Raw genomic sequence first — 124,782 nt, 5'->3', positions numbered from 1 at the left:
GTTCATTGTGCCTATAGCAGATTTTCTGGTCTTCCCTTTCTGACCTGGGACGGCCATGAAACCTCCCCTTGTGCCCTTCTTCTCCACTGCACCTTGTTCTTGGGTTTTGTTTGTTTGTTTGTTTTTCTCTCAGGGAAAAAAATAAAGACTTTTTGCTATGCAGTCCAGGCTGGTTTCAAACCGGAGACTCTCCTGCTTCTATGGTGCTGGGATTATACCAGGCCTAGCTCTCCAACACGGTGTGAGCATGCCTCTCCAATGTCCTGGTGTCACTGTACCTTAAGAGTAGGCAGCTAGCTAGTTCATTGTCTGTCTTGGTCATCTCAAGTATGACTGCCCCTTGGGACAAATTCTAGCCATCTCTTTATCCAGTAGCATGGCATGGATACCTCCTCATGAACAGACAAGCCTTGAATTGTGCTGCCCTACAGCATGCATACAGTCCACACTCCCTCCCTTGCTGATACCTGGCTAACTGTGTGATGTCATTGCATCATGTGACCAGGAAGAGGACAGTTTGTAACTGCCATGTGATTACTTCCTGTGGCATCCACATAGACAGAAAGGCAGTGTGGACAGTTCAGCGTGTGCTGGCTTACTGGTAGATGGACAGATGGGCAAGTGGATGGGTTGTAAGCTTTAGCTGTGGTTAGGATAAGGTGGAGGAGCCCCAGACTAGAATAAGCACACTGAAGACATCTTGAAGCTCTTGATTAAAATATAGCAACAGACAGCATGGGTGCAGGAGGCATGGGAGCAAAGCCCATACTTCGGCTGAGTGGAAGCTGAGTGTTTGCAGACAGCACACCGTGTGAGCTGGTCGTGTGAGCTGGTACACTCCTGGGAAGATGCTCAAAGGCAGGTGGAAATCCGAAGTAGTGGGCTTCAAGGAGAAAACCAAGCTTCTTCTTCTTCTTGTTACGGGGTTGCAAACCCCTTCAGCTCCTTCAGTCCTTTCTCTACCCCCTCCACTGGGGACCCTGTTCTCAGTTTACTGGCTGTGAGCATCCGCCTCTGTGTTTGTCAGGCTCTGGCAGAGCCTCTCAAGAGACAGCTGTGTCAGACTCCAGAGACAAACTTTCTTAAAGTCTTTTTTTTTTGGGGGGGGGGGGGGTGGGGGACACAATAATAGGAAAAGAAAAGACCAGGTTTTTAAAAGCTTTTCATCTTAAACGTGTAAAAATTATTCTGGCTTTTAAAAACGTATTTTAAAATAGTCATGAACATGTATGCCACTAACTAAAATACTTGTTTATTATGAAATAAAAATTCTTCCAAAATAGCAAGATTTAAGAATGATTATGTCAGTGGTTAAAGTAATTATTTATGATGAAATAATTTTTTTTCGAGAACATACATGTTTGAGTTAAGACAGTGTTACAGTTTTTATAGGGATCTCTTTCAACAACAGAAGAGTCACAGATCCTTGAATTGTACACAGCCAAAGGAAGACTTTCCTATTTCATTGACATAAGAAACATTTCCATTCTTAAAGCATTTATGTTTGTTGATGTAAGGATAAAAATAATGTGATGTGAGGTCGCTTCACACACATGAATTTGGCCACTGCCCTGTATTGAAGTCAGTTCCAGATGGACCAGAGGCCTGTGTGTGAGCCTCAGGTAGCAAAGTACCAGACACAGAGCTGGGAGAGCACCCGGGGGCCAGGGACAGCTGTTCTCAAAAGCCTGGAAGAAGAGGAAGGGCGCACGGGAAGAGCACACACTGTTGTATATTACATATATGTGTGGCATTTGGTATGTGACCATACTGTGATGATATATTAGATATGTTCGGTAAAAATGGCCAAGAAGTTTGAACAAACACTTAACAAGAAGAAAATCCAATTGGCCAATAAACAGAAAGGTGTCAGCAAATGTGGACACAGGGCACTGGCATTGTGGATCAGAACCTCAAGGGATTAATGGGTGCCATTGAGTCCTTCCAGCATAGCTACAATGTGGCAGTTTTGGTAAAGCTAAGTGGAAACCATTAAGTAGCATTAATCCAGTGCTTGGCTCTCCTAGGGCTCAGCTTGGGCATTCAGCTTCCTGCAGACACTGGGAGTGGCCTGAGCCACACTAACAGCAAAGTAGCCTTTTAAGATAGGATGCATTCATGCAGAAATACCATATTATTATGTTCATAGGGTAAATTCGCTGGGGATGAAACCTATACGTTGAACAGCCGGGGAAAAACGAACGGTACATCACAAATTAACCTCAGCACTGAGCAAAAGGCACCGACCTGACAGTAAGGGCAAGACTTCTGGAAGGATCCAAAAAGCCGGCGACTTGAGAGGGAGAAGTGGGTGTTGGGTGGGAGGTGTGGGGGAAAGACAGGCTGCTGGTTGGCTTGCACAGGTGTTCTTACTGTAAAAATGTAGGAAGCTACACACTAAAAGGTATTTACACCCACAACAAAAATGCTTAAAAATAAGTCATTGGGAATGGTAATTCCCTGCTTTGTTTAAAAATACACCCCACTTCTCCCTTGAACAGGGTAGTCTTAATAGGGTGAGGGTTTTATAATACAGTGATGAATTAGGAAAATACTTTCAGTACTTTCCAGCGTTTCTCCTTAGGCATCTACAGCAGAACTAAGGTTTCCCTCACCAAAAAAAAAAAAAAAAAAAAAAAAAAAAAAAAAAAAAAGTTAGGATAACCCAACTTAGACGTTCCCCTGCGTCTGTTTGGATTCTTTAGTAAGAGCCATTTGTTTATTGAAACACTTAGGGCTTCGGTTTGGGTTTAAATGGTGGTTCTGGAGAGAACACATTAGCCTTTTAAGAAAAAGGAACTTTCGTTCCGATTATTTTAAGTAGTGATTTCGGACGCTCCATTATCTCAGTGCTGTGTAGGGAGGTGCTCAATTCTGCGTTGGAACTGCGCGTCCACGGTTATTAAGCCCTGGGCGCGTGCCAGTCCTGGCCCGCCCACTGGGAAAAGGGGGAGCGTGGGTGGGGGGTGAGGCCAGGTTGCCTCTTCAAGCAAGGTGTAGCAGGGCTGACTTTACTGGAACATTCTAGACGAGAATAAAGGTCCTTGTCCAGATATTAAAATCTTCCCGAGACAAGTTGGGGAAACTGAGAACAAGGTAGGGAACCACACATTCACCTGGGCTCAGCGTGGCCCTAGATCCTCCTAGAGAGCGTCCCTCCCCAGAGCGCGCAGCACCCAGGCGCCCCGGGTGGAGCAGGAGGGCGGGGAGGGCGGCGGGGTGGGGCGGGGCGCGGTGACAACCGAGCAGGGCCCGCCCCCGGCTTCCCACCCGCGGCCGCCAGGGAACTCGCCTAGCCCCGCGTTCCGCTCGTTGCCGCCGCCCGCGCTCGCGCCGCGCCGCATCCCGGTAAGACCCCCCACCCGCCCGTCCTAGGTCCCCCTCGGCCTCGCGGGGCTCCCTGCCGCCGCGCCGGGGCGCAGCCATATCTGGGCAAAATATTCAGCTGTCGCCGCCGCTGAGAAGGGACTGAGCACGGTTCCCTCTATAAATAGCCGCCGCCTCGGGTGGCCTTCGGGGCTCGGGGTCCGGTTCCCCAGCCTGAAGATCCGGTCGCCGGCGCTGAGCGTCCGCGCAGCCTGACGCACGCCACCCTTAGTTAGGGCGTTCGGGGCTCTAGTCCTGGTCGCCTAGGGACCTTGGGAGCCAACCGGGGTGCCCCCGCGGGCATCAGCACATTGCGAGCTGGGCACGAGCCCTCCTGGGAATCTGGGGAGGAAGGGGGTCCACGCTCGGGGGACGCGGAGTCCGCAGAGCACCGTTCTGGCCCGCGCCGGAAAAGTTTCCCAAACTGCTGGAACTAACGAGGTTTAAGGCACCAGCTGCACTTGCATTGCGCAGCCAGGTAGGACGAGAAAGAGCCCAGAGGCGGGAGCCACCGGCTGTCTAACTCCGGGTGCGCGGTGGGGGGGGGGGGTAGGTTGGGGGAAACTAGGCAGTCCTCCTTCCTTCTCTGGACCTTGTTTGACCATTTGGAAGGTGAAGTTAGGGTCCTTCAAGGGGATGGTATCCCAGACCACGAGAGTGGCCGGGAATGCTCTCAACTGCTCACACTCCTACCCTCCCCCCCGCCCCTCCCCCGCACCTGTTCTCCAGTTTCGGGCTAGAGATGCTGGGGACTCAGCTGCAGAAGTCGGAGACTTTGGTGGCTCTTGGAACTCAGGTCCTGACCTAGGACCCACTGGGGCCCTCGGAATAGCCTGGGAGTGCTTTGCAGGATCTCTAGGCTGAGTGACTAGCTGCTCCTTGGCAAAACAAGTGACCAAATAAACTGGACAGGCTCGGGATTCAGTTCCCTACGTGGCACCTGTGATACCCCCTTAACCGTGAAGCTCCCCAGCTCTCTGCTTAGTTACCTCTCAGCCTGATGTTCTCCTTCCCCTTTGAGATTCCTGAAGACCTGGCGGCAACAAAACCAGACTGTAAACCCAGATTCTGGGGTCTTAGTGGGAACTCCCGCCCCGAGGGTTGATCTTTCTCCCTAGGTCCCATGGTTGCCTGGGTAAGGGCTTCAGAACCTTTGCTCAAGGTCATGCAAACCCCACTGCAGTCTGCCTGCCTTTCTCGTCTCTAAAACCGATAAGTGAGTAAAAGGGGATTCAAGCCCGATAGGAAGGTTCCCACCGACTTCAAACCTCACAACCAACAGACAGAGCGAAGACAAGGAGCCTGTCACTCTGGCATCTTATCTCTAATGGGCTAGTCTCACAGTTCTCCATTTAGACAGCCATTGGCCCTCGGGTGGGAAGTTAGAGTCTTCTAAAAATAACCCAGCCCACCTTATCAGAGTCTCACACCTTCTCCCCTTCTTGGGCAGGGCTCTTTGCTGCCTGACGCTTAACCTCAGAACACAGGCTGTGTCAGCTCTAAGCCATGAAGGGGAATGGCCTGGAGTCCAGACACTTTCTCCAGCCCCGGCTCTGTTACCCGCTCAGTGCTCAGTGCGACCTTGAGAAGCGACCTTAGTGGACAGGATGGTCTTTAGTGGCGCTGGAGGGCAGAGAGCTGGGTTCTCCCGGGAAGCCCTCTAGCCGGAGGAAAAGGAAGTTCAGGGGCGATCTGGGGCACCTGATCTGTGATGAGGACCCCAGGAGTACAGGTGTGGGGGTGAAAGGGTGGGGAGGGTGGCTCACCAAGAGCCTAGTGGGCAGTTACTACACAGGGATAGAATGCCGAGAAGCTGGGAGACCCCATCATAATTAGGGGTGGGTCCTGGGGACTTGGTTGCAGCATGGCAGAGCACTAAGACCCGGCCTGTCTCCTCAGTTCCCCCCCCCCCCCGCCTCCTGTACAGCAGAGCTAACAATAGCAGCTGTGATAGGAACCCATGATGGGTGAGCCCTGAGCTTAGTTAGAAGCTGCCTGGTACCTCCTGAGGATGAGGTTAGGGAGGCAGGGCCTGAGCTTGAGTTGAGACAGCTCCCAGCTGTCTCTCAAAGCCTAGGTGAGAAAGAGGCATAGGAGCTGGGGCAGTGGGGGGGGGGGGAGGCTTCTGTGTTTATAAAATGGCCAGCAAGGTAGGCAAATGAGGGGTGTGCCCATGGCAGGACTGAGGTTCTTTCTTAAGGACATGCCACATGTCACCAGCTTTGCAAGTGGCTTTCAACCCTCTAGACTTGGCTGAGCAACAGTAAAAGGGAGTTTGGGGGCGTGGTCAAATGAAGCAAACCCTAATCTGGCCCCTGTGTCCCCTGGCTGACTCAGTATCTGGGAGCCAGGAAGGGTGAGCTGACCCTGCTCTGGGGGCCTCATGACTTTGGCTTGCTGACTTCTGAGATGATGTCATCTATTGATGGCTTCTGCTGAGCCCAGTCATATGGCTTCTTCCGGACAGTGTTTTGATTTTTCAGTCTTACTAATGGACCAGCCCCGGCTGCCAACATTTCTGAAGAGGCCAGTTCACTTTCCCTTAAAGCCAGAACACCAGCTAGATCAATTATTTGGCTGCTAAGAGTCATTATCAGTCTAAAGCCAGGGGCCTGCTTCCTGGGATTAACAGGCGTTCAAACCCTACAGCGTGGGGCAGGGGAGGGCATCTCTCTGTTTTGTAAAAATCTTCTGGTTTATTATGATGGAAACAGCCTCTCGGTTGCTCTCAGCGATACTGAAAGAATGAGCTTATTGGCATCAACCTAGGACATGGTCTGAAGTCTTCTGGGCTGAGGGATGGAAACGCTAAACAAACTCAAGCATTTTGAGTGCCTACTGTCATGTCATTTCATGGAGATGAGCATTTGGGAGAAGCTCAGGAACCCTGAGAAGGTCCCATCCCTATGGCCCTGTCCTTTTTATACAGCCAGGTTCCCTTTTCCTCTGGGATATCAGAAGAGAGCCACAGGGCTGTTGCTAGAGATGTCTGTAGCAGACTGTGGTGGTAACCATTGGACACTTCCTCTAGCACCCAGACGAGCTAAAGTTGTAGCTCCCAAAGATGTATCAACCTCAACAGACCCAGCCTTGGCCTCTCCTGTCAATCTTCCTGTGTTCTCATCTTTGTCACCAAAGACATGGCCCACCAGGCACAAGGCAGAGCCTTCCTTCCCTCCACGGCCCCTTTCACACAGTGGCTCGGTCAGCCCTACCTTCCTGTGCAGCTCCTATCCATTAATCACTGCAGTCAAGGGCTTTGGCATCTCCAACCCAGGCTATTGTCAGAGTCTCTTAAAAAGGGGGCTGTGCTGCTGTTCAGTGAGCTCCCAAAGCAGAACCATGACCTTTTCAATGTTCTCTTTGGAGATTCTTCATTTTCCAGTACATTCCTAGAAACCTGTGTTTTCTTAGCATCTAATAGGGTCTGGTCCTGAGGTACTTTGAAATCCCTGTTAGTCCTGCCCCAGATTCTTTGAGCCTTCTCCATGGTCAGACATGTTTGCCTACCCATGCCTTCAGTCTCCCTCTCTCTGGGATGCCACTCTTCCAACTCCTTGGTGTCTTGCCTGTGTGTCCCCTTGAGCCCTTGGAGCACCGGCATGCTCACACTGGGCCCACCGGCTGCCTCTCTGTCTGGGCAGACAGGGAGCGGTTGGAGGACTGGCTTGGTGGCTCCTGTGTGTATGAAGTGGTGTCTAGATCACCACTTAGTGTTCGCTGTGGCACAGATTCTAATAATGATTCGTAGAGGAAAGAACCAGTGAATGTCTAAGGAAGTCATCACCACGACACGCATGCAGAACAGGGCACCCGGGTTTCAGTGTTCTCCCATCCACCAGGCAGTCGGCCTCGTGGGTCAGGAAGCAGACGTGGCCTGCCTCCTGTCCAGTCCCCAGCTCCCGTCAGCTCAGTCACGCTGAACAGCTGATGACGTTAATCATGTCATTTGACACAGTGATCGATCCTGGGAAGGAGAGACTGCAGGTGCCATCCCTGTGTTTTATAATTAGACAGTGGACCCCAGCAGGAATCGGGGTACACATCCCAGAATCCCAATGTGCTGTCCAGGGTTATAAACTCGAGGAACAAGGATCTTTATATTTTATGTCGATGGCTTGCTCTTTACTGGGCATCTCAACCATGTGGACTCTTTCTGTTACTGTGCAGATGCTAGCTTAGTCGGTGCAAGATAACCGTGTGAGTTTCCAAAGAGTACTTGACTTCTAATAAAATGGACTATGCATCAAGTAACGAGCCTGATTGTCACTAACATTCCTTGTAGCCTCAGTGAAGCCTTCATCCCACCCACACGCACTCCTGCTGCTGACTTGAAGACAGTGCTTTCTAAAATCTGCAGAGGAAGGCGTCTGCACCCTGGCTGCAAGTCAAGGGCTCCTCTGGTCAGCACACTGCTTACAAGTTTGGTGTCTATGAGCGTGTGGTCAGTGTTGGGGTGGGAACCTGAAACAGCAGGCACCCGGTTGTGCAGATCAAAAGGCAGTAGAGAGGAAGACATGAAGAGAGACTTGCCCTGTGCAGATGGTAGATTCTGGAAATCGGGACGGCGGTGCTGTGTGCGCTTGTGTGTGAGCTTTGTGAATCAAGTTCCGTTTGCTTACGTAAAAGCGAGATGGCTCAAAATGAGCCAAGATGGGCAAGGAAACTAATACAGTCATTCTTTTTCTCTTTTTCTTTTTCTTTTTTTTTTAGAATTTTTTTTAAAGATTTATTTATTTTATGTGAGTACACTGTACCTATTTTCAGACACACCAGAAGAGGGCATCAGATCTCATTACAGATGGTTGTGAGCCACCATGTGGTTGCTGGGAATTGAACTCAGGACCTCTGGAAGAGCAGTCAGTGCTCTAACCACTGAGCCATCTCTCCAGCCCAAGACAGACATTCTCTCTCGAGAGAGAGACGGAAGAAACCTGAACAATTATAATTATGTGACTCAGAGTCTGATTAACGCTATGGATCCTAATTACAGAAAAATGAATAAATTCATCCATATGGCGATTCACATAGCATTTAGGGCAGCACAGAGACCCCCTGAAGCCCATTCAGAAGCACGAAGGCCCAACCCAGGGAAAAGTTCCACGTGAGGGTCCTAGCTGGAGATGGTGACTGTTTCTGGATGCTCAGCTTAGCTCCATCCATCTGAGGAGGGCAGAGCAGTCTCTTCACATCTGACGCAAAGAAGGGCACGGGTCTTTCTAGAGACAAAAAAAAAAAAAAAAAAATAGCTTCATGAGCCCTGGTTCTCAGCAAGCTTCTTGCCAAAGCCCCACATTACCAGCAGTTTAAGAAGCTTACCGCAGTGGCTAAGAACTTGAACTCTGGAGAGCAACTCCTTGGCTTCTTATCGCAAGTCTGGCAATCGCAGACTGTGTAATTACAGGTAACTTATCCTGTCTGTGTCTTGACCCGGGAGGCAGAGGCAGGCGGATCTCTGAGTTTGAGGCCAGCCTGGTCTACAGAGGAAGTTCTAGGACAGCCAGGGCTACACAGAGAAATCCTGTCTTGAAAAAGAAAAAGACAAAACCCAGCAAAGTCGTCGAAGGACAGCACCTGAGACACAGTCCGGTCCGTGCTAAGCATGAGTTCCCACACCGTGGCACAGGACCGGTAGGCACAGGCTGAGTGCTTGCTGGATCTGAGTCTCAGCTCGGCAACCCTGCTCAGCATGCTGGCCTAGTGTACCCTCTCCAGCTATGCCACCCAGACCCCCAGAATGGTACCTTACTTGGGAACAGGGTCTTTGCAGATGCTGTTAGTTAAGGTGAGCTTATACCACCAGATAGAGCGGTCCTAAGGCCAATGTCCGGTGTCCTTATAAGGAGTCACATGACAAGGTGGCTGGACACTGGGAAAAGCAGTGACAGGCTAGGTACACGGACTGCCCACAGTCACCGCAGTGAAGGGAGAGTCGGGGCAACCTGCACCCCGCCCCCCTCCAGACTCTCCCAGCAGGAGCCAGCCTTACACACAGTCTTCCTCCTTCCGTTCTGTGACAGGCTACAGTGACATGACACAGTGACAGCCTCAGTAGGATGCCATCAGTGTTCCCCTGTGTTTCGTTACCACCTATTTACGCAGAGTCCCGTTTGTGCTGAGCCATGGTGGCGGTTTCAGGACAGTGCTGTGGATTATCAGGAGGCAGCCTACACACAGATCTTTGTAAAACTCCATGGGTCAGTGCCTGGAACTGCTGCCCACAGCTGTGGTGCCCTGACAGGGCTTCCCTGGCTTTGGAAGAGACCTGACAATGTCTCCTCCTGTCCTGTGAGGGTGCCACTACACCTTGGGTCATTTCCGATGGCAGTTCTTGGACTTTTGGTCCTGTCCCACTACAGGCGAGCCCTGACCAGCATGGGATTTTGTCTGCCGATGAACCACCCATTCCATCTCTGGAGCTGCCTCTTCCTTCCCTGGCCACACATTTTCCCTGGGCTGTTCTATTTTTATTATTTGTTGCTCTTTGTTAAGCAAATTAGCCTTGTGTTCAAGGCACGGTAGATCTGTTCCATTCGACCCTTCAAAAAAATATAGCATCTGCTCCATATTTTATATGGCTGTCTTCCCATGAATGGTCACTGCGAGGCCAGGTGGTGACAGGAGGAGCCCAGAACTTCTCAAGGTCACTTTCATGTCTCAGTGAACTCATAGCCATCAAATACGACACTGGTTCTCATGTAGCCCAGGCTGGCCTTGAACCTGACATTCCTCTGAGGATGACCTGGAACTTCTGATGCTCCTCCTGAGTGCTGAGATTACAGATGTGAGTGTGACACTTTGTGTTTATGAGGTACTGGGGATAAAACCAAGACTTTGGGCATGCTGGCCTCACCCCAGCCTGTCTGCCTGCAACATCCTCCCTCCCTCCCCCCCACATACTCCCTTCCTCCCTCCCTCCCTTCCTCCCTCCCTCCCCCCCACACACTCCCTCCCTTCCTCCCTCCCTCTCTCCCTCCCTCCCTCTCTCCCTCCCTCCCTCCCTCCCCCCCCCACACTCCCTCCCTCCCTCCCTCTCTCCCTCCCCCCCCCCCACAGCACTAAAACTGCAAGGCTTGGCCTTAGGCCTCTGGGAGAGTTACCTTTGTGTGAACGGTGCCATAAACCTGTGCAGTTACTCCCACCAACTTGTGATACAAGGTTTGGCTTCTGGAACCCTCCTGAACAAGCACCCAGAGCCTGGCCAGAGCCAAGACAGCCTGAACCAGGGAAGCCATACAGAAAGGAGGCACTCCAAGGGCTGTGTGGGGGCAGGAAGGGGGGCAGCTGGAGGGGGCTTCGGAAACCTGCAATGATCCTGAGAAATGTAAAACAAGATTGTATGTGTGTCTGTCTGTCTGTCCCTCTCTCTGTGTGTACCTTTCTCTGTTTTTCTGTGTGCATCTGTTCCTTACTCTCTCTTTTTTTCTCTCTCTCTCTGTGGTGTGTGTGTGTGTGTGACTGCTTTCTGTGTGTGCATGTATGTGTGTGTATGTGTGTGTGTTCTTCTTTCTGTGTACATTTCTCTGTCTCTGACACTATCTTTGTGCCTGTCTGTCTGTTTCTGTGTGTGTGTGTGTGTGTGTGTGTGTGTGTGTGTGTGTGTGTGTGTTTGCCTTTCTGATTTAAATCACCTAGCAGCTTTGACTTAGTGTGCTCTGGGCTGGGATTCACTGCAGCTACGGAGAGTGACAGGCAAAGCCCGTGCTTAGTGCCCCTGCTGGATTAGAAGGTGCTTTCCCACAGGACTAACGGAAGAGCTCAGCCCAAGAAAAGCACATGAGCCAGAAGGCAAGACTGTGATGATGGCTGAGCCTCCTCCAGGCATCGCGGCTCTCCCAGGACAGAACCAGATGCCACAGCAGCCCCAGTGACGTCAGCCCTCTGGGAGGTCTCTCCTAGACAGGTCACCTCTCTCACATGCCTGCAGTGACAGGTGCTCCTAACTTCATGTGTCAGCCCAGTGACGTCTTGGGCATCATATAGTGTTAAGGTGTTCTTGTGTTGACCTCAGTGGAGCCTCAGCTTCTTCACTCTGGGAGGCTATCAGACCACTGTCCTCTCTTCACCGGTCGGCAAAGTGCCGCCTGTGCCTAAGGAATGGCATCTGAGGCTGTTCCATGACCTCAGTCCTCCTAGTCCACTGGCCGCTCTACACACGATACCAACCCATCTTTTTTTCGGTGACACATGAGAGAATACTTAATGCAGTGGGGAGATTATCTGCATGGCCAAAAGGGCTTTTAAAAAAGTATGGCATTTAGTGTGTGTGTGTGTGTGTGTGTGTGTGTCTGTCTGTCTGTCTGTGTGTGTGTGTGTGTCTGTGTGTGTGTCTCTGTGTGTGTGTATGTGTGTGTGTGTCTGTGTGTGTGTCTCTGTGTGTGTGTGTGTGTGTGTGTGTGTGTGTGTGTGTGGCCAGGGGAAGGGTCCTCTGGAACTGGAGTGACAGGTCGTGAGCCATCTAGAATGGATGGTGGGATCCAAGCTCAAGTTTCTTGGAGTCTCGATGAGTTCCCACCGCAGCTGGGCCATCTCCAAGGCCTCCCTCGGGCTTTGGGGTGTGCTCAGCAGCACTGGCCGCCAGGGAAGTGCACAGCGAGATGCTACTGCCACCCCTCCTGAGCAGCTAAGCCACTAAGTACCAACAATGGCAAGCGAGCAAGGATTTGGAGCAGAGTGAAGAGCTACGCATGGCTGCTGGGGATGCAGAACTATATAATCACTCCCGAAAACTGCATCCCTTGATGTCAAAATTCAGCTCCATACCCAGCTGGCCAAAAAGTAAGTGGTCCTTTCTCCCAGAAGACATATTCATAGCACAAGTGGTAATTCCCAGGTCACGGAAACAGTTGAAGTGTTCTTTAAATCAATCTCTCTAGCATGGTGTGTTTTGTGTAGTGGAATACTACGCAACACTGAAAAGGAAAAATCATTGCTACAGGCAACAACGCTGATGAGCGAAAGACAGGGTGCTTTGTTTGAAAGAAACCAGTTCTGGGGCCGAGGGGAAGACTCCGTTGATAAAGTGCTCGCCTTGCAAACAGGAGGACGGAGTCTGATCGCCAGAGCCACCCTTGTGCTCTCAAGGTAGAAGGGGCAGGTATCAAATGCGGGGACTCACTGGAGGCCAGCCGAGTTCACTTGTCAAGCTCCAGGCCAGTGGAGGCCCTGTCTCAGAACCCAGGACACAGTGCCTGCAGAATGACACCTGAGGCTGTACTCTGGGCCCCACACATGTGCACCGTACATGCCTGCACACCAGGTGGGCATGCACACACACCAAAGAAACTAAACCCAAGAACCTTTCTGCTGAGTATCTCAATGTATGGGACATTCAAAATACAGCCGTGCCGAGTTGGTAGTTTTGAAAGTCACAAGAATATTGCTATATCTTAGGGAGACCAAGCACGGTTGAGGGATAAACCCTCAGGGTGAGGGGCCAGCTGGGTGTTCACATACTTGCATTTGTCTGGGGTAAATTCAGCGAGTTCTACATTTAAGACTTGGACTGTATTACATGTCACCTGTGCCCTGTTGAAAAAGAAAAAGAAATAATTTCCCCACTGAAATAATGGTGGCTTGGACTTGTCCATCACAAAGCTGAGATGTCACCACCCATGTCTGGGCCCCTCTACTTTTATTAATGTGGCCCGGCCTTCATCCAGGTGTGGGGTTTAGCCCCCCACACTGCTGACTGTTGTTGGGTGCGCGGTCCCTGGAGCGTCCCCCCTCCTCCCCCTGGTTGCTCAGCCGTTATTATCCAGGGCTGGCTATTGAGCCTCTCAGGAGGTAGAGGAAGGAGAAATAGAGGAGCCATCTAAGCTACATCACCACATTCTGATGTCCCCAACAAGGAACGATATACGCCGTGTTCTCACTCAGCACGGGACCCGGCGGTCTCAGGTGCTTGATGCTGCACACCAGAGGCTGCCAGCCAGCCGGGGCCAGGCCAGGGCCCGTCCTCGTTCTCTTCTCTAAGATCTCTTCTGAGATCAGACGTCATCCATCAGTCCTCCCGCAACCGATAAAGAACTGCCACGTCTGTCCTCAGCCTGGGGACCACGGTGTGAGCCCTGTCCCTGCTTTTTGTCATCTCTCCCATGCGTGTGATAGGGGATCTGTTACTGCTCACCTGGGAGTTGGCTATGGATACAGAGGAGTGCGGCAGCTGGCTCGGGGGCACACCGCACACCTGCAGCTCAAGTTGGGACCTGTAACCAGACCCTTGGCTCCCAGCCCAGTGGGCCTTTCTGCCATTGCACGATGGCCCCTGTAGACCAGGCAGGTTGTTAGGAGGAAACTGGCCATCATCACAAGTGGGAAAGAGCCAAGCTCGTCCTAGGGCCTTCAGGGTATGTGACCTGGGGAAGGGGATGGAGGCGGGTGCTACACACTTGCTGGTACACAGACTCTCGCTCTGCAAAGACATTGCGTTTGCTCAAATGCTGTGCCGTCTCCGTCCAGAGATTTTTTTTTAAATCCTTTTGTCATTGAATTTGTGTGCATGTGTGTGTGTATATGAGTACATTGTGTGTATGTGTGTGTATACATGTGTGTGAGTACATGTGTATGTATGTGTGTGTATGTGTGTGTATGAGTACATTGTGTATATGTGTGTGTATACATGTGTGTGAGTACATGTGTATGTATGTGTGTGTATGTGTGTGTATGAGTACATTGTGTGTATGTGTGTGTATACATGTGTGTATGAGTACATGTGTGTGTTTGTAAGTGTGTGTGTGTGTGTGTGTGTGTTCATGTACTTGTGTGCATGTGCACACTGGAAGCCAGAGGTCAACTTCAGGTATTGTTCCGCAGGAGCCTCTACCTTGCTTTTGTCCCCATCACGGAACAGGGTCTCACTGGAGCATGGCATTTGTCCATTATGTCAGTCTGTCTGTCTGGCCAGCAACCCCAGGGATCCATCTGTCCCCACATCCCCAACCCAGGACTGCCAGTGACACAACCTTACCCGGCTTTTATATAAATGTGGAACGTCGAGCTCGGTCCTCAGGCTGGCGTGGTAGACACCATTGGCTAGGACGTCTCCTCCACCCACTGAACTTGTATTTTTACATTCAGCAGGAACCTCAACTCACGCGGATCCTCCTCCTTCCTCTCTGCTTCCTGGGTGGGATTCTTGGGATCTAACTGCTCTGTCCTTGCAACACATCCCCAGCTCCTGTCATCCTGTCCCCATGCCACTGGGACCCTCTGGCCACCCAGGAGCATTCATCTGGAAATGCTGATGGGAAAAAGTCCGCTTCACCACTGTTAGCCCATCTTGGCCCAGCCAAGTAGAAAATACCCACAGAGAATGTCCCATTGCATGGAAACCTGCGGGTCAAGACAGCAGAAACCTAGATGAGGTCATGGGGTAGAGAATTCTGTTGTTACAGTGGTGGGAGGGATTGACTTCCCACCCTGCTCCACCCCAACAGTGTGTCCATCCTATGTGTGACAGGAGAAGGGACTTAGAGGCCAGCAGCCTTCTCACGCATGCTCCGAGTTGAAGAACAAGCGTGTCTGTGTGGGTTATGGTCTTACAGAGAAACAAGCACAGATCAAGAGAGAACATGGAAGACATCAGTTCCTTTATTGAGACTTTTCCCCCTACCCTTTAACAAGGTCTTATTTTACTTTGAATTCTGTGTGTGTGTGTGTGTGTGTGTGTGTGTGTGTGAATATGTGTGTGTATGTGTGTGTATGTGTGTGTATGTGTGTGTTTGTGTGTGTGTATGTGTGTATGTGTGTGTGTATGTGTGTGTGTATGTGTGTGTATGTGTGTATGTGTGTGTGTATGTGTTTGTGTATGTGTGTGTGTATGTGTGTGTATGTGTGTGTATGTGTGTGTGTATGTGTGTGTGTATGTGTGTGTATGTGTGTGTGTGTATGTGTGTGTGTGTGTGTGTGTGTGTATGTGGTGGGTATATGCACACACATGCAGGTGCCCACAAAGGTCAGAGGAGGACACTGGATCCCCTGGAGCTTCCCGATGGCAGTGCTTGGAAAGGAACTCAGGTTCTATATAAGAGCAGTATGTGTCCCTAACTGCTAAGCCATCCATCTCTCCAGCCCTCTTCCCTGCCTTCTAAAGGGACCTGTGATTTTCTCCCACAATGAATTTATTAAATTCCACAGATGGTTTCTTTAACATTGTTCTATTGCTGTGTAGAGAGGCCACAACCATGGCAACTTTGATGAAAGAAAGCATTTCACTGGGGACTTGCCTCCATTTTCAGAGGGTCAGTCCATTATCATCACAGCAGGGAGCGTGCTGGCCGGAGATGCATCCAGATCCTCAAGGCCCATCCCAGCGGCACACTTCCTCCAACAAGCCACACCCCCTAATCCTTCTAATCCTTTCCAACAGTTCCACTGCTGACCAAGCATATGAGCCCATGGGGGCCATTTTTATTCAAACCACCACAGCAGTTGTATGAGTTACTTGTCTCGTGGCTGTAACAAATTACAAGTCAAAAGCAGCTTAAGGAAAGAAGGAGTTCTCCACACTTCAGGTTTGAATGTTCAGTTTGTCCATTGCTCACCATGGTGGAGAAGCTAGGGGGGAGCATGAGGCAGATGTCACATTGTGTTTGCAGTCAGGAAGTAGGGAGAAATGAATGCTGGTACTTAGCTCACCTTCTCATTTTTATATGGGACCTACATTCAGGGTGGCTCTTCCAACCTCCATCCATCCAGTCTAGAAAGTCCCTCCCAGACATACCCAGAGCTTTCTCTAGGTGGTCCTAGATCCTGTAAGGTGACTGTCGGGGTTAATGATCACAGCAGTCCTGCCTAGGAGACTCTTGCATGGGAAGGGGCTCCTGAAAATGTAAAAAAGCCAGGGATTTGCACCTTGGTCACTCCGAGAACTTGGCCTACTTCCTGCTCCTTCCCCTTTTCTCTCTGTATGGGTCACAAGTGACCACACCCCTAGGGACAGGAAACTAATGCTAAGGGTAGTTGTTTCTTAGATGCCACAGAGGTCTCTATACAGTGTTGTGTATACTGTATGTGTCACTATATACTGTTGTAACAGTCCCTCTCTCATTTCATGACCTTCAACTTGTCCCCAAACATTCCTTACCTGGTCTTCCCCTTCCACACTCAGCTGGTCGATGGTTGACTTTCTTCCCTAGCTGGTTGCTGACCTGAATGAGACTCACTTATACACTGTTTGCACGGGGCGGGGCTTGTGTCCCTTGGTGATGACCCACCACCAGCTGCCATGTTCTTCCTCTGAGCAGGGCTGGGGCTGGGCACTGAGAAGAGATGTCAAATGAAACCATGCTTCTCTCTGGCCCTGCCTGGGGTGTGATGTCTTCTGCTGGTCGTGGTGGGGGCGGGGCACTTATTACATAACCACCCTCCCCCAGTTGTGCACTGGGAAGGTGTCAGGGACACCATATCTTGACACATCAAACCTTAGGGATTTTGATCTGTCTCAGTGGGGAGCTGTTAGGGATAATTAGAGGCTTGCATGCTGTAGGAGAATGGTTTCCATAGGCATCTGGATGTGACCTGAGGAAGGAGAGCTGGGGCAGAGGGACAGGCTAAGTTCTCGGAATGACACAGACACTAAAGAGTAAGAGAAGAGGGACAGATACGTAAATAGTTGAAGACACAGGATTCCAGTCACACAGAGACAATCGTGTCTGGCTCCACCCTTGTGAGCTACAAAGCACAGCCAAAAATCTCAGGCCAGGCAGCCCCCCCCAAGCAGTTACAAGCCGGCAGGGGTGCGGGGAGGGAAGAGAGGGCTAGTGTTATGTTGCCAGGTTTCGGCTGTGATGGATGAAGGTACTCCAGAGATGGCTGGTGGTGAGGCTGCATGAGAAAGCACCGGATTGTCCTGAGTGCCTTAGAACTGGACACTTTAACATGGCCAAGGGCTGGGGTGTGGCTCATTGCAGGGAGGGCGTACCTATGGAGCATAGAGCCAGCTCTGGGTACCATCCTCCAAAGAAGTGACGATTTCGTGCCATGTGTGTTTTTTACCACAATGTCAAAAGAGAAGAGCGTCAGGAATGGGGGTCGACAGAGCTGGAGGAGTCAGGAAGAGGAGGCTGGGCTGAGCCCCTGGTGTCCAGCCCTGGAGGCTGACAAACGCCACCGGGAGCTGCCACCCCTCTGCCACCTCCTCTTTCTCCTTCATCCTATAGCATGTCACAGGCCATTGATCACCCAGCCCCCTCTCTAAGCATTCATTTGGGAGTGGAGACATATCAGATAATATAAACATGGCTGTCCCAGGTTCTCCCTGAAGAAGGGCACTGGGGAGACAGCTCTCTCGGGAGGTACAATGCACACTTGAGATGCTCTTGCGTCTCAGAAGCTAGAGGAGAGAGGGAGAGAGAGAGATACTCGGGAGGAGAGGACAGGGCATGTAGTCTGGGATGTAGAACTTTGTCATGAAGAAACATGGCATAGATTCCTTTCGCTGATGTATCTCCCAAAAGAAAGGCCTGCATGTCAAAGATTAAAAGAGGATACCATTCCCTGGCTCAGCCTTTCTAAAACTTGGGGAGATGCTGTTATCCATCAAGGTGGTACCACCTAGTGCTTCCTGCAGCTTTCCTGATGGGCAGCCTTAGCCTTGACGTCCAACTGTGTAACCTGCAGCGCTTTGCTTCCTGCCATAGCTCCTATTCTTATGTTTAGCAGCTGCTTGAGGTTTGTGCTGTAGAGAATCTGGTGGTTAGCTAGATCTGCTCCAAGCCTAACCTACATAGCAGATGGTAAAGCTCCTGCAGGTCCTCTTTTCTTCTACATACTGACGCTGCAGTCAGTCAGGACCCAGCTTAGAAGGCAGGTAAAACACCAGAACTGTTCTGCTTCCAGAGAGCCATGTTGGGAGCTAGGCTGGAGCTGAATCACAGCCTGCCATCCAGGATTCCACACTCACCTAACGCTGAGCCAGGCTTTCCACGTAAAGATGGATAAGCAGAGACTCTAAGAAGAGCAGACATTTGCCTGAGCTTTTAAGGATGCTAGATTAGAGCCCAGGTGCGCCATCTCTTTACCTGATGGTACTTCTGCACCAGGCACTGGGCTTAGCTGTGAGGACACAGAGACTGGTAAAAACATCTCCTGGGAGGGACTTTATGGTGTGATGACAATGTGAGGGGAAAGCAGATACTGAGCTCCAGCAATAACATTCGTTACACTATAGCACTTGATACTGTGTGGGCCTGTGTAGGCCTGTGTGAACCTGTGTGAGCCTGTGTGGGCCTGTGTGAGCCTGTGTGAGCCTGTGTGGGCCTGTGTGAGCCTGTGTGGGCCTGTGTGAGCCTGTGTGAGCCTGTGTGAGCCTGTGTGAGCCTGTGTGGGCCTGTGTGAGCCTGTGTGGGCCTGTGTGAACCTGTGTGGGCCTGTGTGAACCTGTGTGAGCCTGTGTGGACCTGTGTGGGCCTGTGTGAGCCTGTGTGAACCTGTGTGAGCCTGTGTGAACCTGTATGAGCCTGTGTGAACCTGTGTGAGCCTGTGTGAACCTGTGTGGGCCTGTGTGAACCTGTGTGGGCCTGTGTGAGCCTGTGTGAGCCTGTGTGAGCCTGTGTGAACCTGTGTGGGCCTGTGTGAACCTGTGTGGGCCTGTGTGAGCCTGTGTGGGCCTGTGTGGGCCTGTGTGGGCCTGTGTGAGCCTGTGTGAGCCTGTGTAGGCCTGTGTGGGCCTGTGTGGGCCTGTGTGAGCCTGTGTGGGCCTGTGTAGGCCTGTGTGGGCCTGTGTGGGCCTGTGTGAGCCTGTGTGAGCCTGTGTAGGCCTGTGTGGGCCTGTGTGAGCCTGTGTGGGCCTGTGTGGGCCTGTGTGAGCCTGTGTGGGCCTGTGTGAACCTGTGTGAGCCTGTGTGAACCTGTGTGGGCCTGTGTGGGCCTGTGTGAGCCTGTGTGGGCCTGTGTGAACCTGTGTGAGCCTGTGTGAACCTGTGTGAGCCTGTGTGGGCTGTGCCTCTCCCCAGACTGCCCCCTTATCTACCTGACAATACTCATTCTCACAACATCCTACAGGATGAGTCCTGGGACTCTGACCGGGTCCAATGAGTCTCAGCTTGATCTTTTATCTAAGGAGATCTTCGATGACCCAAAGCAAACATATGAAGCCGGGCCAGGGTCAGCCCTCTCACCCCTTGGTCCCCTCCATATCTGGAGACACCTTCTCAGAGATCTCAGTTTTAAAGCCACCGATTTGGTCCAGCTGTGTCATTGACGATGACGTCATTGACGATGACCGTAAACAGAGACCTCGGGAATTTAATGATGGTTGCAGTGGGATCTGTCAGCACACCAAGTTCATGTTCTACTTCCTCCCCGCCTCAGGCCTTACAGTCAGAGGAGAGTCCTTTGCAGAAACCGTCCTGTGACTGACAACTTCATGATTCCCCATTGTTCTTGGCTCATTTAAAGTTGATGCCTCATCCCTCTGTAATATTCCCAGGGATTATGGACATTCCAAAGGGCTTTTTAAACCCCATGAAATAAAGATTTTGAACTCAGCAGTGACTCAGGGTGGATGCGCACACAGTATAACCGGATGTAACAAGAGGAGACCTCCTCAGGAAATTTGAAGATGTCTGTTCTTTAAATGGCATCGCGCAGGTGGCCTATTGCCAGGCCCCAGGTCTCTCTCAGCAGACCCCAGAGATACCACCTACCACTCTCATCTGGTTCTTTCCCAAGCAACTACTACCCAAGCTCCCTCTCATGTGAGTGCCTCGTAGACCCTCCAGTCTCTCTCTGTGTGAGTTTTCTCCTAAAGTCTTTCTGCAAAGCATCTAGAAAACAAGTCAACCAGGAAAATAAAACAATAGTGTGGGGAGCTCCCAGGTTTCGGCATTGTCTGGGACTCTCAAGATGGGGCTCTGTCCCTCTGACCTATCTTCTTGGGTGACGGCTCCCAGTATGACTGAGAATGACTCTAAGACAGTGTTTTCCAAAATTTGGCTTATGGTATTCCAACTTGTGGAGATGTATCTTAGAGATCTAATGTCGTGAAAAAAGAATTGATGGATTTTTCTGCACCCTATTTCTGGAGACATCTCTTGTGTGTACAATAAGACTTTTGAGAGTCCTGTAGTCCCATCTTGTGGATCTTGGTACAGTCTAAAACTTCTGAAGACTGTCTTATGCTCACTTTTAGTTGCTAAGACTAAATACCCATGGCTGGGTACTTTTGAAAGTAAAAAGCATTATTGAGCTTACAGTCTTAAAGGTAAAAAATCCAAAGTCAGGCAGCCCCATCTGTTCCTCTGCAGGGAGAGCTCTCCTGGGTGTATTAGCACATGACCATGCCTACAGGGTGAGAGGACACACCAGAAGTAGAAATCGCACAGCATGACCATGACACAGAAAGCAAAGGGAGGAAGGAGATCCTGGCTATTTCGTTTGTCAACTTGACAGGAATTAGAGTTACCTGGGAAGAGACACCTCAACTGAGGAAAATGCCTCCCTCCGTCAAATTTGCCTGTGGACAAGCCTATGGGGCATTTTCTTGGTTGATGATGGATGTGTCAGGCCTCAGCCCACTGTGGGCAGTGCTACCTGTGTGTAGGTGGTCCTGGGTGGTAAAAAACAAAAGCAAAAACACAAACGGGATGAGCAAGCCTTCTGGAGCAGCCCAGTAAGCAGCACCTGTCTGTGGCCTTTGCCTCAGTTCCTGCCTCCAGGATCCTGCCCTGACTATCCTCAGTGATGGAGTGTAACCTGAGAATTGGTAAGATGAACTAAACCTTTTTCTCTCCAAGTTGCTTTAAGTCATGGTATTTTATCAAAGTAATTGAAGCTCTTGGGAGAAGGAACCGATCTTATTTCTTTTATAATGACTCCTTCAAGTAGTAAATAAATCACCCCATAAGTCCGGAATTAGTCCCTCCGGAGGCAATGCCTGCAGTGCCCTTTGTAAATTATATGTGTGTGTGTGTGTGTGTGTGTATGGTATTTTATTCATTCTTTGAGAATTTCATGCGATGTATTTTTATCATATTCACCTCTCTACTGCTCCCTGATCTAAACCTTCCTCCCTACCAACTCCCAACTTCATGGCATCTTTTTAAAAACAATCCACTGAGTCTAATTTGTGTTGTCCGTGTACTCCTGCGTGTGAGGCCATCCATAAGAATGCGGTCGCCTACAGTGGGTTCTTAAAGCCTCCAGTACAGCAGTAGTGCCACATTGGAGACCAGGTTTCAACAAAAGAAACTCCAGGGAAGAAAGTCACATCCACAGCCCAGCAGACGCCAAAGACTGGTGTGCTGAAGCCCTTCTCAGAGATGAGAGCTCAAAGGCATGCTGGACATCCTTATGGGTGGTTCTGGAAGTCATTATTTGAGTCCCTCTGGACCCTGTGATGGAGATCATGGCTCCTCATACTTCCTGGCTTTCCTTAGCCCAGTCAGGCTGCTGTGGGAGGGCCTCCAACTGTTGCACCTACACAGGTCACCCGAGCAAAAGGAAATGAACAGGGGTGTGCACTTACGCTCCAACCACTGTAGACGTGGGGTCTGGCCACAGGAGGACCTCAGCTCAAGCTGAGGCCTTCTTGGAGAACAGGGTAGCACTGGTGTTCTGCGCCTGGGAAGCTCATCCGTCTTATTGAGGTGGCCGTCACGCCTTCCCCTGAGGATGTGCCCGTGCATGATACAGATTTCCGTGAATGCAATGTGCCGCCTGCTCACCAAAGCCCTTGATATTTCCGGTGGTTAGTCAACTCTGGCTTTGTTTTTTTATTTGTTTGTTTGTTTGTTTTAAATCACTCCAATTGTCCTTAATTTAAAAAAACCCAGATTTTCAAAGGATGGACTGTCTTCCCTCGGTGTTTATCATTTTTCACTGCTGTGGAAAATTCCATTCATTATTTTATACATGATTAAGGACAATATCTATATCATCTTTATCTCTATCTCAATCTCTATCTATATCTATCTATATATCTATTTTTATCTCTAATCTCTCTCTCTCTCTCTCTCTCTCTCTCTCTCTCTCTATATATATATATATATATATATATATATATATATATATATATATATATATATGCATGTGTGTTTTCTTTCTCTTCCTTTGTTCCTCCCTCTCTCCCTCCCTTCCTCCCTCCCTCCCTCCCTCCCTTCCTTGGGATCCTGGCGAGAACTTCTGTGAAGAGAAATGGCAATCATGCAAGTGTGCTGGGGTGCTGGCACTGAGTACCCTAAACCGGGAGGTGAACAGCTTCAGTGAATGCATGTCTGAAAGTTGGAAGCCAAAATCAATGTATCTACTGCTTAAGTTTTTCTGTAGACCAGACTGGCCTTGGACTCATAGAGATGCCCCTGCCTCTGAATCCCAAGTGCTTGGATTAAAGGAATGCACAACCCGGATGCTTTGGTTCTTCTGAGAGCTAAATAGAAAAGTAGACCCAGGGTGTCTCCCCCGGCTTTGGAGGTTTTCTGGAGAGCCTCGCCCTGCTTTAAAAGCCTCAGCCTACTCTCTGTTGTATCTGTGCACGGCACCATGCTGAATGCTGTCACAGAATGTCTCCTTTCTATAGGAACAGCAGTCACATTTGGTAGCAATCCGTCCGACTCCAAGATGACCTTGTCTAAACCTAGGTTATATCTCAGCAACCCTGTAGGACCTCACGTGAGAGCTCATTCTACACTGCACTATGCAGGTGATTGCAGTGCTGGGGGTTAGAACATCAACATAGGATGCTTAAGGCATGAGGTTGTTCCCTAACATGGACAATATGCACAGGACTAGATTCTGCTCTGCCACGTTGAAGGCATCTCTCGGCTTCTGAAAGGATGGAGGGCGGAGAGGCTCGGGTAGTGGGGAGAGCTGGGACAGGAAGGCAATCTCACAGACAGAGCATTCCCCTAGAGAAGAGCTGAGAACATCCTCAGGGATACCGGAGACAAGGAGAAAACCATAACTGGTTTTAGTGAGAAGCTCCCAGAGGAAGCTGGGCCCTGGGAGTACAGAAGAAGGTGCTTATCGGGGAGAAGGCACTTGAAGGGATGTGGACCCAGTACTGGGGCTTTGATGAGGGGTTCATGAGAGGTTGCCAGAACTGCTCAGAGAGGTAACAGATAGGCCGGCCTTGTCATGTTATTATTTAGTCAGATTAAAGAACAGGAAGGTTCATGGCCTTGCTGTTCCCCTGCAGTGGAGGAACACCGTAGCTGGAAGAGATCCCAGGAGCTCTGGGCCATCTTTCCGTTTCTTCATCAGTGAAATGATTACTTAAAGTTCCAGACAGAAGGAGCCCACGTATATGAAAGGTCATGTGAGGGGTGTTGGGTAGCATCTAAGAGGAGATAGCACCCTGGAAGTGGCAGGCACAGATTGTCCCCCTGGATCGGCCACTGCTTCTGAAGCAGCTTCCCAATGAATACAACGAGGGGTCCAGTCTGTGGTTCTTTGGACCATGATATCCCGAGATTCCACAAAAAGGCTTCTACCACACAGACACCAGGTTCCCCGAAGACCTGAGTGCAAACTGGGGACTTACCAGTTCCCGGTGGTATGGGTACACCTTTCTCAGCCCAAAGTCCTCACCTGAGGAAGGACAACACTTAACACTTAAGCACAAACTAAACTGGGAAGTCTGTGTGGGGTGCTTAGTGCCTGGTATCAACACACTGTATCAACATCACCGCAGGGTGCTTTCTGTCAGGACTGACTGAGATGTGGTGGGTGAGGTGCCCGCATGCAGCAGGTGTTCACTTAACCCTCCCCCTTAGAATGACAATCCTGACAGCTGCCTGCACAGGTGATTCCCACTGGGACACCGGGAAGATTGTCCAGGAAATATTTGGACTACCTAAGGAAAAAATACTCATCAAGTACTTGGAACCATTTATAGACACTCATTCACTTAGAGTTGCTGGCAATGCCCTTGCAACCAACCAGCACTTCTGAAATTGCACTGGGGAGATGACTCGGTGGGTGACGTGCACCCTTGAACAGGCATGAGGACCCAAGTTCAAGTCCTCAGATCCCTTGAAGTGAGGGCACACTAGTAACCTCAGAGTTCCTGTGATGAAAGGCAAGGCAGAGGCAAGAGAAGCTTGCAGGCCAGCTACCCTGGTGGTCCAAGGTGACAGGAGGTGAGGATGGACACCCGTGTCACCCTCTGACCTTCACGTGTGCACACTCACACACAGATGCACCAATGCATATCAAAGAAAGACATTACATGCCACTTGTTGGCAAGCAGATAGAGAACTGTCAAATTAGCCACTATTAAACACTCCCTACTACTGGGAGAGGAAAATCTGGCAAGGGGTCTGTCTTAAACGGTTTTCCTCTTTCTGACAGGTCACCAGTCAGCACAGAAGGTCAGGAGACTGACACACAGCTTTGCACAATGTCCTACAGACGAGAGCTGGAGAAATACCGAGACCTAGATGAGGATGAAATCCTGGGGGCCCTCACAGAGGAGGAGCTCAGGACACTGGAAACCGAGCTGGATGAGCTAGACCCTGATGTGAGTATCAGGAAAGGGGGACACTAGTCTGGGGTGGGGTTGGGGGGGCGGTGCACTGGCACCAGGGGGAGGGGTAGGTGGGCACTTCCCAAAGCCACCAATGTTTTTCTCCTTCTAGGACAGTGCATTGGAATGATGTAGTTTTAAAATGTACTACATATGTTTCTCCAGAAAATCAGAACAATAAGATGTGTGTGTGAGAAAGTCAATGTATATCCTACAGAGAGAGAGAGAGAGTGTGTGGAGTAATTGGCTCACATGGCTTTGGAGACAAACAAGCCCTGAGATCTGCAATTGGCAAGCTGGAAACCAGGAGAGCTGGCGATGCCAATCTGGTCTAAATGCCTGTAGGTTCAAGACCCAAGCACAGTTCCCGCTTTTAGCACAAAAATGGGTTGGGGGTGAGGAACCAACCAACCAACCAAGAAACAAAACCAAAAAAACAGTGGTTCAGTCCAGGCAGTCAGGAGGGAGGCAGCCCTCCTTCTCGGGGGAGGGTCAGCTCCTCTGTTCTATTCAGGTCTTTAACAGATGGGGCAGACCATCCCACATCACAGAGACCATCTGCCTGACTCAGTCTACAGATGCGAATGCTCACCTCCCCCAGAAACACCCTCCCAGATACAACCAGAATAACATCCAACCAAACGCCTGGCAACCCTGGGCTCAGGCAAGCTGACTCATAAAATTACCCGTCCCAAGTCCGCCTCGTTGTTAACTTGGCACCTGCGTGTATCTTTTCAAACCGCAGGCGATTATTAGCAAACAGAGACAACAGCGTGTCATAGCTGTGCCTGACACGATGCTGTGTAGGATAAATTCCTCCCTCTTCTTCAGGAGGGGAGGTAAGATCTCCGAGTGTTCATCCCAACACTGTGGAGAATTAATCCTCCCGTAGTACCATCAACTGTCCATACAGCTTATGTTGTGTGGTAAGACTTGGGGGTGGGGCAATGGTCTCGGCTGTCCACATACATGGTCAGGAAGCAGGAGGAGATACTCGTGACAGCCACGGCTCTGGTTTCTTTAACCAGACAGATGGAGATAGCCAGTTTTGTAAACACCTCCCTCCATTACCCTGTCTGCACTGCCTCGGCCCTCAGCAAGCACCTCTGCTCTCCGTGGCTCTTGACCTGATGGGCCAAGCCCCTGAGCTCTCTGTCCTTAACAGTTCTTCTCAAGTTTCCCACCAGCTTTCAGCACAGCAGCCCCAGGACTCACCCCAAGAATTTCCTTCGTACCATGGTAGTCAGCTTTGGTAACCTATTGATTCGGAAGCAAGAGGAACAGCGGAGGCCAGGTAGCAGTGTGTTAACCTCCTGTTCAGTGAAACGATGGTCCCTCCTGTGACAGAAGCCATTGTTCCTTTGGAACTGGGGCTTCTAGTCAAGCAGAGCAGGAATGGAAGGAAAACATTTGTTAATTAATGGCTCCCTAGGGATGGTGTTATGTGCTACCACTCGAGAGCCCAACCTTGAATCCTGGACCTGTGGGTCTTAGCTCTGAGGGAGACAGTACCACATGAGGTCCCTGATTCAGAGCGTATGCAGGCTTCTGGGGAGCCCTGCCTCCGAGCTATCACCAGTCTTCCAAGAGCCACAGTGCTGCTCTGGCACAGCCTGCTGCGACTGTATGGTAGAGCACAGGTTGGAACGAGCATCCGAGTGACAGAGAACATGGAGGACAATGGAGAAGTCTGGCCAGCCCCCGGGGAGCTGTGAGCAGGGTTAGGGGAGACATTCTTACCCGCCTCTTGGACAGGTCTCTAGCCTGTAACGACATGGCAGGCACCCAGCACAATGAAGGCAGGATGATAGTAAATGACTGATCTTAAGGATGGGACCTTTATTCCCCTCTTAAAAGTAGGCATCACTCAACTCTATCACTTGATGGTTGCGCTAACCCACAGAGCATCGCTGCCTCTGGTTAGTTCAAGGTATGCCAGGTGGGCAGGATAGATTACATCCTGGGAACAGACGGAGCCGAGAGGGGTCGTTACTTCCTCCTGGTGGGCGAGTCCACGGACCAGTTGAGATTGGAGCCATGTCCAGCTGAGTGTGGTTCCCCGGGTCAGGCTTTGCTGGGGGGGGAGGAGTCTCCGTGTGGGTTCTGTGGAAACTTGGATGGGACTAGAAAAAGGAAGGGCGTATGTAATGATGTTGAGATGGCAAGGTGGTTGGGACCTCTCTTGGTGATCTGGGGAGCCTCTCAGTGGCGATTCTATGTGGCTTGGTGGTTTGGGAGCTAACCCTGGAGATGTGTGCCAGAAGGAGGGAGTGGGAGCGTTGCATCCTGGGAGCTCACACGGGCAGGTACGTTTCCTGAAGGTAAGGAAGGATGCTGCCCCTCTCCACAGCCCCACCCTCTAGAGTGTCACAGGGAATGCCCCTGGAGGAATGTGAGTGAGCACCTACCCCGCCCCAGCCACTGCCTGCAGCCACGTCTGGCCCTCTGCTCTTTTGGTATTGCCCTGAGCTGTAGTGTGGGGATGAGGTCGCATGAGGCAGCAGCTACAAATAGGGCAGGTGATGACAGGGGTCAGAATCCAGTGTCAGCCCCAGGACGCTGGAGCCTCTCAGGACCAAGATTTTAGTTTCCAGGGACTGGCTGGGTTCCTGCCTCACCCCTAAACCCACAAAGGGCTCACAGAGTGACCCCCTACTCAAATGGCAGGTTGTGTGGCCTCAGAAGAAGTCCCCAGAGACCGCTGTGTCATTCAGCCTGCTCTACCTCAAAGGTAGGTGGGAAAAGGCCACTCTGTGGGTGCCCACAGGCACGGGTTCGCCGCCTAGCTTGCCTGATCACAGAACAGGGCGCCAGGAGTCAGATTGCAAACATCCTGGAGAGAAGCAGAGGCCCCGGAGAAGGCGGAGAAGGCACCATTATCAAAGATGGCAGCTTCAAAGGCCCCTTTCTCTTTTCCAGTTCAGGGAGAAGAAAGGAGAAACCCAAGAAGAGGGGAAGATAATAGAGAGTAGGGTGTCCCAGCCCCACAACTGACCGCTTCACTGCAAATGGGCTCCCTTGTCTGATTTACAAGACAGTTGAGTTTTTGAAAGGGAAATGGGGCTCCCTCCATCCGAGAACATTCCAGCTCCAGTTTCACTGGGCCCAGAGCCCAGCTCTGTAGTCAGGACCCTGGAGAGGCCTTCTGCAGACCCAGAGGAGGGAAGCCTAACAGGGGTCCAATCCCCCTATTCCAGACCAGGATCAGAGAGGGAAAGGAAAAGGAACCTGCCCTCAGGACAGATGTTTAGACAGCCAGGGTAGATCCTGAGACCTCAGGGCCAGGCACCGACCCTTGGCAGACTACACTCCATTTACTTTTGAGTCCTGGTGCTGGCGTGGCACTCACTATGAGCACAGGCTGTTCTAAGTGAAGGCGTAGCTCACTTCACGATGATCCTGGGAGGCAGGTGCTCTTGTCATTCCTGCTTCGCCGATGAAATAACTGAGAAGCAAGGTAATTTGTCCAGCATCTTACAAGTCAGCGATGGCAGAGCTCAAACATGGTCTTAGAGTTCATGCCCTAGCCGGCGGGAGTAATCCCCTCTCTGAGCTCCATCTGTTCCTAGGATGTAATCTATTCTGCCTACCTGGCACACCCAAGGCATCATGGGAGTTTGGAGGAGGGCAGCTGGGGCCACCGCTGTGCTTCTGGCTTTGCAGTTCCCTTTCTTTCTGGAGGAAGGTGGAGACAGACAGCTATCTGCTCTGCTCCACTCAGGCCTGCCTTTTCCTGTTTGCACCTCAGTTTCCCTCCCAGTTGGTCCAGATGGCTCGGAAGCCCCCTAGGGTTCTATCCACTTCTGAGCCTTGGCACTTGATGGCATCAAATACTTCAGAGTGCAGCTCCTGTGATTATGCAATTCCTAAGCCCCAGTGTCATGTGACAGACTGGAGTTGAACACTTGAAAAGCAGCCTTGCTGCAGAGGGTTTCCCACTTGTACACATTTTTTAAAAATGGCCTTGAAACTTGGTATTTCTCATTCTGGAAAATCTCAAGCTTATCATGAGATTGCTGCCCTTGGACTCCCTCGGGAAAGGAATGGCTCATGTGCTAAAAGTGTCTGCTGTTGACTGACGCCCAGCCCTGCCCTTTCTCTTTCTCTCTCTCTCTCTCTCTCTCTCTCTCTCTCTCTCTCTCTCTCTCTCTCTCTCTCTCTGCAGTTAAGTGGGCTCTGCACTGAAGCACAGCTAACTCCTAGCTCGGTCGCCTTTGTGCTGGGCAGGAGGAGAAATGAGCATGGGTGGGGGTATGAGCCATCCCAGGACTGTGCCAGCGACAGTGGGCCACACGGGGCGTGAACCATCTAGTCCTGAGCGGGTTCAGCATGTAGCTCCATCAAGGTGCAGACACTGAGCCTTGGAGGAATGAGGACCTGGTGCCTCATAAGCACGAGGTCTTGATTTTTGATTCCCAGAGGGCAAACCAAAACTACCAGGAAGGGAGACTCTCCCCTGAATTCCTAGTGCTTGGGGGTGAGAAGGGGGAGGCAGAGATGGATTCCTGGAGCTCATTGGCCAGCCAATCTAACCAATCAGTGTGCTCCATGTTAGGGAGAGACCCCAAGTAAGTAAGTTTGGGTTCCACACATATCGGAACAGGCCGAGAGAGCAGTGCATAGTGCTTACACAATCGTGCTTACACACACACAATGTGAAATAAATGAAGAATTAAGAGGCTACCAATAATAATTTATTAATAATTGCTTGTTAATGAGACTCTGAGAGGAAAATGACTGTTTTTAAGAGGCTGAACATGTTTGCGGGACAGAAGGTAGATTCATCTCAATCTTATAAAGAAATTGGAGCCCAAGAGTTGATTTCGTGACGCGGCATTGCCACAGAATCTCTAATGGAAGCGGGCTGTCCTCAAGGCCTGAAGTATTATGGTTCTCTACAGACATGCTGGGGGCTCAACATTTCACAGGGATTGTCTCATAAAATCTCCACAAAGATCCTGCAGCCGAGCATTCTCAGAGCTGCTAAGACACTTGGAACCATTAACACACACAGGTACATGCTTACACATACATCTACATGAGCACACATACACATGCACACACAAACATACATGTACATGCATGCTCACACGTATGCACATGCATCCACTCATATATCACATGCATTTTCTCACATATGCATATACACAGAGACATGTGTGCATATACATGTGTACACACACACACACACAATGCAGGAGAAAGACCCTGACTGTGGCATCCTCCTGGACATATACTGTTTGGTTGGTACTATTTTTGACCAAGCCACAACCATACCATTCCCATGAGTCCCATGACCATTGTAGTGATGAAAAATAAACACTAAGGACCATGAACCCAAGATAGGGGGGAAATCTACCAAAGGTCACACCCCTAGGTCAGCATCTGTGTTACAAGAAGGACCTGGGCCTTCCAGTTACATCTCAGGGTTCCCTCTGGGTCTGACTCTGCAGAATGGCACACCCTCCCTCCCATGCCCCAGACCAGGTCCTGTAGGGCATGGGCCTCGCCTAATGAGCAGCCAAGGAGCAGCCAAGTTTGGTCCATGGGCTGTGGTGCTGTCTCGTAACACAAACCGGCAGAAATGCAAGCGCGGGACAGAAGTAAACAGTTGGAATGGAAAGAAATAAATCTCTCTTCTAAAAATAGGCTCTTATCCTTAGAAACACTGCCCAGCGGTGTGTGCAGAACTGAGGGTGAGAGTCAGGCCAGGCTGCAGTGTCCCCACCCCACCCTTGTCTCCCGACACCTCTCCTCACCTGTCTCTATTCTCCCTGCTTCCCAGTGTCTCCCCTCTTTCCGCTGCTGGAACCAGAGCCCTCCGTGCCTTAGGTTCAAGGCCCTCCCACTCTGCAGGATGACAACCCTCAACACCTGGAGCCTTGCTGCCCCCAGCATGGCACCTCCTGCACCAGAAACAGGCACTTGGCTATTTGTGTAGCATTTCTGTTTGTGTGACAGAGGGAGAATGCCCACGGTGCCTCCTTCCCCACATTGATCAGATTGTTATCCCTTGTCTCCTTGACTCACACTATCTTTAAAAAGGTAAGATACCTCTGGCTAAATCGGGGAGCCAACTTCTCAGCCGTAGCCTATTCTCCATTTCTCCCCACTCCCCTGAGCACTTCGCCACAGGCAGCAAAGCCATTAGGCAGGTGATGGAGTTGGTGGATGAAAGAAAGGAATCTGTGGCCACCAGGGCTCATACTTTATTTTCCCCACCTCTGAAAGGACATGGATACAATGAGATCCACAGTGTCTAAAGAGATTCATTGTATAGAAGAAGAAATGCCCTGGGCCACAATCTTTGAGGAAGAAAACCAACATCTGCATCTCAGACAACAGGGAATGGCGGGGACTAAGTGGGAGTTTGTCTAAAGACACCGGCTCTACCGATTAGACGCCATTGTAGCACGCAGGTTCTGCGCTGCCGCACCAGATAATGTTTTGAGAAGTTCAGGAAATCTGTGGGGTTTTATTTTTTCCCTGTGTGGGAACCCTGGTTTTAAAATATTGGCAATTTAGTGAAACACTCAAGACCAAACCAAAAAATTCTGTACTTTGTTGGGCCATAGAGCCCTCCGCTGGCAGGTCTGTCTTCTGTTGCTGCTTTGTACGACAAGCTTTGGGCTTTATCTTTTGTTTCACAAACACACCTACATGCACAGATATATATATATATATATGATTACGCCAAAAGGACCTTGGGTGCCGGAAAGATGGCTCAGCAGATAAAGGGTTTCTGCTGCACACACAAGGACCCGAGATTGGATCTCCAGAACCCACAGCTCTTACCACGGATGCTTGTAATCCTGTACTGTGGGTTGGGGAGCAGATATAGGTGGATCCAGGGACTTGCTGGGAGCTAGTCTGAATGGCCAGATGAGCTCTACGTTCAGTGAGTAAGAAGCTCTGTCTCAAAAAGCAGAGCACCAGAATCAGCCTCTTGTCTCTTGCACACACGTACACATGCATGCATGTACACACGAACATACGGACTCTTGCATGCTCGCACATGTGCTTCACACAGCGATACATGCACACACAAGAAAAAGAACAGAGAGACAAAGAACCCTGAAAACTGCCTAGTACGCAGCTTGTTGCACCTGAATATTTGATGTGTTAAACTCTAAAATCTGCTACTCAGAGCCACACTGTAACTCAGCCTGGAGTTCGGCAGAAGTGGAATCTGGCTTCTGCTGCTCAGACCTGGCTCTCCCGCTGGGCCCACATTACTAGTCCTGGGGCACAATGAAGAAGGATGGTCCTTTTTCAAGGACTAGCATGTGACCTCAGTGAGGTCCTCCCTCCCGGCTCTCAGTGTTCCCCAGCACCCATCCTGTCCTGCCCTGTCCTCTAGTGTGGAAAGTTACAGGACTTAGTCATAGAGCAGCAGTACCCAGTTTCATGGAAGCATGCTGTGCACACACATACACACACACACACACACACACACACACACACCCCTACACACACACCTACAAACACATACATACACACACCTACATACATACACACACACACACCCCTACACACACATACTCCTACACACACACACACACACACACACACACACACCCCTACACACACATACTCCTACACACACACACACATACCTACATACATACACACACACACCCCTACACACACATACTCCTACACACACACACACACACACACACACACACACACACGTGAGCGCCCCTTTTAAGACATAACTGATTTCTTTGGCAAAAGTAACTCAATAGTTTATTTTCGTTACCATGGAGAATCAAATTAAGGGCCGTTCTGTGCATGGCTAACCATCCGTCGTTGCCAGAGCTCTGCCGAGCACACCCCTTTTAAACAGTGCCATTTGTATGCAAGCTTGGGCCTCCTAGCCTGTAGCTTGTAAGCCTGAAATCATTAGTGCAGAACTTTTGAGACTTCCTAACAGTTTGCAGGAGTCTAAAGTCCTTGGTTTTAGTGCGTCGTGTGCCTGGATGGCTGTGCACACGCTCACATCTTAAGCCCACAGTGGTCTAGCCTGGAAGGCTTCTAACAGAGTTCGATGGCTACAAGGCTCCCTGATGCCAGTTTGCAGGGCTTGAGAGCTACTAGCATCCCAGGAAGGAATCTGTGGGTCTCTGCTGTCTTTGGATGGCTGGACAGCAGCATGCAGGAGTGAGGTCAGACTAAGACACTGCACACCTGAGTCCAGTATCTGACAGGAAGCTGATGTTTAAAGCTATACTTCAAATAAGCTATGTGTGTGGAATCCCAGGAACTTGGGGGCTCCAGCTTGTTTAAGACCAGCCTGGGCCAAATAATAAGTTTAAGACTTTGTATTAGAAATCATTTTTTTTTAAAAAGTACCATAGGAAATGTGGTTAGTTTTCTATGGCTTTTTCCAAGAACATATTTAAACTTTTTGCTTCTATAATTTAAAAACGTTCTTTGTTTTTTTAGTTTGTGTTTGTTTGTTTGTTTGAGACAAGGTCTCACTACATAGTCCTAGCTATGCTATATAGAACAGGCTGGCCTCAAACTCACTGAGATCCGCTTACCCCTGCCTCCTTGACATTAAGGATATGTGCACCACCACTCACAGCTTAAAAACGTCTTTAATTAGAAAATGCATGGGTGTACCTCGTTCCCTAGCCCAGTGCCAGGACTGGGCAGAAATCTACACTAAAGGATGTGCTGACTTCATATGTTTTAGTCTGATGACATGCTTAGATCAAACATGACCACCTGACAGCCAAGGCTGAGGCCTTCTAAAATATGATTTATTCGCCCTGAATGGTTAGATACATGTCAGTGTTTTGAAATCAAGAGTTCTCATTCAAATAAGCAGGTCGAATCAGCCCATCTATGTTTGTGTGTGTCATCTGTCTGCTGGGGCTGGGTGGAAGGCACAGTCAGCACTACCCCCAAGGGTGCCACAGCTGCCATTTTAAGCCAATATCAGAGAGTGCCTACACATCCATTCCTGAAACCCACATGACTTTCCCATCTAATACAAAAGGCTGGCCACCGTGGTGAAGCCAGGGCACTTACTTGCAGGAGGATGGTAGTCCTTGGAGACAAATGGCTCCTTTGCCTGTAGGCACCTTAGAGTCCCCTACTGTAGGTGACATACAGTCTGGTAACATTGTGCCTTACTGTACTGTGGCCTCTTCAGGACCTTGACCAAGATGTCTTGAAGAAAGGACCATGAGTGGCTGAGATTTCTCTCCAGTGTCTGCTCCACCACCTTCACCTCCCAATGTCTTTGTTCCGCTCAGCGGGGTCATGACATCCTTGTACAGTGCCTGGGCACGCTGGTAATAGTCACTCAGTAGATGTTTGTTGAGCCCATTTCTTAAAAGGTAACAAAAGATACATTCTTCATATACATGGTTATGACATGCTCCTTGTCACCAAGATGGTCATGGGGACTCTTCCCCACACTGGCTGGCCTGTGTCTGAGAGTCAGGCTTGAATCCTAAGCATCGAAGGTGATCCAAAACAGCATTTTCTCTCTCTCTCCTCCTTTGTGGTCCATCTCTACCACACAGCACATCATGCTGAGGGATACGGTGGGATTTGGCAGCATTTTCCATCTTGCTGGCTCTGAGCTAGCCGGCCCCAGCATCTCTGCTGGCAGCTGGCCCGTGGACAGCCTCATTTCTCAGCATCCTGGGACTGCTCAAGTTAGGTGCTGCTTTTGGTGTTTTGATAATGTTTTCCTATGGAGGGTGGCGTGGGAATGACTTTCTTTTAGGTGTGTAATGCACACACACGTCCAATTTACCCATTCAAAGCAGACAACTCGCTTTTAAATCTGCTCCCAGTTGTCCAGCCTTCAATACTGTCAGTTTGAAAACATTTTCATCACCGCAGAAAGAAACCTCTCCCTGACTTGCCGTTGCTGCTCAGCCCACCCTTCTGAGCGGTCTAAGCCCAGGCTGGTGTCATGAAGCACTTCAGACTGTGTGCCTTATGCTCGAGAACCACATTCCCTAAGTCTCAGAGGCTCGGAGGGCCCAGTCTGGGGTCTGGCAGGGTGGATTTTGTATCAGGACCTCTTTCTGGCTTGGGATCAGCTGTGTCTCAGTATGTCCTCTGTGACAGGTGGCTGAGGAAGGCACACAGCAATCTGTGATGTCTCTTCTTGGAAGGACTCTAATCCTGCTCTACCTCCTGACCGGTCTAACCTCTGTCACTTCCACACAGACCCTGTCTCCAATACAGTCATGTTGTTAGTGTGTGGCCTGGGGGTTGGGGACATAGTTCACCTTGCTAGCTTAGCCATGGGGCTACCATTTAGGCCTTCTCCCTCCCCTTATAGACTGGACCATTTTGGAAGTCACATTGTGGGGAATCTTAGAGTTGGCCTGGTCTAGCTGCCTGGAGAGGCATCCATCAATGGTTTTTCAGCTTAGAGTATGTGACTCCTGGGGCAAAGTGTGCCTTTCCGTTCCTGAGAAACTGAGGTAGTTTCTTGGGTAGGGAAGCAGCATCCAGTCTGCCTGTGTTCCCTAGCAGTTAGCGGAGCATACAGAGGCTTAACAGAAGAATTCGTCTTCGCCGCTCATCTTACATCTGTACAAACGCCATTGTGTCCTGACTGTTACCACTGGATTGGGTCTGGTGACCACCATTATATTCTGTTTCTGATAGGAGAATAAGTCTGATTTCTTGCAATAAACTCATCTCAGCCCCAGTCTTGCTGAGACCCCTCTAGGCAGAGCCAGTTGTAATTCTCACCAACTGCATTAGGAGACGCTGGTTCTGTAAGGAAGCCCTGGCGCTTACACCCCTGGAATTACAATGGCTTTTTTCACTTAGCATGTTTTCCAGTTCGCTCACGTTGTGGTACTTTATCCTTTTCATGGCTCAACAGTATCCAGTGGCATAGATCTATTTTATTTATCCGTCCACCGGTTCATGGAATTTTACATGTTTAGGTCCACTCTTTGGACCATTATTAATCACGTCTTCATGTATATCTGTGTACAAGTTTGGGAGTCAGCCTATGGTTTGAATTTTCTTCCATCTCTAAGAATGGTTTCTAGGTCTGTGGCAGTTCTATGTATAGCTTTTTTCAGAAACTGCCAGACTGCTCTCCAAGGAGCCCATAGCATCTCATGCTCTTGGCCAGCGGCCCAACTCCTGTTTCACACATTCTCGACGACACTTGTTATTGTCTGTCCCGTGTAAGCTGCATTTCCCTAGTGGTGCTGAGTATCTCCTGCACTTACTGGGCATCTTTGAGACGGGTTTTTGCTTTGATTTGGGACGGGGAATTACTGTGTGGCCTCTAATGCTTCAAACTCCATCTTCCGACTTCAGCAGGCACAACACCCAGCTTATCAGAAATGTCTTACAATTAGAAATTTTAATCCTTTTGCTCCAGGGTCTCCACTGAACCTGGCACTCTCCACTTAGGCTAGGTAGCTGGCCAGCAAGCTCCAGGGACCACTCTGCCTCCCAATCACAGGGGACTGCAAGTGCTCAAAGACTCGTGTGTTTCCTAGGGACCAAGCTCAGCTCCCCTGACTTGTTTAGCTCGTGGTTTACTGACTGAGCCATCTCTCCAGCCCCTCATCATGAAGTTTGTATGTTCTTTGAAAAAAATATTCAGCTTCTTTGACCATTGTTTGAATGGTTTATTTTTATTTACTTATTATTTATTTATTTTGGACCCTCTATTGAGTCCCAAGAGAAAGCCATGCATTCTGGATATTGTACACTCATCAGATATGTGATTTACAAGCCTTTCTCCCACCCTGTCTCTTTGCCAGTGTCCTCTGAAGCACAAATGTTTTTAATTTTGGCGAAGTCCATCCAGTCTATTTCTATTTTTCTTTCTTCTGTTGCTCACTGTTTGGTGTGATATCTAAGAAACCAGTGCCTGATTCAGAGTCAGAAGATTTATGGCCACATTGTGTCTCCAGTGCCTTCTAAGGATTTTATAGCTTCAGCTTTTACATTTAGGTCTTTGATCTACTTTGAGTTAATATTTATGTACACTGTGAAGTCATGTGCTGTTTCTGAAAACGAGATAAAGTGAGAAATAGCTAAGAGTTTTAAGAGATGTGACTCTCTTTGATTTTAACTGAAGATTCTGTGATATTTTGTCAACGTGGCCTTGAATGGAAAGAAAAGAAGCTCTAAGCCCTACTAAGGCAGGCATGGTCACATACTTTCGAAAGTCGACCAGCTAAGAATCATTGGAAAATACTTTTGAAATCTGGAGTTTTAGAACTTAGCTTCTTTCATTAAATATGTAAGTGAGTGGAGCCATGTTTTAATATGTTATATAGCTAACATTCTTGCACACATTAAAAACATCTTTCCTCGCATGTTATATGTCCCTGATTTAGTGTAGTAGTTCTCAGCCAGGGCCAGTGTTTGGCGATGGGTTTTGGTGTCACCGTGCAGCTGGCCTCTAATGGGGTAGAGACCATAATGACTTACGAAGCCTTGGGACAGTGTCCAGACTCTGTTATCAGCTTTACATACCATGAGACCAAGGCGGAGAAACTAGATCTGAGGTTTGATCCAACCTCACGGGTATCTCTCATCCCATCCCTGAGCCCCAACCCCTTCCTGCCATTAAAATCCTCTGTGGTACCCTGGTGGGGTGACACACACCTGTAATTGCAACACTGAGAACTCTGAAGGATGACAAGCTGAACACAGATCTTGGCTATGGGATTTAAATAATAATAAAAATAACTGTGATAATAATAATAGGAAGAAAAAGGCTTTAAAAACAGTAAGAAAGCAATAAACCATAAAGAATGGTGAGGCTCTTTATGGAGAGAAAAGTCCCTGTGTGCCCCTTGAAGGGACGACCATCAGGCACTTAGCCTCAGGGATTAACTCATTTCATATTTGTGTGTCCGGGTTTCTTGGATTCTAAAACATCAGAATAACTTATTTTCTGGTACTCACATCTTGGATGACTGGCCTCCTGCTTTAGTTGTATCTTATCTGATGACAGACCAAGAGCGGGAAGCTATCATATGGGGGCATTTAATATGTCAGTGCAGGCCAGTATTTCATACTACCTATTTTTAACTTCCCCCAAATTTGAGTATGACAGCCACCCTTACCATTTGTCACATTCTGTCACCATAGAGACCATAGCTCATGGAGGCCAGGAGGGCTAGGAGGGCTTGGTTGATGCACCTCAGTTGTACCGCCATCGGTCCATGACAACCTCAACCGAGAAGCACAGACCTGTCATAAAGCAGGTGTGTCACCCATTACTGGTTAGCGTAGGTCACCCGCTATGGCTAGCCATAGACAGGCATGGTAGATAGTAAAGTGTACCCTTACTGCTGCGCTGTAAGGAGGCCCTGCCATGGGATAGAAGGAGTGACTCCCACATCTAGCTTTAGGAAGTACCATGTGACCTATACCTGCCAGTGGAAGTGGTTCATCTAGAAGCACCATCTGCCCTGCTTATCACAGTGAGTGCTGTCTGTGAACCGCTGCTGTAGAAGAGATGTAGCCCTTATGGCATCCTTTGGATCCCCTGTCCTTGACCCCAGATCAGCCCAAGTTTGGTTTTCTTCATACTGGTCCTCTTCTGATAAAATACTCCAGTTCCCAGTGTCTCTCCTGGCCTCTGAGGTACACCCCTTTGCATGGATCCCAGCCCCAACTGGGAACTTCTTATTCTCCAACCTTGCAGTTTGTAGATCCTTGTGACCTAATGTGGAGGCACGCCCTACTATTATTGAGACAACAGTAGGGGAGTACTTCATAAACAGCCCATAGCTGGCTTTCACATTTCATCCCTGTGGGCATGCCTGTCCCATGTGTCTCTCCTCAAGGGGTCTTCAGGAAAGAATTCGGGGAGTGTTGTGAGTAACAAGGTGTAAGTTCTTCAGGGGACCCCATATATGAGTTAGGGGTGACACAAATCTAGTCAATTTTAGGGTGCAGCAAAGGTTGCAACCCACCTCTGAGGCATTCCCTTCTAGCTCCCTGAATGCCAGGGGCCACCGTATGCATGAGGATTAGAAATGAAGTTTACCTCTTCCCTACATCTGAGGGAAAACCCTGGGGTTGTTCATGATCTAGCCCCCAAACCCCTTGGGCAGTCTGTGCTCCAGGTCTCTGTTTTCCCTCGAAGGGCGAAGGAGGGGGGTTGTATAGTCTCTGAGCATCCTTTGAACTCTCGTTGCCTTTGATTCTTGAAATGCTAGGGTCTGACTTTAGGGTGAAACCAATTTAGATGGTCAAAATCCCCGTAGGAATCTGCTTTGCTAGTGAATTGCCCATGTTTGAAGAAGAGAACACAGAAATTGGGTTAATACTATCATTCTTGAGAATTCCATCTCCAGAGGCAACGTTCAAAATATTTAACAATCAGTTCTCATGAGCACAGACCCACAAGACAAACACAAAAGACCTGTTAGGCCATGGAGACCGTGGGCTGAGTGTGTCTGGCCCACTTTGTACTGCCGATGAGCTTTCTCAGGCTTGTTGGGGGGTTTCCCTTCTTTATAAGTCACCTTCTATTCCAAATCCCACCAAGCTCCCTTCAGCTTCTCTCTTTGATCACTAACCAAACTATAGCAATTCTAATTTTTCATTCAGATACCAAATTCCAAGAATCTCTCTACACTCAGCCTGTGTTGGCTGCCCAGTTCGTTAACCCCGTGTGTTACAGGTAGGGGCACCAGAGGACTGAGCCCACAGATCCTCTTTGCTCCTTAAGTGCCCTGTGACCTGGGACAAGTCCCATCACTTCCCTCAGCTCTCAGGTTCCTTGCATAGAAAAGGAAAGGACTTGGCTGGATTCTCCACTTCCAAGGCCCTGCAGGTCTGTGTTGTGTTTCTGGAGAATTGCGTACCTATAGCTGCTGACTGCTCTCTCTCTCTCTCTCTCTCTCTCTCTCTCTCTCTCTCTCTCTCTCTCTCTTTCCTTCTCTCTCTCTTTCTCACCCGCCACCCCCATCTTAGAACGCACTGCTCCCTGCAGGCCTGAGGCAGAAGGATCAGACCACCAAGGCACCCACTGGCCCCTTTAAAAGAGAGGAGCTTTTGGACCACTTGGAAAAGCAAGCAAAGGAATTTAAGGACCGAGAAGACCTGGTTCCCTACACAGGGGAGAAACGAGGTACTAAACAGCATGGCTCTCACGAGCATGTCCTTCCTGGGGCATCACAGAAGGCCACTTGTGTATCCCACCCTGTGTTGGGCCAAATATACCTGAGTCTCTCATGTGTCCTTCCCATCTGAACAGGAAATAATCCCTGTTTACAAAACGTCATCTGTTATATGTATTCAAGCAGTTGTGGATAGTCTGAGGAAAAAGACTCACTCAGACAACCAAAATGTTCTCTCCCGGATCCCCTTTAACTAGGTTGCGTTGGCTATTTTTCACTGAAAGGTAGATACTTTTGAGGGAAGAGGAAGCTGTTACTAATAACGTCAAAACATGAGGCTTAAGCAAGGATTATACTGTGTAAATGAGAATGAAGGTACAGAGTCCAAATCCCCCTGTCCTAATTACGCTTTCTCTGAAGTCTTTTTCTGTCATTGGTAACTTCCTTCCTTCACCTCTTCCCTCAAGATCCTCTGCTCCCGACAAAACAAGCCATCTAGAAGCCTCCGGGGGCAGGGGACAGGGGTGCATAGAAGTTCTCCATGACACTCCACCCTTCAGGTCCTCTCTTGCCTTTTAGATCATCTACTTGCATGCCATGCCCCCTACTCTCAGCCCTGTGCAGACTCTGTGGATATGGCAATGAATAGGGTAGACCAGAAGTCTGAGCTCTGATCTTCAAAATGTATAGAAACATCATACTCTCCTGGATGCCCAGCTCTCTGCCCTCAGGGCTGTGTCTGCCTCTTTAGCAGGAGATGCACTGGTTGGAAACAGCCTAGAGCCCAGGTCCTGCTACTTGCTATCTGTGAGAGCTCAGTGAATTAATTCCTCTTCTAGCAAATCAGGCTGAAGAAAATAACATCCAGGCCTCCCAGGCTGCCAGGAGGTCAGAGATGCATATAAATCTCTTGCACCCACTGCCACACAGCAAGTATCATGGAAGCATTAGCTATGATGAATCCTTCCTGTCCATACTCACCTCTTTCAGGGACATTGCCCCCAGCTCCTTTGATAAGATGTACCATTACCCTCCACTTCCCTCTTGGCTGTTTTCCATCTCAGAGACCTGAGCGTGTCTTTATCTGCATCTTCCCCTTTATCATCTTTTCCTCTCAAGCTAGTCCTTGAGAGAAGGGACATGGGCTAGCTAGTGGCCCCAGCTAGCACAGGGGGCTAGCCTTCAGTAGTGCTGAGCAGAGAAAGGGTTGAGTGTGAGGCAAAGGTGAACCACTCAGGGGCACGCTGCCTCAGCACGGGATCCATGAGTGCCCTGTATCTTGTCACATCCCCTAGCACCCGACCGACACCTTGCCCATAAAAGGTGGCTCCTGAATACTTATGGAATCAAAGCATTTGTGTTAATTAACTTGCAGCAGCTGATTTCCTTTTTGGTCCTTCCCACTGTCCCCACCCACAAAAGCATAAGCATGCTGATGCAGGCTCAGTATCTAGAGCTGTTCCCTCTGTACCCCTGTTGCTGTCAGCACAGCTCCTGTTGGTATGTGGCTGCCCAATAAATGGATGTGAAAGCACAAAGACGCAGACAGCATGGAGGGATTCCAACCATCGCAGGCCCTGGGTTCCTGTGCATCTCAGTCATTTCACTCTCCTGAACACTGGAAGGTCCAAGAGACTCAAGGAGCCAAGCAAACCACCAGACTCGGAAGAGTGCTGGACTGAGTCTTCTGGAGAGGGGGCAGTGATGATGGGGAGGAGGTTTGTTGAGTGGATCCAAGAATGTGAGCTCTAGTGGTGTTTACGCCCAAGGATTTACTTGTGCCATGGACAGGGCTCTCTGGCTCCCATAGTCTCAGCTGCCATTTGAAAGCTGGGGAAACTGAGGCTGTCAGAGTCTGCAGCAGACCCAAGGGAGCAGCAGGAAAGCTAGACTGTTTCCATATGGCAACGATCTTACAAAGGTCCAGCAGCAGCATTAAGAATAATGCAACTGGGGCTGGAGAGATGACTCAGAGGTTGAGTCTTCGCTTTCCTTCCAGAGGACCCAGGTTCAATTCCCAGCATCCACATGGTGACTCACAACTGTCCGTAACTCCAGTTCCAGAGGATCCAATGCCCTCTTCTGGCCTCCAGGGGCACCAGGCATAAACATGGTGCTCAGACTCCCATTCAGCTAAAACAAAGCGATTCAGCCAAAATAGTATTTTTAAAAGAATGTAATTAATATTAGTTGAAATTCTTATGGGTTAAATAAGTAGAGATTTTTCTAGAGTGTCTAGGGCCAGAGTCCCTCCAAGTCTCACTGGTTTCTCATGCCATTAGCCAGGCTTTGCTGAGAATGTACTCCTCCATAGCTAGCTTAGGCTGGTGGGATGTCTACTTGAATAATTTGCCTATTTTTAGGTGGGTCTTCTTGGCTTGTTTGTTGATGAGTTGTAAACATTATTTCAGTATTCTTAAATTTTATTCCATTTATTTATTTGTGTGATAATATGTATGTGTGTGTGTGTGTGTGTGTGTGTGTGTGTGTGTGTCTAAGTCAGAGGATAGTGGTTGTTTCTTTCCTTGTACTGTATGGGTCCCATGGATTGAACTCAGGTTGTCAGGCTTGGGGACAAGGGCCCTTACCAGCCGAGTTATTTTACCAGCCCATTTCTCTAATTTTTAATACCAGACACTTATCAGATATATGACCCATGAACATGTTACTCACTCCAAAACTTGGCTTTGCCCTTTCTTGATCACATTCTTTGAGACTTTCAGTTTTGGACCAAGTCCAAGATGGTCTCTGTCATTGCCTGTGGCCATTGCGAGATTCCATTGCTGACTCTAACTGTGCTCATCTTTAAGACGTCCCAGCTTTACTTCTGATAGGTTGCTGGTCCATTTGGGTTCCATTTCTCCATCTAGTGTGAGGTGGGCGTCTGCCAGACTCCTTTCTTCCACATGAGAATATCAGTGGTCCAGCACTGGCTGAACAGACACGGAGTGTCGTTGTTGACAATGTAGCGTGGGTTTGACTTCATTTCTAGACTCTCAACCCTGTTTGCCGTGCCCACCCTTACGTGCCCCCATGCCAGTAGCTTAGTGGTTTTGCTTTGAAATCCCTGAGCGTGAGGATTTTGCTTTGGGGGAATCATTTGGTTACTTGTGTGCCTTTGCTTTTCTGCGTCTGTGAAGGGGACTTCTGGGATTTTGATGGGGATCATGTTGAATCTATCTACTATGTTGTTTTTTGTGCTGTTGCCGACTTAATATTACAAAGCTTAATATTTCCAATCCATTTTCAGTTACCCTTCCCGTTTTCTTTACGTTTTAAAAAATTCAATACGTCGTAGTTTTGGCGTACATGTATTTAAAATGTATCCCCAAGTACTTTATTCTTTGGTTATTATGTGAACTGCTTTCCTAATTTTATTTGCATATTTTATTGCTGGTATATAGAAACACCACTGCTTTTGGTCTCCGCTTCAGCTGTCACTGAGTTTACTAGTTCTAACAGTTTTTGGGAGGTGGGGAGTGGGGTTTTTGGTTGGTTGGTTGGTTTGTTGGTTGGTTGATTAGCCCTTTTTTTTTTTTCTTTTGGAATACGAAAGTTTCTATTTTTCTCTATAAAAGAGCATGTTGTCCGGAAACAGAAACATCATCTTCTGTTTGCGGTTCACGTATCTCTCATGCGTGCCCGTTCATTCTCGCTAGAACTTCCAATGCAGGGTTGAAGGCAGTGATAAAGCTGGCGATCCTTGTCTTGCTCTTAATCCTGGGGACCAGTTTCCTTACTTCTGTGAGGCCCTACATCATAAGCGGCCATTTCTTTGACTCCCTCTAATTGCCCGTCCCCTCAAACAGCCTACATACAATCATAAACTATGTGAACTGGATACCATAGACTAGGTAATTTAAAAGAGATAAAGATTCTAAAAGCCGAGAAGTTCAAAAGCTGTCAGCAGAGCAGAGGTGGAGGGCAGTGCTCCTCGCTGCGTGCTAGTGCGGAGTCTTGGAGGGGGTCGCTCCCTGAGACAGCGGCATGGAAGCTCGTGTTTCTCTTTCCTTATAAAGCCACTAGTGCCATTCCAGGAGCCCAACCTCATGACTTCAACTCATCCTAATGACCTCGCCCCAAGTCCCACTTCCACATATCCTTAACATATGACTCTGGGGACAGGGCCCCGAGGACTCAAGCTGAGAGGGACACAGGCAAACCATGTGCAGTTTCTCAAAATGAAATGAAATTGTTCATGGTGCTTTTCAAACTTGATTTTTCACACAAAAAATTTCTCAGGGACATTTTCCCTCTTGATGATCTCCGTGATTTCTTTTTTCAAGATTTCTTTGATTTTTAATTCTGTGTTTGTAAGTAAGAATTTGAGTGAATGTGGCTGTCTGCTCAAGCTGAAAGGGGCATCGGGTCCCTGGGACTGTAGTTCCAGGCGGTTTTGACTTGCGGGACCTGGGTGCTAAGAAGGAACTTGGTCACTCTTCTCTATAGAGCTCTGGCTCCGGCCCCTCCCTCTCCTTTGTGATAACTTCCGGGATCTCTTGGTACAGACCTTTTCAATAACCTTGGTACAGGCCTCTCCTTGTGGCCACTCAGGTAGCTGCCCCATTCCTCCCTCGCCAAGCTCGGGACTTTACTAGGATGTACTCTGCTCGCTTCTATCCCTTGATAATCTCTCTGTGTGTGTTTTCTGTTTTATTGACTGTTTCTAAGTTTCTCTCTCATATCGGAACCTTTGGTGAAAGGGAGCTCAGGCCCCACTGCAGCCACACACCCTGATGGGCACCCTGTGTGTTTGCAGGAAAGATCTGGGTTCCCAAGCAGAAGCCAATGGATCCTGTGCTGGAGAGTGTGACGCTGGAACCAGAACTGGAGGAAGCCCTAGCAAATGCCTCGGATGCAGAACTGTGTGACATTGCAGGTAAGAGACATCACAGGAGAATATATATGTGTGTGTGTGTATGTGTGTGGGTGTGGTTGCAGACCCACTTGTTACCATGAGACCACTCCCTAGAGGAATGGGACTGAAGCCCATGGAGGGACAGGGTAAGGGCCCTGTCCTATCCATTCCCACCAGATCCTGCCCGAGCCACCTCGTAAAAGGCCTGGAGCGCCCATGGCTGTGCCTCTCCACCCTCATGGTTGCTTCCTTACCATCTTCCCAAGCAAACCCAAGTGTGGCCTGCGACTGCAGACGCTCCGCTGCCACCCTCCTTACCACCGCCAAGCCCCTGCTCCGCGCACCCGGCACCCCATCTCTCTGAGGGTCACTGCTACTGTATCTGCTACTCCACCTGCCTCTGCCCACAGTGTGCCCGGGCTCAGTGAGCAGGAGGATCACTGCAGACCAGTGCCACAGGGGAGGGAAGGATGAGGGAGATGAGCTGGCAGCAGGTAGACTGCAGGGATAAAGGCAGGTTGGCCACACAGACACAGTGGGTTCTGTGTCTTTCATGAAAAAGGAGGGCAGTAGGGGAAATTCTGAGTTCAGTTTGGGGTGCATGCCGTCTGAGTTATCCATGGGTCACCCAGATGGAAGTAGCCATGTGTGATGTCCTAGCTTTCTGCAGGAGGTCTCATTTGGGCGTGGTCAGAGAGGCCAAGCTCCAGGAAGAACACCCGGCAGGCAGAGCCTGGGTTCATGGAGTGGGGCAGGCCCGGCAATGGGGCCCATCAGCCAATCACAGGAGGGCAAAGGGACAAAGGACTCTGAGAAGCCAGGCATAGCCACTGTAAGAGAGCCAAGAAGGCAGAAAGGGTCTCAGGCTGCCCGGAACCGTGGAGCTGAAGCCCAGGCCAAAGGCTGTATCTGCCTTTGCTTCATCCAGTCTGCCAGCCTCTTGGGATGCTATATGTAGCTCTTGGTGGCACTGGGGCAGGAGGCCGCTGATGGCCTTCCTCTGTGAGCAACACTGTTGGGCAGTGATTTAAACTGTGTACTAGTGGTGACCGTGGGTGGTGGAAATGAAAGCCAGGTTGCAGGGACCTGAGGAGGGATAGTCTCTCAGTTCAGACATCCCTTCCCTCTGTGACAGACAAAGGTGGTAAGGTCCAGAGGATGGTTGTCACTCTAAGCAGCACTGAAGGGGCTATCGGTCCCAACAGGAACCCAGTCATGCGGCTCAGTAGCCAGGCTTGCTCCACAAGGCTCACTGGGTCATGTGAGATGCCGATACCGCCGTACCAGATCCTTCAGTGTGCCTGTGCGTTTCAGCCACCTACCTTCCCCAACATGTCCCTTGATTTCTGGTTAATCTGGTTAATCTGAGAGTGTAGATACCCTGCCCTGTCTCTATCTGGGGCCTTCTCTGAGTCCCTGCATAACACCGTTCCCCTCCTTGGGGCATGCAGGATTAGTAAATGACCACTGTCAGAGAAGGCTCCTGCCACAGTCTGAGCCACAGCAGAGCAGCCCTCCTGAGCTGGGCTGAGCGTCTGGGCCTGCTCTTGAAAACATTTTCCTTGTTGTTGTTGGCAGACTGTTAGGATCTGTCTAAGATCCCAGGCCCCCGTGATGTTGGGGAAGGAGCAGGATGTGTGTGTGTGTGTGTGTGTGTGTGTGTATGCACGCTCGTGCTAACCGACTGTCCTTCAGTGCCTGTCATTCTGCTTCCAGCCCTTACAAGGTGGCAGTGGAGCATTTGCTAAGTGACAAGCGTGTCCCAGGTGCTGTGTAAGTAGCCCTCTACACAGCTCGGTATTTATTGACCATGACAAATCCTATGAAGTAAATTCTATTATCGTCTCCATCTTACACCGAGACACCAGCTGTTCCTAGGGCCGAGACAGCCAAGGAGCCGAGATGGTGACAGGCTCTGGCCTTGGGTAAAACGCAGAACCGGACAGTCGGAAGCAAGCTGTCCTGGATGGACGGAGGTGTTGGTGTGGCCAGCTCACCAGAAGGTGTCAGTTCACCCAGGAAGTGATAGTTTGACTCTAAAGTCTAGAGAGGGACATGAGGGTTTGCAGGCTGCCTGCTCCATGCTCTCCCCATGTTCCCATGAGCCAAGTCTTGACTAGGTCCCCCACACACAGTACCAGTCACCCGGCTTCCTTACCTACCGTGTACCAGGCTGTGAACTTGGTGCTCGTGAAAAACAACTAAGATGCCGAGGGAACAACCCTGTCTGTCTTCACCGAGCAGGCACTACACGGGCCAATGAGACATGGCCAGTAAGAGTGTCATTGAGTGGGCAGGAGCAGAGGAGAGACGCTTGGATTAAGTGGTAGGGTAAATAAAGACATGGAAGACAGAGTCAGACAAGTGGGGGTGACAGTGACAGTGTGTGGGGGGGAAGGTCCAGGGTGGGACATCAGGCTCAGTGGGAACTCCCATCCAGGTCAGGAAGGTGCTTATGTAAGAGCTTCCATACCTGAAAATGTCAGGAGGTAACGGAAGAGAGGTTCGTTGTTGACAACCCACACACTAGCTCATTGAGCTGATGTACATTATAAAACACCCCCATATTTTGTTAGGACAAATGAGTTCCATTCTCTGCCCTTGACAGCCCAAGAGGTGCATAGGAGGACAGACCAGAAATGGATCTTAAGTGTGTGCTCTGCTACCCTGTGGCTTTAGCTTATCAGCCACTGGGAGTCAGCTACAAACCCTTGAGATTATCAGCGTCTCCTAGTCTCACTCAAGGATTTTGTCTAGCTGGGTTTTAGACACCCTTGCATTAGGGCAGGAATGAGAAAAGGAGCCCCACCCTTCCCACCCTTTGGAGGGAGCACCCAACTCCCAAGGGCAATGGCCCAGGTCTCGCTGGCCTCAGGCCGTTGGTGGCCTCCATGTCTTTAAGCACCCATGCTCTGTCAGGAACAGTTTGCCAGCACCCAAGTTCGGGTCCAGAGTCAGCTTCAGCACCTGTACCTAGGATGTGAGAACACAGCCCTCGCTCCACCCAGGATCGCTCAAGCCCACGGTAACGGGAGAAGCCGAGGATGTGTGCTGTGATCGCACTGCATTCTGAGTGGACATACAAACGGAAGAAGCTCTGCCAAGGCAGAGAGAGGAAACAGAACTCAATGTTCTTTTTTAGAGTTCAAAAATAGTCCTTTTCGAGTTTTGAGGAATATCTACATTAAAAAAAAAAAAAAAAAAAATCAAGCTCCCTGATGCTTACAATTGGCTGAGGCCTACAAAGAAGGAGACAACAGGGAGACATCAGGGCTTTCATTGCTTTCCTCACTCCTGGGGACACAAAAACAAAGCCAGAGAGAAAGCTACAACTGTGTGCCTAGGGCCACTGAGCTGGTAGTGACCATTTCGAGCCACGCTCTCCCCAGCCCCGTTTTCTTCCTTTCAGGAACCCAGATCTCCTCTTATCTGCCAAGTGGTACCCTTCCTTCTTCAGCCTGCCATCAGCGCAAACCAACCACCTCTCCATCTTTCTGTTAGTTCTAGGATTCTCCAGATGTGGGGCTGCTGTAGCCTTTAGAACTCTTAGTGGCCCAGTAGGCACAGTACTTACCTTGATATATACTAGGAACATCTCTGCGGAGTCACCTTTCAAACCAGGTCCTTGTTAAGTGTGGGAGGGCGTGTGACAGCCCCATCAGGATGCTTATTCTAGAACACCGAAGAAGGCTAAAAATGTAAGACTTGCTGAGCGACTGCTGAGCCCCAAGGGAAGGTAAGAGTTCAGCATTCAAGCACACACTGTTTTGCGGATGCGAAACCCAAGGATCCCAAAGAGGAAATGACCCCTACAAGGTCACCAAACGAAAAAAATAAAATAAAATAACAACCCACAGCTCTTTGTCCTTGGTCCCCTTCCACACTCCAGTGCCTCTGTTTGGCCCATCATAGGATGCTGGAGTTCAGGCACCAAATATGTTTTCCACTTTTGCTTTTGTTTATTTATTTCCTCATTTCTTGGTGTGTGTTCTGAGTCAAAAACAGGCATTAAAAAAAAAAAAAAAAGTGGTGTACTTCATAGGATCCCAACCTTGGCAAACCTGAGAGCTCACTCTGCTGTGGGGGTGGGCAGGAGCACCCCTCTGGAAGACTGCCTCGAGGAGATGTGACTCACCTGCTGCTGACTCAGCCCCGCTCCCTCAGCCCACAGGGACACAGCCTAAATTAAAACCTCGAGAGCTGGAAAGGCAGCAGCTGCCCCTCTCCCCAGCCCTCCACAGCGATGAGCCGATGAGCCAGCAAGGCTAATTTTAGCTGAGAAGATTCCGAGGGGAGAGAAACAGAAGGGACTTTGAGATCATCTCATCTGCTGGTTCTCGGTTCCCATTGGGGCACCAACATCATCTCAAGGAATTAGGCATAGCTCTGCACCGCTGTAATCCCAACACTTGAGAGGCTCGTGAGTTCAAAGTCAGCCTGGGCTACATAGCATCTCTCTCTCTCTCTCTCTCTCTCTCTCTCTCTCTCTCTCACACACACACACACACACACACAATTCAAAGAGACTGTATGTACCCTTCGGTCCGGGACACTGACACCGTTTTACAGCTCCCCAGATGGTCTACATGTGCAGCTGTGATTGAGGGGAGGAGTCTTAAATCACCCTGGCTGGACACAGGAGATCAAAGGCCAGTTAGAGGCATGACTTGCAGAGGATGGCACAGAGGAGGTGGTCAGGACCAGAGCTTGATCTCCTACATCTTCTTTGAGACCTGTCCTAGTCTCCCTCTACCCAGAACATATCTACTGAAATAGAAATTTGGGAAAAAAAAAAAAAAAAAAAAAACACCAAATCTTTTGCCATCTGCCCACTAGAGTCTAGAAGAGATTGAAGAGTATCCCCCCTGACCTCTGGAAGCCTACAGCCCAGCAGAGAAAGCAGATAGGTGTCCTGGTACCACCTTTGTACTGAGGTCCACTGTGGCATAGAAAGGATACTAGGTACTGGGGGCAGGGTGGATCTAAGAAGGCTCCCTGGAGAAGGAAGAGGTACACCAAGTCTTGAAGTAGTGAAGATAGGATGGTTAATCAAAATATAGATTATCCAGTTGAGTTTGAGTTCTAAATAAACAGACTTTGTAATACCATCTCTTTAGGAGGCTGAGCCAGGAACATCGAAGTTCAAAGTCAGCCTGGGCTACATAAGGGTAGCCTGGGCAATGGAGGGAGATCCTACCTCAAAATAAAATGTAAAAAGAGGGCTGGGAATATATCTCAGTAGTAGAGCACTTGCCGAGCGTGGCATAAGCTCCTGGATTGGATTCAGTTTCCAGACCTAAAAAAAGGCCCCCAAGTTTTGAATAATATATCTCAAATATTGAACCGGGAATATTTGCGCTAAGGGATTATCGTGGACCCAAAGGTCTTTTCTGGCCCGGAACATGTGCTATGTGGAGAAGGGAAGTTACTCTTGTCCCACCACCTGTCCAACCCAACCCTGTTTCTCTTCCCTGTCTCTCCTGACCTCCGACTCCATTCATCTGCTTCTGTGCTTTACCACCAGCACTGCCTGGAACGTTCTCTCTCCCTTTCCTTGACTTGGCCAACAATCGACCATCCTTCCCTTTCCCAGGCCCCTCTTGTGCCTTTCCTGGATGTCCTTTCCAACAGTTGACCCCTCCTGAGCTTATTAGAGTTTTAACAGTTGGCCTTGCTCAGCCGCTTGTTCCAATTGGGTTGTAGGCACCCAGCAGATGCCAAAGAAATGGGTGAACAAAAGAACAGCGTGTACTGGGGCTGGAAGGTTGGCTCAGCGGTTAAGAGCACTGACTGCTCTTCCAGAGGTCCTGAGTTCAATTCCCACAACCACATGGTGGCTCACAACCATCTGTAATGAGATCTGATGCCCTCTTCTGGTGTGTCTGAAGACAGCTACAGTGTATTTATATGTAATAAATAAATCTTTATTTAAAAAAAGAATAGCATGTACTGAGAATACTGTGCTGGCATCTCCATGTTGTTCTATGCTGAATGTTGGGAAATAGCAGAAAAAGCCAAAGTCACAGTAGCAGATGTCTCCCCAGTAACAATGGGGTACTGACCTGACAGCCCCCACCCTAAGTTGAAAATATCACAAATCAAGATGTGCTGGGCACAACAGCACGCCTGACTGGAGGTGCCACCATTTTCTTTCCTTCTGGTGATGGTTGATTGACTGAGCTCAGGTTCACTGACCTGATCTAGAATCTCTCCGGCCTTGAAAAGACAGAGATGTAAATCAAAGTTCCGCTTCACTCTCAATACCTTCACAAAGCTGGGAGATTATAATGGGACCACTGTAATTTGACAGCAGCCAGAAAAGACTAGATTTTCAACCAGGGCAGAGGTGCTGGCAAGGGAAAATGGGACAGCCTGAGAAAGACCTCGGAAGGTCAGAGGAATCTGAGAGACAGGGAAGAAGATGAAGGTACCCTCCTTAGAAAAGATACTTTCGGGCTGGAGAGATGGCTCAGTGGTTAGAGCACTGACTGCTCTTCCAGAGGTCCTGAGTTCAATTCCCAGCAACCACATGGTGGCTCACAACCATCTGTAGTGAGATCTGGTCCCTCTTCTTGTGTGTCTGAAGACAGCCACGATGTATTTATATATAATGAATAAATAAATCTTTAAAAAAAAGAGAGAATTTAAAAAGAAAAGATACTTGCTGGAAAGACTCATTCTGTTGGGTTGTATTGGGTGAGTGTGTACCCCTGGGACCTCAAGGAGATCTGGAAATCTGTGGCCACAACCAAAGGGAGATCTGAGGAGGTTGGGTGTCTGAGAATCACATGGATGAAAACTAGTATGAAACTAACCCACAGTTTTACATTTTTGTGTGCATGTTTCTTACCATTTCTGTGAGCAAAGCCCCTGGGAGGTATCTCCGACCTCAAGAGCAGAGTCATAGATCCCCCTTTATCTCCACAGCTATCCTGGGTATGCACACACTCATGAGCAACCAGCAGTACTACCAAGCCTTGGGCAGCAGCTCCATCGTGAACAAGGAAGGGCTCAACAGTGAGTATACCCGGCCCCGCTAGGCTGCCATCCCTTTCCCTTGCCAGACCCCTAGACTGACTCTCGGAGGGCACCTTGGGAGAGACGCCTCCTCCTGCATCGTGGTGCCATACTCCTGAAACTCTGGATCACTGCACGTAGTAGGCAGACACATGGCTCGAGCTTGTCCGTTTGAGTCTGCTGGGATTTTATGTCTCCTTATCAAAGCCCTCTTGGTCTCAATGTCACATTTTCTTCTATAGGTTTTAGAGATTTACTTCTTGTATTCGGTGTCTCAATCCTCCCAGAATGTGCAGCAGGATGAGATTCGACTCCATTTGGGGTGTATGTGTGTGTGTGTGTGTGTGTGTGTGTATGTGTGTGTATGTGTATGTCTGTGTGTGTGATATGTATGTGTATGTGTGTATGTGTGTCTGTGTGTGTGTCTGTGTGTATATGTGTATGTGTGTGTATGTGTGTGTATGTGTCTGTGTGTGTATGTGTGTGTATGTGTCTGTGTGTGTATGTGTATGTATGTGTCTGTGTGTGTATGTGTATGTGTGTCTGTGTGTGTGTGTCTGTGTGTGTGTCTGTGTGTGTATGTGTGTGTCTGTGTGTATATGTGTGTGTGTATGTGTGTGGGTATGTGTGTGTGTGTGTGTGTGTGTGTATGTGTGTGTGTGTGTGTACACTTGTGAAAGCCAGAGGTCAGTGTCTTCCTCGGTTTCTCTCTACCTTATTTCTTGAGGGAGTCTCTCAGTGAACCTAGAGCTCACTGATTTGGCTAGACTGGCTGGCCGGTGAGCTCCTAGGATCTCCCTCCCCGCCTCCCCAGCACTGTAACTGAGGCCACAGGCTGCTGCAGATTCCTTTTCCTTTTTAAAGGCTTCTGAAGGTGTAACTTAGATCGTCATGCTTGTGAGACAAGCACTTAGTTAAAAGTTTTTGATAGATTTCTAATGTTTTCCCCCACAATATTTATGAAAACATGTTCTTGAGTACTCTGTGGACTTTCTTTCTCTTCAGCCTCTCTTCTGTCCCCTGAGACCCTCTGGCTTTTCCTGGACCCATGTCACAATGTCTCAATTATTCAACTGCATTGTTCTAAGATGACATTTTGGGACCAAAGGGGAATGAGAGTGCCAAAGAGTGCCTCTTGGAAGGGATCTGCATTTCTTTCCAGCCCAGGCCTCAGCTTACCCTCCTGGGGGCCCGCTGGAGACAATGGACATGTTGGTGATACCATCCCCCCCCCAAATGCTCCAGAGTCAGGTGGTTAGGTAACTCGCCAGGTCTTGTAAGAATTCAAGTACAGCATCCAGGGATAGCCCAAACCTTTTGGATTCCTCCCTGACTTCTTCCAACACACTGGAGCTCCTGGTACCCCCTATAATGTGCACCCTGGGTTCAACCAATGCTTCCCTGCAGGGAGCCCTTAGGTTGGGAGAAAGTGACCCTATGTCTTGTGAGCCAGCTCACACCTTTTCTTCCTGAGTATAGGTGTCATCAAACCCACACAGTACAAGCCTGTGCCGGACGAAGAACCAAATTCAACAGACGTAGAGGAAACGCTAGAGCGGATAAAGAACAATGACCCAGAACTTGAAGAGGTTAATCTTAACAACATCCGGGTAAAGTCCTGCCATTTCACCTCATGGGTTTTCAGCTTGAGGGTGGGGGATATGTCTTGGCATACTGATACCAGCAGTCCAGGCAATATGGATCATTAAGTCCAAATACATATTTGGACCTGAGTGTTTCTAGATAGGGAATAAAGAAAATCTTTACCAATGGGAGCATTTCAGGGGTGAACACTGTGGTGAGGCGAATCTCTCAGTCCCGGCTTCTTTCTGAGAACAAGTCCAGGCTCAGAAGTCTACCACAGCCAGGCCAGCCTTGATCTGGACACCTGCCACATTGTTCAAAAACACAGAGATTCCCTGTGATAAAACTGTGAGTCAGAACCACACTGCAGCGCGGGACTTGAAGGCTGGCAAAGCCTCGGGGATCACAACCCTGCTACCCCTGAGACATCACTGTTCCCTCTGAATCTTGCTTAGATTCAAACTTATTCTACAGTCGGGGAAGGGGGATGTTGGCACAGGGGCCCCAAGAAAGACCCAAGCTGTGTGCTGTAGCTCTGTGGCTGCTTTCCTCTGTGCCTGGGGTGCAGGAGGAATGTGAAAGCAGGCGTAGCTGCCTGCCCATCTGCTCTCCTTGAGGCCTGGGATTAGCCGTGAGAGAGGTAAAACAAGAAGCCAGCCCTCTCCCTTCTCAGCTTTCCTCAGCGCCTGCCAGTTCCAGCAGATTGGAAAGCAGTACCCCAGTTTTCTCTCCACCTGGCTCCTTGTTCTGCTCCCACGGGGGCTTAGGTGACACTTTGAAATGAGAACCCTGGGAAAGCATAGCTGTGGGTTCTCTGTCGCTCTCTGCCTCTCTGTGCCTCCATTGTCTGCCATGCGAGAGATGCTGACACAATCCTCATGTGTCCTGGACCAGACAGTGGGGCACAAGCAGTGAAAGCTCAGTGGGAGGCCTCAGTTTCCCTTCTGTACCAAGAGGCAGTTGGACACAGGAGGTTTTCACCCAAGAGAGAGTAAAAAGCATATACCAGAGCCCAGGCCTTCCTGGGGTTCTGTGTGTGACGGTGTGGGGCTGGTCTGCACATAGGGTGATAAACTACCCTCAGGACCCACAGACACGCAGCCGGGGCTGAGACCCTTTGGGACAGATGTCTCAGAGAGAAGTCAGTGTATCTTTCCATCTTGTCTTTCAGAACACCAGTGCCACACAGCACGTCAGATACACTGTTAGTCACTAGGCAGAAGCCAGGGCCCTGCCCTGCCCTTCTGGTCCTGAGCCTATTGTACACTATTCCTCCAAGCTCCAGGCCAAGAGTGCTGCCCCTCCTCCAGCCTCCCCTCTCATGGAAGAGAGTGGGGTCCTGTCTGAAAATTTCAGGGTGATTTTGTCAATCCTCTAGCGCACAATGCATTCAGAGACTTGCTAGGACTCAGCAGGAAGCCAGGCTGCATTTGGGACAGCGCTACTGTCCCTCCCCCTGGCCCATGCAGGGCTGCTGTTCACTTTTTTGCTTTTCTTTCTGCAGAATATCCCCATACCCACCCTCAAGGCGTATGCCGAAGCCCTGAAGGAAAACTCCTACGTGAAGAAGTTCAGCATCGTGGGGACCCGCAGCAATGACCCTGTGGCGTTTGTATGTTCTGACCTCTCTGCACTGCTGTGTACTCAGTCACTGGGGACAAGGGAGGAAGCTCAGCTAGGAGCCAGGAGGGGACAGACAGATGGGACAGCCCTCACACCATGCCCTGAACTCGCCCCAGCTATTCCGTGCAACCACCCTGTTCTCCGTAAGGTGGCTCTCCCGGGGAGGTTAGGCAATGGACAGGCGAGGACAGGAGGGTCAGAAGCTCGAGGCCAGCCTGGGCTACATGAGGCTTTCAACAAACGAACGAAGACACCGTACTACCAAGCAGGTTGTACTTATTGTAAAGTAGCCATGAATTGCTTTTAAATGTCCAGCAGTCTGTGCTGAACTAGACTCTGGGAATCTGCCTGTAAGCAGCTGCATATCCCACAGTCGGGAACACACCCACAGCCGAATGGTACGCCACAGGGTGGCTGCTCTACCTCTGGGAGCAAGGCAGATGCAGGACTTAGCTTTCCAAGGGGGATAGGGAATGGAGTAACAATCGGGTCTCTTCCCAGTTTTAAAGTAGGTAATTTTTGAAATGACTGAATGGGCTCACAGTGGGGTGGGGGAGGCATTTCAGACTGCCAGTGTGGGAGTGTCTGGATCTATGACCTCTGTCTGACCTCAGTGGATCCTGCATCTGTCTGTAGTGACACAGCTGGCAAACCCCCATGTGCTACTTGTTTATGGTTCAGAAACCAGGCTGGGCAATGCTGGTACTCAGCTCCATGCCATGGAAGGTTTGGGGGCACGGACTCCATGCCAAGCTGACAGCTGGCGGCAGGCTCTTCATACCTGCACACTTATTACCAAGTGCTGAAATGTTTTTGGCCTGTTGCTAGACCAGGTGCCAGAGCCCTGCAGGTCCCCCCCCCACCCCCCCACCCCCGCCTGCCCTGGCACATATCTCCCACCCTCCGTTTCTCTATTGTGACCCAACACACAGGATCTGACACATGGCACAGCCGGACACCAGGGCCTGCCCAGTTACCAGCCTGCACATGGCCTGGTACACCTGTCCACTAATTGTCAAGCAGGGCTAATGGTCAGGTCAGGCTTTTCCGGGGAGAGGGGCTATTGCTGGTGAGGCTCCAAGAGGCCATCTTACACAGATTGGGAGACAACCTTTGGTCACAGAGAAGCTGACACACCATCTCTGGGCATGCTCAAATGAAGGAGCCAAAGAAGGAGAGATAGTCCCAGCATGAAGGCTTCCTAGGAGCTGGGCCTCTGACAGGCTTAGCAAGCTGAGAGAGCGCAATAGGGCAGCCATTCCTGGCACCACTTCTGACACACTGCACAACAGTCTCGGTGTCTCAGGCCTCTCAGCTGCCGCTATCGGTTTCCCCCCATGACACATCGTTTCCACCAGCTGCTAATTACCTCATTTCCTTCAGAGGCTCCGATTGTCATCTACACCCCCGCCCCCCGCCGCCACCTAGATCCTTCTCAAACACGCTGAGGGCCATCTGAGCCCTACTCTGTAAGCTGGCCCTGTACTCTCTGGGGCTCAGAGGCAGACCATGTGACACAGAGGAGACACAAGGGAGACAGAGATTCCCCAGGGGCCTCAGTGATCACTGCTTGATGAGCTACTGCAGGCTGGGCACTGTGTGGTAAAAAGACATTAAGGTGCATGTTCAGCCCATAAGGGTAGATAGTCTAGTGGTGGAGACACAGCAGTGAGGAACGTGGGAGGACGTGGGAACACTGCAGAGATGGCTTGTAAGGTGCTTGCCTTGCAAACACAAGAACCTGAGCCAGATCTCAAACACCATGTAAAAAGCTGGGTTTGGTGGCTCTCCCAAGTGCTGGAGAGGTGGGCCCAGGACAACCTCCGAGGCCCTCTCACCAGCCAATCTAGACTAGCTAATGAGCCCCAGGCCAATGAGAGAGACTCTCTCAAGGGAAGTAGATGGCATTTATGAAGATGACATTGGAGTTGCCTTCTGACTGCTGCATGAACGTGCACACACACATACCTACACATTAGTGAACATGCGAACACATGGATGTGAATACGTACACATGCCTGCACATCAGTGAGCAACAATAACAAACGGATTTTGAAGAACACAGGTTCCATGAAGGAACTGTGGGTAAGTTCTATGAGGTTCCAGAGAGCGGGCCCTGGGTAGCTGGAGATATCAGCAAAGCTCTAGGAGCCAGAGGCATCGAGGAAGGCCTTGGAGGAAGAACTAGACCTGACGGGTCAAACAGAGCATTCCAGGTGGTCAAAGGAAGCAGAGAAAGGCTCAGACTAGGAAGGCACTGCGTATATGCGGTGAGCCCAAAGAACCAAGACTGCAGAGGGGAGGAGAAGCAGGTCCAGAGGCTCAGAGTGCTGGTGAGCATTCTCCAGCAGCGGTGTTTGGGAGCCACGGCAGGAACAGGAGAGCAGAGGCAGAGATGTGCTTAGAAAGGTAGTGCCTGAAACCGCTCGGCTGAGCCCCTCCGTGTGCTTGTGGGTCTGTTCGACCCTTAACCCACAAGGCCCTGCTTCTCTCTTGCTATCAAGGCTCTGGCTGAAATGCTGAAGGTAAACAAGGTGCTGAAGACACTGAATGTGGAGTCCAACTTCATCTCTGGAGCTGGGATCCTGCGCCTGGTGGAAGCTCTGCCTCACAACACCTCTCTGGTCGAACTGAAAATCGATAACCAGGTGAGCCGGGCAGCTGTCTGCTCATGCCCTGCCCCTCACTGGGTACTGAGCGCCTGCCCACATGTGGCTAGGCAGAGCAGAGGACACTGACAGTAGATGCCCCAGAGCCCACTGTGTTCCAGCCCCGACCCTCCGTCACACTGCCTTCTCTCTCTAGCCATGTGCTCTGCCAGCTTCTTCATCTGTCCCCTATGCTGGGACTCCTCCTCAGCACCAGCCTTGTGCCTTGGCTTTGAGGATGCTCTTTCTTAGACCCAGAACAAATGAACTTCCTTCCAAGCCCTGCATGTTTGTCTTAGCTGTTCTGGTAAGGAACCTGAGACATGGGGCTCTTTACCAGGAGCTTCCCTTTCCCTCCGTCTTTCTGTTCGATGGCTTTTAAGTCCCCCCCCGACCCCCGTTGCACTCTCTCTGAGTATCTCTGTCTTTATCCTGTGGGGATAGCTCCTGCTTTTCTGAATCCTGTGGTGTAGTCATTTCTTCTGGGGGCAACTCTTTGTTTGTTGTCTTGGTTGTCTCTGAGAAAGTTAATAACCAGAATGGCATATAGCAATAGTGTGGATGATAGGCAGCTGTGGGCTGCCGTGGAGGTGGGCTGCTCAGCGCTGCTGTGTGCCCCTCATCTCTGATCTTCACATCTTTTCCCCCAGAGGATGTGGGTGTGCTCAGCCCCTCTGAAAGAGGCTAAGAGAGGGTGACTCAGCACTTAGGAGGCAAGATCAGAATCTACAGCTCCCAAGTGCACTGGATCCACTACGGCACATCACTTCCTAGACTAAGTCACTATCTTCTTTATAGATGGGGAACTTGGGGATTTTCTCTGCACGAGAAAATGTGACTGAGTGGTTGCATATTATACAAGGAGAGACTGGGAAGGTGTCTTAAGTTAGGGTTTACTGCTATGAACAGACACCATGACCAAGGCAACTCTGATAAGGACAACATTTAATTGGGGCTGGTTTATGGGTTCAGAGGCTCAGTCCATTATCATCAAGGTAGGAGCATGGCAGCATCCAGGCAGGCATGGTGCAGGAGGAGCTGAGAGTTCTACTTCTTCATCTGAAGGCTGCTAGAATACTGGCTTTCAGGCTGCTAGGACCAGGGTCTTAAAGGCCACACCCACAGTGACACACTTACTCCAACAAGGCCACACCTTCTAATAGTGCCACTTCCTGGGCTGACCGTATACAAACCATCACAGAAGGCAACACAGTGAAATTCTTGTGCCCAAGCAAGACCATAAGTAACTCTCTCATCATAAAACATGGCCCATAGAAAGTGCTCAGAACATAAATGCATAGATTAATCACAACAGGCTTCTGACCCTCTCCCAGGCAGAACCAGCATCGACAGCCTCCAGAGGCCTCCGACCTCAGGCTGTCTCATCTTAGCCATGGCTTTTTCCCAGTTTGCTCCTGCTCCTGTCCCTACTCCCAGGCCCTAGACTTCTGCAACATCCTGTGCCCATCCCTGCCTAGAAAGACCTCTTGCTTCAAGTGACTTTGTACCTCGCAGAGTGAACTAAAGCATCCTGGACCAGGATAAAGGGCAGTGTGTTCATCTCGCCTGGCTGCACCTCAGCGATGTACTTGGCTGGTCAGCCTTGGATTGCCCTGGCAAGCAGGAATGTAGAAGACTTGGGGAAGTGGCACTACATACACCTTCCCTCCCTCCCTTCCCTCCCTCCCTTCTCTCTGCCCCCTTCTTTAGAGCCCTTACACCTCTACCTTCTCCTCTTACCTCCATAACTCCTCTAAGCCTTTCCACCCAGAGAAAAATAGGGAGATGCTCCCTCTGTGATCCCCCTGCCCTCCAGATTCCCCCTGAGCTTCTCAGGAGATGGTGTTGTGTCCGGGTTATCTCTGTACCCTAGGGCCCAGCCTGGGATTAGGGCCTCATGGTGCTTGGTAGGCAAACATGTCCTGGATAGTTATAGATCCTGTTCCCTGCACAGTGAGAGGAGCCCAGAGGAAAGCTTTTTATACTAGAGAGCTGTGTACTAGAGTGTACAAAGCGGGGGGGGGGGGGGGGGAATGGGGGAGGGAGAAAACACATTGCTAGTTTATATAAAGAGGTTGCATGAGCCAGCAGTCTTTTTGCCGGGTGAATTAGCTGCTGGGTTGGTTGCACTGGGCGTCTCTCCTATGCTGTTGTCCTTGATGCTACACTGGCCCTGCCTATCTCTGCCTTGCTCTTTGGCCATTCATATGGCTTCTATCCTAGCCAGGAAGGAGTCAGGGTCTACACAGCATCAGCTGAAACCTGCCTCTCAGGACAGACCATTAGCTAAAGACATTGGAACAATGGGCATGGTCACTGAAGTGGTGGCTGACATCAGGCCTCCCCACTCCCCGTTCACCTATGTTCCACCTTTGCCCCAGGACCCAAGTGAGAGCTCCTGCTGATATTAGCTTCACCCTGGCCAAACACCCTAGCGTAAGAACAGTAGTGAACATCAGCCTCAGTTTCCCTTCTCGCACATGAGGGAAATTAACAGCTCTCCTCTAAGGGGATTACAAGATCTGACAACATTGGTAGCTTAGAATTTCTATGCAGGTTGTCCGGGAGCCTCACTCACTACCCAGAGGGTAAGGGCTGACAGGGAGCACACTGGCTGCTTTATGTCCCCTCTTGTCATTTGATGTTCACCCTGTAAGTGACTAATTGCCACAAGAACTATGTCACTTGACTAAGATCACACATGGGCACAGGAAGATCCTAACTCAGCTCTGTGTGACTTTAAACACACGGTGCCTATGGCATTCTTGAAAGAACTGTGACCCTACCCTGGTCTGTCTCTTCCATATTGTCCCCCTGGGCATGCTGGCCTCTGTGAAAATGAGGCTCTAGTTGAGCCCTCCTGGAAAGCCATCTGGAAAGTTGGTAGGAGACACAGGTACAGAAATGACCTTTGTATGGGGTCGGGGGTGGGTGAAAGCCAGTTGAGGAAGCAGCCATGGTCCAAAACTGGTCAGGGAAGGTGTCAAGAAGAAGGCATCAGAATTAATCCAGAGAGTGGAAAATGTCTCAAAAGGAAAAAAGAAGTGGGGGTGGGGGAGGCACCCAGAGGAAAAGAAAATAGAGCTTGGAGCCCATCCAGGTAGGATTTTGGAGGCCCAGAAGAAGCCTGTGGGGCTTAAGAGGCAAAGGGCCTTGTTGGTAAGCCTGTAGGCTCTGCTCTGGCAAGATGGCCACTGGCTGGACAGGAAAGATCAGGAGTGAGGAGAAGGCTAAGGATAGGAGGCCAGCTGAAGCTACAAGCAAGCCTTCTGGCCCTTGGGGTCTCCTGCCTAACTGGGGTCCTCAGGCTGGAATCGGGCCTGGTGAGGAAAGGCTGAGAGGAGGAAGACAGGCTTCAGGTTGGAGGTTTGACCAGCGCAGGCTCAGGGAAGAGCCATGTGTGTGTTACAGTGTGTCCCAGGAGCCCTGGACAAACAGTCATCTTTTCATGGTGGCCTTGGTAAGAGGGAGGGACCAGGAGGAGGCGACAAGTGGCATTGATTTATCCCTTCTCCTTGGTTCATCACCGAGGTCCTTGAAGGCCAGAGTGTTTGCCTCAGTCCTTGGAACTGTAACCTGTGCCGAGAGTCTCTCCTTTCTCCTTTTACGGCCAAAGAAAGGGACTTGGGGCGTTCTACCCGGGGTGACATGGACTCTGAGACAACCGGTTTGTTTACTCAGTGCTTCCCTTATCTCCAGGCAATGCTCTGCTTCTGCCCAAAACTTTCCCAAGCCTGGTGAGGGTGAGAAGCCGCCTCAGGAGGCCTGGGTTGCAAAGCACCGAGCATCTCGCCAGCTCTCCTTTGTAGGTGGGGAAACTGAGGACCCGAGGAGTGGGGCTTTCTGTCTTCACAGGCCATTGTCCAAGACAGAGCAGGGTTGGAATGGCAGCATCCAGGCTGTATTGGAGAGAAACAGCTTTGCCCAGCCCATGAAGTAGACTCTAAACACAGGGTGCTTGGAGACCCCCGTCTCACGCTGTACCCCCGCCCCAGTGCAGCTCTGCTTCCTGATTCTCCCCTTGCTTCCCAACGGCGATGCTCCCAGCCGTCAGTCCCTCCCCAGTCCTCAGTACAGAGGATGTGTTCACCATGTGGGCCTATTGATTACAGGTCCCACTTTGCCTCCTGCTCGGTGACAGGGAGGCTGCTTGCTGTTTTGAACAGAAGCCATAGGAAATGGATGGTGCATTCACGCATGTTGTTTTTCCAAGTTAATTTATTTGTGTCTGGTTTTTCTCTAATCCAGCGCTGTCTGGGAGCGCATCTGTTATCTACAGCTATATAACAAATGACCCCAACGCTTAGCCTCAGAGCTCTGGATAAACCAACACTCAACAAATGTGCTCAGTTTCCAAGGCACAGGAATTCAGGGCAGCTGAGCTGGCGAACTTCCCCCAGAACACACAATTCAAGGCAAAGAAAGTCCCTACTGTCTTTGAGGGCCCAGCCTTGGAATCTGAAGCAAGTCTATTCTCTTACTTTCTTTCAGAGGGGAGTCAGGAGGTACAACACACACTTAGGAGGAAGCGGAATAGGCTCTACCTTTTGAGTGAGGCAGATAAGGGATTTTTCAGGCCTATTTTTATAATTCTTTGGTAATTTCATATATTTTGATCATATTCACACCTAACTCCTACCAGGTCCATTTTCTACCCACACTTAGTGTATATATATATAGTGTGTGTGTGTGTGTGTGTGTGTGTGTGTGTGTGTGTGTGTGTGTGTATGTATCCTACTGAAATCAGTTAGTGAATGCATACACCCCTGGAGTGTGCTCTGCCTGTCAGGACAGCACCCATAAAGAAATCTGACTTTCTCTTCCCTCAGACATCAACCATCAATAGCTCCTCAGCTAGAGGTGGGCACAGCCCCCCCCCTCCTCCTCCATGCCGGAGTGCTGACTGGCTGACCGTGCAGGTCCTGTGCAGACAGCCAGGGCTGCTGAGAGTCCGTGGCTTCAGGGGGTCCTGTGGTCCTGTCCTGTCCAGACGACAATGTTTTTGCTCCAGTCCTCCTGACCTCTGGCTCTCACCGTCTTTCCCCTCCCTCTTCCATGGTGGTCACTGAGCCCCTGGGGCAGGATACAGATGTCCCATCTGTGGCTGAGCACTCAATGACACTTCTTCTGCGACTCTGAGTGGTTCTAAGTTTCTGCGTTACCTACCATTGCACAAAGAAACTGGTCTAACTCGGTATGAAGGCTGTGCTAGCACGGGGGTAGAAATAGCACGGGGGTAGAAAGAGACAAGCTTAGAGGGCAGTTCAATACTTTGCCCATTTAGCAGGATAATAGCAGTAAGTTCACCTTTGGGTTCTGGGAGCTCACCACCCATGGGTCGTGGCCAGAGTTACACCACCAGGCAGGCACGGAGTAGGCCTCAAATCAGAGAGCAGTTGGTTACCCGCAGCATCTGCCTGTTACTGGACCTATCCTGCTAGGACAGGTCTCACAGCTACACTGAGGACTCCCCCGCCTTTCAGCAGCCTTTGGAGCACTTCCGAGTTTTGTGAATGCTAGCCCATGCGAAAGGATCTCCCTTCTCAGTACCTACTTAATTTCCCCAAGTCCTGTGACCAAACTGTGTGGTGTCTTTCCATCACATTCCGGTGGTATATAAGCAATAGCCATATTGTTTGGGGACGTCTCTGAGACCAACAATGAACAAAATCTCTAAGGGAAGTAACTTCACATCTGGTGCTGGGATTTTTATTCAGTAACCTATGGTGTCTGGGACAAGCATTCTCATGTAATTTTTTTTTTTTCTTCAAAATATACTTCATGGTAGTAATCCTTCCCCACCTCTCTCTGCAGACTACTTTAAATCACTGTCATATGTGACCCCTGTACTGTTCTGTGTTGTAGCACTTTGGGGAAAGGACTTTCTAATCAGTAGCACTACACAAGGACAAAGGGTGTCTCAGGTGGTGACCTTCTTCCCCAGAGGTGTGTCACAGAGCAGAAGAATTGGCAGCTTGCAAACACAGTGATGCTGATGCCAGTGAGAGGTGGCATCTGACTCTGGTGTTGGCCGAGTACTTCCAGGACACCTTCCTGATAATGTCTTTTCTTTCTTCTTTGGTTTTTGGGACTAGGTATATAGCCTCGCTATACACTTTTAGCTGTCTTGGAATTCACTATATAGACCAAGCTGGCCTTGAACTCACAGAGATCTGCTAGTTCTCAGATGATGCATTTTCAAGTGCTCCCTCTGCACATGTCTTCTAGGTCACATACAAATAAAGTGGACTGTCCAATGAGCCAAGGAAATGGTCTGACATTCAGGGTCACAGCCACCAGGTCCTCATGATAGACCGTAACACCTGCATATTCTCAGGCGAGGACATAAGCTACTACAACCAAAGTGTGCTTCTTTCTCAACCCAACTATGGCAGAGTCCCCTCCCCCACTGCCCTGTATGCATGAGGTGTGGACACAGACCTCATGTCTACACTGCAGCATCTCAGGGGCAGCCCAGGAAGTGTTAAAAAACAAGGTGGTGGTTCTCCAGTCCTAGCTTGGGAAGAGTCTGCAAAATAGTAAACGGAACAGGAAGTTGCAGAAAATAAATATGATATAAATTTATTTAGGGGAAAAGGGGCAACCAAACAGCCCAGCCCTGTCTATTTCTGTCCTGGATCTCCTATGCTCAGAAGTATAACCATGGACCATGGGGTGGGTGGGGCACATCCACGGACAGTGGGGGTAATAGAAAAGGGGTGATATGAAGGAAGGCTCCACTTCTCCCCATCCAATCATTCGAATGTTAAAAAGGAGATTAATTTATCCACAAGTGACTTATTTAATCCTCCAGTAAGTTTGAAAGGAGGCCAGAGTTCATCATGGACCAAACTCTGCCAGCTGAGTCCTGGCAGCCCAGCCCAGCCCAGCCCAGCCCAGCCCAGCCCAGCCCAGCCCAGGCCTCCCCTCTGAGGTCAGTCCCCACCATCACAGTCTGAGGTCACTCCTAATCTTTTCATACCAGCCAAGCAAGTTACTTATAGGGTCACAGCCCACAGCCCAATGAGCTTTTAGCAGTTGAAGCCCCAGCCTTCCCCACTAATGATGCTGAAGAAGACTCTAGAAAGAGGCAGCTACCTTCTACTTGGATGCCTCAGGAGACAAGGGGTCTCCTCCCTCACCGGACAGTCTCTTCGCCGCATGAACTCTATATGTCTATGCACATATGCGTGCACACATGGAATCCACGGAGCCCATACTCAATGTATATGTCTGTACACATACGCATACCTGGTGCCCATGGAGGCCAGAGGGCATTGGGTCCCCTAGGACTGGAGTCCCAGAGTTGTGAGCCACCATGTGGGTGCTGGACATTGAGCCCAGGTCCTCTGGAAGAGCGCCTAGTGCTCTTAACTAGTTAGTCTTCTCCCAGCCCCTCATCCATGTCTTCTAAGGAGTTTCTGTCCAAATGCTTTTTCTACTTCTTATTTATTTGCATCTTGAATTCCTAGCCCTTACCAGATATATTACATTTACAACTTTTCCATTCCTTGTTATCTTTTCCACCCCTGTGCATGTGTGTGTGTCCGTGTGTGTGTGTGTGTGTATGAAAGTACACTTGCCTATGTACTCTTGTGTGAAGCCAGAGGTCAACATCATCTGTCTCTCTACTGTATGGCTCTGTATCTTTTGAGACAGGGTTTCTTGTTGAGTGTGTAGACATCACTTTGGCCAGAGTGGCTGACCTGGGAACTGTCAGGATCTGCCGGTTCCTGCCCCTCAGCACTGGAGTTCTGAGCATGCTCCTTGCTGTGCGTAGCCTTTACATCAGGGCTGGGCATCTGAACTCATGCTGATGAAGCAAAGACTTTACACATGGGGTCATCTTCCTAGCCTGTCTTTTTACCCTCACCACCCATTTTTAAGTTATTTGACGGCCTTATGTATGTTTCTAGTGAATAGTTGTTTTCATGTCTCTCTGCTTGCTCATCCCCCTCAGTCTTCACTGGAATTGTTCTTTTTGCCAACACGTCACCCCCGTACCTTCACGTCTTCTTTCACAGTGTGACCCACTGGGTTTAATAAGAGTTGTTTCCACAAGTGTAGACGGGAACTTCTTTAGCACGCACAGTCTGCGCGCTGACGAGAACTTATTGCTCCCCCTCTGATGTTTGTGCTGTAATGTCTACCTAAGCCATTGCTAAGGCCGCAAACCTTTGCATTGGAGTCTAAAGAGGATTGCAGTGTTAGTTCTTAGTGTTGGGTCTTTGATCTCAGGCCAGCGGAGGCCTTTGGGTGTCCTCTCCCTTTGCTCCTCTGAGACAGGAGAGGTCCTCTGGTCCGCAGTCAGCACCCAGCGCCGGAGTCACAGACACACATGGTCATGGCTGGCCGTTTACATGTGCTGGGCATCTGAACTCAGCTCCTCCTGCCTGTACTGCAAGCACACTCACCCACCCACACACACACATGCACACACTCATCCACTGAGTCACCTTCTCGGCCCTCTTGGGGCAGCTGTGAATTGGTATTGGTGTTTGGTGTGAGTCTGAGTTCATCCTTTTGTTTGTGCCACCGCATGGCTCCATTGCGTCTTCTTAGCGCCCGTTTGTAGAGCAGTCTGCAGAGTATGGGCTCACATCGCTTCTGTTTCCCTCAGTATCTTGTCTGCCTCACGCCATCACCACAATCTTAACTCCCATAGCTTTGGAGTCACTTTGAAATCAGGACTTTGAGTCCTCGAACATTCTGACTATTCTGAGATCACTTGCATGGACATGTGATTTCTAGGTCACTTTGTCCATTTCTAGGGGGGAAAAAAAGAAAGGAGAGCTGAAATTTTGATAAAGGATCCCACTGATGCCACGGCTCCATTTGGTGGCATCACCTCATTAGCGGTAGCCCGTGAACATGGGCTATCAGTTTATACTTCATAGGTTTCTTCATAGGTTTCCTTTGATGCCACTCAAGGTAGTCTTGTAGCTTTCCATGTCTTTTCTTTTGGTCAACATAATCCTATAGTCAACATAATCCTATATATTTTGTTCGTTTTGATATTAGTACAGAGGGGCTGTTTTGGGTGCTCACTCCTACTTTATAGACATGCAGATATGTTGTTTGTTGCTCTTATTTTCCATGTGCCCAATGAACAAATCCGCAAGTGTGTGTGTGTGTGTGTGTGTGTGTGTGTGTGTGTTGGGATTCTCTAGATCCAAGATGATATGATCCTAATATGCACCCTCTTCTTTATCTTAGATGTCTCTCTCTTGCTCAATTGTTGGGCCAGGACCTCTAGAACAGTTGTTAAAAGCAGACCTTTCTGCCTCTAAGCATTCCGAGTAACAGCAGCTTTCTTTCTATGTCAGCTTCTCTGCACAGCTCCACTCCACTCTGTGAGAGCAGGTAACACTCGCCATACAACACTCAGGGCTTCCATGTGAACAGGTAGTGTAGGTAAAGCACATGTGTAATTACTGATTTGTTTTTTTCTTTTCTCTCTCTCTCTCTCTCTCTCTCTCTCTCTCTCTCTCTCTCTCTCTCTCTCTTTCTTTCTTTCTTTCTCTAAAAACCAAAGAGCCAGCCTTTGGGCAACAAAGTAGAAATGGAGATCGTGAACATGTTGGAGAAAAATACAACACTCCTCAAATTTGGCTACCACTTTACCCAGCAGGGGCCCCGGCTGCGAGCATCCAATGCCATGATGAACAACAACGACCTTGGTGAGTGCATGCCTGTTTTCCGCCTTCTTATCTACCCATTCTGTGGACGCCAGGAAAGGGTTATGGGGTCAAACTCCTGACTTTCCGGTGTATCCCATCTTATTCTGTGTTTAAGTATGTCTCTCCTCCTCCCAAGTCTGTGAGCTACTTGCCTTCAGAACCAAGGGAAAAGGCCTCTCCTTTTTAGCATTGACTGGGCCCAGAACTCAGCATGACAACTAGAGGAAATGAAATGCTGGGGTGCACAGGCTTATCTTAGGCATCTCCTCTTCAGAAGACCCTTCTCTAAGTCACACTGGTTCCCCAAAGCTCTCAGCCAACACCATCACCAAAAACTAACATCATCATCAAAAAGCTCAGGAGACTCCATGTGGCTCCCAAGGAAAAGTCAGAAATGTTCGGCTCATAGAAAAGTAAATGCAGAGCAAGCAAGATGGCTCGGTGAGTGAATGTGCTCACTGAGTAAGCTTTGGTGAACTGAGCTCAATCCCTAGAACCTACAAAGTTGCCCTTTGACCTCCACATGCACACGCAACACTAATAATAAATATAACATGTAAAAGTAAGTTACAGTGTTTATTGAAGGCATCCTTTGACTTTTCCACAAAGAGGAAAACAGTATGTCTTGATGAGCTCCATCAAGCACATGCACTAGTCAACGGAATGAACAGCAACATCAGACACCCACTTGCTCCCATGCTCTGTTCACGAGTCCTGGGTGGAGCTGCTTATTACATGTCCCTGATGATGCTAAGGAGAACAGGACACGGTGTGAAATGAAGGCAGTTTGTCTGGCAAAGCTGTGGGAGAGTCAGGAGGAAAAGCAAGGCATGTAGCAGGTCTATATTGTCACCTTAACTAATGTGACATTTACCCTGAGTGCCACCAACGAAGATAAACACTGTTTTCATCAAATCCTCACAGGCTCTCCCCAGGGTTCTCTAAACTCCCAAGCTTCTTGAAAATGAAAAGAGCTTAACCCTGAAGCATGGTTCGGGTGATGATTGCAGGCTGTCAGGTGCCCATGGGAAATCAAGTTTATGAGACCACACAATACTGATTTCCCAAGGCACTCATAGATCTCACCACGGAACTCAGACTTACACACATTCCAGTCAAGTTCTTCAACCTCAGGAACCATCTGCCAAAGTGCTGAGGATGCTGGGGACACAGGCAGATCTTAGGCAGAGCATAGCCTGAAGAACTTAATGTCCATTGCTCACACCACAGGCTACTTTTTCCAGAGTCTAGACAAAGATCTCTCTGCCACAGTTTATCCAAGGTGCCATTATTTGAAACAAAGTAGATCAAACATAAGTACAATGCAAACTTACCATGGTGCAGAAGTGATGGTTCAACTGAATCACTGGATGAGGCCAGCTATCAGAGTATTACTGCAGGCCCAGCTGTGATCTGGGTGTGAACTAACACTTAAAAACCAATTATTCTGAAAAGTGATAATCTCATGTTTCCTCCTAGTTATAAATTAAGCATTTGACATGATACTCAGCGCCCACTGTCTCTTGTCTTCTCTGAATCACAAACAGAAGTTCCTTCTTTGGCAGAGTTTTCAGACGACTAGCCAGGAGCACTCCTGGAGTACACCAGATGGCTAGTCAGGGATGCCGCAGGGGTGTACCAGAGTCCTTTTGGATGAGAGAGAGACAAGTTCTAGGACTTAGATTCCCATCACAAGGAATCCCCAAGGCTGCTGTAGGACTTTCAAAGCTAGAGCTGACTGGATTGCAAGCTCACTCCTAAGCTCACTTCCCTGCTTAAGACTGAGGAGGTTGGGCATCATGGTTTGGATCATTTTTTGAGAAACCTGGGTGTGACTAGGCTGTGCTGGGTGGCCTGGCATAATAGAAAGGCTAGTTCTTGGGTGTATGAAGGCTTACCACCTTTTAGGGGAAAAGACTCAACAGCATGCTTAAAAACTTAAGAATTTGACTGCAAGCTCTGTCCAAACAGTGTGGGGAAGTGATTTATGAGCAGAAACCAGTTGAGCAGAGCATTCTGGTGAGGAGAGTCTTTGGCCAGCCCTGAAAGAGAAATAGAGGCTGATAGTGTAAGGAGGTAACCCTGCAGCTCTAGGAAGGACTGGGGTACAAGCCTGAAGAGGGGGCCTGGCCTTCAGGATGTTTGTACTTTTTAGTTTTAATGTCAACAAGCTAAAGTTGTCTGGCAACAGGGAATGTCAACTAAGAAATTGGCCTCCAGACAAACCTATGAGGCATTTTCCTTATTAATGATTCATGTGAGAGGGATCGTCACCGCCCTGGCAAATGGTCCTGGCTTGTATAGGAAAGGTAGCTAGGCAAACCAGGGGGAGCAAACCAGTATGCAATGTTCCTCCGTGGGCTCTGCTTCATTTCGGTTCCTGCCTATAGGTTCTTGCCCTGAGTTCCTTCCCTGACTTCCCTCAGGGATGGACTATGATTGGACTTAAGCCAAATAAACTTCAGTGAGGACATGTGGGGAGCAGGAATGCCAAGATGAAATGATGACAGTGGGCTCTAGGTACCCCAGGGGCCTGCCTGTGTGGTTGCTCCTTGATGTTTCTCACTGGAAGACATTCTCAGCAACACAGGCCATACTCATAGTGTTCGGAAGTGATGTATAACTTCTAGTTTGAAATGCAAATGTGTAGTCATTTGCTAATTTCATTATGAGAACTACTTCAGACTCTAACCAGTACAGCTGGCTTCTTCCTGCAAAAGAAAAGTGTCTACCATCTTCCCAGGCTGGTGGCTCCCTCCTGCTGTGGTAAAGCAGCTCCCATGCTTCTCAGTTGGATGCTTTATCATGAAGAGCCTCCCACCAGTCTCCTTGGTACTGTGGTTGTCAGCAATGCTGTGTTAGAGCACGCATGGGAAGAGAGCAATGTCCTTCGCTTGCCTCAGGGCTGGTCAATGGCTTGGCACTGTGGCCTCTACAGTACTTGGGCCAGCAGGCGGGCTCCTCCTTGGGGAGCACTGAGCCAGTGCCTGCGATGGCCGATGGCCTACCGGGTTGCATCTTTTGGTCTTTCCCACCCTGAGCTCAAAGCAAACTGTTGAGTAGATGCTTACAGAACACCAGGGTATGGTTAAAGGACAGAGTTGAGATGTCGCCTCTTACCATCCACCATAGAGTTGACTTCTGTCTCTATGCTTTTTATAGCCCAGGCCAGGCTAAGAGTGACTCTCAGATCCTCCAAACCTGCCGCCAGCACACTTAACAAATTCTAAACCACAGCCTCCAAGTTGGGTAGTAGAAAAGGGTGTGTGCAGAAAACAACACAGTTACAAGCAGAACATCTCTCCTTTGCCATAGTCTCAATGCCTTTCTAAGGGCACTTCAAGAGCAAACCTCAAATCATCTTTTAACAATAAATTAATGTTATAATTGTATATATTTATAAGGTACATGGTTTAATTCAGTTATTAGATGGAAGAATAATTGATGCCAAGTTAGTCAGCATATCTGGCACCTCCACATTTCTCTGTGGTAAAATCAGTTGAAATGTTCAACACACCATTAGTAACAACACACTGTATTGTGTGAAGGTCTCAAAGGAAACAAAAAGTCACCTCCTTCCCCCTGAGATTTTGACCTTTGACCCCCCTCTCACCACCCCTCCCTCTCACTACCCAGCTTCTGTACCCAGTATTCTACTGGTCTTCTGTTGAGGATTTCTTCAGATTCTACTGTATGGGGATGTGGAGGATCTGTTTTTCTGCATCGGCTGTTTTGCGGTGTGATGGCCTCACACTGGCAGATGCAGAGTTCTGGTGTTAAGGTCAGACAGGGTCATGCATAGACCCCATATTTTCTTCACACATTCATGATGAGGTGGGTTCCTCATCATGGCAACTGTGAGTGCTGCTGTGCACACCTCTGTGATACACTGACTTTGGATCTTTGGTGTAATAATTATGCCTAACTGTGGACCCGTAGGCAAACTGGTGAAAGGTAAATGTGGGGGGGGGGGGGGGGGGGCGAGGGGACTGTGTGGTCAGACATTTAGAAAAGATGTAAGGAGGATATGACCACCTTACCACAGACTCATTAGTAACCAGGAACAAACTATACAGCCGTCTTGTAACTGTCCTTGAAAAGCAGACTCTGGCTGACCTTGGGAAGCCTGTGTCACTTGGGACTGGCATGGACAGCCGGTTCACGTCTCTTTCTCATTCCTTTGTAGTGAGGAAGAGGAGGCTCGCAGACCTGACGGGGCCTATTATTCCCAAGTGCCGCAGCGGTGTCTAGTGTGCAAAGGGAAGCCCACGCCTATGGACTGGACATGGTCTACTGATGTGTGTCCCCAGTGGCGACCAGGAGGCAAATGCTGGTGTGGAACTCTGGGGGTTCAGTCCTTTGTGCACTAAGGCTTAGGTTAACTAGTGACTGTAGTTGGGCCTTTTATAAAATGTGGTTAATGTGAAGTTTTTCTTTAGTCACAGTTCAGTCTGGTAATTATTTAAAAATGCAGAAGTCCTTGAGCCAGCAGGTCTTGCTGCAGACAGTGTGGCACTGGCAGACAGCCCCGGAGCCCCTTGGTGGCCATGCTTTGGTGCTGAGGTGCACTTACAACACGGAATGCATCCGCACAGAACTCTTCCGACCTACTTTGGAAGCATAAGCATGGTGAAACAATTTATTTCAGTTTGATCATATCAACTCAGTATTTCAACCCCACTTGAAACTTTAACACCAAGATTAAAGCTGACAAACTGATTCCAGGGTCATCTCCCCCCACCCCCACACACACAAGAATGAAAGACAAGCCCTAAAATTTTCTAAGCATCAGAAAGACACAGGATTCCTTCTGCCAGGTAAGAGAAAGAGGGAGAAAAGTAATGGTGGAATTTTGAGTTTCAAAACCCACCATGCCAGGCAACAGACATACTTCTGAGTGCTGTGTGAACACCTGGGGATGCTCATCTGCAGTCAGAAATCATTTCTTCTTCACTGAATGCCAGCTTCATGATGATGGATGAAAACTTACGGCCACATAAAAACATCTCCCTATTCCGCAGTGGGCCAATGGCTTATGTGATATCAACACCACTGGCTGAATTTTCAGTCCACCATGCCTATGGTATTTAGCATGGCCCTGCTTACAGACACCAAGTGCCTGCCTGGTCACTTATGAGACAAATCAAATCACACAGAGCTCTTGCCTACAAACGAAGCCTCTGAAGGACAGCAGAGTACAACATCCTAACGTAAGGAATTAGGAGACCCTGGCCAAACAACACAAGGAATTACTTTGAAATCTAATCTTGGCATTCCTACTGGGTCCCTTTTTTAACACCATGGGAGCCAGTAAAAATGTTAAGACATGCTGTTCTTGTGCCTTTTAATAGACCACAGTGCCAGTTAAACTAGTATTTCTGTTGCTTTGGGGAGTTATTTTCCTTAGGGATTCAGCCACTGTTACAGTAACGACAAGGCTCAAAAACACTGAGCACAGCCCAGGGGCTTCTGATTTAAAAGAAAGTCTACACGCCGAATTGTAAAGCTGTGGAGAGTGCAGGGTAACTAGAGGTGGCGTTGGGGCCTCAGCACTATGAGTGTCCACTGAGGCTGCACATGGGCCTAGGAGTGGCACCAAGCTGCAGGGACAGCCAGCCCCACTCAGCTTCTCCTTGAAACACAACTGCAGCTGCATTCTGCATCACTGGAAACTGCAAAATACTATTAAAGCCATTTGGTCTATGTGTGGCTCTGTGTGCTTCTTAAGAATGGTAGGATAGGAGCATGTGCCCAAAGGCCAGGAGGCTAGGTAGCAACCATGCAAGCTCACTAACAAAGTGTCTCGTATGACCCAAAAGCCTGCTGCACATCTGGACCCTCAAGGACACTTACAAGCTGAGAGAGGGTTGCTAGGTAATGCACAGCTGCTAGAGGAACATCTTTAAAGAAACCAAGGCAATAAAAGCATGGGTCACCTCTTTCAGAAGACCTCCGTGAAGGGACAGAATGCCATTACTTTAGATTCTGAAGGCCACATGGTCTCTGGCCAACTACTCAGTAGTGCCATGATCACATATAAAGGAATGGGCTGGCAGATTCAGTAAATCGTCAAGGCACAAGATGGTCAGAGCCACAGAGCCTTCAGTTAGGGAAGAGACTGAGGCAGGGAAGACAGAGCTGGCCTGGTTGAAGAGTCCACACCCAAGGCCCAACTTTTATACCTTTGCTGCCAGGGTAAAAAGGTTTGCTGACCAGAGCAATGACGACCACCCTGCTGCATGGCAGAGGAGCCACCAAGCTCAAGACAACCTCTCATCACCATTGGGATCCCACACGGGTTACCTTTGCCCCAGTCCCTAGCATCTTCTGAATCATAACGGGTAAATTAGGTGGCCGACACGGGACCCCCCTGACGGCCTTGCGGTGGCCATCTGCTATGGTGGCATGGCCAGCATGGATGCTCTCCATTTGCTTCTACTCTTCCCAATCTGCACACGGCTACTTAGGTCTACACTGTGGAGCTTAGCGAACGCCGGACGTGCACAGCCTCACTGTGCTAGGCTGCGGGCCCAGGCTCACAGGGAGTTATGCATGCTGCTCCTGCGGGATGCGTGGCCTCCGGGCAGTACACTCACACTCTTCTTTAAAACTGTCCCGGGTAGGGCCTGAAGCCTGCTTGCCCCCTTTGTCTTGACACATGACACAACACGCTGTGAATCCTTGTCCTTGACAGGCAGAACAGGTCAACACAAGCTGGCGGCATTGAGGAGTAGAACAGAGTTTATATTGGTCCCACGGGGCTCCACAGTATGAACATTCTAGGGAAGAAAGGATCTTATTATTCTCTCTCTCTCTCTCTCTCTCTCTCTCTCTCTCTCTCTCTCTCTCTCCCCTTTGCCTGTACATGCACTCGCACGTGCGCGCATGCACGCATGCACACACACACACACACACACAAACACACACGGGGGGGCATGTATTTATCCAATTTCTAAAATAACCCTTAGTTCACTAGAATCTAATATAGTCTTTTGGCAAGGGAATGTTTCCAAGACAGACATAGTTCCAAGACCAACTATGACCTAAATATTTGGTAGGCTGAGACAGAAGACTAAGTTCAAGGACAGCCTCAGCTATGTGTACAGTAAGACCCTGTCTCAAAAGTAGAAACAAATAAAATACTATTCCTGTTGTCTAAGAAAAAAAAAAAAGGCCTTTATTGGGGATCAGATATGGTGTGGAGAGGGGGCTTCTGGGACTGCGTTCTGATTCCTCTTCATCCATTCTTCCTTCCATCAAGAAATTTCCCCGTGTAGTCTCCCTGATAATCTCTCTTCCCAGGGGGACAACATACCAAATACAGATGACCCCACATTACATCCAACTTAGAGAACACACAACTTCCCACCCCAGGCCACTGCCAGGACACCTGATCACCCAACTCCTCCTGGACAATGCTGGTCACGTCTGAGAACAGCAGTGTCCCTTCTGTGACGCCTTTGGCCTTTCTCTCACAACAGTCACATACAGGCATTTCCTCTACAGATCTCACTGCTTTTCTGCTTATGATCTATATTATACTTTGCTATAAAGCAGATCTAAGGGTTTAAACAAAACAGATATTGGACCATCATGAGAAAAGATGGGAGAGGTGGGCAGACAAGATGGCTCAGTGGGTAAAGGCAACTGCTGCCAGGAATGATGGCCCCATGGCCTACAAGGTGGAAGGGAAGAACTGAGTCATTCCTGCAGGTTGTCCTCTGCCCTCTCCTCACACGCGGTGGAATGGGCATGAGCACTTAAGTCGATGAGTAAACGTAATTTTTTACAAAGACCAGAGGGAAGAGGAGAAGATGAGCAAATCTTACTAAGAGGTCTGTAATCAGAAGGTTCTAGAGACTGGCAATTCATATTCTGGGCACCATCTCTCCTTCCCTAATTATCTGGCCCACGAGGCCCCCCGGTGTGAGCAGCTGGAAGCAGCCACGCTGACGGCCTGCCCTACCCTTCCACTCTCACCTCCAGATGTACACGCTGGGATGGGATTTGGCTGCAGCATGTCACACCACTGATCACCAGGGTTGATTTGGCTGATCTGCCTGTCTAAGCAGGTGTCCCTTTCCTCCCTCATGGCTCCCTGAGTGTCCCTTCCTGAAGCTGCAACCCAAGCAAAGTAAGAGGACTTTCCCCATATAAAAGAGGACAGTCTTAGGTCAGTGGTACACTAGCAGCTGTGTCTTCCTGCTCAGCCCTCCAGTGTGAATGTAGCACAGTGTGTCCACGGGCTGACCTACTGCTTGCTCTTTGCAGTGGATATCTACAGCCTGACCCCACCTATGAAAAACAACTTTAAATGAATAAAATCAAATGCATCATGTTATCAAGAAAATACAGCATCACAAAATAACTTTCAAAGTGTGATAACAAAAGCTATGCTATATGTTAACACATTCGCAGCAGTGGATGGGGCAGGACTGGGAACCCTACTGGAGACGAAAGCCCAGGGCACCTGGCACAGCTGGTCTGCCTCATGATGGGGTGTTTCATTTTGTCAGGTCCCCTGAATTCTCCACACCATCTCTAGGCTAAGTCCCTGACTTCGCCTGTCTGTCCAGCTCCAGGCAGGGTTAAGACCGTTCTAAAGGACTTGCCCACCCAGTATACGGCATGGTCATTACCATCTGAAGCCTGTTCATCCCAGTGTCTCCACGTGATGCTCAGGTGTCCTGGCCTGCCGTCCCTAGGCAACGGCTCTGGAATGGTGAGAGATTCTGACCCGGATTAAGGTGGCTCTGAACCTGGCTGACCTACCTGATACCACAGAACTGTTGTAGGCCAAGGCAAAGCGCTCATCAAAAACAAACAGCTTCCCTTTGTAAAAGCCGTCAGGAAACTCTTCCAGGTACTTGTGGATGCCACCCTTGAGCTGGAACACTTCCTTACATACTCCCTGCATGCAGGAAAAACAAACACTTAGAAGTGGTTCCATGGGGAGTGTCCAAGCAGAGGGCTCCCAGAGGCCCCTTGCGGGGTGTGGAAAATGCTGACCAAGGGGTCAAGGAAGCACCTGGCTGGACCTTGCCTACTGGAGGCTGGGTGATGACAGCAGGCAGGCCCTTCACCCTCCAAGACCCTGGAAGCCGAACTATTTCTGCTCTCCCCTAAATATAGGAAGACATCTGTCGGGACATGGAACGTTACTGAATTTGCTCTTCTCAGGATCAAGCACGAGGATTAGGAAAGGGAGCTGCTCAGCTAAGCTTACCCTTTTGTACCTGATGAGTCTTCAAGACTCCTAAGTGCTGGAGACTTAAGAGGCTCAGGTTTTATACTTACAAACCCAATGCTGGAGCTGTACCAGGGAAATTAAATCCCTCGGCCAGCTAGCGGTGAGCAGGGGGTGAGGGGTGGAGTGAGGGGCGGGGAGCTCCACACAGGCTGGTGGGTGGAGTGGTCTTCACCGGGGTGCTGGCCTGCAGTGGCTCACCTTGGCTCTGAGGTATGCAGAACCCCGTTCGCAGCGAATTCCTCCAGTGCAGTACATCAGCACCCTCTTCTGCCTGAAAATGTCAAGGTTTTTGTCAACGTAGCTAGGGAAGTAACTGAATTTCCTGATGTCTGGTGCTAAGCAGCCCTGGAATCGTCCCTACAACACGGGGACAGAAGGAAATGATTAGAAAAATGTACCTGCTGGAAGCCTAGTTTTTCCCAATAACAACCCCACCTTGGCAAAGAGCATAGGCTCGCCGAGGTCCGCATCCCACACTCTCGCACCCTTTAACCTCAAGATCAGGGTGGGGGTCCCTTTCTTACAGGTCCCTGAGGGGGTAGAGGGTAAGTTCACTGGAAATAAAATCCCTTTATGTGTCAAGATGTCTTTAACTCATATCTTTTAAACATTCTCAACAGACCTAGAGCTCAGGACGTAGGTTTTCCTGATGATGCCGGTCCAGGATGGGCGGTGGCTTGGCTAAGGGCTCCACATGGAAAATACACAGTGCTGTGTAAGGCACACCTACTACTTTATGCCACTCGGTCTGCCTCGTACTTACTATTTTGCTTTCATAGAAGTTTCTGCAGTCCAGTAGGATAGTATCACCTTGTTCCTGATTTGTTTGTGATAAGAGCTTTTCTATTTCTTTATGAAATTCACTAGGAGATAAATGGATTCCTAAAACCAAGCCAAACATTTACATTAAACCAAAATGAAAAATGAAAATCTAACCACAGCTGTCCTGATCTGACTGAAGTGCTGACTCTGCTCCTTTCCACCCAGCCCTCTGTTCATAATTCCAGCAGACAGGAATGGTGGGCGGCTGGTCATCAGGTTGATAGCTCAGCAGCCCCGGCATTGCCATCTCCTTCCTCCAACCGGAGTTCCAGCAGTTTGGAAATAAGGGATTATCTTAAACCAGATGCTTGTGGACTTATTTGGAGCAGCAGTCTGTGTGCTGAAGTCACTAGTGAGTGAGGAAATGGACAGTGTCCTCCTGTCATGTCCCCAAGGAAGCTTCCGTGTCCTCAGTACTCACAGCCCTCAAAGTGCCAAGTGAAAAGCTGAGCACAGAGTCAAGGCTGAGACCTTGGGTCAGGCCAAGGTAGTTGAGAGTGTGATGTCACAGAAGAGTCTGAGCATATGTGTGATTGGTACAAGGCCAAGACGATGTATCTGCATCTGTGGGCATGCAGAAGAGAAGAGGGCAGAGGCGGCAGTATGCCCAGACATGAAGAGAAGGTGATGGAGAAGACAACAGAGATGGAGAGAGCGTGAGAGTGCACGAGGGTGGAGAGGAAGGTCGAGCCCCAGGAGTCTCTGCGCCTGACTCTCAGAACTACCCCAGACAACTGGGTAACTGTGAAGAACTTAGAGTGAACTTGGCACTGTAGGTTAATGACACTTCAGGATAAGGGCCTCGGGTAACACTCATGGCTGAGCTTTATGGCACCATGGGAGCCTCATTCCATTGGGCATAAACCCCAACTACCACCTGACAATTCTCCAAACCCGGGGAGGAAAGGGGTCCCTGAGCAGTTTAGGTTTCCAACTCTGAAAGCTAAAATTATACACTGCAGCCGGGCCTGGTGTTATTCAGGTCCGTGCCATAGACTTACATGGGTCAGCCTTCTTCTTGTTTACCTATGAAAACTGAATGCCTCAGAAGCAGGTGGCTCTTTGAGAGAAGACCATACTACCTAGGAAGTAGTGGTGGGAATATAAGCAAAGGAAGGGACTGCACCTGATCTGACCATGCTGGCCCAGAACTGTCGAACATAGATGCTGTTAGCCGCCTGTGGCTGACAACTTCCTCTAACAATAAGTGTGACATACATACTGCAATTCAAGGACTAAGTATGAAAAGTAAACAACCTCACCAATAGTTTTTGTATTCATTACATAATAACATGTTTTGGACATACTTCATTTAATCATGTTATATAAGCTAATTTCACCTATCTAATTATATTAGAAACTGAAAAATAATGTTATGTGGCTCCCATATTTCTAGACAGAAATCTCTGTGAGCAAACTCTCGACCTAAATAGCAATCTAGGAGAGACGTGAACAGAAGACCACCCTTAGGGTGTAACTAGACTAATCCAAGACTGAGGAATATACACAAATATTAGGTGCCTACAAACCTAGTCTGCAAGGCCAGTAAGATGGCCCAGCGGTAAAAACGTTTCTTCCAGCCTCATGAACTGAGTATGATCCCCAAAACCCCACTGGAGGAAGGAGAAAGACGAGCCTCATGACTTCCACATGTTCACAGTCACACAAGTACAAGTGAGCGAGGACATGTAATTCTGAAACCCTGATCTGCAGTGAAGGAGAGGTGAAATTCCAAGACACAGTCAACTGAGGACTATCCCAGGGGAAGCACTTAACACTATCCAGAGTCTGAGAAACTCAACAAGCCAAATGCCCGAGATCCTTGAAAGCTAATGTGCAGTAGGGAGAGCTGAATGTACAAATTCAAAAACATTTTTTTTCTTGTTAAAGGGATCTTATTTAAACCTGTTTTTCTTTATGTGTGTGGAGGTCAGAAGACAAGCTCAGGCCTCAGTGCTCACCTTGCACCTTGTTTGCAAAGCTCCTGTGGGCTAGCTGGCCTGTGAGCCTCTGCAGAGCCTCCTGTCTGCTCCCACAGTGCAGCCGGAGCACTGGGATTGCAGCTTTGCATGAGTCTAGGGTCTGACACTCAGGTCTCTACACTTGAGTGACAAGTGCTTTAACCATCTTCCCAGATCTTCTTACTTAATCTTAACTGAAACTTAAATCATTATATAGCGGCAAGTCAATGACAATAGATCTATTAAGTGACTGTGACTAAAATGTTTTACACATGGTGACAGTTATACTTAAGGGCTACTCTTTCTTTCTTTTAAAGGTGTTTACTAAAGAATTTATGAATAAAGTAACAGGATCTAGGATGAGAGAAAGGGATGGGGCACAGGGGACAGCTTGCCATGAAGGAGCAGCTGCTGGGGCTATGTGTAAGCACATGGAAGGTCACTCCATTAGTCTCTGTACTCTAGTTAATGTTTGGAAATGTTCACGGTAGAAAGTAAAACAAAAACAAAAATCCCTGCCAAACAAATGCCTTTCAATCATCATAGTAACCACTGGGAATCGGGGTTTGAATGTTCTAGAACACTGCTTTGGTTTTGAAAGCCATTTGCTTACTGTGGCAAAAGCCCATGCACTCTTTCTGCAGATGAACTATTTGCAAATATAATCACATTGCTTTTTAATTGCTTTCTCTAGCAAGAGGAAACAACTTCTTGCCAAACCATCACCAAGAAAAATGTGCTTTGGGTCTATAGGTAAGCTTTTAGTTACCATAAGCACCAAAGAAGCCAGTTAAGTGCTGGATGGACAGAGTCAGCCTCCCATGGCTACTGTAAAGAGAAGATTTAGTTCAGTTCTTGCCAATCAGCATTTAACTTTCTATTACATTTTATGTCTATGGCAATCAGTAACAATTCTTTAAAACATAAGCATACCGGGGTTTTTGTAGGAGACCTGACTGGGGCTGACACCCATAGGCACGATCTCTTCAAACACACCGACTCGCAGTTCCGGAAAGCAGTGAGACCCTCCTTTGCTGCTCTGACCAAACAGAAACAAGACAGAGTTTACTTGTCCCACTGCCAGGTAAAGACAAATGGAAGAATTATGGCTTGTTTTACAGTGTGATAGCTGAAACTTTAAACCTCCAATTAGGTAGGGGAAAAACTTTCAATGAAGATAAAGTTATGGTCCAAAATGCTGCAGATAATTCAACATGTTAATAAATGTTTCCTGTGCCTCTTTGATATGCAGGAACCCTGTGTCTGTGTGGTTGTGCACATGTAACTCAGCACTACTGAGAGAACTGCATATGATCACACGCCGGCTTTTGTGTCTTGCTGTGGCCAGTGTGAGAATTAGTGACGTGTTCCCACTAGTGTATCACACACTGTGACAAAGCATACAGTACTTAGACACGGCACCTCAGCTGACAGAGCCACGGGCCACCATAGAGATCTGTACAACAGTCTCTCCGGATCTAGTTTCCGGTCTGTGTAACTGTACCATCCTTATAGGAAGGGAGACGAGGATCTAGAAAGGATACGACACACAAAGTGACTTGGGCACTCAATGGAAGCAGTGGCAATCCTGCCTGTTTTCCTGCACTGGCTGGGAGCTCCCGGGGAAGGGGTCTGTCCGGCTCTGTGCTCTTCAATGACCCACAGAAGCAGACTGCTCAGCTTTCGTTTCTATTCTATTCTCTTACCTTAAAATCCTCCTCACTCAGGTAACCCTTAAATAATGGGCAAGAAAGCATGGCTTCCACGTAGAGTCTGGTGGCCACTCTGCTTCCTCCAACGGTTCCATTGATCCCTTCAGTAGCGACCCGAATCTGAGACACAAGACAGAGAACAGTGCTGTCTTGGTTTGAGTGTCTTCCCAGATAAGCTAAAGGTCCCTTTCACGTCAATGACCTAACAGGAAAAGCAGAGGCCCTGCTGTGGCTGCCACAGTATCACAAGATGGAGCACAAGTCCCTCTGAAACAGCATGGCCTGCTGTTCACTTGTGCCAAACAAGCTCTGAAAAGCCTGTGTGCTCCAGAGCTCCAACAGTCCAGCAGCCAAAGGGGATTCTGAGATGAGTCTAAATCCAGGCTACAAAGGGAAGCTTCCAGAAGCAAAGGAAGAGGATGAGCTCCAGCACTTCCTCATGGGAGGCCTAAGAAGCCTATATGTCTAACGATGCCAAAAGTAGAATTAAAGAAAAAACAAGCTACTGAGGAAACTTTATCCCAGTCCTAAGGAGAGGCCTAACTTGACAGTGGGAATGTACACATCTCCTCTGCTTGGAGGCCGAGGGAAAGCCACATCCCAAAACCATGGGCTTACTTCAAGTTATATTTTGCTCACTAAGTGCCCCATATCTGCATTAAAGCCTGCTACATGGGTGCTTGTGTGTAAATGCATGTGTGCCCATATCTGTGGCTCTCTGGCTTCTCTAATCTGAAAATGTCTTTGAATGGAGTGTGAGAGCCAGGCTAGGATTCCTGGGGCTTGCACAGTTGGTTTTCCTAGTAGAGTAAATCCTATAGGTAAGTTTAAGATGGAGCAGCTTTATGAAGAGCCATCCCTAGAGTAGGTGCTAGAACGTACCAGCTGAGGAGTCACAGTCTCTGAAAAGACGTGATCCAATCAGACCCTGAACTGTTACCAGTATTCAAACATGAATGCAGCCATATTTGAAAGTTATATGTGGCCATTAATTTTCAGTGTCCAAAAAAGACAAGTGAATTGTCTCACTCGATTCAACATTTTAGGTTACAGATAAACAACAGGAGTCATCCTACAAACCGATGCCAACTGACTGATAGCTACCCAGAGATGAAGTGTCCCGAGTATCACCACCACCTTGAGAAAAAGGGCTGCAGGGATGGCTGGGGTATGGGGTGCTCACGCCTGTGATCCCAGCACTTGGGGAGCAAGGCAGGACAATCTGAGTTCAAGGCCAGCCTGGTCTACAGAATGAGTTCTAGGAAAGCCAGGGATACACAGAGAAACTCTGTCTCAGAAAACCTACAAAATAAAATAAAATAGAGGCTACAGTTCAGGGAGGCCATCTTGGTTTTACAGGGTGTGTGCCTATCACCAACTAATAGAAGATTACAAAGAAAAATAGCCTGGGACCAGCAAGGTCAGGAAGTCTGTCGAAAACAGTCTGACTGGGGTGATGGTGAATGTACGTTTCTATGAACCTATTTCTAGGCAGACAGGCAAGTTCTTTCCTATTTCATTTTAGTCTCAGAAGCGAAATGCATGTCACACATAGCCACTCCCTACAGAGTCATCTCTAAACTCACTAGTCTAGAAATACCTACATTCTCAAAAAGTCATGCAGACGCCCTTTGGTGCAAAGGCCCTGAACTAGGAATCAGACAAGCTGAGATTCAGAGTCAGACAATGTGGAACACCTGCTGAGAGACAGGACTCCTAACTGTTCTGCCATCTCCAGATCTCACTCTCAAATTTTTGAGGTCATATGGTGCACAGCAAGGAACATTCAGGTTCTCCTTTTCCTTACCTAGAATCAATGATGTCAAAACCCAGCACTGAAGTCTCACTAAACTCTCACTGGCTAAGTCTTTGAAGTCTGAGAGCTAGGAAGATACTGCCATCTGGTGGACAGGATTGCTCACTGTTAGCGTGCCAGAGGAGGCTGGTCCTAGACAAGAGACCCCTTTCTGCTCTCTCTGAATGTAGCCTAGCCTCTCTTAGAATTGCAGCAATCTCCTGCCTCAGCCTCCCAAGTGCTGAGATTACAAGAGTGTATCATCACACCTAGCTTTAAACCAAGATAAGACTGATTTTATAATTATGTACATGTATGAACATCTTTCATAGTGAGAAAGCTCACTGAATAGAGATGGCGATACACACACACACACACACACACACACACACACACACACACACACACACACACACACTTAACCAGAGCACAAATAGTTACTGGTTTTCAAAACTGGGTGCTAGAAATTAGGGATACAGTTGTTGAAAAGAGCACTCCCCTGCCCTATCTCAGGCTAAAGGAGATCAAGATGCCACCAGAGGGTACACTGAGGGCAATGAATTTGGATGGGAGGTCAGAAGAGGCCTCTGTAAAGGGTCATTACAACCGAGAACTGAAGCTTCAGAAAAGTTAGACTACAGACAGACTGGGTGTTGGCATGAACCCTCAGGAGAATTTGCCTAGAAAAGCGGGCAAACAAAACAAGACTGCGTCCGAGAAACCAAAGAACCTGCGACGGAAGGCCAAAGGCCCTGGTCTTGCAGCAGCCCAGGCTGTGTCAAGGGCTCCCCCACTTGCTGCTGCTGGAGCTGTTCTGACGAGCTCATTCTGCCTGCTGCCCTGGAGAGCAGATGAAAGGGTGAGAACTGGACACTGCAGTGGACATTACCACATGGACAAGACAGACAGGGTGGCAGTGCAGGCTGGGGGTGGGGGGAGAGTAAACGGAGTCAAGGGATAGGGCAGGGTGCATGCGGGGATGTGGGTGCGGAAACCCATCGATCAGTTTATTAGCAGCTGGGGCATAGGAGAACAACCACCATGTTCTCAGACACTCCCTACTTCACTTCTGTGATTGTTTGTGTGTGCTTGGCCCAGGGAGTGGCACTATTAGAAGGTGTGGCCTTGTTAGAGTAGGTGTGTCCTAGCTGCCTGGAAGCCAGTATTCTGCTAGCAGCCTTCAGATGAAGACATAGAATCCTCAGCTCCTCCTGCACCATGCCTGCCTGGATGCTGCCATGTTCCCTCCATGATGATAATGGACTCTGAACCTGTAAGCCAGCCCCAATTCAATGTTATTCTTATAAAAGTTACCTTTGTCATGGTGTCTGTTCACAGCAGTAAAAACCTAACTAAGACAACTTCCTCTTGGTTTAAATTTTGAAGTCTTTAATGTGCATAGGCATATAGCTGGAGGGTAAGGCACAGAGGGCATTTTACAAAAGTAAATTCACACAGAGGAGTCACCATCTGGGAGAAGCTTCCTCTCATCTTTACACACACTTGTGGATACCTGAGAAACATGCAGTTTTCATTTCCTTTCTAGAGTTTCCAATCCTTGCTGAACCTTGCTCCAGCCCTGAGAATGCATCAATGAAGACAAAGCTTCTGGTCTCACAAGGCCCCATATGCTACAAGGGAGACAAGCTTTCCGTTCGGACTGCAGAAAGTCTTTAAGCAGCAGCAGAGGCAGAGCACGGTGAGGACACTTCACACTGTACTGCTGAGGGGACAGCACTGGAGTAGATCTCTGAGTGTATGAGGCATGTCAAGGAGGGAAGGGCCTCACAGAGGGAAGGAATAAATGTCGGTACCCGAGATCATCAAAGACATGATTCTAGGAAAACCAAGGTGTGACTTGGAATCAAACATGCAGAATCTATGAGACTTTTGAGTTCAGAACAGTTCCCTATCTCAGCTGACAGATGTATCAGAACCCAGCCAAGCCTGCTCCTCTATGTACTATCCACAAATGTTTCCAATCTATAACAATGAATAAAAATGATTGTAACAAAGCCTGAAAGTTGACTGAGTCCTTGTCTACAAAGGAACACATCAATAGCTGCTTTATACTTTGTTAGAATGCAAGCAGGATCCCCTTCCTTCTAAGAACCCACCATGTGAAGACTTGTACAAAGAGCTCCTGCAGCCCACGGGTGGGGAGACACGAAGAGGCTGTGGAGGCTTTGAGGGCACTTGGAGCATGGCTTACCTTGCCTGTAAGGTGCAGGTGATGGCACAGAGCTGTCTGCCAGGCACAGACCCAGCGGGGGTCCTCCAAGTCACAGTAGCAGTAATACAGAAGCACCTCTCCTTCCTCATCTCCCTGGCCACTACAAAAGGAAAGTCAGGCGAGAGCACCTGAGCCACAGGAGCCACAGTTCGCAGTGCACCCAGGCGGAACTAGAGATCATGAAGCTGGAACAACTCGCACCTCTGTTCTTATTCTCCTAACAGGAGCACGCACTTCTCTTTCAGATTCTCTCCACACAGGACGGTATCTGTGCCAGACTTCTTATAAAAAGAAAATTCAATTTACTGTCCTCAGCGCTCACACCCAAGAGACAGATACTAACCCACACTATCGGCAAGCTGGGATTTGAGCTCACTGTGGCTTTGACTGGCTCACCATAAAAAAACATTTTACTTCCTTTTTTTTTTTTTTTAATGTAATACACTTACCTTTGAGGCATGTTATCATTGGCCACACAAGGCAAACCTTTCTATGTCGGCACGCTCCCAGAGTAGCACTAACCCACTGAGAAGACATCACGACTTTGGGGACCAGAAAAGAGTATAATAGAATATAGCTTGAAACTAGACTTAAAAATTTAAAGCAAAGAAAAACGTTGGATTCTGAAAATTCAGTATATAGAATATCGTATCTCCCAATAATCTTTTACAAAACATTTCATGTGTACGAGTGTTTTGCCTTCATGTTCGTCTGTATATCAAATGCATGCAGTGCCCACGGAAGCCAGAAGGGGGAATCAGATTCACTGGACTCACAGACAGTTGTTATCCTCCATGTGGATGCTGGGAATGAAACCTGCATCCTCTGGAAAAGTAGTTCTTAACCAAGAGCCAACTCTCCAGTCCTTTCCAATCATTTGTCTGTCTAGATGCATATTTGTGAATTCATCAGTGCCTGGACCAAAAAAATCTTACCTACTCTACTTATTTGGGCATATAAATCAAAGTATAATGCACAAATAAAACTCAAGCATATGTTCCCACTCAAGCCCTCAGAAGCTTTCTATTATCACAGATGCACTTTACCCTCCAGTCATGCAACCAGGGAGCAGACACTCTTCTGTGCGGCTTCTGTTTTCTTAGCATGAAGATTTACAAACCATTCCACACAGCCTATGCTATCAGCCGTCCACCTTATAACACTAAGTGTTCCTCTTCTGTTTGCTTGTTTTGTTTCTCCATGTAGCCCTGGCTGTTCTGGAATTCCCTCTGTAGACCAGGCTGGCCTTGAAGTCAGAGATCCTCCTCCTCTGGCATGCTGGGACTGAGGCATGCACTACCACTCCAGCAGTGCAGACCTGACCACACCCATTCTTTCACCTTCAGCTATTCAGTTGTTTCTGTTTCTTTAAATCTTTATGTCTGTGTACGATGTATGTATATGGCAGGAATGTGTTCTTGTATGAATGAAGGCACGTGGGAATCGAGACGTCCATTATGTGGGAGTCAGAGGACAACCTTGGGTGTTGGTCCTCACCTTCCACCTTGAAACAGGGTCTCTTCACTGCTGTGTACACAACACTCGCTGGCCTGGGAGCTTCGGGGGATTCATTTGCTGTCAGAGCACTGGGTGACCCCCAAGCACTCCTTGACTGGTTTTAAGTAGGTCCTGGGGCCTGAAACTCAGGTTCTCACATTTACGTGACAAGCATTTACCCCATTGCCATTCCTCCAGCCGCTATCTCTTTACAGTGTAACTAGCTATTACGTAGAAGACTGCCACAAGCACTCGTGGTGGGGCCTTTATGGGCGTGGGCTTTATTTCTACTGGTCACACCCCCAGGAGTGGATCACTAAGATGTCTGAATTTTGCACTCCCCAGCCAAGACTGGGCACTTCAGTTGATTTACCATGTCAGCTTTATCTACCAAGGTTGCTAGTCCTCATTTCCCACTCAGTGGCTAGCTGTATATCTCATTGCAGGTGAAAACATTTTAAAAGTAAACCAAACTACAGTGAAAAACTTACCTCCTCAGCTCTTGAGGGGTAATATGGCTCACATCAGGGAGCCAAGCAAACCCCTCCTGACTGGGAGTGAGATGGTCTTTGGGGAAGCGTCTTTTGTCTGTGGGCGTGAAACCCTGTGAGGCACCTGATGCTGCAGTGAGCTGCTTGAGAATAGCAGCAGTCTGCGCGTACACATCTTCAGCATGCTGTGTGGCCACATGTCTGTGGATGCTGGTCTGGTCTGCAAACAGCTGCTGACAGCATTGCCACCGGTTTTCCTTAAATTCACCAGAAGGTGCTGGAACTTGTTTGGTTTTGACAAAAAGGGCAAAGGCCTGCAATTAACATTTCAAATAGCATCATTAGTTAATGGCCTTAGGTTTAGGGGGGTAACAAAAGTTTCATTCAAATCTCTTTTATCACCTTTTATAGGGGTTGCTAGCTTGGCATCCTGTCAGTCCACAAACCCAAGAGCAAGAGCATGGGTTTGTACTGCTTCCGGCCACCTACACACTGACACTGGAGGGAAAGATACGGCTTCATACCCTGGCCTTCCACTCGACCCTGGCATCTGTGTCCTTCTGCGCGTGTAGGAGACGTGGACAAACCTGGGCACTTCCCTGTCCTTGTCCACGCGGCTCCAAGGTGGGATGCCACTGTTTTCTCTGCTGGAGTAGCTCTCAACTTTCAGCCTCATGCTGTGGTGACCCTCAACCATAAAATTATTTTGTTACTACTTCATAACTGTAGTTTGCTACCATTATGAACTGTAATGTAAATGTCTGGTGTGCACAATCTCTGATATCACAATCCATAGGTTGAGAACTGCCACTCAGAGTTCATTGCAGAGGCCTCCTGACATCACTCCACACTACTTCCACCAAATACTATTTCTCCACCTCCTAGATATAAAATCTTAGATATCTTCAAATACACTATCATAACTGTTCCAAGACTACATAATTCAAGACTAGATTCCAGCTGAGGAAGAGGCAAGCACAACAATCTGCTTCTACATGTACTTCATTAACTTTTTATGCTTGATCAAGAGAACACTGGAAGCAGTTTTACCTTCTTCTTTGCAAATGAGTATTTCTTCTTTGTACTGCCATCTAACTCTGCTTTGAGACGATTGCTTGGATTAGTGACATTAGATTCTTTTAAATCCAGATCAAAAGCCTTTAAAACACAGGTCTCCAGGCCATCCTCTTCGTCTGGTGAAGTGGAAGAAGGCATCTGGTTATCAGTGGGACAGATTCCTTTCAGTAGTGTATCTGAGACATAAGCAAAAGAGAAAATACAACAATCAGCCCTTTGGTTACTTCTTGAAGCCGACATGAAGTTAATGGAATCATGCAAATGAACAGTGGCCTCATAACCCAAGCTAACTGCTCGGTCACTTGCTCACTGCATAGTATTTATAGAACAACTTTGCAGGACTAAACACTCTTCTACACACTGTGAATGGAGAAGTAAATGCAACAGGAAAAAGTCTGTCTTCTTAAGTTTACAACCTCATAGGAAAGGTAAGCCAATAAATTGATTTATTTAAGTTGACTTTTCTTTCTTTAACATTCCGAAGGAGGAAACAATGGAGTAAGGAGGCAAGTGAAGGGGCTCCTCAGACACAAAGGGGCAGAAAAGCCTTTCTGAGGTAATAGCATTTTCGAAGAGACATGAACTAGGAAGTAGCCATGCTAAAAACAAACAAACAAATAAACAAAAAAACAACAAAAACAACTGGTAATGAGAGCAGGAAGGCAAGATCAACATCCCAAACCAACCAACACCAGTGTTACTATAGCTTTGTTTCTTTTACTCTCAAACCTGAGTCAAAATGCCCAAATTGCTACTGTGGCCAAATCTTACCAAAATGTATACACTATAACCAATGCAGTTTCCTTTGTTACATTTTATTTACTTCTGTGTCTACTTGTGCTTAGATGCCTGCCAGTTCTCTGCTTCCACATCTACACAGGCTCCAGGGACCAAACACCTTGTGAGGCTTGAGTGGCAGGGGTTTACCCACAAAGCCACCTTGCCAACCCCCCATTTTTTTTTTTACAACAAAATTAAGAAAAATCTATTCTTTAACCTTTTTTACAGTCCAGTCTTTATCCCCCTTCCTGTCTGCCCTCTGACTGGTCCTCATCCCACACTCATCTCCAAGAGGATGTCCCCACCCCACCCTGACCCTACTAAATCTCCCCTGGGGCCTCAAGTCTCTTGAGGGTTAGGTGCATCTTCTCTCACTGAGGCCAGACCAGGCCGTCCTCTGCTGTATATGTGTCGGGGCCTCCTATCAGCTGGTATATGCTGCCTGGGCCAACCCCTAGTTTCTAAATTAATTTTTCTGAGACTGGATCTTGCTACATAGTAGGGGCTGGCCTTGAGCTCCTAGTAATCTTAAATTTAAGATACCCCTTGCCTCTACTTCAAGAATGCTGGGCCACTATTCCAGGCCCTACGCTTTGCCATTCTTTTAAAGACAGCAGTCCACTTTGAACTACATCACTATCATCCCAGTGTATAGGCCCCTGAAGTTCTTGTCTGATTTAGTGCTGCTTGATGTTTGGTTTAGACCAAGGTGCATATTTTACATACCAAAGCAGACCTGGCTTTCAGGTTCTCCCAGAATCCCTTAGTCCCTATCTGGGCAGCCCTTCCCCTAGGAGGTCTTCCCTATACAATCCAGACATTTTGGCCTCCTTCCCTTCTTTGCTCCTGTGCCCTTTCCTCCCCTACCCTATCACCACAGTGACTTCCCTGACCTCTGTCCTGGCATCCATCAGGTGAACTCACCTGAAAGCAGCTTCCCAATAAACCCGCCTTTCACATATTCTCATCTGGCTAGAACTGGTTCATTTCAGGCAGAGAAATAACCTATCACTTAAGGCCCCTCTTGGAAGACTCTTCGGGAGACCTACTCCGATACTCTGTCCCTGCTCCTCTGATCACAGCTTGTACCATTCTCCCTTCACTTTAAGTCGGTCAGACTACAGTGCTTGTGGCCCTTCCTGAGAGGGTCATTTAGGGCTTCAGTTGCAAAAGGACAGAAGCTCCCCTTTGTTCACCATGTAGCTTCAGTAACCTGAACACCATCTTGTGTACAGAGTCACAGATGTTAAGTAATACAATACAGTACTGGTTGAATGAAATAAAGCAAGAGTTCAAGAGTCAGAGAAATGACTCTGTAGATACCTGACAGTCAGTCACGCAGGTTTCTGAGCACAGACCATTAGGTAAAGGAAGTAAGCCATAGTTTCTAAAATGTGAACAAGCTGAACTTATCAGAAAGAACACAGTGGTTTACACACAACGACGGGAACAGAACCCAAGAAGCCACAGTTTAAAATTTGAAATGGAAACTCCTGGAAAGATGGATTGCTTACATGTATGAATAAATAAATTAAAAGGCTTACATGTATGAATAAATAAATTAAAAGGATAAAATTCAATCTTAAAAGCCCAGGATTCAGCACCCTACCCGACTCCCGCGCACTCTCCTCTCACGGCAGTCTGAAACTCCAGTTCCCGGATGGTGTACAGACTTACACCCAGGAACGAATACTAAGATATTTTTTAAGTTCTGGAAGAGTTTTAAACATAGTAAATAAGTTTGATTATAGACTTGCTTTGAGAGTACAGCAGGCAGTGTTAGTGGATAAACGATAACACGCAGGAAGTGAAGGGTCTAATGACTCCTCCCTAAAGTCATGGTTTAAGTGAACCACAGAAACGGCCATTTACTGTAACAGGTAAGACCGAAGGAAAAGTTTTGGCTAGGCCATGGGCAAGGCAGTTTGGAGCCCATCACAGGACAGAAGACGTCCACATACTGTTCACGCCGCGCAGAGGGACAGAAGAACAATCCGAACCAGACCGATCAATATCTGGGGCGTCCGTCAGCTGGGAGAGGTGGGCCGTTGGACCGCATTAAGCAGGCTCGGCCGGGCGGGCTGGGCTTCCCTACCGCTGAGAGTGGCTTGCCCTCCTCCCTCGCTCAGGTCTCCCGAGGCGGCTACAGCCGGACGGCGAGAGTGAGAACACGTTACCCGCAATCCTTAGGCCTTTCCCGGGTCTCCCTTCACCGACTTGGCGCCGCTTGCCCGCCCTCGAGCCCACGCCCCCACGGCGGGCGCGCGCGTGCGTAGAAAGTCCCTGAGACGTCACCTGTCTCCGGAAGTCCTCCAAAACCGGCGCAGGGGCCGCCGGGAAAATACCGCTGGGCCTGTGCAAAGCTGAGGCGGGATCGCTGCGGCCCGGATAATTTAGCTCGCCGTCCGGAAGGTCCCAGGGTGGAAAGCACGAGGAGGCGGCCGTGCTTGGACTTCCAGACGCCGGCCTTTCACTGCGGAGCCCATCCGGTGCCTCTCCGCTCGCGCTTCACGCAGGCGTAGTGAGCGAGTGCGCCTGCGCGCCGCTGGGTCCGCGCGCCTCGCCGCTGACCGCGCACCGGCCGGCCGGCAGCCCGACGGTTCTGGTGGTGCAGGCGACTCGCAAGTCAGAGCGACAGCGCACTAGCAAGCAGCATGTCGCGGAGGCGGCACAGCTACGAGAACGATGGTAAGTGCTCTGGGCCTGGCCACCGCGCCCTGGTGAGAGCTGAGGCCGGGCTGCCCTCGGTCTCCAGGGAAGAGATCGGAGTCCTTTCTCCCTGGGAGGGTTAGGGGAGCCCCGAAGGGAGGCGGCTGGCTCGGATGTGCAATAGTGGCTTCAGGAAAGCGACGGGCTCCCTGCTGCCCCATCTCCTTCAGTCATGGGAAAGGAAGGCCTCCTGGTGAACCCCGGGGGCAAACCCGACCTGGGGTTCGGCGACACTGAAGTCTTAATACCTCACTACTGTACTGATCATGGAAACGCACATGTGTCTGTTGCTGCCCCTTAGGATCAGTTAGTGGCGGGGATCCAGTGATTAGTGTTTTCGTTTTAACTCTCCAGTGTGCACTTGGAAAGGACCCCGGGAAGACAGGGAAAGAACAAAGCTATGACAGAGGTCGGATGTATTGCAATCTGAGCCCTACTCCTCTACCTGCCACCCGCTTATTTCCCTCTTTTAGGCTTCAAGGAAAGCCCCAGAGGTCACTAATAAACAGTGCTGTTTTGTTGGATTGGCATTAAGCATATTTCCCTGTATAAGAAAGTGCAGGAAAACTAACCTGAGCAGATTAGTAATTCTCATGTCAGTTTTGATAGTCGCGGGTCAGGAGGTCGTGTTTTTTGGTTTTTGTTCTGTTTTTTGTTGCCAAGCTCAATTCCATACCATTATTGCCTTTCAAGGACACAGTCATACACAAAAGGGAAACTTGGAGCTGTTGGTACCTTAGTGAGTTCCTCTTCGAAATGTGTGTTTGGTCCAAATGGTTAAGACAAGAAAAACGGGGTTTAGGTTCTAAGCCCGACATCTACTATTTACTATGTGATCTTGTCAGGGTCATGTGACCTCCTTAAGCCTGAGTGTGGACTGTGGCTAATACTAAGCCTTTTGGTTTCTACGAGGACTATATGAGATACTGTGCTCACCACGAACTAAACATGATGATGTTTATTTTACCAACTGGCAGTGTCTCAAAGGCGAGACACAGATAAATGCTGAGATCATTAAGAGAAAAGCCCCCCCACCCCCAAATGTAATTGGGCTAACTTTCTCCCTTGGAATATTAAGACAACCAAGAGGACTCACACAGAGCTTTAAAGAGGACTACCAGGTTTTCGCTAGGGAGTACCTGAAAGAATGTCCTAATACATCCGAGCAGGTCAGCGCTCTCCACCACATTGGCACAGCTGCTCTGCGTGCCTGTTTTTGTTTTTAACATGATGATGGCTTCTTGTGTCATGCATGCACAGAACACAGGAAATGCAGCTTTTCTCTTGGTCCTCATCCCCAGTTCTTCCCATCCTCTCGTCTTCATTCCAGGGAACTTCCAGGTTACCCCTAAAGCGAGGTTGTCACTGGAGAATTAGAGAAACGTGCTGCTTTTTAGTGAAGTGTCTACAGTTTAAGTATATATGTAGACAGCTGTCTTAGAGGTGGCTAGGAATTTTAAAGGAATCAAAGTTAACTAGACCTAAGCATGTCTGGTTATTGTCAGCTCTACTCTGATGTTCCTTATACTGGGCTGTGTATCCTTCGTCTTCTGCATCTTCATTCTCTCTACCCTTGAATTCAGCAATGTGGTTACAAAATGCTTGAAAGGTGTCAGTACTGACCCTGTAGTTAATTTTTTCTTAAGTGATACAGTGTCACAACTATGTATATAACTTACTAGGTATTATATGATAAGTAATGTAGAGATAATGTAAATTATCACAATATACATAGATCATGGGCAAATATCAGCATCATTTTATATAAGGGTCTTGAGCATCATTAAATTTTGGTATCTGAGTTGGAGTTCTGTGGATACTGAAAACAACTGTATAATATGATCAAGACTTGCTAAACAACTTCCTAGATTCTCTACTTGCAGTACAGTAGGAGGCAGTAAAACAGCAGAGCTTCCCTCCCCTGTATTAAGTCAAAACCCACAGCAGTATAATGTAAGTCATTATATGGTCACAGGGCTGTGGGGAATAAAGTGAGGTAAAGGGTATCGAGACCAAAGTGAGAGAGAAGCTGGTCGGGTAAGGCCTCCTTGCAGATGGATGGCCTATGACTTCACTGATAGAAGGATACGTCGTGTGGATGTTTGGAGAAAGCAGAGATCCAAAGGAAGCCATGAGCTAAGGTTAGAGCACTTCTGTCATGTTTAGAGAACAGACAGCAAGGAGGTCGCCGTTGGTAGAAGAGAGAAAGCGAAGGTGGGAGTTATGAGACCAAAGACCGGGGTTTCCATGAGGCTCTTACCTTACTGGACCACTTTAAACATTTCTGTTAAGAGTACTATTGAGGATCCACGGGGATATTACAAGGTTGCTAATCAATAAAGTTGCTGTCCTTTATTTAGAAACACAGAAAGGCTTTTGTAAATGGAAAGTAACTCACTCTTAGACTCTTTTTGTTTGCGAGACAGGGTCTCTGTGTGTTGTCTATGCAAGTAGTCCTGGCTGTCTATGCAATTCAGGCTGGAACTACGTCCTGGCTATCTAGATCCCACTGACTGTCCCTGCCTTCCCCCAAGGGGAATACCATGTCTGGCAGTCTTAGATTCCTTAACATTACTTCCACTTAGGTCTTTATATTTTACTGTGACTGAGGTTTGTAAACTGCATGAAAAGTTTGTTATGCTTAGGGACAGTATACTTTGTTTCCGAGGTGATTTTTTTTTTTTTTAGTCATTTTAAATTCTTGTTTTAAGTTTGTAGAGACAAAGTTACTTTTTTATGGTTTTTTTTTTTTCCTACTTTGTTGATCTAAATTACACATCTGATTCTAATAAGGGTATAGGAAATATTACAAGGTATCATTGTAACATTAGGTTCCTATTGCAGGGAGAAAATTATTTGGTGTCTTGTTTGTTTGTTTGTTTGTTTGTTCTGTTGTCTGTTTTCCACTCACCCACCTCCACTGGTTTCTCTGTGTAGCCCTGGCTGTTATGGAACTGACTGTGTAGACCAGGCTGGCCTCAAACTCAAGAGATTTGCCTGCCTCTGCTGCCAAAGTGCTGGGACCAAAGGCGTGCACCACCGTGCCTGGCTATTATTTGGTGTCTAAGAGCCTTTAGGGTGTTATTAACATGAAGGTCTCTTCTCTGCACTACCCAAGTGTATGTAGCAATACGTAACTTTAACATATATTGTAAAACTTCCATAGCAATGTTTAAAGCCTTTTCTAGATTATAGTGCCCACATAAACTTGTTTCTCTCTTATTGTTTGGGGCATGAAAACATTCAGCTAATTTCCCAAAGAGTGTCTAAAATGTCTAACAAGGTTCTCAACCTTCCTAGGGCTGTGTTTCTTTAATACAGCTCCTCAGGTTGTGCTGACCCCCAATCATAAAATTATGTCATTGTCACTTCATAACTGTAATTTCGCTACTGTTGTGAATCATAATGTAAAATATCTGATATACAACCCCTTCAAAGGGTCATTTGACGCCCCCCCCCCCAAAGGGGTTTACACTTTCAGGTCCATCACTGAGGGAAGTTAGGGCAGGAACCTGGAGGCAGGAGCTGATGCAGAGGCTGTGGAGAAGTACTACTTATTGGCTTGCTCCCCTGATTTGCTCAACCTGCTTTCTTCTAGAACCCAGGAGCACCAGCCCAAGGATGGCCCCACCCACCATGGGCTGGGCCCTCTCCCATCAATCACTAATAAGAAAACAACCTACAGGCTTGCCTACTGCCTGATCTTACAGAGGCATTTTCTCATTCTCTGAAATGACTAACCTGTGTCAAGTTGCCATAAGATTAGCCAGCACAGGGTCTTACTATTTTGCCCTGGCTGTCCTGGAACTCTGCATGTTACCTCTATGGGTGCTAGGGGTTGGTCTTAGGTCTTCATGCTTGTGCAGCAAGCGTTCTTACTCACCAAGCCCCCTTCCCGCGTCCCCAACACATTGTCCGTGGAGATGCTGTGTTCTGCTTCTGTGCTTTCTGCTTAGTCCAGTGGCTTGTGACTGTCCAAGACAGTTCAGATTGTGACCTGTAGCACTAATGCATACTCCATCCTCTCCAAGTGCTTTCTGCAATCCACATTTCTCCATGGAGGTTTGCAGTTCAGAGATGTGACTATGTGCTGTATTTTCTCGTTTTCTTTCGAAAGCCTGCTTGTCTCCCTGAAGCAGTGTTTTCTATGTGTCAGGCTTACAAGAGAACCTTGAAGGGTCGTTTTGAAGACAGAGATGGATGGTTGCAAACTAGGACAGGTTAACCATATAATTAGGAGAACTTTAGAGATGGGATGAAAGATTAGTGTAGTAGATGAACCAGAAGGAAGGGAAGAATTTGGTAAAGTTTAGAACAACTACTGCTCTCAGTGCCGAAGGAGAGTCTTGCATTCTCTGTGTTCTCTGACCTTCACCTAAATCTGGTTCTGAAGAATAAAGAACATGGTTGGTGGCATTGTGCATTCTGAAGCAGTTTCTCAGCATCAGCACTGTTACTGTTTACGGTCATATTTTGAATAAAGAATTTCCAAAGGATTTGACCTGGCTTTGCATCCCTGTCTCACCAGTTCACATAGTGGTTTAGTTACATCATCAGATTAACAAGGACTGTTGACACACTCAGCTTTGGGAACCAACAACAGGGTCGGTAAACAGGCTGCAAGAGCAGTAGCAGCAGCATTCAGATTATTGCTGCCTCTGTGTCGGTTACAGGGCATCTGGTGTCCCCTTATGGCCTTCATGAGCTCCAGACATACAAGTGGTAAACAGTTATACATGTAGACAAAACATCCATACACATAGAGTAATAAAAAATTATATTACACATGTGTTTGTGTGTATAGAGTGTGTTTACATGTATAGAGGCGGGAAGAGAGACTGGGGTCTGGAGCGATGGCGTAGCAGTTGAACTGGGATTTGGTCTCCACGTGCTCAAAAGCTGGGCATGCAGTACCTGCCTTGAGCCCCAGCTACAAGGGAGAGTGGAGACAGAAATTATCATCAGGACTTAATGGCTTCTAACCAAGCTAAGAAAAGTCAGCCCTGGTTCAGGGAGAGACCTGCCTTGAAGGAATAGTGTGGTGGAAGAGGACACAACACCCGCTGCTGGCTTTAGTGAGTGCACTGGCACAGGGACCTGCACACATGTGCACAAACAGATCTTTAAAGGATGTGGGATAAAAGTTCTCCTGGTGTCTAGCCTACTTAAAACAGGATTGGTTAAACACTGCTCTAAAAAAATGCAACCTAATAAAGAGATTAAAGGCTAAAAATTTGACAGAAACTCTGACAGTAGGTTCATCATGTAATGTTGCTTTTTTTTTTTTTTTAATGTTGTGAAATAGGTGGACAACCTCACAAAAGGAGGAAGACGTCTGATGCAAATGAAACTGAAGATCATTTGGAATCTTTAATATGCAGAGTAGGGGAAAAGGTATGCACCAAGCCCAGGGGTTAGGGCCGGGATGGACAGCTCTCTAATGTCTAGAGCTGTACTGGGTGGTGTAGGTTTTAGACAACGCTTATATTACTGACATCTCGATCTCAAAGTGAAAGTGTTTTGGAACTCCTGGGATTCAGATCAGTAAGTAATTTTCATTAGATAAGTCTTAAACAGACCTGGGGAATGGTCCTCTCTGTGAAGCAGACTGATGCCTGAGCTGGCAGTATGTCGTTTGTGAGAGGCAGCCTTGTAGAACAGTGACTGGGAAGTCATCAGTGCTGAGGGAACTCCCCGCCAAATTGTCATCAGTTCTCGTTTTCTTCCCTTTGGTCTTATAGTGCCTTCAGGAAGACCTCGATGTCTTCATGGTCATGCAAGGGCTTAGCTTTAGTTCACTGGTTGCCTGAGTGCTAACAGATAATTAATAATGATGTCTTCTGCAGAGCGCCTGCTCTTTAGAGAGCAATCTCGAAGGCCTGGCTGGTGTTTTAGAAGCGGATCTTCCTAACTACAAGAGCAAGATCTTAAGGCTCCTTTGTACAGTGTATGTATGTAAAAGATTTGTGGATCAGGTGATGATGTATTATCTACTCTTCTGTGCTTTGGGGAATGTTCCGAGGACATGCTCATGTTAACTAGTTACTGGCTGTCCTTGTCCTGATACCCGTGCTCAAAATCTTCATCTTTGCCCTTTGCTGAACTTAGTTATTTAAAGTGATAACTAGAACTAGACTGAAGTGGTTTCCTTGTGTTTTGTTTCTTAGAGTTTTAAAATCATTTAAGTTTTTAACTTAGAAAATGATGAAATGTTTAGAATTTAGCTGTGTGTGTGTGTGTGTGTGTGTGTGTGTGTGTGTGTGTGTTTGTATTAGTAGGACCAAATGAATAGGGAACCGTAGGTGGCTTTTGAGGGCTGAAGATGCTCTCGAAGCTTTTAATGACATAATTGTTCTTGGTGCTATAGTGACCATTTCAGGAATTTTTAAAGAATGGCTAATTTTAAGATTTATTTTTTGTGCATGAGTATTTTATTCCTCTGCCTGTGGAAGTTAGAAGATGGCGTTAGATGCCCTGGAACTAGGGTTTTGGGCACTTAGAAGCCACCATGTGGGTGCTGGGAATCCAACTTGAGTCCTCTGCAAGAACGGGTGCTCTTAACTGTCTAGACCCATAGATAAAATTTCATTTGCAAAGGAATCCAGTCAGTTCATAGAAATGTACATCTAGACTAAGAAACTATGAAACCGATCATTTCAGTATAGGATGATACCCTCTGTTTTGATAGTATGTATTACAGAATTGTTAGGCTGGTGAAGCTGTTGGAAGCCATGCTTGCTTGTATAAGGCTGGACTTGGCACTGATTGGCAGTGCTCTTTAAAATCTTTTAACTTGAGAAAGCTTTAGGGACCATGGTATACTTTCAATACAAGTAGTTTTTTCAGCTCCTAAATTCTCCCCTGTACCTAGCAAGATACCTTAAGAGAACAGTATAAGAAAATTCTCCATAGACTTACTATTATTGCCTACTTGATTTTTTTGCACTATATCTAAACGCTTCGTTTATTTTGTGTGTGTGTGCATGTGTGGGTGCACATGCTCTGCAGCCTGTGTGGAGGGCAGAGAATGACTTGGAAGAATCTGTTCTCTCAAATTCAAGTTGGCAAGGAAGAGTTTTAACCTGCTCGGCCATCTTCCCGTCCTCAGCATGCTCTCAACTCGATTAGCGTGCTGTGTTTTAAGCATTCCTTATAGGAACTTGGTTGAAACTCATTTTAATTCTTTATTTTTTTATAAGCAATCCAGTAATGTTTCTCCAAGAGGAATTCTGATCCCATGGTGTTTGGCTAGCTAAGTTTAGAAGCTCTGAATGCTCTGTTCCCCTTAATGATTCTGCATTAAAGAATCTCGTTTCACGGAACACTTCGGAGATTACCATAGAAACCATCTTCTGTGGGATTGTTACTTCCACTCTAGACATTTAAAGGAAAACTGCTCTAACATGAGTTGCATTCATTTTGGTGTGATAACTTCACAAGTAACTGTTCCTTAAGTAAAATGAAAAATATTAGAGTCTGTATCTGTATACTTTTCAGTGACCCGTATATCTTTTTCTGAAGTCATTTTCAAAACATGGTTAAAATAAAACATAGTTTTATTCCAAAGTTATTTAATGTTAGAAGCTTTGTGTACTATTCAACAGCTTAATATAAACCTTTGTTTTGGGTTGTTTTGTACGGGTTCTCAAATCAGTGCACGTCTGTTACCTGAGAAGCTAACAATTTATACAACATTAGTTGGACTGCTGAATGCCAGGAATTACAACTTTGGAGGAGAATTTGTAGAAGCTATGATTCGTCAACTTAAAGAATCGCTAAAAGCAAATAACTATAATGAAGCTGTATATTTGGTAAGTTTAATACATATGTGTGTATATAATATATATAAATTATATGTATAATTTATAACACCTGTATTATAAATTAGTATTGAAATGAAGGAAAGGAACTATTGCAGGTCCTGAAACTGTTATTTATGCCCTTTTCTGTAAGTTCACCAGCTCATTCCTAGGAGCCCCTATCTACTGAGTAAGCCGTCCAGAAATCAACGTTGGTTTTTAGCTTTTCTTTGCTTCCTTTTATGTCTCTAACCTCTCTGAATTCTATCTCCCAAATCCCCTTTGTCCTTAAGGCTCTAGCAGTCTGTGACTTTTTTGTGTTCTTAGCTGCCTTCTTACTTGACGGTTTCCATCTGCTCTGCCTCTGAGTCTGTCTTCACTGATGGCAGCAGCATAGCCTTTGTACAACTAGGCCCTGCTCATGTTGGCTACTGGTTAAAAGCTTCGTTTCCTGCCTGTGTTTTTATGGTGGGTGGTTTTAAAATTCTGATACACAAAATGAGTCACTGGGCCACAGAGAATAAATATTAGAACTTTTGTCTTTTTTTTAATAGTTTGTGTATGTGAGATATCCTGGTCACATTGGTCCCTGTAATCCCTTTCCCACCTCCTCTTGCTGTACCCTTTCTAGCCATCTCTCTACTCTGATGTCTTTTGTACCTGGGTGACTGATGAGTTTAATTAGGACTGCTTGCACACAGGTGTGGGAGTCACACTGGAGCATCAGCACCTTAGTAGTGGCTACACAACTGAAGAAAATTCCTTTTTCCCCAGAAACTCTTAACTGTTGTAAATATTTAATATTCATCAGGGGTTTCTATACTGCCTCAGACCATTCAGTTCCCAGATAAAAGATACAGAACCTTTATATTTATAATAAGCCTAGACAGCATTAGAGCTGGATATGAATCCTGTATAACCATTTTGTTTACTTCTCTGCTAGTCATGAGTTATAATTTGCCATGTTCCGCCTGGCCACTCTTATTCTAATTGGCCAGCCCTCCAGGGCCCCTGACATCTTCTCTTCACAGTCCCCACCCCCTTTCTCTCTGCCTGGTCTCTGCCCAAGGACCTAAGCCCCTCCTACTTCTCTTCTGCCCAGCTATAGGCATCTTTATTGACCAATCAGGGATAACTTGTGGGGCAAGGTTGTATTTCATCTCTTGGTGAAATGAAGATCTCTTTGTTCTGAGGCAACCAGGGCTAGTATTCAGTGTTACAGTACATAACAACAGACCAAACTGCCACAGCTAACAGCCAATCACTGCTCAGAAAAGGGTGAGGCCTGTGAGCCTCCATCCTTACCTATGGAGGATAGGTGAGCTGCCCAGTCTTGTGTAGGTTTTGTGTAACTGCTGTAAAGTTGTGAGTTGTGGCTACGTCCAGTCCATAGACCCCTCCCAGCCTCTGGCTCTTAGATTCCTTTTGCAGTATAGAGCCTTTATGTGTCTTAATTTACCTTTTAGTGCAAGAGTAATCTCTTTTTAGATTGTGTTGTCCCAAATAGGCTGAGTTCCCTAAAATAGTACCTGAGTACTGTTTACTTAGCCTGGCACACGCTGTGGACATCCAATGAATCTCTTTTTTACTTAAAACTTCCGTTTCTATATTTCAGCAAAAATTATTCCTAGCCAAACAGAAAGACCAACCAGCCGCACTAGAACGGAGTAACTAGAGTATCTGGGTGTCTGGGTGCTTACACACCTTAGCCTGGTGTGCAGTAAACAGTATACTGGTATACAGTAACTGATGGGCGTGAGTTGTCCTCCCCTGCAAGTGTGCTCATGGGCCTGAAATTCGAATTCATGTCATCTTGTGTAAATATTGTTTTGCACCTTAAGTTTAAAGAGTTCTTGATTGACAGGCTGCACAAACAAAAAGATGGTAAACTAAATCTAGGCCACGGGCTTTAGTTCCATAGGCTGGTACAAGGTTGTTTATTTTGTGACTTATGAAGGACTGTTAGGTTTAATGCAGATATCTTTACCCTCACAGGTCCGTTTTCTGTCTGATCTTGTGAATTGTCATGTGATTGCTGCCCCATCTATGGTTGCTATGTTTGAGAATTTTGTAAGTGTAACCCAGGAAGAAGATGTGCCTCAAGTAAGCACCCTTTCTATTGAATCTGTTTTGGTTACTGGGTTTTTGTTTTCCCCACTGGAGACTGCAGTAAACAAAGTGCAGAAACATCATCACACTATTATGCTTGAGAGCTGAAGGGCAGGTCAGCTGGCCTTCCGGTGGGCTCTCTTGCTGTCTTTGTGCTGATTCAAATGAGTTTAGTAAGATTAGAAATATACATTTGGAAGTTCTCTGGGTTAGCTAGATGTTTTATTTAAGCTCTATTGAAAAGCTTCCCCAGCATTGCATTTAAGAATAAAAAGGATGGGGTGGGGAAATGTGTAGCTCAGCTACAGAATGCTTGCCTAGCGTCTAACCACGGAGAGAGAAGATAGTTAATAAGTAAAACTAGCTGGCATGCACTTTTTAAAATTACCCTTCTAAACTTGCTCAGGTGCGACGGGATTGGTATGTGTACGCATTTCTGTCATCCTTGCCCTGGGTTGGAAAGGAGTTGTATGAAAAGAAAGACGCCGAAATGGACCGAATCTTCTCCACCACTGAAAGCTATCTCAAGTAAGGGCATGGATCTCGTGCGCTTCGTTGCTTGTATAAAGATGTCCGACTGACACAGTGAGTGCTAAGTCTCTGTCAGCAGACACCATCAAGTGACAGGAAGTGTTCGTTACCTTTTGTTCTCTGCCGTAACTCACTAAGACCTCAGTGCGTCCCTAGTGCAGCAGTTGGTAATGAGTCTTCTAAGCTGTTTCATGTGGCGGTGAAAGAACACCGAGGTCTAACAGCTCCGCTAGGGTTCTAGTGTTCGTAAGCTGAGAGTCACCTGTGGCTTAAAGTTACCCCTCTGCTCGGACATGGTACCATGTATTCTACATAAGAGCACTGGCCTGGTACAGACTTTTATTTCATACATATTAATTCCGAGTCAAGCCCTTACCCAGGCCAGTGTAAAAAACATGTTATTTTATTAGATACAATCAAATGATGGGCCTTGTTAGTAAATACCCCAGTGACCTCACATCATGATGATGATGAACGACCGTGTGCTCCTTCAGCTTTCACAGACTGTTGTCATTCTTCTCTGGATACCATCAGTATTGCTTTGTTGGGTATAGTGAACATGACATCTAAAGACTTTTGCATATCTGTGCATGCAGATGTATGTGTATATATGCGAGTGTGGAAATACATGCTTGATTTTATACAAATGTCAGTCTAGCATATATATACATATATATATGTGTATATGTATATATGTGTGTGTGTGCATGTTTTTTTTTGAAATTGTTATATAAAAGCATGTGTTAGTTTTATTAGCAGTATTCTTTTTTTCTTAATAGAACATAGTTTCTCTTGATTAGTCCACTCTCTGTTCAGGTTCTGGTTCCTGGTACTGTAAAGAAGATCAGAATATTCTTATGCGTATGTGTGCGTATATTTGCAGCTGTATTTGTGGGACTATGAATTCATAGAAATGACATTGTTGGGTAAAGGTTAGAACAGTTGAGATTTTTGACATATATAGTCAGATTGTCTTCAAGGGGTATATTTTTGCAGAATCAAGGTTGTACCAATTAACCCTCTGTGCCATCAGTGTGTGAGATACAGAAATGCCAATAACCTGATGACCATGATCAAAAATGTTGATCTGCAGATCTCATGGACAGAAATGTTTTCCATTGTTTTAATTAATCATGAGAACCTTTGAATATCTTTTATGTTTTAAACTCTAAGTGTAGTTTTCATTTCTATCTTTAGAAGACGCCAGAAGACTCACGTACCCATGTTACAAGTGTGGACTGCTGATAAACCACATCCACAAGAAGAGGTGAATTGGTTTCTATCTTGTAACATAAACACAGCTCTTGAGTAGACTCTGTCTCTGTGACATGCTTAAACTAAGTCAGTGAGATGGCAGTTCGTGAAGGTGCTGCCACCAACCCTGCTCGGCATTCAGTTCCCAGGACCCACACGGTGGAAGGAGGGACCAGTTTCTGCAGGCTGTCCTCTGAGCTCTGCTAGTGCTCTGGGGACCAGGTGCCACACAAATGAGTAAAGCCGAAACCTAGAAAATGTTCAGTCTGCTGTACTTGTATGTCTTAGCTAGGTTTGTAAATACTTCCTCAGAGTCTGGAAGCATAGATGTTAGAATGTACTAGAAACAGCCCCTTGTTTTTTAAACACCAGTTTTCATAGACTTGACAAGTTTTATATCTAAATACTCAGTTTTAAAAGCAGTGGGAGTAACAGCTCTGAATGTGCTTCTGAAAACAAGCTGGTTGAGTAGAGATGGAGAATGAGCCTGCTCAGTGGGTGAGGCAGCCTGAGATAGAGCCCGGGACTGTAGAGGGGCATCCCTTGACCGGAGTTGTCCTCTGACCTACATGTGATGCTCTGCAAGGTGCGTGCGCATCAGTGTCGTTTTAAATGAAAACAAAAACTTCATGCCATTCTTTACTGTATATGACATCAAACTAGCTTACTTTGTTGTCTGTTTTAGAGGGTAGACTTTCCTGTATTGTTTAGTCAAAATGTGTCTACTAAATATTAAAATCTCTCTTTAGTATTTAGATTGCCTGTGGGCCCAGATTCAGAAGTTGAAGAAAGACCGGTGGCAGGAAAGGCACATCCTAAGGCCCTACCTTGCCTTCGACAGCATCCTCTGTGAAGCTCTACAGCACAACCTGCCTCCTTTCACACCGCCGCCGCACACGGAGGACTCGGTGTACCCGATGCCCAGGGTCATCTTCAGGATGTTTGACTACACAGATGACCCAGAGGTGAGGTGACTGAGATCTCCAGGAAGGGCCTAGCCTGAAGCTGTACTTGGGACTTACATCTTAGATATTTTGAGACAGGGTTTCTCTCTGGAGCACAGATTGGCTTTTAGTTTACAAATTCTCTTACCTCAGCCTTTCAGGTGCTGGGATTACAGGCTTGTACCACCTTGCCCAGCTCTGAAACAGTCTTTTAATTTTCAGGGTTTTTTTCTATATATAATATAAGATTGAAAATTAATTTAATGTTTTAATTTAGCAAATTATTATCACCTTGTTATGCAGAAACTTTTGTTTTACTCTTATAAATAGAAGAAACGGCATAATTTAACAGTCAAGAGGGTAAGTTGAGAGCCAAGTTAGCATCTTCATGCACATGCTACCTGGGCCTACTAGGGAGTACTTTACTTTCTGTGCCTCGGTTAAGAGGAATAAGAATAGTATGTATGTCTAAGTGGAATAAATTATCACACGTGAAATACCTTGAACAATGACTCATGATGAGTGCTCAGTTTTAGCTGTTAGGGTAGGGGTGTGTTGTATGCATGGGGTAGCCAGTGGCTGACTCCAGGTGTCTGTCCACTGTTCTTCGCCTTTGGGGGACGGGGTCAGCAAGGTCTCCCAGTGAACCTGTCCTGCGTGGCCTTAAGCCCTGCAAACCACCTATCTTGAGATTCCCGCAGTGCTGGGGATACAGGTACATGCCACCTGTTTAGCTCTTAATGTGGGTTCTGGGGCTTCTTCCACTGAGCCCTCTCCCCGGAACATGTTTAGCTAATTTTTCTTGGTTGTTTAGTGTGTGTCTCCTTGTAGCCCAGTCCGTCTTCATCAGAACAATCCTCCTGCCTAGGCCTCTGAGCTCTGAGACAGTACTTGTCAACCACTATGCTGAATATTTCAACTTTTTTTTTTTTTTTTTTTTGCCTAAGAAAGGTCCCCTATAGCATTGTATTTGCTATTGCAGCTGAAGGTGACCTTTAACATGTTATTCTCCTGCCTCTGCCTCTGTTGTGATTACAAACACTCACCACCATACCCAGTTTTCTGTGTTGCTAAGAATTGAACCCAGGCCTTGTGCTAAGCAAGCACTCTGCTGACCAAACTGCACTCTCAGCCCTATTTGCCTATTGTTGATATTTAAAAAACAAAAAGCTTCCTTTTTAAAGTTGTCCATATTTTTAAACAACTCAGTTTGTTATTCATCTGTACAGTTATTAAAAGTAATTTTTGTCAGCCTCCCAAGTTAACATTCCAGTTTTTATATTACCTTTTTATGGTTTTCTAAATTGTTGGCAACTCTTTAATAGAAAAACGTGATTTTGTTATGATACTGGATTTAAAAATTATTGTTTTCAGCACATATCAGTTCTTTTGTATCTCCGTGTGTGTATGTCTGCCTTGGGGCCAGGCAGCAAGCATATGACTACTGGTCTCTGGAGAGAAGCTTAGCACCAGCTAAGGCGCCAGAACTGCTGCTTGCTCCATCCTGCTGGCCTGTGGCAGCCCAGCCTCAGCCCAGCACAGGAGGCTTTCACAATCTGTGAGTGAGCACTGTCCTGTGTGTATTATCAGATGCTGGGCCTGGTTCTACTGATGCTTACCTATGTCCCATAATGAGTTTCATGCACCAGATTACTTAGAGAACAAATGTATTCCAAGAGTGGGACTCTAAAGTCTGTGTTGTTGGCACAGGTGGAAAAAAAAAAATATATATATATATATATGTATGTATATATATGTATATATGTATATATATATATATATATATATGTCTTTGGATAAAGTGCTACTGCACAGGACCTTTGGTTTGGTTTTGATTCTGTTGTTTATTTCTCTTCATCTTTTTTTAAAAAGAATACAAACAGAAATGAAGCAGAAATTCCAAATGTCCCCTTTCCAATCTCACGGCTGCCCTGTTTCAACCTTTTCTCCCGGATCGTCTAGAAACAACACAGTAGAGCAGTAGTGGCAAAGTCTTTATCAACTGGCAATTTGGTTTATAGTCTTTACGATTAGTTGCTGGTTATGGTGAAGGAAACAAGAATTTGGCCCCAGTATGCATTTTGCTATGTGAATTGTATTTCCTTGCTGTTGCTGCGCACTGCCTGTCCTTTCTCTGTTAGTATAAATACTCCAAAATAGTTTCCTCAGAATAGCATCCTTTCGTTAGTTTGATACTGTCTTTTAAAGGTATTTATTAAATGTAGAAAGTGGGCGATGCTTTAGTGGATAGAAGCATGGGCCGTGAAGCCTGTCACCAGAGTTCCGTCATAATTGCCAGACCCCCATAGTAAAGAGAGAGCCAGTTCCCCACAAATTGTTCTCTGATCTCCACAAATGCACCATGGTAGACACCCATACACAATGAATGGATAGATGATAGACAGACAAACAGATAAATTTTTTTTTTAACTAAAAAAAAAAAGGATTTGTGAAATGGTTCTGCTGTCGTTATGGGATATCTCAGGAGTAATATATACTTGATTCTGTGGTAGTTAACACAATAGTTAACTACCTAGTCTTGAGTATTTGTTGAATAAATGAAAGCAATCTGATTTGTGGTTCCTTGAATGAGTACATTTGGTTTTCTTTCCAGGGTCCTGTTATGCCAGGGAGCCATTCAGTAGAGAGGTTTGTCATAGAGGAGAATCTTCATTGTATCATAAAATCCTACTGGAAGGAAAGGAAAACTTGGTAAGATTCCCTCCGAGGCTCTTTGAAAGGGGTAGGAAGGCATTTTGATTCTGTTATAAGAACAGACTATGTTTAGAGGTACTGGGCTGTAGAGAGAGCCTAACAATCATGAAGAGCAGTGTTCAGTGCCCAGAGCCCGTGTGTAAGTCAGGTGTCGGCACTCTCCCTTAGCTCAGTTCTGTGGTGCTGGCAGGGGTATCGCAGAGCTTGCTGTCTCACCGGTCAAAACAATCGGTTAACTCCAGGTATTTTGTTTGAAATAAATTTTTATGTGTATTTTATGTGTGAAATTTTTATGAATTTTATGGTATTTTCCATGCATGTATATAGTTGTATTCCAAATGAGGCCAGAAGAGGGCTTTGAACCACCTAGAGACAAGGTTACAGACTGCTGTGAGCTGCCATGGAGGCGCTAGGGTGGAGCCTGGCTCCTCTGGAAGAGCAGCCAGTGCTCTCCAGTTCCTGAACCCCAGGTGTACTGAGAAGCCTTGTAAGAGAGAAACAATTGAAAAAGACACTCAACACACACACCCACAAGCTAAAATTGAATAGTATGATGGTTTTATTTGGATGTGTGGAAATTAAAGTATGCTACTGTTTTGTTTGTTATTTCTGTCTTCTAGCATTTAGAAACCAAAGTATTAACAAATTTTCATGGAGCTGGAAAGTGTTGGCTCAGATTTTTGAGGAGAAATGTATTTAGGAGTAGATTATTAGGTTGTTAGTAGATCTGAAGGCGCTGTTATTATTACCTTGTTTCCATTTTGCGTGGAAGACGAACAATTCATGCCATGTTAATAATTAATAACTGAATACTAGAACGTTACAGCAGAGAATTTTTTCAGCTAAGTTCACTGCATTTAGAGCTGTTGGGTTTCATGTGTATCTTTGTACACTTACTAACTTAAATCACACTTTTTACAGTGCTGCGCAGCTGGTAAGCTATCCAGGGAAGAACAAGATCCCCTTGAACTACCACATAGTGGAGGTACGTATGCCATGGGTGCTAACTCACTCTCCAGTCTGTCTTCCAGCGTTGTTTGTTCTTTCCTTGCTGTTCATCAGGCTCTGAGAATGAATAGAGGTGACAGGAAATGGGCAGCAGTTGGGTTCTCAGTCAGCCTTGCTAGGAAGAAAGGAGGGTGGGACTCGAGCCTTTACCTTTTGGGTCACCTTGTTGGCCTCAGTTGTCTCCTCTTATTCTTTCTCTTTTCACTCAGAAGGCAGAGGCAGGTGGATCTCTGAGTGTGAGACCAGCCTGGTCTACAGAGGGAGTTCCAGGACAGCCAGGGCCACACAGAGAAACCCTGTCTCAAACAAACAAACAAAAGACTGGGTGTCACCATATCACCCAACCTGCTCTGGAACTCATGACCCTCCTGCCTTATCCTCCTGAGGTGCTAGGACTCCGTACATGTGCCAGCACACACATTTTTAAATCTAAAAATGTATAGAATTCCTCATGCATTAAGAGGAAAGAATGCAGTCTAGAGAGTTAGACTTTTAGGAAGAGGTAGGAAATAGCCTGCCAAAAAGATCCGGTGTCTGGTGTGAATAGGAGCATAAACACTCAGCTATCTCATCTCTGGTGCACCAAGAGTTTGAACTGCCCACAGGAATGCAGCTCCATTGCTTGAGCCCCTTGATGTAGTGCCTCCCTCCGTCAACTCTGAGACTTCAAAAGATGGATAACTGCACATCTCTCTCAGTGCTGTGGGTCTCGGCGGCCTTCGTCTAGTAGACTCTTGGTATAGAAAAGGGAATGTGGGGGACTAGAGAGATGGCTCAGCGGTTAAGAGCACTAACTGCTCTTCCAGAGGTCCTGAGTTCAATTCCCAGCAACCACATGGTGGCTCACAGCCATCTGTAATGGGATCTGATGCCCTCTTCTGGTGTGTCTCAAGACAGACACAGTGTACTTACATATTATAAATAAATAAATCTTTTTTTAAAAAAGATAAAAAGAGAGAGAGAGAATAAAAAGTAATTCCTTTCCTCTTGTAGGTGTCATGGAGTTTATGGTCAGACTGTAATGTGTGGGTCGTTCTACTGTGGAAATGTAAAGACTGTAATGTGTGGGTCGTTCTACTGTGGAAATGTAAAGGTACCTTAGGTGAGGGTTTCTGACTCTGGGTTGTTTCCCAGGTAATCTTTGCAGAGCTGTTTCAGCTCCCAGCGCCTCCTCACATTGATGTGATGTACACTACACTGCTAATCGAGCTGTGCAAACTTCAGCCGGGCTCTCTGCCCCAAGTGGTATCCTTTCCTGTTTTTAAGTGTGCATGCTTTGGCTGTGCTTTTAAAAGATGCATTATGGAGTCTCTTTTCTCAGGTTCACCTTCATGTTCCTATTGGGTTTTAGGGATAATGGTTTCATTTGCTTTGTTTTTAAGTAAATAACACTTTGGACAAAATGGATGTTTTTGAAGTTAACATATAGCATCTCCCTCTGCTTAACCTCGAATGTGTGCTGTGGCTTACAAGTTCCTTTCCCTCCCCAGTAGGACCCTGTTACTTTCCATGGCACACTGAAGATGGTATTGCCTTTTGTTTGTTTTCTGAGGCAGGATCTTTTTCCCGTCCAGGACGGCCTCAAACTTCAGGCACTAGGATTACAGGTTTGAGGCCATGTCTAGCTACTCATTTACCTTTTAAAATAATAGTTTCATGAAGAGAATGTATATGCAGCCGTCTCAGGACCTTGGGTCTTCTATAGGGTCACTAGATACTTTGCAGGATTTGAATAAGTAGTTCCCGTCTGTAACTCTGTGCATCTCTTCCATTATGAAAAGTTTGAGGTTTTTTCTGCATTTTTTCTTATAACTTTATCTTACCTGCCTCTCAGGCTTAATTCTGACCTTCCTTTCAGATAATAGAAAGATCAGAAAATACTCCAATTTCAAGTTTTTTCTCTTTTTAATCTTTCTGGCATTTGAAAGAAAAAATATTCTATACATGGTGCCATTTAGACATATATCTGTACCTGCCATTCCCAGCGTCCGTTTCTTTTTGTCGTCCTGAACGTCCATTTCTAGTTATTTCATATGGAATTTTCATTTTCAAGAATGGTTTGCTGCTGGTGCTCACCACAGTTGTTTGCTTTTGTTGTGATAGTGGTTTTCATTCTTAAGAGATGGGACAACTTTTTAGAGATAGAATTGGGCATGATTCTTACAGAAATTGTATTTGTGGTATTTCCAAATCAGAAATAACCTGAGTGTCCATCAGTACATGAATGGATAAACAAATTTTGTTTCCTTACAATGGTAATGTCCAATTAAGCAACAAAACAGAGTTGTTTTTAACCAGGGAACAGCAAAAGTTAAAGAATAATTTATGCTGAAGGAAAGAACAGATTCACAGACCATGATACTGTTTTTGTAAAATTTTAGAAAAAAAATTCCTTAATGACAGAAGATGGGGAGGGGTCTCAAGTGACTGAGGGAGTGGATACAAAGGCGCAGCCAGGGTCTCTGCCATCACTGACAGCAGGAACTTGAAAACAAGGTTCGTTGTGTGAAAGGATGAAAGATACAGATGTCCTTAGGCAGAAAGACTTCCGTTTTTCCTTTCTCCCGTTACACTCATTCTAACAGAGGAGGAGTTTTCCTTACCTTCCGGTCTACAGCTCGCGCAGGCGACTGAGATGCTCTACATGCGTCTGGACGCGATGAGCACCACGTGCGTGGACAGGTACGGCCGGCGCTGACTGCGCACCTGCAGGGATCCTCAGAAGACTGCCAGGGCTTTCCAGATTGTTCCCTGCTTTCTAGGACCCCGTGTGTAATCGCAGGTCGCTTGTTAGAGCGCAGTCTAGTGGGGCCATGCTTGCTTCTCCTTAATAACTTCATTTCTTTTCCTGTAACTTTGCCTGCTCAATTGCATGTGCAAGTCTTCAAGATAAGCTTACTTTGATAAATCTAATAATGCATTTATTATATATATAAACATTTTAGATACTGTGTTTTGAAAATATAGAGAAGTATCTTCAAACAGATCTTCATTTTATTTTAAATCAATGAATAAAACCTGTCTTGGATTGTTAGAGCAAGGTCATTTCATGATCACTGTTTCCTTTTGGGGAAAGTCTCTGTGACTACCTCTACTAGTCAGATCAGAGGAAAAGCTGAACATTCATCAAATTTCTGTATCTCTTACCAAATCTTTTTTCTCAGCAGCTAAGGTGCTTGCTGCTCTGCAGAGGACCTGAGTTTGGTTCTCAGCACCCATGTCCCAAAGCTTTACAACCTCCTGTAGCTCCAGCTCCAGGAGACCAAGTACCCATCTGGCCTTTGGCACTGCACACACACATACATACAATGTAAACACAAAATCAAGAAGTAGTTACGCTTTTAAAAGCTCGTGGTTTAAGTCTGAGACTAAGAGCTGGAGAACAGCTGTGGTTAAGAGCACTGGCTGCTCTCCCAGGGACCCATGCTCAATTCCCAGCAAAGCATGAGAAGCTTATTCTGTTTCTGCCGTTTGTAAATTATTTGTAAACATTTAACCACAATTTATTTTTTAACTACTTCCATTCCATCAACAGTTTCATGAGAAAAATAATGTTCTTCATAGCTGTGAGATTTATGTAAATATTTTGCACAAAACATGAGCTTAAATCATGCCTGTTCCCTAACGAGAATAAAAGGGAGCCTCAGTGTGAGAGCTGAGATATCTGGGGCCATAGGACAGGAGTCAGGCTTTGCTGAGAAAAGTTAAAGAAGCTACAGGTGGGTGTGCACCGAGACAGTTAGCTGTATAAAGGGTTTTATAAACTGCCAGTCTAAACTGCACTCACTGCTTTTTCTTCTCCCGCCCCTCTCCCCAATGTAGGTTTATTAATTGGTTTTCTCATCATCTAAGTAATTTTCAATTCCGTTGGAGCTGGGAAGATTGGTAAGTATAATGTTTTATCCTTCCTTATTCAAAACAAGTAATATTGGAGGTTGCTCAGTCAGTAAAGTGCTTGCTACTCAAACATAAAGACCCAAGTTTGATCTCCAGAGCCCAAGTTTAAAAACCCATGTTGAGCCATGAGTGGTTGCACAAACCTTTAATCCCAGCACTCAGGAGGCAGAGGCACACCCATCTCTATGAGTTGAAGGCCAGCCAACCACATAGTAAGTTCCAGACCAGCCAGTACTACCCAGTGAGACCCCAGGGTTTTTGTTTGTTTTTTGTTATTTTAAAAAAGCCAACCATGGAAAGGTGGGCTTCTAATCCTAGCACTGGGAACATAGAGATTGCTAGATCCCTGAAGCTCACTGGCCAGCCACCCTAACCTAATGTGTAAGTTCTGGGCCTAGTGAGAAACACTGTCTCAAAAATCAAAGTGGGTGCACCAGGGAAACAGCACCCAAGGTTATCCTCTGGTGTCCTCATGTACATGTGTGCAGCACATGAATACACACACAACACAGAAGAACCTTAATGTTTGAAATTCTACGTATAGTTTTATTTATTATTTTTTAAAATATATGAGTGCTGTGTCTGCATGCCAGAAGAGAGCATCAGATTCCCCCCCCCTTTTTTTTAAACATTTATTTATTTTAAGTATATGAGTACACTGTCACTTTCTTCAGACACACCAGAAGAGGACATCAGATCTCATTACAGATGGTTGTGAGCCACCATGTGGTTGCTGGGAATTGAACTCAGGACCTCCGGAAGAGCAGCGGTGCTCTTAACCACTGAGCCATCTCACCAGACTCTAAAACTCATTTTAAAACAATCTGTTGTCTCAAGTATTTATTTCATTGATATTTAATTACTATATATGGATGAGATAAAAGATAGAAAGACCCTAGGCTAGGGTAAGCCAGGAAATGAATATTATTTACAAAAGATTGTATATATTAATTTAATAAATCCACATTTCCTCCCTAGGTCAGATTGTCTTACTCAGGATCTTGAAAGTCCCAAACCAAAGTTTGTAAGAGAAGTTCTAGAGAAATGTATGAGGTGAGCTCTTTGCATTTTCTTGTTTTAGCTCTCTCAGCTTCTCGTGACGGAGGCTGCTTGAACTGGTTATTATCTGACAGGATCTCTCTCCTGTGTTTTGCACTTGTGATGCTTGTCTATGGCATTCTGTAAGTCCTGGTGTTTGTCCATCTTCCAGCTCACTTTTGAATCAAGATTTAGGCTACAATTAGTCAGCTGGACCATTTGGATTGTATGTGAATTAAGCCAGTGAGATTCTTTTCAATGTCTCCCAACGTTGATGAGCGTTTTCTTGTTTTCTAAACTTGGGTTTTTATCTAATTCGTGTTTTCATGGTCCTCTCCTAGAGCCATGTAGTTAAAGAGCCTTTAGTTTCTAATCCGTAGAGTATGCTGTGGGGAACTGTGGTCTAGGCTCCTGATGTGTATTTTTAGGGGTAGTTGGGTTGAGGCCTTAGGGACGACACTGTGCTTGTGTGTGGCTCTTACCAGCTCCCGTTTGTTCTTCGCTGTGTCACCTCCAGCCTCCTAGCCATGCCATGTGACCTGACCCAGCCTGATCTCACTTCCCGTCTCACCAGCAGACTGCCCCTGCGCCCACACAGCAGTCAGTGTCTGAGCAGGCCTGAGCTCGCCTATGCTAACTCACTCAGGCCTGAAGGCCTTCGTCCCCATTTGCTTCTTGGTTGTTCACCGACTTTGGGATCTTGAACTCTGGCTTTCTGGGCAAGTTGAGTGTTACCAAAGACTGACCATGAGACTGTTCTGAGGCTCTTGTTTGTGTTGTAGGTTGTCTTACCATCAACATATATTAGATATTGTTCCTCCCACCTTCTCAGCTCTGTGTCCTGCAAATCCAACCTGCATTTACAAGTATGGAGATGAAAGTAGCAGTAAGTAATGAAACAAGTATCTCTCTCCCTAAAAGTATTCATCAGAAGCTGGGTATTCATAGGAGAAACTGACTTTCTTAGAATCGTATTTCTGTATTTGAAAAGTGACCCCTATTAGCCGCTAGATTAAGGATTTTGCTGTTGTTATTAGCTTTTAGGTTTCTGCTATTTTATATTGCTAACCTTTTTCCATGACATTCTTAATACCATACGAAGAGTAGTGAGGAATTTTCCTGGGATGTACTGAGTGTGTGTTTGTCACGGCAAAGACGTCTTGCACTGGCTGTCGTCCTGTCCTAGTTAGTTGCTGTTGCTGTGACTGAGCCATGTCCACGAGCTGAGGGGAGGGTTTGTTTATCCATGTGTTTATCATTTAAGGAAATGAGCACATGGACTCAGACAGGCCTGAGGCCATGGAGGGGCGCTGCTCACTAGCCTGCTGAGCCTGCTTTCATAGAGAGCCGGGACCACCATCTCAGGGGAGGTACCACCCACAGGGGGCTGGGCCTCCCACATCAATGGGGGTTTCCTCCTTTCAGATAAGTAGCTTGTATCAAGTTGACATAAGACCCACCAGCACACATCTGATGCTGGGAATGCTGGCACCTGGCAGTCTGCTTCTAGAAGTAAATTTGTAACCGTGATTTTCACCTTTTGGCCCCATGGGTTCTGGGATTGCACCATGAATCAGCTGGAATTACTGTGGTCAGGTAGATGTCAGGTTTTCCAGCCATATTGCTGTGATTGCACTGAATGCCGTAGTCCATTCCTGAGCTTCACATTTTGTGCCACAAGGAAGTTCTGAGAACTGTGTTCTTCTCCACACAGCAAGCTCTTTTTATCTCTAGCACCTGTTTTCCTCCTTGTTCTGACCCAAGTTTGTTATTTGTAACCTTCAACAAACCTGTTTCATAGAAATGCTGTCTACTTCTGAAGTAAATTTCTTGGTTCTCAGCTAGTGTGTAAATTCCTTGGTGATGAAGAGTTTTTGTTTTCTTGTGCTTGTATGTGATTTTTGTTTTTCATAGAGTTTCCTTCCACTTTCAGGGACAGGCTCACAGCAAGTATTAGCGATATGATTATCCTTGTGTGACGTATTGTATTAACAGACAGTAGTTAATACAGGTCTTAATAGCACATTCTTACAGTCCTGTGCCAAGATTGCCCTTTTGTTACCATTGCCTGAATGACATCGATGAGTTAGAAGCCAGCTTAGATCTTTTTGCTCTGATGCCTTTATATTAATATAAATTCTATACCGTAAGCACTCACAATTCTAACCAGTAGTAAGCAAGCAGCAGGGTTTAAGCATGGAGCCTCATACATTGGCAGTGTTCACCTTGCTTAAACTCAATTGCCTAGAAGAAAGGGTTGTTGGCAAAGATGACGGGGACGCTTTTGGATTCAAAGTGTCTGGGAGACCTGAGGACTGGTGTGCTCGTGAGCACTGACATTGAGAATGATCTCTTTAGATGAGAAGGCAGTGAACTAGGTGAAGCTTTTGGGTATAGTATTATACATGGTTTAAATGCTGGTCTTGGGCCAAAGAGTATTGTGTTCTAAAAGGAGACAATAGAACTGTTGATGTAGCTGCTCGTAGAACAGTCTTTGGCCTTAGTCTACCTCCCTCTGCTCTGTGTGTAGACTCTCTCCCTGGACACTCCGCGGCGCTCTGCTTGTCGGTAGCTTTTAAAAGTAAGGCGACCAATGATGAGATCTTCAGCATTCTGAAGGACGTACCGAACCCTAACCAGGTCGATGATGACGGTAAGAGAGTGACTTCCTCCGCTGGGGGTGACGTGAGGGCTGCTGCGGCCCATTGGTGCTCACACGGCCGTGTCAGCTCTTCTTAGCACCTGCACACTTCACCCCTTACCTAAGAGGCCCTGAAATTCCTGGGAAGAGCGTCTGTTGATAAGAACCATCCTGGATATGGATGTACGCCTTTAATCCCACACTTGGGAGGCAGAGGTAGGCAGGTCTCCATGAGGTAGAAGCCAACTTAGATTGCACAATACATTTCCAGTCATCACACATTGCTCATGCAGGGGTGTTAGATATTTCTACTTTATACATCTCTATACTAAGAGGGCTTAAGTGGGTTGGATCTTTGGGGTGTGACTGACATTTTCTCCAAATTATAAACTATTACGATACTACTGCCTAACTTTTACTTCAACATCCTAGCTTTGTTTTACTTTCCTAGTGTGAATAGAGAAATTAACCGAATGATATAAAAGCTTACCTGAGTTCTGACTGGGTCAAGAAGCAGTGAGAGGGTGTGTCACTGCTTATGAAGGCACGCTGTGGAGCAGTTCAGACGTGTCAGTCAGCCATGATAACAGGAAGTGTAGTAAAACTTTGGCAAAAGTTGTAAGGTGAAGGTTTAAAGCTTTTGCTGGTTTTGCTGTAACATTTTACGTCTTGTAGTAAGAATATGGAGGAGTGTTACTTGATGCTTTCAAGCAAATGGGTCATAAGCCAGCAGTGGCAGTGAAGCCTGTTTATCCAACCAAGTTTGCTGTCCCAGGTCGGCCAGTCTGCAGTGAGAGCCTGCTATAAACAAACCAATCCTGAGTTATAAAGAGCAGGGGACGTCATCCCGGTGGGGGGAGAGTTAATGGTGTGTCTTTCTCAATGAGGGACTGAGATGAGGTTTTGCTGTATAGCCTTGGCTGGCCCAACTTAGTTTCATGTTCTCAGTATTTGAAATCAGTAGAGTTTGGTGTTTGCTTTTACTGGAACATTATTATATGTTCTGTATTATCCTTAACATTCCAAGGGATAGTTAGCTTTTTTAAAATTCTTACCATAAAATCATTTTTCAGATGAAGGGTTCAGATTTAACCCCTTGAAAATTGAGGTCTTTGTCCAGACTCTGCTGCACTTGGCTGCCAAGTCCTTCAGTCACTCCTTCAGTGCTCTTGCAAAGTGAGTACACACTCAAGTGCCAGCGCTGTCGGGACGTGTGCCCGACATCATTAAATATGGAGATCTTCCTGCATACTTTAGTAGAGTGGGGTGGGGTTTGTGGTGGCTTTGTTAAGTGTAGGCAGTGCACGTGGTGGCTAAAGTAGTGCCAGCCTCTCTGACACCTTTCCCAAGAAAGTAAGCAGCACCTAAAGCCTGCCTGAGGGTTGGTGTCTAAAGACAGAAGAAACAGCGCTCTCCTAAGTCGATGATGCTTCTGCAGGCTGAACTCCAACACATTCCGTGCAATTCAGAAACGTTAAAGGGGCTTTGAAACCACTAAAGGGGCTTCTAAATAACTGTGTGGTACTTTTTGTCTAAAGGTTTCATGAAGTCTTCAAAACTCTAGCAGAGAGTGATAAAGGGAAGCTGCATGTGCTGAGGGTCATGTTTGAAGTTTGGAGGAGTCACCCGCAGGTAACAGCTGTTTACTTAGACCCTGGCTACGTACATGTACAGATCAGCAATAATTATATTCGATCTGCCAGGAGGATGGTTTTTGAGTCTGTACACTGGATGTTGTGGAAATAATTAGCTGATACATTCTTTTGGGTAAATTTTAAATTACTCTGAGCTGTTGCTGGTTAGGGTGCATGGAAGGGTCGTAGGGCCTGTGTAAAGTCAGACGACACATTCAGGTCTGTCCTCTCCTCCCACCATGGTGAGTCCTGGGCATTGAACTTGGCTTGTTGAGCCTGCCGTCAAGCGTCTTAGCCACTGAACCATCTCGCCACACCTCGTAACATTCTTCAGGTAGCACTGTGATCGCTTCTGTGCTAGAGCATTTCCACACTTAATAGATGCTGAGTAAGAAAATTGTTGACCACAGTTTTTGGTAGGAAATAGTTATCTAGTTATTGTCATGTTTTTCCATGTTTACAAACAAGACCCATAAGATGTTGTTTTGGAATTAGGGAGATTTCAGTTGAAATTACTCACACACAGACACGTGTATTTTTATAGGGTATTATCAATACAAGTTTTCCTAAAGAGTCAGTGCTACTATTCAAGAGTTGTCTTTTCATGCAATCTTTATTGTTGATATAGTATTTCCTACAGTATTGGAGCATAGCAAAAGGCAGGATAAATCTAAAGACTGACTAGGCCCATCAAGAGTACTTGAGGTACTGGCAGGAAAATCATGAGTTCAAGGCCAGCCTTGGTTATATGAAATCCTATCTAGAAGAAAGAGATGAGCTATGGCTTAAACTGGTTGGTTCCATTGCCATTCAAACCACACTTTATAACCTGCTGTTTTATTTTCCTAGCATTGCAATTCATATGCCTGACCATCTCTTTTCTTGTAGATGATTGCCGTACTGGTTGATAAGATGATTCGTACACAGATTGTTGACTGTGCTGCAGTAGCAAACTGGATCTTCTCATCAGAGTTGTCTCATGACTTTACAAGGTTTGAACCAGAATTATATCACCTAGTAACACTGAAATCACACAGGCTTTATAGATGATCGGGACCAAAATAGCAAGGGTCAACATACAGTGAAAGCAAATGGGACAAAGCTAGTCTGTGACAGCCTTAAGCTTTCCACTGCACCTGCCACTGCTACAGGGCACACTTGTCTGCAGAACACTGGCTTTCCCAGCCCTGGCCTCTGGAAGCCCACCTGAGTGTAATGTATGGGAATGGGTGCTTTCATAACTCACCACAGAGCCGAACGAAGTCTGCCCAGGGGATAGACAGCCCTATCTGCCCTTAGTGATAGTCTGAAATACTGCAGAGATTCTCTGCAATAGCATAACAGACATTACTAACCAAATGCTGTATTACTTTAAGGCTGTTTGTGTGGGAAATTCTGCACTCTACAATTCGTAAGATGAACAAGCATGTTCTGAAGATCCAGAAAGAGCTGGAAGAAGCTAAAGAGAAGCTGGCAAGGCAGCACAAACGGGTAAGTCGTGTGCTGACTGGAGTACTTACAGGTTGGGACAGAATCCAAGCTCAAGCTGTGACAGTAGTTTGTTTATTTTTTAATTCCAAGATATACAAAACTGTCATATGCTATGACACTGAGGTTGACCACAAACTGTATTCCCTAGTTTGACTTCCTAGGCTGACTTCTAGAAGAAAACTTCTGTATCTCTAAGTCTGGGGCAAAGGAGAAGGGATACAATTGTAGGGGCTGAGTGAGAGGTGGGAAAAGTGAGTCTCAGTCCCAACTTGACAGAATATTCCCATGGTAATAAAGACTGTTTAGAGGGAAGTCGTGAGCTGGCTGACCCTCTGACTTACTGGTGTTGGGTGCATCCACCATTGTAGAAAGCAGGGGAAATGTAAGTTAGTGCCTCTCACCCCACTGCTGCTTCCGGGAATAAAAAACACTTAGTACAAAATCCTCCCCAGGGCTAGGGCATGGCCCAGTGGTAAAATCACGTGCCTGAGACCCTGGGTTTGAGTCCTAGTACCACCCATCCACCACCCCAAAACCAGCCCTAGGGAGGTGAAGGCAGAAAGATCATACGTAGCTCAAGGCCAGCCTGTGCCGCAGAGCAGAGCCTGAGCCTGGTGTTAGTTTGTTAAATCGCTCGCTCTGTGGCAGACGTCACACTGGCTTGTGTTGTTTTGCAGCGCAGTGACGATGACGACAGGAGCAGTGACAGGAAGGACGGTGCCCTCGAGGAGCAGATAGAAAGGCTGCAGGAGAAAGTGGAGTCTGCTCAGAGCGAGCAGAAGAACCTCTTCCTCGTCATCTTCCAGGTGAGTGGGCTCGGACCACCCAGTCCGTTCATCACAGAACACTGTCACAACGGGAGGCTGTCTGCTCATCATCTAATACCCGTGTCACCTGTCCCTATGGTTGATGACTCGGGCGACTACTTCCCTGGGAAAGGTTTGGGGTTGGCCGTAGAGAGTGGTATTAACATGCTGTTTTCTTAGAACGGCGGCCAGGACATATTTCTACAACAGGCTAAGGGATTTAACATTAGATCTCTCCCTTGCTAAATTGACAGTTTTGGGGGCGTCTTGAAAGTCAGGAGTATTCACCATAGTCCAGTGAGCAAGACCTTTGAGAACTCCTGGTCGGGCTTTGTTGAGAAGTTGTTACTCCTCCTCTAATACTTCTTCAACTTGTGCCTCCTTTCCAGCGCTTCATCATGATCTTGACTGAACACTTGGTGCGCTGTGAAAGCGATGGGAGCAGTGTACTGACCCCGTGGTATAAGAACTGCGTGGAGAGGCTGCAGCAGATCTTCCTACAGGTTTGTGAGGGCCTGGAACACAGTCAGCACTGTCCCAGCCACACTGGCTTCCCAGTTTAAAACCCAGTGGGGACACTAGTCTGTCAGCCAGGACACCACAGATTTTGAATGTTACCACTGTTTTAAAATAAAGTCACAGGCTGGAGAGATGGCTCAGAGGTTAAGAGCACTGACTGCTCTTCCAGAGGTCCTGAGTTCAAGTCCCAGCAACCACATGGTGGCTCACAACCATCTGTAATGGGATCTGATGCCCTCTTCTGTGTCTGAAGCCAGTGACAGTGTACTCACATATAAATAAATCTTTTAAAAAAAATAGACCCGATAAAGTTATGGAGGTTACGTAGCTTTTGTAGGCCCCTTGGTTTATGTCCGTTTGATGCCACCACTGTTCTTCAGAACACTTGACAAGGTGCTTATATCAATCACACTCTGTGCTGGGGGCCCAGCGTGCAAATGTAGCCAGGGAACAAAAACCGGATAACTTAACAGTGAGTAGATTTATAGTGTGTCCATAGGAGCAAAGTAAACTGCCTTCAGCTAGATTTACTGATGTGCCGGGGACTGGAGTTCATGTCTCCTGTTTACTTCATTAGCTCCCTAAGTCCACCTTATCCAGAAGAGTGATTAATGCAGAAGTAATTATTCTCAAAGTTCAGTTCTTTAAGCCTCCAGATGCCTCCCGGGTATTTGTTATTAGTCCATTTAAGAGGTAACTGGGAGCCCCTGGTCCTTTAGAAGTTTCTTAGTGTGTTTTAGTCTACAGAGAAAAGGTTCCCACCTGCTGACACTTTGGCTCCCTAGACAGGCTGATTTTGAAACTTCTGTGTCCTGACTTTCCAGACAGTCAGGGCAGCTGTGGGCAGTGGCTCCTGCACCAAGGCTGTAAGAACTGGGTTTAGGTTCACATTAAACCTGTCCCACTCTTTCCCCTGCACTGTTACAATGCTGAGCCTTCTAGGAAGCGTGTCTGCATGGGTGGACTACGAGGGACATGCTCTGCAAGGTTGCTTGCATTTGGTTTCCTGACTGAGGCCTTTTCTCTGTCTGCAGCACCACCAGATAATCCAGCAGTACATGGTGACCCTGGAGAACCTGCTCTTCACGGCCGAGTTAGACCCTCACATCCTGGCTGTGTTCCAGCAGTTCTGTGCTCTGCAGGCCTAACAGTCACGTTCTTCCCCTTTTATTATTTTGAAATAACTTGTCTTATTTTTGATGGTTGAATATTTGCTTTCTTGTAGTAGCCTTTCACTTCCTAAAGGAAATGGGGGAGGAGAGCAAGGAACATGGCGCGACCCTTAGTTGCCCTGAAGGGCAAGTGTTACTCGGTGACAGCGGTGTTACGGTGACAGTAGTTGTACATACGTGAGGCACAACTTCCCTGTGATACATTTGATACTTTTCCTCCTTAGGGCACAAACAACAGGTTTGAGGTGTGCAAAATGCAAGGTCAGGCTTGCAAAATAGTAGATACAGCCGACGGGCTATCCCTGGGGAGCCCAGCGTCTCTCCCGGGAAACATGGCTGGAATAAACTGCAGTTACGTTTTTTAAACTTGGGGAGTCATGATTTATCATCTTAGCCTTTTTTCTTACTGAAGGTGGACTTAGTCCCCATCCGAAACTGTCTTTTGCAAATACTTTTCTTAAGTGGTATTCTTATGATAGATACCATTTGGTAGTAGAAAGGATTATTAGACAATTCCCAATTTTGTCTAAATATAAGTCACCCAGAAATCTCGAAAGTTATTTTAAACTGCGACCTCTGAGTATGATGAAGATGCAGCAGTTTTTCTACCTCTCGGGCGATTGCAGGTCTGTCCGCCGTTGTTGAACAGCATCTGGCCACGCCCTGCACCTCCAAGAAGAGTCTGCCCCAGATCCCAGAATGTCACAGGCTGACATGGAGTGGGTGATGAATGAGCTGATGTGGACTTGGAATTCAGTGTGGCTTGGGGCTTGTCTCTGTGGGTCCTGGAGTAGATAACTGACCCCCGAGTCTGTTAAGGCTGAAGAGAAAGGGCTTGTCTCTGTGGGTCCTGGAGTAGATAACTGACCCCCGAGTCTGTTAAGGCTGAAGAGAAAGGGCTTGTCTCTGTGGGTCCTGGAGTAGATAATTGATCCCTGAGTCTTTTAAGGCTGAAGAGAAATGAGTGTTTTGTAAAATAATGCATAAGCAAATATCTGACATTCCAGATTTTTAGGATTTTTAAACTTCTTATTAAACAGTAGAAAAATCCACTGATAATGATACAGTTACTGATAGTAATTTTGTGCATTTGCTATCTTTCTGTATATGTTACACCCTGGCAAGCATACATTATGATTGTCTGTATATGTGTGTATTTAGTTACCATACATTTCAGTGGCCATAGAATATAATTTCTTAATAATGAGGATTCCTAGGCTTTTTAAATACCACATTTAAGAAGTAGGTATATCATTTAATCATTTAAATCCAGTAGTTCAGGGTTAGATGGAAGATAGTTCAGGAAGACAGAATCTGATTCGTAGGTAAACATCCTGTCTCTTTACCCTATTCCTTCTCATTTAACATAGCTCGTGCTCTAATTGATTTCAAGTGGCTCCCGTCCTCCAGGAGCCAAAGAATTAACCGTTGAAGGCACTGGTACTGTATCCTTTCCTGAGGCACAGTAGAGTTTGGTTACTCTTGAACTGCATGCTAGGAATTTGTACTTTTCTTCCTTCCTTTTGATCCTTCTGTGTGCTAGGGGTTTCTGGAAACTTCATTAATGTGCCTCTGCTCTATCCTGGTCAGCCATTTGGAAAAACTAAACCAAGGATTGTATCCTACAGAAGACAAAATGAAAGCAGGAAGCAGCTGCTCCCTTCTGGTAGTGCTCCTGTAGGCAGGGGTGGCATGTCACTGCACACATGCCTCCCTCGTGGATTCTGGGGAGTCATGCTGATGCTCCTTAAAAGGCTTTTGTCAACGCAGACGTCACTGCTTCCCTAAGGACTGTCATAGGTAAAAGTGAAAGGTGTGATGTGCCTTTACCAGCCTGACATCTGGACACCAGGATAACCTAATGCAGCTAGAGAACAGAAGCATAGCTAGACATCTCACCGTTGGCCCTGACAGTAAGTGTTCACTAACTACTGGCTGCTACGCTGTCACACCTTTCTAACAGGCTTCTGACAGATGACTGTGCTCCCTTCACAGACAGAAGCAGACCCCAGGAAAACCTGTCTGAAGTCCACAGCTAGGAAGTGAAACCACGCATCTTAGAAATGGATTATTCCTACCACACAGTACTTAGCAGCAGGCTGAACCCCCACTTACTCTTGTCGTCAGGCTAGAAACTTCTCTATAAGGAAGTCTGGCTGCCCGTTCAGGATCAGTTTTTACTGAGCTGTAACAGCATGGCACATGCCTTAGAAACACAGGACATCCCTGCTGTTTCTAAATAACAATTAGTAATGGTGTCCCACATCACTTGGGACTGAGTTGTTTTGAGTGTGGCCTTTCTCCAGGTACAGTGTGCAGCAGCGGATAGGAAAAGTGAGTTGCACAAGCTCAGTCAGTGCATCAGAGGGGTGGAAATGACCACAGCTCAGCCTGGGTGTTCGGCAGAGTCGCGTGGCTCCGCACAGTGTGCCTCCTTGCCGCTGCTTAAGCACAGTACATGCTGGTGAGGAGCGGCTCCTGTCCTCATGCCAGAGCAGCACTGTTGAGGGCATTGGTAAAGCTTTTGACTTCAGCTAGTTCTACTTGAGCTACATTCTACAAAAACTCTTGGTTCCCACCCTACCCACCAGGGTTTCTCTGTGTGGCCCTGGATCTTCTGGGCCTCTGTAGACCAGGCTGGCCTCGAACTCAGAGATCTGCCTGCCTCTGCCTCCTGAGTGCTGGGATCAGAGGCAGGCACCACTGCTGCCCAGGTCTTTCTCTAGATCCTTTCTTCGTGTGTAACAGTTGCTTCAGCAGCTGTTACTAGCGTACCGTTCTGTAACACATTTGACAAGGGTGAAGAAAACTCTGGCTAGATAAACTGAGGCAGGTGCCTATGGGGAAGTAAGACTGGGAACTGACTTCCTGCCTCAGAAGTTGTGTAAGCATGGAAGCCACGCTCTTACCCCTCCCTGGGTTAGCTGAGAACTTGTAAGGTGGATAGGCTGCTTAAATGATAAATTGATGCTTGAGATGAAATAATCAGATACTCAACTTTGAAAGCAGCCATTTTTCCCTTTTAACACAGCATTTCCAAATTGCTGTGTGAAGGTCCTGAAGAATGGGGTGCTGGGCCCAGGCTGCTGAGCCACCCTTGGCTCCTGCTGTGACTTTGCTTGTGGCTGTTGTAGCATCTCACGGTTGCCACTCCTGAAGACTTTACAGCAGCACACATCAGACCCATTCACCCCATCAGCCTTACCCTGAAAGCTGTTCCTTCTGCGCCAACCTGGGGTTTACTTACGTGCCCTGCTCCCTATGGAGTAACCCTGTCACTCTTATTTTCTTCCCTGTGTACATGTAAGTGCAGGTGTATTACGTACCTCGTTTTTTAAAGCATATCTGTCAATCACACCTTAGGTTTTTCTCTTTGAGTTAGTATATGAGACGGCCTGCCAGTTTTCAGTCTTGCTGTACCACTGGGCTCCCACAGACCCAACACTGTGCCCTCAGACCTTAAACACAACCATTCCAGAGCTTTGCTATGTAAGTGTTGCTTCCATGAAGACTGCATTGTGGAACTTTTGAACAGGGTCTTTATTTGAATACAAATTTGTTTT

General features: G+C 47.5%; 3 protein-coding genes across 4 annotated transcripts; 2 read left to right on the top strand and 1 right to left on the bottom strand.

The window, feature by feature from the left end:
- The first annotated feature begins 3,215 nt into the window (after positions 1-3,215).
- Positions 3,216-72,199, top strand: TMOD1 (tropomodulin 1). 2 transcript variants are annotated; one of them, XM_080940117.1, is made up of 10 exons: positions 3,216-3,348; positions 24,658-24,826; positions 39,779-39,935; positions 44,684-44,803; positions 51,710-51,799; positions 53,279-53,409; positions 54,888-54,995; positions 57,511-57,654; positions 67,190-67,334; positions 71,521-72,199. In XM_080940117.1, exons 2-10 carry the CDS (start codon positions 24,707-24,709, stop codon positions 71,583-71,585), a joined length of 1,080 nt encoding a protein of 359 aa, XP_080796243.1. In that variant the 5' UTR covers positions 3,216-3,348; positions 24,658-24,706; the 3' UTR covers positions 71,586-72,199. The 2 variants fall into 2 exon arrangements, with proteins under 2 accessions (XP_080796243.1, XP_080796244.1); XM_080940118.1 differs by lacking the exon at positions 3,216-3,348 and adding an exon at positions 3,625-3,844.
- Positions 71,960-91,177, bottom strand: TSTD2 (thiosulfate sulfurtransferase like domain containing 2). Its single transcript, XM_080940116.1, has 10 exons — positions 91,130-91,177; positions 88,146-88,348; positions 87,096-87,409; positions 85,087-85,207; positions 81,074-81,199; positions 80,301-80,406; positions 77,348-77,466; positions 76,783-76,941; positions 76,107-76,245; positions 71,960-74,113 (listed from the first exon to the last, which is right to left on the bottom strand). The coding sequence occupies exons 2-10, from the start codon at positions 88,308-88,310 to the stop codon at positions 73,881-73,883; spliced, it is 1,482 nt and encodes a 493-aa protein (XP_080796242.1). The 5' UTR covers positions 88,311-88,348; positions 91,130-91,177; the 3' UTR covers positions 71,960-73,880.
- Positions 91,178-91,303: 126 nt separating this feature from the next.
- Positions 91,304-122,084, top strand: NCBP1 (nuclear cap binding protein subunit 1). Its single transcript, XM_080940115.1, has 23 exons — positions 91,304-91,640; positions 96,967-97,055; positions 97,508-97,608; positions 99,316-99,472; positions 101,456-101,563; positions 101,976-102,097; positions 103,298-103,367; positions 104,104-104,319; positions 106,913-107,010; positions 107,935-107,998; positions 109,156-109,266; positions 110,639-110,703; positions 111,844-111,906; positions 112,897-112,971; positions 113,739-113,842; positions 115,487-115,609; positions 116,671-116,773; positions 117,136-117,229; positions 118,120-118,223; positions 118,608-118,722; positions 119,400-119,528; positions 119,918-120,031; positions 121,082-122,084. Exons 1-23 carry the CDS (start codon positions 91,607-91,609, stop codon positions 121,193-121,195), a joined length of 2,373 nt encoding a protein of 790 aa, XP_080796241.1. The 5' UTR covers positions 91,304-91,606; the 3' UTR covers positions 121,196-122,084.
- The last annotated feature ends 2,698 nt before the right edge of the window (positions 122,085-124,782 follow it).

Source organism: Micromys minutus (genome assembly GCF_963924665.1).
Source record: "Micromys minutus genome assembly, chromosome: 28".
NCBI classification, from domain to species: domain Eukaryota; kingdom Metazoa; phylum Chordata; class Mammalia; order Rodentia; family Muridae; genus Micromys; species Micromys minutus.
Note: the sequence above shows the minus strand (reverse complement) of the source record. Positions and strands in the feature narration are given on the sequence as shown.

Excerpts from the sequence above, each read along its gene's own strand:
- TMOD1 (XM_080940117.1), top strand. The coding sequence starts at position 24,707 with ATGTCCTACAGACGAGAGCTGGAGAAATACCGAGACCTAGATGAGGAT. Across the intron at positions 39,936-44,683 it reads CTACACAGGGGAGAAACGAG|GAAAGATCTGGGTTCCCAAG; the intron begins GTACTAAACAGC and ends GTGTGTTTGCAG. Across the intron at positions 51,800-53,278 it reads GAACAAGGAAGGGCTCAACA|GTGTCATCAAACCCACACAG; the intron begins GTGAGTATACCC and ends TCCTGAGTATAG.
- TSTD2 (XM_080940116.1), bottom strand. The coding sequence starts at position 88,310 with ATGCCTTCTTCCACTTCACCAGACGAAGAGGATGGCCTGGAGACCTGT. Across the intron at positions 76,942-77,347 it reads ACTTCTATGAAAGCAAAATA|GGACGATTCCAGGGCTGCTT; the intron begins GTAAGTACGAGG and ends CCCGTGTTGTAG. Across the intron at positions 76,246-76,782 it reads CTGCATACCTCAGAGCCAAG|GGAGTATGTAAGGAAGTGTT; the intron begins GTGAGCCACTGC and ends TCCTGCATGCAG.
- NCBP1 (XM_080940115.1), top strand. The coding sequence starts at position 91,607 with ATGTCGCGGAGGCGGCACAGCTACGAGAACGATG. Across the intron at positions 104,320-106,912 it reads ACTACACAGATGACCCAGAG|GGTCCTGTTATGCCAGGGAG; the intron begins GTGAGGTGACTG and ends TTTTCTTTCCAG. Across the intron at positions 115,610-116,670 it reads TAACCAGGTCGATGATGACG|ATGAAGGGTTCAGATTTAAC; the intron begins GTAAGAGAGTGA and ends ATCATTTTTCAG.